At 46.1% G+C, this 142938-nt stretch overlaps 7 protein-coding genes across 7 annotated transcripts; 4 read left to right on the top strand and 3 right to left on the bottom strand.

The window, feature by feature from the left end:
- The first annotated feature begins 5960 nt into the window (after positions 1-5960).
- LOC119397481 (SH3 and multiple ankyrin repeat domains protein 3) lies at positions 5961-26666 on the top strand. Its single transcript, XM_037664907.2, has 4 exons — positions 5961-6173; positions 20186-20223; positions 22164-24674; positions 25841-26666. Exons 1-4 carry the CDS (start codon positions 6074-6076, stop codon positions 26426-26428), a joined length of 3237 nt encoding a protein of 1078 aa, XP_037520835.1. The 5' UTR covers positions 5961-6073; the 3' UTR covers positions 26429-26666.
- Positions 26667-32593: 5927 nt separating this feature from the next.
- Positions 32594-64143, bottom strand: LOC119396238 (origin recognition complex subunit 3). Its single transcript, XM_037663362.2, has 19 exons — positions 63971-64143; positions 63601-63726; positions 62720-62843; positions 60937-61085; positions 60074-60160; positions 59872-60005; positions 57439-57598; positions 51391-51504; positions 51134-51267; positions 45237-45279; positions 44436-44549; positions 44254-44333; positions 42858-43006; positions 40753-40844; positions 36464-36552; positions 36131-36269; positions 33760-33879; positions 33620-33681; positions 32594-32761 (listed from the first exon to the last, which is right to left on the bottom strand). Exons 1-19 carry the CDS (start codon positions 63995-63997, stop codon positions 32656-32658), a joined length of 2049 nt encoding a protein of 682 aa, XP_037519290.1. The 5' UTR covers positions 63998-64143; the 3' UTR covers positions 32594-32655.
- A 259-nt stretch (positions 64144-64402) lies between these two features.
- On the top strand, positions 64403-70168 carry LOC119396237 (60S ribosomal protein L13a). The gene is made up of 6 exons (XM_037663361.2): positions 64403-64515; positions 65052-65124; positions 65318-65383; positions 67685-67932; positions 69490-69612; positions 70054-70168. Exons 1-6 carry the CDS (start codon positions 64495-64497, stop codon positions 70138-70140), a joined length of 618 nt encoding a protein of 205 aa, XP_037519289.1. The 5' UTR covers positions 64403-64494; the 3' UTR covers positions 70141-70168.
- Positions 70169-78126: 7958 nt separating this feature from the next.
- Positions 78127-83992, top strand: LOC119396233 (EEF1A lysine methyltransferase 1). Its single transcript, XM_037663357.2, has 5 exons — positions 78127-78277; positions 78672-78792; positions 79311-79393; positions 81635-81909; positions 83661-83992. Exons 1-5 carry the CDS (start codon positions 78273-78275, stop codon positions 83792-83794), a joined length of 618 nt encoding a protein of 205 aa, XP_037519285.1. The 5' UTR covers positions 78127-78272; the 3' UTR covers positions 83795-83992.
- Positions 83993-84096: 104 nt separating this feature from the next.
- Positions 84097-87567, bottom strand: LOC119396235 (mitochondrial pyruvate carrier 2). Its single transcript, XM_037663359.2, has 5 exons — positions 87401-87567; positions 87056-87096; positions 86880-86964; positions 86678-86789; positions 84097-84318 (listed from the first exon to the last, which is right to left on the bottom strand). Exons 1-5 carry the CDS (start codon positions 87483-87485, stop codon positions 84282-84284), a joined length of 360 nt encoding a protein of 119 aa, XP_037519287.1. The 5' UTR covers positions 87486-87567; the 3' UTR covers positions 84097-84281.
- Positions 87568-87605: 38 nt separating this feature from the next.
- Positions 87606-105845, top strand: LOC119396225 (probable pyruvate dehydrogenase E1 component subunit alpha, mitochondrial). The gene is made up of 9 exons (XM_037663345.2): positions 87606-87831; positions 88218-88277; positions 89812-89985; positions 91743-91869; positions 93016-93107; positions 93825-94073; positions 97343-97482; positions 104418-104526; positions 105344-105845. The coding sequence occupies exons 1-9, from the start codon at positions 87781-87783 to the stop codon at positions 105530-105532; spliced, it is 1191 nt and encodes a 396-aa protein (XP_037519273.1). The 5' UTR covers positions 87606-87780; the 3' UTR covers positions 105533-105845.
- Positions 105846-107608: 1763 nt separating this feature from the next.
- Positions 107609-129705, bottom strand: LOC119396232 (uncharacterized). Its single transcript, XM_037663356.2, has 4 exons — positions 129470-129705; positions 127553-127893; positions 112174-112311; positions 107609-109376 (listed from the first exon to the last, which is right to left on the bottom strand). The coding sequence occupies exons 1-4, from the start codon at positions 129470-129472 to the stop codon at positions 109115-109117; spliced, it is 744 nt and encodes a 247-aa protein (XP_037519284.1). The 5' UTR covers positions 129473-129705; the 3' UTR covers positions 107609-109114.
- Between the last annotated feature and the right edge of the window lie 13233 nt (positions 129706-142938).

Here is a 142938-nt window from a genome sequence, read left to right as displayed (position 1 = left end):
AAATAGTGAGATGCTAAATGACCCGTTATATCGGGCTGAGATGATATCTAAGCAAGACGTCGAGAAAGGACTGGTGTCCTCTGCTTGCCTGAGAAGCGCGGCTCTCATACGAGTCGGCCATTCATACGACCGTTAGACTACGCTCATTGTTTAGGCAAAAGAAAGTGAAGTACAATACTTCTCCAAGGCTCATATAATAACTAAAAAAAAACATGTTGCGAACCTAGCAGAAACTGACCCGCTGGTTTCTTATTAGACACTCACCGATTTCCCGAAAGTTTTAACGCGCTCTCCGAATAGTAACTCCGGAAGGAACTGCGAGACATCGCCACCTGAGATAGCTAATGCAAAAGTTGACCAACGGAATTTGCTCGACATAAAAGCGTCAAAGCAGTTTTGGGGGTTTGTTGAGGACCTCGAAAGCCACAAGTAAAATAAGTTGTGTAGCATCGTGTGCACAGCAGTGCTCTCTCCCTCTCTCTCTATCCATCATTAATATCCCTCTGTCCGCACAAGCTTCCACTTGAGTCTTCCTAGGTCAACTACGTACCAGATCTGTCTTAACACTTCCGCATAACGCCCAGATTCACTTTGACAAAGAGTTACGAATCGCTTCCATTAAAATGTGAGTCTTTTCAAGCAACCAGCGCCAAGTAATGTATAAAGCTAAATTTTTAAAATAAGTTACGAGGTTGTACATGTCATCCAAAGCTGCGATCCGATTATGAGGCACACGGCTGTGTTTTGTGTGTGTGGGTGGGTGGGTGGGTGGGGAGAATGAATTGTGAACACCTACATTGCTTTAAAGTGCGCAACAATGACAACACGAGTGTTCCAAGTGTCCATAATTGCTGGCATCGAACCCTCCCCCTCGCGCTGAGCCGCACAACGCCATATCCACAAGGATGCCGCGGTCCGTAGAGGGCGGCCGAATGTTAAAGGAGCACTGACATCAAATTTACGCATGTCAAGATTTCTGCATCCAGGAGTAGTTATCGACCCCCTCGTTAATTTGATTGATTTAGATCACCGGTATTTAGCACGATTCAAAACGGACGGCAAGCCCGCTATTTCATAGCCCTGGCAGCGCTCCCTCGCGGTCAATCGCAGACCGCGCCCCAGTTTACCACTTGTCCACAGAAAGGAGTGACGTGAGGATCAGCTGCTCAGCTAAAATTTCGTCTGCTAGACGCGCACGTTCAGTCATGCCTTGTCATCAGCATCGCCGTCGTCGCCGTCAAAAGTATCGACTATGTAGTGTTGAATAGGCATTCTGGAACTTAGAATCTCCGCGATACGCGACGTCGCGAATCATTTTCGCTTCGACCCTTTGCAAAACAGCGATTCAAAAATGGACGCCGTTCCAAGCAGCAACGAGGAGGTACCCGGGGACGCACGCTTGGGCCATGCTCGCTGTTGTGTCTCAATTAGCTATATCAGATAATTTTAGCGTGCGCAGCATTCCGGTATACGCAAAGGGGTCTATGGAATATCGGCATAGCGAATGTACACCAGCGGAAAAATGAAATACGATAGGTTTCTACAAAAACAATTCTGTGCTTGCCAGGTTCTTCATTCCGCCGCCAGATGGCCCCACCTATCCGGCCTCTCACGGTTACGGCTGCAGTAACCCGGTATTACGCTAGCGCAAGGAAGTCCACGGACGAACTAACATTCACTAATAACGCTACATACGTGTTACTTGTTAGCGATGATATTTATCTATAGGCAGCTCCACTTTGATAGCTTGTGGTCGTGTTGGCGTTTGCCGCACGTGCAATGAAACGTCACGCACTTTCCGCTTTTTCCACGCCTCGACGAGCAGGTCCGTACTACGCAGCGGTTCCCCGACATGCTGGCACGTAGTCGCTCCGATTTATCGCACTCGCGCTGAGGATCACACGACAAATCACTCGATACGACAAGATGAATCGCAGGCACGGATCGGGACAGCAAGGTGATCCACTGGCTGGGAGTGAGAGCCGGTGAGAGCGTCGCTTGGCGTCGGCGGCACAATAAATACACTCAGATCGTCGACGTCATTGTTACTAGCGTATCGTCACTCAGGATGGTATTTGCGGAATGTATCACACTTGTTACGTAGCACTAGTGTCGATGTCGCAGCGTGATCAACCTTCCGTTGAGCTTTCGTACGCTGTTTGCCCTCGAAATAAAATTACTTCCACGCGACGGACGCCATTCAAATTTGGCCAAGGATACCTATGCCTACCGAGCAATCGAATGAAGGGCACATCTCGACTTTGAAATTTGATGTCAGTGCTCCTTTAAGATGGCCATAGAGTTCCTAGCAAAACTTAACTATTCCATTCAATGACCGATACGTAAGAACGCCGCAGGCGACCCATGCAGGAGCCATCATTAACGAAAGAAAAAAAACAAACAGCGCGAAACGAAGCGTTCTATTTATAGCATTCAGTCCATCTTTTCGGGGGGCCTCATCTTACGCACGCCCGTTATTCACTGAAGTCGTTGCGAAACGCCATTTGCTTCGCAATAGGCGTCTTACGCAGCGCGCGGTATTTAGACTATATATAAATCAGCCGGGATGAAAGTGTACACGTTCCAGATAAGCGCGCGGGAAAACGATCGCCGCGTATTCCTCGGCTTCTTATTTCGATCGCTTCTTTCTCCCTCTCGCTCCGTCGCTCTGCAGAGACGCGTCTTGGCGCGTTGATGATCGAGCTCGTCGTTTCACGACGTTCGTTATATCGAGGCACCGCGCTCAATCTCCTTCGTTCTGCCAGTATGTACACACCGAGCCTGATGTCGAGGAGCAATTAATACAGGGCGTAACCCTCGGCGGCCAACTTCTGACGACGATAAATTGTGTGCACTCGCACAGCGCGAGATAAGGAAGCTATAGACACTTCGTAGGAGGAAGACGAAGCTCTGTCTCTCCCTCTCTCTCTCTTTTTTTTCCTGGCCGAGGCGTGGCGGATGACGTGAATGCGATTCTTTACACGTGGTGTAGCGAGTAAGACTGATTCGGATATATGGTGCAAGCGAAGACCTCTTTGGTCTCTTGTAATGCCGTATCTAATAATCATGACGTTCGAGAGCGTCCGAGCGATCACAAGTTGCTCTCGGCGATACATCTCAACAAGACAATATATGCCCGCTTTGCTACTCTACACAGTATATATAATTGTTGGGGTCTAACGTCCCAAATCCACGATATGATTATGAGAGACGTCGTAGTCTATTATGAGATTTCGACCACCTGGGGTTTTTTAACGAGCACCTAAATCTAAGTCCGGGATTAGATATCGCGACCTGCGGGCCAGCAGTCGAACACCTTAACCACTAGACCGCCGTGGCGGGTAATCTACACAATGGGATAGAGGTTGAGGTGAAAAGAAAGAAAGTAAGAAAGAAAGAAAGAAAGAAAGAAAGAAAGAAAGAAAGAAAGAAAGAAAGAAAGAAAGAAAGAAAGAAAGAAAGAAAGAAAGAAAGAAAGAAAGAAAGAAAGAAAGAAAGAAAGAAAGAAAGAAAGAAAGAAAGAAAGAAAGAAAGAAAGAAAGAAAGAAAGAAAGAAAGAAAGAAAGAAAGAAAGAAAGACGCGAGAAAAATGAAGGACGAAGAGAGATCAGAGCCGCCTGCCCAACCCGCGATTGTTGTCTCTGTCTAGTTCATTACAATGGCGCAGTCTACAGGCCCGTATAAACTATAGAGTACACCAGCGAAATGTAATTTCTACAGCTGTGGACTCGCGTTGCGAAAATGGAACCCAATGACACTCCTTTAACGAGTTACGTCCATCTTAGCACTAATTAACACACGCTCACAGTTGCAGTCAGGCTGATGATTATGCGCATTATAGATACTGATAGCAACACTCAGTGCGCATTTGGGCTGCATTATGTTACTGTCGGAATCGTCACTCGTACTTTCGCCAGTCACTGTCGGAATCAGAGCCACATGCTTCGTTTATTATAACTAGCTTACAGGCGCATCGTAACATCAAGTGACGCTATTAATCGACCGACGGAGAACTGCTTCGAAGGTGGTGCCATATTATCACATCTTTGTTTTTTTTTACCTTTTTTTTTACAGTGTAGCTGTATGTGGCTATGCGAAACCAAAATTCGTCCGTCCTATGTGTGCAAAAACTCCTCGCGCCTATGTGCCAAAGAAGTTCCGCAAGCCCCACTACTCACCACTGGCCCATTAAAAATTGATTTGTGGACAGGCGTAACCATTAATTGAGAAAGAATTTAATGAATCGTCGGGATTAGCCACGTGATAAATACCGGGACCGCACATTCCAGCTTCGCTTGTGGTTGTATACGGAGTGCTCGGAGGGGTGATTTCTTTTTCTTTTTTTTTCCTGCGTCTTGAGCTCCATTCATATTAAATCGACAAAGATTACGCATGAGTCTAGATTAGTTTCTAAATTTGGTACGAAAACATTCAGGAGTGTGCAGAAGGTAATGACGCCACGCAAGGCGAAGAAAACAAGAGTACAGGAAAGAACGTCACAGAAATAAAGTTTCCTGTCCATTTGTTTCTTCGCCTTGCGTTGCGCCATTACTTTTTGCACAGTATGAACGAACTAGCCCAACAACATGTTTTATTAAGCTACATTCAGCAATGATTTGTATACAAAGACTGTAGGAGTATATTTCCAAACAAGTTGTCAGAACCAAACCCCACCAAGTGCTTCCATAATATGTGGTGTCTTACGTCCCAAAAACCACGATATGATTATGAGAGACGCCGCAGTGGAGGGCTTCGGAAATTTCGACCACCCGGAGTTCCTTAACGTGCACCTAAATCTAAGCACACGGGCCTCTAGCATTTCGCCTGCATTGAAAATGCGACCGGAGCAGCCGGGATCGAACCCCCAACCCGCGGGCGAAGTTCTTCGAAACAACTTGCACACAGCTCCCTTAAAGTCCTATTCCCCAAAATAATATAAACGAGGCACTATACCCGTAGCCATAGGCGTGCGTACGAAGGGGGCAATCACCCAAGGGAGAGAGGAGGGCACAAAGTCTGCCCAATACGTTTAATCAGTTATGGCCACGCAGGCTTTTGACGGCAATTGCGGAAGAAGGCCCCTGATATTGTGTTCCAAGAACTCTTTGCTTGCCGTCTTTATCTTAGGAAAGCCAGGGACCAAAGGCAGGCAATTATGAGAAGCACTTCTACGCTTCCTTTTCGTTTTGTTTACATCCATTGTGAAGCATGTTCTTTGGTCTCGACCAACAAGGGGGGGGGGAGGCTAATGGGGAACCCTACGCACGCCTATGCCCGTAGCCGAAAAGGGAAATCGCGTTGGGAGTAGAGGACCCTGGCACGTGGAACTTTTGTATCCTAAAGCGCATTACGACCAATGTACGAAAGAGAGAACTAAACGTTACACCGGAGGGTTAGCGGCGACGCGGCGCGTCGCCGCTGACGGCGCGCGACTTTTTCCTCGCGAAACGGCGGTGCGTGCTTTAAAGCCGCCGCGCGCGCAAGGCCGCCCCTCCCAGCAGCCGAGGTCCGCGTTCCACAGCAGTTCTCGGCCGGCGGCGAGCCAAGAAGGTGGAGGGAAGAAGTGCTTCATAGTCACAGACCGATGGCAAGCAAAGATGCGCGGAGAAAGAAGCGCCCAGCGAAAGAACATAGCTTCTCTCCTTTTCTTGCTTTTTGTTTTCTCTAAGCGGCGGTGCCCCGTCTTATATGCGCGCGCTCGCATTTGCAATGGAATGGTGTTCGCACGCGGTGGCGGCGATCGGCCCGGTGAAACAGAGAGAGAAATGGGTGAGGGGGAGCGACGAGAGAAGGGAGCATAGTAGTAGTGCTCGTAGCAGTAGTGCCGGTGATACGCACGATGGGCGCAGGGTGCACGAGTAGAGAAGAGGAGGACTTAAGGATGGTGGGAGGTTGCGGAGCGGCGGTGGTGCGCGGCAAAAAGGAAAAGAAGAAAAAAAAAAAGATGGCGCTCTCGCTTCTCTTTCCAGAAAAAGCGTGTCAGCGGGACAGACGACCGCCTCATCATCCCGGGCGCCCTCGCGAGGCGCGCACGGCCATTCGACCGCCGCCAGTGTCGGTCCAGCCGTCAGCCATGCGCCACAGCCATCACCAGCAGCAGCCTCCGAGGCGGCTGCGGACCCTGTTGATGCTCAGGCACGGAACCCGGGCTGTGACCCTGCTACTCCTCATCGGTGAGTGTGAAGTGCTTCTTACTCTCTCGCGCGAACCTTGCGATTCGAGAGGCGAACCGCGCGTCCGGACCACGGGTTGTGAGCGGACACCTTCTGTCGGAACGGGACTGTGACCTCCCTCGTCCCGTTATATGCAGACCCCCACTAGCTGCTGCAGTGAGTCGGTGGACGCGTACATACCTACTGTGGCGTCCCGCTTGCACGTGGTCCCGGCTTCGGCTATTTGAAGCATTGCGACGGACTCCGTAACAGAAAAGCAGGGAGAAAAGAAGAAAGAAAGCGCTGTTGTGCCGAAAGTTTGGTATGCTTTAACAAAACCCCTGCTATATATAGTAAAGGCAGGCTGCGGGAATTGCAGTTTGTCAGTGCATTTATGTAGCTTGAGGAGGAATTGGCAGGTAGTCCGGTTTCTTTCAATACTTCATTATTTAAAAGAAAAATAAAACAAAGAAAGCATCCGTGTGTTGAGAATTTGGTACGCTTTCAAAAAACTCCTGCTAGTCAAAATATGTTGAGAGATTTCCGTTTGTCAGGTCTTACCTCTGTGTATAAGTTGGAAAAAAACACTGGAAAGTGGACCGATGCCGGTGTAGCGCAATTTTACCACGCCACGTTCAGAACTATTTCGCCGTAACCTGACGCTTTTCGCGCAGACACAGTTCTCTACGAGTATATTCTGTTTTTGCGACCTTATTTCTCACATTCTCTCACCCGATACCCTCTGGAGTTGCCAGTGCGGCGAGGCCTTTGGAACGTGAAATCACAGGGCTGTGTTTTGCTGCGTCTCTGGATTAAAATATGTGCGTTGGACTATTGCGTTTGGATTCGGTCTGCTGCAGTCACTACACGAACGCATAGTTTGCATCCCACCGGTCACGCAGACAACTTTGGACTACCAACGCGTTTGCCCTTCAGCGTTTGGAAACTGTGGACCAACACGCTCTCTTCAGCTCTGTTCTTCAAGAAGGTGTAAGTCACGGATGCCACCGGCCCCTATTGGCCGAAACTGGATGCAAGCATCTGTGAACTAGACCAATTATTCGTCCGCTCGGGATGGCTCCCACTAATTGGCACGCCGGATACGTTACCGTTGAAGTCGGCGGATAGGGTTTTAGATTAGGTGAAAACACTAGATGGAGGCGCTGGGGATGCCCTTCGTTAACCACCCTCATCTTCGAAACTGCTACTCGGCACAATGGCACCACCGCTTGAACATATCCGTGAACAGCCAGCACAAAACACTTCCGCGATGTTCCAAGTGCTACTGCGCTTAACTGCACACTCAGAATTAAAAAAAAAAAAAGGTACGCCAGCGATTACCGTGAAAACGCTACGGACAAATGTCTAAAGCATGACATTCTTCCTTTTACAAAAGAAACTGCTTGTCGACTTTCCAGTGAACACAGACACGAGGAATAACTCGGCTCTGACGTCATATGTGCCACCGACCATCGTAGACTGAACTGTGTGCCTCTTTTAACTTCTACTGCTTTGTCATCCGCCAGTAATGCGTCAAGGTTACTTCTTGAGAAAGAGGGAGTGTGGAGGAAAAATGGTCAAGCAGGCACAGCAAACGCTTCCGAAGGTTACGGTGAATATCCTATACGACCTACTACGTAAGGTACTACACACGCTGGCATTTGGCGCGCACCGTAAGCGTTACGTTACTTACGTTGTATCGCTGTTAGCTTTTCGACACTCGCCAGCTACGAACACTTGTTGCAAGTAATACGAATAACGCCGCACGTTTAACCGCACGTTCCGCCGTGAATGTCTCCCAGAAAGAAAAAAAGATTCCTGGGTCTCCACTAAGATTTTTTTCTATGAACACGCGAAATTCAATATGCCATAGTTGAGAGGGTCTAACGAATGATTTCTTCTGTCTTAACTAGACAAAACAGGAACGTGGAGTGTTGGCCCTTGCGAAAAACCGTTCTTTCAGAGTCCGGAAAGCGCGCTTCGCCACGTTGCTTATAGGCAGCGTGGTAAGCTTGCTCTACAGGTTCTGTAGAAGCGCCACTAAAGTACGTACTTACGTTGTTAAAGGCAACATTATTTACGCAATACCTCTCAACTTGGGCTTACAAAGCGCAAGCTCCTCAAAAGAGTGGGTCACGAAAAGAATCCACCATGTTAAGTGGAACGGACTCTCGCTGTTCACGCGTCAACCTACGTGTCTTTTCTCTCATCGAGAGCAATATACAAACGTCTTGACTCCCCCAAAGTCTTTAGCACCAATTTGGCAACTTTTAAAAATAACACCACGAAACACGGACCGAGAACGAAATTGGATATTTCGCTATTGCGTAGCGCTGTCCTATATCACGATGCAACTGGAGAGATCAGCCCAGTCCGTGAACCTTTTTGTGGAAAAGTATCGCGTGAAATGCGCCGACCGTACTGTGCATGTCTGACTGTATTTACGACTACGATGTGAGGCCAACAGAGCGAACACGAGAAGAGAATGCCTATCTCGTGACGTCATTGATATATTTGGATTCAAGAATTCGTTGCATAGGTGAGAGTGTTGGCTGTCGTGCCATTTTAAGATTGCGAAAAAGAGTCCGAACAAGACAATCGAAGTAAATGTATAAGAAACATTTCGGCGACAGATTTCATGCATTCGTTTTATTACTTACTAAAGGAGCGGCTATGGAAACGTCACGATATCTTGGGCGAGCACGTGACAAGCTCATACCGCGTTGTGACGTCAGGGTGCAGTAGGAACCGAAACTAGCTTTTAAAAATATAGTGTAATTGCTTTTTCAGGGCACACTCAAGTTTAGCACTGTCTGACTTGCCAATATGCTGTGTAACGCCCCGCAAGACCTTCAACACGTTCCGTATTACTGCAGGCGGTACGCATCAGAGAGACAGTCAGTGTAGGCGGCTTTACACCTTCAACGGGACTCGAGCTTAGAACTGCGGCATATTCTCAGTCCACTGCATGCAAATCACCACCTGTGCGTTACGCGCCACGAAAGCGCTGTTGACGTTCTTGTGGGCCACGGCCCTTAATGAAACTTTGTAAACAGTGTAATTTATGTGTTCGTGTGGCTGTATGTGCTGTTATGTGTTTATCAGTGTATATACCATAATCATCACCCAGCACCTGGAGTAGCATGTCAGGCGAATAGCCAGGCTAGCACCTCCAGCATTTCATTAAAGCGTTTCTCTCTCTCTCTCTCTTTTAGCCACTAGCTTAAACACTAGCGAGTAATCTTTTCTCTTCTCCCACAGTAAAGAGAAAGTTAAAAATTAAGAAAAGAACAGTGCAAAAGTAACTCCCTGTCCTAAAGACAACTTCCTTTTGAAGGCTTCCGTGTGTTTTCCCAGGAACAAATGAATTGACGTGCAATAACTTCGATTTACCGAAAGAGAAGTAAACACACTCCATCTAGGAGTACATATACCTCCAAAGATACCTCCAAAGATGCGATATATGTGACAAGCGCTTACTCTTACATGGTGAAATGACTAGCATTCCCTTTAGTCTTGGAATGCAGTTTGTACTGCTGCCTTCACCGGCCTGCAGGAGCTCTTGCGGTGTTGTCGCATTTCTTGTGCGGTGCTTACTTGATAGTACATAAGTGCTTACGGACTTTCGTGTTTTCAAATAGTGTTGGTTCATGGATGCTCCTGTACATCAACCACGGCCGCAAGAATGTCTCAAACCTTTTTCCGGGCGCGGTCGCAGTAGGTACACATTAGATTTGTACACGTTACCGAAAATAAGTAATCGATTACAATTACAATTACTTCCTCCAACATACAATTGATTACAGTGGTCAATTACAGCCCCAGAAATATAACTGAGCATTTACAGAAATACAATCGATTACTTTTGCGCAACTTTCCTTCAAAATTGTATTGCCGTGACATAATAACACAAGTTTACTCAAATTACAACGAACTACTGTGGCTTGCACGGTAGAGAGAAGGCTGGAGGCTAGCGTGAAGGCTGGGCGGCTTACTGTGGCTTCCGTGTTATAGTGTTACACACTGTTAGCTTTCAACAGTTGCTTCTCAAAGTTTTCGCTGATTCTTTCACGTTTCCTCGTTAAGAGGTCAGCTGCTACACTGAACACTCTCTCAATGCATGCACTGCAGGGAAGGGCGGTATTATAACGTAGGAACACCTTGCGCTCCAGCTCGTAGTTGCGCAGTGCTTCGATGCTAGTGTCCATGTCCTCAATTAAGCGTCGCGCTTCGCTGTTGCTGGCGCTCTGGTAGGGCGTTGCAAGTAAGGCCAAAGAAAAAGGTGAAAAAATAGGCTCTGTAGGGACCCCCCGTCTGGCAACTCTGTTTTTGGAACGCCGAGTTATGCTATAACCCTTCGGCAGGCCCGTAGCCAGGGGGGTGCCCCCCCCCCCTCGAAATTTGTAGGATACATGGTGTTTTACCGAAAATACATAATGAAAATAGGCGTTTTTCTCAAATAGTCAAGGCTTTCAGCAAGTGCCCCCAAAAATTCCTGGCTACGGGCCTGCCCTTCGGTACAGAATATTGTTCTTTGTTTTCTCACATCGCATGCACAATTTATTTGTTACGCATTGTAAGAGAATACCCTGTCTGTTTGTTTTGTCTGTCAAGCGTGAGCTGATTTTTTTTTTTCAACTTGCAAAAGCTACGTGACAGCTTTTATTCAGACGTAACTTAGAGGGACAGTAGCCGTACATACAACGCGATGTTATGAGTGCTACCTTCATACAGGCACAGATTGTATTAGGAGTCCATAGGCCGATTCTGCGCATTCTAAACTGTTGTTAGAGCGCAGTGAACCTTTCGGGATGCCGCCGGTACTCTGGAAGTAGGAATATTGTGAAAAGTGTTCCATTTTTGTTCGTGTTGCTTTTTGTTTCTCTCTCTCTCTTTCAACAAAGTGTACTAGAACGCCGCGGCGGATACATGTTGCTTATCGCACGATCCGGAAGCGCTCGCGGTCGCACGCGCAATATTTAGTTTTGGTCTGTAATCTGTAAATCTGTTTAACCTCTTCTGTGCGTTCTTCTAACGTGTTATATTGTGCAACTGCGTTCTTGCACCTTCAATGTTTTGTGCTGACTCACCCCTGCTATGTCTCGTATAGAGACAGCAGTGTTTGTATACAAATAAATAGCCTGTTACGGTGTACTATGAAGCGAACCGCTTGAGGCTGTCTATCTCGCACCCAAATGAAATGCTAACGCAGGAAAATAAAACTACGAGGTGTATTTCTATTCTCCTGACATTTGCGTGCGCTTACGAAACTGCTGCGCCTCATGCACTGGCAAGCGTTCACTCTCGAAACTAGAGAGGATTTACCGATCGGTTACGCCGCACAATTACACATTGCAATTTCAAATGATTAGATATGCAACAGGTGTACACCCTTCCCTCCCCATTGTACCAGCACACCGTATCGTATACCTTCCTGTTTTGTGCTGTCTTGATGTTTGCTTCTAAAGCGTCTATAAACTAGCTCCCACAATTCCTGTTGTTTCCGCCTGCTTACATATGTCATTCTGTGTGTGACATCATGTCACACAAATATCAAAGAATAGCGCTATGTTGGAAGTATAAACAAGCGTACAGTGCTGTACGACGTATATTTTTAAAGCTCTGCGTTCGACATTACCTCAATAAAGTTGTTTCAATCAATCAATCAATCAATCAATCAATCAATCAATCAATCAATCAATCAATCAATCAATCAATCAATCAATCAATCAATCAATCTGCTTTTGCCTCGTTTCTCGGAGTTACTTCCGATTTCAGCCGGTTAATCTCTTTAAAAGACTGCAAGTCGACTTATTTCGATGCCACGGGAGCAGCAATCGAGATGTTTATACAAAACAACAATAAGCGCTCACGTATCGTTTGTTATGGATGTCGGCGCGTGCATGTCATTTGACGCATACGTTGTGGACGACTAACGTCAAACGGTTTCGGAAGGACTAATGCACTGGCCTTGAAGCAATTCCTTGTGGTACATATTTGCCACACTTGTGAACATCCCTGGACGAGATTATTAAATTCACATATAAACTGTATACAACGCATGCATCAGCCCATTTCACAACGTGTTTACTGCCTGTGTTTTTGTTTTCAACGATACATGCCTGCATGCATTGTCCCTGTGCTTTTCTTATGCGCTTACCGAGAAAAGCATAATAACCCGATAAAATTGGATCATTACCCCAAGGATGATACAATGACCATTTATGATCGAGTGCGTATGCTGTTAACTCTCCATCCTTCCTTCCTTCCCTTTCTCTCTCTCTCTCTCTCTCTCATTTTCTCTATATTTACTACTTCTCTTTCTATCTGCCCCTGTGTGACTTCAACGCAATCAGTCAATCTATTCATTGGCTAACCTACAGCGGCTGCAGGCGACGTTACGCGCACGGACGGACTTCAGTAGGTCAGCTTAATTTGCAAGAGTCGCAAATAATGTGAGACTTACGGCCCCTGCTGTAAAACGCTAACCATGTAACTCAACTGAACTATTTAATAAACTTGACTTAACTTAACTTAACTTCGTTAAAATCGCTACTCACACCCAGAAGCATGGAACAAGAGGCGATACACTAAAGAATAGAATATTTTAATCGCGGCCACTGTATCCATTCATTTTAAGTCATCGCAGCGCAAACTCTGCGAGCGATTGAAACCTCCCTCTTTAAACATCGAGAAAAAAAGAAATCATATAAATATACGAACTAGCTGAATTAAGACACGAATACTAGTATACTTTTATGCCGTGAGTGGCGGCCAACGGTTGTACTGTAACTCTATACGGTAGACAACATGCCCGCGCCGCTGTCCTCTTTCTCACGACGCGTGAAGTTCGTTGCATATCGTGGAAAACAAGAACACCCGCGAAATGCTCTCCTTTTGAAGAATTCGGGGCGAGCTAACTTTCCATATACACGCACACGCGGTGGGAGCCACCTCGGCGCGATACTCGCCGCGTAAACAAGAGAACACGAGGAGACGCGTAGACGAATGGAAAACACACACACGTGAAAGAAAAGAAGAGAAAAGAAAAGAAAGAAAGAAAGAAAGAAAGAAAGAAAGAAAGAAAGAAAGAAAGAAAGAAAGAAAGAAAGAAAGAAAGAAAGAAAGAAAGAAAGAAAGAAAGAAAGAAAGAAAGAAAGAAAGAAAGAAAGAAAGCTGCGAGCGTAAGTGAGCGTAACGTTATTCATATTCGTCACTCACTGCACGTGCAGTTCAGTTAAGCACTTTTGTGCCGTTTATGTCACCGCTCGGGTCACAGCGACAGCGACCACGCTAGAAGCCCCGTTCACTTGGGAAAAAAAAAAAAAAAAGAAAGCGAGTTTACTGTCTACCGCTGCAGGCAAGCCGACGACGACAGACTACGAGAAACCGGACCGGCGAAACCACTCTGTCGCCCCATCTCCTTTCTCCATTTTCATTTATTTTCTCATTCTGCAAAAGGAGCAACCGCGTTGCGTCTGCAGTGCCGGCCGACCGACATCGCTGCCCGTCAACCGCATAAACAGATGATAATTGGCCACTCCTCGGACCCTATTTGCAAGTGCCTCTTTTTTCCGCAAACGACGACTACGGTGAAAATGGCACGTAATGCAAACGGCTATCTGAATATGGGACATGCTTTTTAAAAGTTGCATTTCAAGGCGAAAGCCTCAAATGCCTCGTGAAAAGGGTCACGTGGAAGAGGGCCATTATGCACACGCTGTTTTGCATAGTTTCGAAACTCAGGCCTTTCGCGTGTATCAAAGAATTGCTCGCGCTTCTGGCACCTGACTGCGAGGAAAATGGATTTCTCTCTTGATCGCAGCCCTACGAGTTGAGAGGATTTCCCAGAAAGTTGACCTCTACCGGGAATTTTTCGTGCTTTTGTCCAATCAGCATTTCTTGGAGGAGGAGAGGACATGCCAATATTTAGATCTTCTAACGCAGAGCGACATTTTTCTTCTGTTATCGCGGCTAGGTATGACGTTTGAAACGTGCTTATGTAGCGAGCAGAAGCAATGGCTGTCCATTTACGTATCGCTTACTGGAACAATGTGAAAGGCTTGAAAACCTAATAACAAGCGTCTTTTGTGGGCGGCTTATTAAAAGGAGCTTTTTTTGTTTTTTAGGTAGTGCAAGTGGTAAAGAAAGGGGGGAAATACCCATAACAATCTGCATAGTAAGACAAGTTTAATACTATAAAGAAACTAGAACAACCTAAGTATACTGGTGTCGTTTCGTGACATCTCTTACACGGCTGACAACGGTCGCTAGGGTACCAAATATTGAATCAAATTTATTTTCCTCGGAATTTCATGTGGAGATATATACCAAAGGCACAAGAGTCTTTTGAGCAAGCGCGCACGAAAGATTGATCAGACATAACTGTCACATAATTATTACAATCCGTCAGCATCGTGCAGACTCGTGTGCGTTCCATATTTTGTCCCAGTCCTTCTTAGCGCACAACCTTTAAATGTATAAACGAACCGCCGAACAGGCTGGAATGAAGCGCCAAAACAAAAGAAAAGACACAAAAATATGGCGGGCCGTTGAGTGGCGCGTAATTCGCACCCGCCCACGTAAAACACCCCGCGCTCGCGTCACGGCACACTTCACGCTCGGCGTTGAACGCTGGGCGTCGTCGTCGACGTCGGCGTATTGAAATGGGAAGTCAAAGGCCAGCAGCAGATTAGCACCCTTGCACGCGCTTCACTCACTCCCTCCTTCCTTGCGGCCTCCAAGCGCGTCGACACACAAACACACATGAACAGCGGGCCGTTCCCGGCAAACGGTCCAGTGTCAAGGTCTGATTGGCGCCTACCAGAACTTCCTTCCTCCGGCCATGTTTTTTCTTTCCTTCCTTGACTGCGCATCCGACTCGGCGGCGTTGATCGACGTTGCGTTTCGTGTTGGACCGCCCGGTCTCCCATTCCAGGAGGATCGAGGAGGCAGCGAGGGCTGCACTCATTAGCCCCGGCTGCGCATACTCTCGTGAATCGCCGGCGGGGAAGGGGGTTACCCGATGCACGGCCGGCGCGCGCAATAATGTTGTGTAAGCTTTTCGTACACTGGGCACGTATACTACGCCACTGCCGAATTTCGTTCCGCTGACAGATTATTGCGTGGCGATTACCGGGGCTCACGATGACGACCTCTTGCGGGGAGGGCGCATATTTAATACAATCGTGACGCGCGCGTTTGCGCGAAACAGGCTCGGCGGCTGTTCAGTGCGCCGTAAGTTTCCCGGGTGTTGCGGATGTGGTTAACATCCAGGACGATATTGGCGATGCACTCAATTATACCACCGCAACGAAAAGTCGGCAGCTTGTGAACTTTAGCGACGACTATAAAACACCTTTGGCCGTGACTTGCGATCGACGGCCAATTAAAAGTGTAAAAGTTACATAACGTTATTTCAATTAAGTATTTGCAGTGGCCACTGAAGTTGAGACATTGTAGGAGTAATTATGCTTTGTTGTACATTTTCGAGACAGTACTCATAATAAACGACAATTTAATATGAACGTAATGCACAATAATTGATGTCGATTTGTTTTAAAAGAAGAGCTGAGTGTCCGGCTCAGTGCACGGAACTAGTTAGCCATTGGCAGCAAGTGTTTCGAGAAATGAAGAAAAGAAAAAAAAGATTAGTTTGGCATCGCTAACGTAAAGCATTACGTCGAACATACGGTCAAACAAGGTAGCACCTTGGTTGAGGTTGTCGTGATAAGAAATACATCGCGCACATAAATGAAGCGAAACCGTACTAAGCATATGGGCTCAACTCAACTGCCGGCATAAAATTTATCTTTTTTACCCCGCTGGACACAGTTAGCGTAAACACGTCATATTGAAGCGAAATAACTAAGAAGTGAAAGATGCTTTTCATATAACGTTGCTTTACATATCGCCTCGACAAAGCAACGCGGTGTGTAAGTTTTACTAGACGAACAGTTAACCGGTAAACATGAGGCACTTCTGAAATGTCCGCACAGCGAGTGGAACGTAACGTTATGCACGTGTGGCAATCGATCGCCGTTTTAGAGCGAAAGCTCTTCTACGCCATGTCTCCCAAGGTCATTCATCGCGTCACAATGACCTTGAGTCGCCGGAGCGCAAGCGTGGCAGGAGTGAAGTCACGTCACGTGATCCGCTGCGGAGAGGCGCCGCAGCTGCGCTCGCTCGGAGCCTCGCTGCTGCGGTACCACGAGACTAGGCGAAGGTAAAGCGCCAACACACGCTCGCGTGCTCCTCTTCCGTGTATTTCCGCTATCGCCGGCGGCCGTCTTGACGTCACCTGTCCGATGTCACGAGCAACAGACGCTGTCGAGTGGACGAACAAGAACTTGTTTGTCTGCTACAGATTAGCACGTTATAGAGAAGCCAGTGTTGCCACCATTGCTAAATACTTCATGGAGCATAAAACCGTCTTTGTCAGCATTTAAGAAGCTCAAAGATACACACCATCACATGCGCAATAAAGCCTAACTTTAATGAAACATTGTACGCATAGTATCCGCAAAACCAAGCCAAACATACCTTTCTCACGTGATAACTATAGGTTTATCAGAGTTAAATCACAGCCATTTTTACCCATAATTTACGCCGGAATTCCTTGTCCCACTTCCACATCAATCAGACACCACTGATCTTTCAGCAGAAGTGACACCTGGGCTAAGCTTAATCTTGGATAACAGCGCACGGAAAAACAAGGACATTCGAAGAACGTAAGAAATGGCGAGTGAAGCATTGACTCGCCACTCTGGCTCGAGTTGCATGTGAGCGATTGTGCCGTCGTTTCTTGCGAGAATTCTCCAAATTTTTGTTCTTAGTGAGCTATTTATTAATCAGGACGAAGCATTAACCATTAATCATCTAACGCGGCTCGCTCTGCAGCACTCTATTTTCTCCGGCGGTCATTCCACTACTGGATAATGAATGGTATATTAAAGTAATTAATTATCAATTAATTAATGCACAAATGAGAACTACGAGGAAACCTCGAGCAACCGTGGATGGATGGATGGATGAACAACTTTATTTTAGTCCTTCGGTACGCGCGATTAGCGCGCAGCGGGCCGCTCCCACGTGGAGCAACCGTGGAGATGACTTAGAATCGACAAATGATTGAGAAGTTGAACCGCACGCCATTGTAATAACGTGATTAAGAATCAAATACGTGCAAAATGAAAACATGGTAACGTGCGACAGCCCTCTAAACGAACAAGAATTCGTGATTAGTACTATATTCAACTTCTCGTAATCGTGTTGGAGCGCATTTAATCTAAACCATGTTGTCGATGGAGGTCCCGGAACGCGAGAAGGCTGAAACTTGGAGGGTAGCGAAGCAGCTTTTGAAGAAGTCAAACCAGGCGTGGAGAATGATGGAGCGAAAACATACGCGCGCGCACGCATACACAGGCTATCAAGAGCCCGGTGTGCCGTATAAAAACTCATCCGAGCAAACGGGTACATTCTAGTAGATGCCGACGTGAAGTTGATAATATCTGGGGTTTTACGCGCCGAAACCTCGATATGACTGTGAGGCACGCCGTAGTGGAGGGCTCTGGAAAGTTCGACCACCTCGTGTTCTTTAACGTGCACTGACACCGCACGGAACACGGGCCTCTAGCATTTCGCCGCCTGCATCGAAATGCGACCGCCGCGGCCGGAATCGAACCCGCGACCTTAGGGTCAGCAGTCGAGCACTATAACCTCTGCGACGCCGCGGTGGACGACGTGAAGTTGGGTAGGTCCAGTTAAGAGTATACAATGATCAACAAATTACAATTAAGGTGTGCGACTTGGTTACTGCCATTATGAAACTTTTTTTTTCTTTTATGCAATAGAACAGGACGCAGCAAGAGACACAGAGGATGAGCGCCGAACTTCATCAGAACTTTACTACAGAGTTATCTGAACTTTAAGTGAACTTTGCTAGGTACAACTGTGACATTTGCCTGTCTATAACTGTGCAATAAAAGTCAGGTTGAAGTTCGGCGTTTCTCCTTGCTGTGTCACATCTCCGTTGATGTGCCTTTGCTGTGTCACATTTCTCCTTGCTGTGTCACAGCGCCGAAGAAAACAGTTCCGTAAAGCTCAACTATCGCTTGTTAGAGCGAAGGAGACTGATAGCGAGGGTACTTTGGGAAACGTAATCGAACGCTGTAGAGGAATAGGCCTTGTGATGAAATTTAAATCCGCCATGGCATTGCTTAGCGGCTAACCTGCTACTCTCCCAAGATTGAGGACTCGGGTTCGATTCCAGGCCGCCACGGTGGCCGCATTTCTCTATGGGGGCTGAAATGCAAGAATGCACGTTTATATACTTAGATTTAGCTACACCTTAAAGGAACTTCAGGCTGTCAAAATCAATCTGGAGTCGCCCACTATACGGCGTGCCTTATAATCATAGCGTGATTTTGGCACGTAAAAACTCCGTATATACTAATGAAATTTAAAATTAAACAAAAATTTCAGGCATGCAGCATGGAACTGCACTCTAAGCTGTAAGTGTCTAAAATGGGGTGTGCTGTTGGTCCACGGCACGCTCACGAGATACCACTTCGTGCAAATACCAGCTAAGTCTCTAAGTTTTAAGCAAAGCTCAATGCTGTTGTGGACTCGAGTGATTGTTAGGGTTCTACATTGGCTGCTATAGAAATTGAATAATTTTTTAGTAACTACAGGACAAAGTACAAATATAGTTATTTTCGCTTAACAACTGAACATTGGAACGCACTGCCCGGAACTGTTCGCACTTAGCCAATTGCCAATTTTCTGTGATGATGCCGCCACTCCGGCCATGGCACATAATAGGCTGCAGTATGTAGAAGTAAATAAATAAATAAATAAATAAATCGCAGCACTTCTATACTTCCTTGAATTGTTTTAAAGTGGTCCTTGCAGAATACTCCAAAGCGACCAACTGTTGTACCGTGCGTCTCTTTCTAAGCGTATGAGCTTAAGTTCGTGCTGCTGTCACCTCACGGAGAAAGCCCGTGCCGAGTCAGAAGCGAACCGCTTAACCAGGGTCGTTCAAGTTTACGTAATGGACAGCGACACGTCGAACGGCCCCTACAACTTGGGTTAGACTTCGCAATTTTCTTTTTTTTTTTTTTGAGAAAACACGCCGTCGCTCTTTCCTTTGAAGCACAGCGCAACACACATCTCCGCAAAGCAAGGAGGCGCGCGCATATACACAGCGGTCATTTCAAGCGCACCGAACATCTTTTCGTGCGCCCCGCAAACAAGCCCACCGGCAGCGTTGCGCAATACACAGATGCGTCTTTCAGCCTCGAGAAGGAAGCTGAGGAAGAACGAACCGGGCACGGAGCTGCATGCGAATGGGCATAAGCGTTCGCTCACGACGGACCCGCAAATGCTCACCGGAATCACACGCACACTATATACGCGCTGTTGAGGGTATCACCGCTTCTATAACAGAATGGTGCACGACGCCGCTTCTTATAAAGCGAAACACGACTGTGACGAGCCTTTGGTTGGCTTTATTTTTTTCCGGCTGCTACCTCTTCTCTCTCTCTCTCGCGAACATGCTCACGCACTGACAAGAGACCGCTAAATGTGTAGTACAACTGTACACGTTTGAGCGTACAAGAACGCAGAACTCGCGAACAGTGCAACGGAGAGACGGGCGCAGTTAAAAAGAAAAAGTGGGACAAGTTTATGATCCCAAGAAAAAAAAAATGGAACGCACAGAGACGAAAGCCGTAAGCGATTCCAAGCGGCGGCGAGACGGTCACTGCAAACGGGCGCCGGCGTGTCATTGGGCTTACCTTGCTGCAATCGGTCAGTCTGTCGGTCTCTCGGTTCACGCTTTTGATATCGGGAAGCTACGTGTAATCCGAGTCATCGATGTATGGTACAGCCACATGCACAGGCACCGCGACGCAATGAAAGCGCTATCAATGGTGGCGGTGTGGTACTTGTAGTGTATACATTACCTTATATAGCGTTCGACCTTCTTGAGTGAGTTGTGACGCATGGTTCCGTTTGCACTGTCCACGCAGGTCCCCTCCTGTGGTTACCGAATGGCGCAGAAGCACAGGTAAGCTGAACGGAGCCGTCTCCGGTCTTGGGACTACACACATTATTGCGGCGAAGCAGGTCAAAACCACGCGGAAAGCAAGGACTTTCGACGGGGCAGGGTTACACGGGCACACTGTGGTAAAGGACGGAATTTGCGGCGCTTCGAGAGTGACATATTTCTTGCCGGGTACTTCGGGAACTGGCGGAAAGGGCCAATGAACAACGGAGACAGTGCTCAGCTTATTCCTTTCTTTTTATTTTTTTTTATAGCGCGCCTAGGGCCAGTGTTCGCAAGCCACTGCTTTGTGTCTGATGCCATCTCCATCAAATGGCACCGACGCCGTTTTGTCCAATCATCGTAGCGTCTGGGCGCATCGCTGCAATTTGTCGAAGATAGCACGAGTTGCTCCGTCATCCGACCCGTAGATCCTGCGCGCGCTGTCTGATGTCGATGGGGCGTCGCTTCAAACAGGGGTGCGAAAGTATAGATTCTGTTGATATAATGTAGCGATTGCAAGTCGATTACTTCTCGATTCCGTGAAACTATTACCGCCCACCGTTCACAGCCGCTTGATCACGCGTTGATAACAAGCGGACGGAGCGCCGCCGCTCTGAGCTGACGAAGCGCGGAGGGATGACATTGGAATAGAACCGTTGCGTCTTTATGGTTACTCGACTGCTGAACCGAAGGTCGCGGGATCGAATACCGGCCGCGGCGGCAGCATTCTGATAGAGACGAAATGCTATAGAGGCCCGTGTACTTATTAGATTTAGGTGCACGTTAAAGAACCCCAAGTGATCGAAATTTCCGGAGCCCTCCCCAACGGCGTCCCTCATAATCATATTGTGATTTTGGGACGTCAAATCCCAACAATTATTATATTAGGTATGCCAAGACTATTAGTTCTTTGCTCCTGAGAGAGAGTCACGATAGTTTGGCCCATCCCAAGCAGTGGTCAGAATACACCGTTTTCTACTGCGGCTTCTGTAGCTCGCTGATGTACACGAAAAAATTGTTTCTTGAAAAGCTATGCGGACGTACTTGCGAAACGCGTTCGCGCAGCCACCGCCGTTGTCATGCCGTCAGCTGTCACAGCGCAAGCGCGGCTCGAGTAGCGGCATGGGCGTCCGGAGGGGGGTGCAAGGGGGGGCAGCTGCCCCTCCCTGGAATTTCGGATAATATTTTTCTGTGCGGTAGCAATGTGTTACACAGCTTGATTTGCACACTCAGGTCCCGGCCTTCTCTAGTTCCAACCAATTTCGCACGTTGCACACTACTGATTAATCTTGCAGGTCATGTGCCCCGCCACGGTGGTCTAGTGGTTATGGCGCTCGGCTGCTGACCCGAAGGTCGCGGGATCGAATCCCGGCCGCGGCGGCTGCATTTTCGGTGGAGGCGAAAATGTTTGAGGCCCGTGTACTTAGATTTAGGTGCACGTTAAAGAACCCCAGGTGGTCGAAATTTCCGGAGCCCTCCACTACGGCGTCTCTCATAATCATATGGTGGTTTTGGGACGTTAAACCCCAGATATTATTATTATTATTGCAGGTCATGTCACGGCAGTGAAAGCTGTCAATGCTGGATCTCTCTCTCCACCCCCCCCCCTTGCACCCCCCTGCAGTAAGTTCTGCGGACGCCCTTGAGTAGCGGTAGTTTATATAGAACGCCTGAGACGCTCGTTGCGTTTCCTTGCAGATTGAGAGTAAGGGAGCGGAGTATCCGGTGCGCTTAATGGTGCGAAATTTTCTCCTATGCAAGCTCTTAATGACCGAAAAACAGTAAAAGGTTTTCTCAACTTCTTAACTATATATAGGCTGAAAAGCGCTAGAAACAAGGGGCAGAGGCGAGAACACAAGGGCGCAAACTAACATGTTTTGTTATGAACTCGCCCAGTATTCAGTACTTCATAGTAAAAAAAAAAAAACATTTCTCATTTGTGCGCTTGTATCACTGCGCAGCTCATCAAGCTTCCGAGGCTCTCCGGTCGGCTGCGGCTACCCTTCTTCCGCAAGGACCCGACGAAGCCGCTTCAGAATGGCCAGAACATGGAGACGGACCTGACCAACTTTCTCCAGAACGGCGCGCAACCGGGCATGCCAACGTTGCACAAGCTCCTCTTGAAGCAGTACGCCACGCCGCCGATGGCCGGCGGCGGCAGCGCGCCCCAGGCGAGCCACATGTACCCGTCCTCCATGGCACCTTTCGGCATGCCCAGGCTGCCGGCACCCACTTCGGTGAGGCCCATGGGTCACCCGCCGCCCCCACAACTGCCCATGTATCCGATGCCCCATCACATGACCGGCTTCCATCCAATGAGACCGCCGTACTACCCACGGCCGGGTGGCATGATGCCCGGCATGCCGCTGCCGTCGTCACCGTACGCCGTACTCCCACCTCCTCCGGGCCCGCGGCCACCTCCGCCGCCACCGCCTCCCAAAGTCAACAAGAGGCCCGGGCCAGGGCCCAATGTTCTGTTCGCGGACAAGGATCCGCAGGGTAGCGACGGAAATTACGAGTCCGGCGAGATCGAAGACGAGACGCCCATCATCATACGCGGCCGCAAGCACCACGGTAAGCGGCGGCGTCCCATCGTTATCGAGGAGGACGTGTCCAGCGAGGAAGACGACTCGTCGAGGCCCATAATGGTGCGCGGCCGCAAGCCGTACCGCTTCCGCGGCCGGCGGCCGCCGCTTGGCGACGACAACGACGAGACGGACGAACCGGCGTACCCGAGTCGTAAGAGACCCGTAACTTACATCGAGGATATGTCCGACTCGAGGCCTTACGGCATGCGGGGCGGCGGTGGTGGGGGCGGCGGCGGCGGCGGTTTCGAAGACGAGGTGCCCAAGCCTTCCGGTAGCTTCATGCACGACATCAACACGGGATCCAGAAACATCCTGCGGTACAGCACCAACGCGGGACGCTTCTTTCACCCGGCGGACAGCAGCCGCTTCGACACCTTAATGACTTCGGAACAGAGGAACAATCCGAGGGCCACGAGTTCGCCGGGGTTTTACACGGGTTCGCCCGGCGGCGTGATACACGACTTCAGTAGCATGATGTCGCACCAAAGGCACCACGACTTCTCTGGGCTCTTCGACGAGCCCAAGATGGTCCTCTCGCCGCATATCGACGCCGTCACGCCGCTCAGGGACCGACACGAGGCCTCCAGCTTCTTCCCGAATAAGCTCGAGTCTCCGCCGCAGCACTCTCCAAGCAAGGAGTTCCAGCCCATAGTCTTCCACCTGCCCAACAAGGCGCCTCATAATCGCGAAAAGTACGTGCAAGCGCTCATCGTTCCCATCCAAGCGAACATCGATCAAGTAGCTGAAGAGACGCTCGACAAGGCAACCAGCAATCGCGTCCTTATAAGTCCCAGGGGACAGTCGTACGTGTTACTGCCACCGAGAACTGAAGGCCTACAGGACAAGCAGCAAAAGGAGACGGGTCCTCTTACCGATTCTTTCGAACAGGAAGGGCCCGGCAGACATGGCGGACCTGTCGCTGCTCAGTCCTTCACGCCAATTACGTACATGAGGCCGCCCAGTGGCTTGGACTCCCCAGACAACAGGATTCAGCCCACCTACCACCCCGTCGACACGTCGCAAAGCTACGCGCAGCCAACGGCTATTCGCATTCTCGTCAGGAATCCCATGGACGGCACGAGCAAGGAAGTCTTCTCGAGCACTATAAATACCGGAGGTCCGTACCAGCAAGTCGGAGGCGAGCCACAGTACAACCCCGGCACGTTCAACTACGGTCCCGGCAATGACCAAAACAAGAGCAAGCTGGTCATCATCGCTCTTCCCAGGAGCCAGCAGAGCAGAGGCTCTCCGAATTCGCGTTCCAGCCCGGCAACGAACACTTACTACCAACCGACGGCGCTTAACAAGCGGCTGCCAGCTACTTCGGCCGAGACGTCGACACCAGTACCCATTGTGTACAACGATCAGCGACCGACCTCCCAGTACCTCGCGCCGAAAGTGCCCTACGAAGTTGTCGCTTCGCAAAGTTCCGCGTCGTTCGGCTCGCCGAATAGCAAGCCGAATGTCGGAAACTTGGGCAAGGCGGGTTACAGCTCGACGTCACCTTTCTACGAATCGGACAGATCACGGCAGCAGTCGCGCTACAAACCGAAACAGTCCGCGTCGTCTTCGAACCACGCCAGGAGAACGCCGTCCACCTACACTTACTACCGGCAACAGATAACACCGGCGCCGTCCTCGTCTTCGCTCCCCGGCGCTGCGGCACAGAGACGCGCGACTCACGTCTCCCAGTACGCCAGGCGGAAGTATTCTTCCACATCGGACGGGTTGCTGGGCGAGCTGCCGTACGACTCCAGCTACCCTACATCCTTGGTAGGCAACTCGGCGCAGGAGTACCCGGCTCTGACGAAGATCCCCGAGACGTCTTTCAGTTGTCACAACAAGGTGCCTGGCTACTACGCCAGCACAGAGCACAGGTGTCAGGTACGAATCTAATGACATCCTCCATTCAAAGGGTTGCTTTGCAAAGAAACATAATAACATTACCACAACATCATAGTTTGCAGAGAGCAAGAGGGCGAATCCCGGTAGCCTTGGAAGTTCTCATCCAGATAGGTTACTCATGTTGTATTTATACCATATTACAGAAAAAAATAAAAGGCAGGAAAGTTACGTATTGAGCCTGTTGGCTACCCTGCGCTGGGTAAACGAGAAAGGAAATCGTAACCGGATGTCAAGTGTCGATGTTGACTGTAGAGGGTCTGAAGCTCAATCTGGTTGCTTTGGAGAATTCCAGCAGGACTTTGTGGCCTGAATATATTTTCCTTACTATGCAAGTAGGGAGTTTGTCCGCAACGACCTTGTTATTTTATACTTCGCAAACCTCCGCTTGAAAGCATCAACGTGAATGTCACCAAATGATTTTATTCTTTAGTTTAGCTGTGGAAAGGCTACACTTTTGCGTTATGTGCCTCATGTCTGAACGACAAAACATTTATCAGGTCAGACTGCCTTGTTAGCAAGAATCCGTGTGTATGCGCAGTAAAACTCGCATTCATAATTCAGCGCACTTCCTCCATGGCCTCATACCCGCCACGATGGTCTAGTGGTTATGGCGCTCGACTGCTGGCCCGCAGGTCGCAGGATCGAATCCCGGCCGCGGCGGCCGCATTTTCGATGTAGGCGAAAATGTTTGAGGCCCGTGTGCTTAGATATAGCTAGGTCTTCGTTAAAGAACCCCAGGTGGCCGAAACTTCCGGAGTCCTCCACTATACGGCGTCTCTCGTAATCATATCATGGTTTCGGGACGTTAAACCCCAACAATTATTATTACTCAACAGCCTCATTTCCAAATTCCAAGCGCAATGCCGGTGTCACTGACTAGTTGCAGACTTTGCTTCATCGGTGTCGTAAACATTCCGACCTTCTAGATGAGAATACACGAGTAATCAATAATTCATATTAAACTGGGAATATGAATGGAAGCTACGAAAAAAAATGTCGCTTTCCTATGGTGTAGCACCGTTTCCCGGATACAGACAAAACGGATGAATAGCGCAACGACGTCATAAGGTTATCAAGTAATGTTCACACCCATGCTATAAAACGAGCGCAAGTGCACATTACAATTCTTATTCTGAAACTCGCAGGTGTACCACCACTGCACGGCCGCCGGTTCCCTGCAGACATTCCTGTGTCCCAACGGCACCGCCTTCAGTCAGCAGTCGCTCGTGTGCGAATGGTGGCACGACGTGTCCTGCCCGCCGCCACGCGCCAAGACACCGCAGCCTGTCAAGGACTCCTCCTTGCAGAGCCTGACCGACGACGTCGGCTACCCCGTCTACCGGTGGCCCACACGAACGCAGCAGCCGCAGCAGCGGCCGATATCGCCTCCCGCGAGCGCGGCGCACCAGCCGCCCACCACGACCCGAGCTCCTCAACCGCCCAGCTACAGCAGTTCCGTGAGCTTCAGCATCGCCGCTGGCACCAAGGCCCACACGCGGCCGCCTTTCACTGGCAGCGGCGGAGGAGAGTCTACGGAGTACGCGTTAGGCCTCGGTAGGGGTAAGCTACAGAACACCACCGTGACCTTCCAAGCCGGAGGCCAGAAAGTCGTGCGGGCGCGAAAGCTGGTGACGAAGATTCGAGGGTCCACGGTAGCCGGCGGACAGACGCGACAACGGAGCAAAGAATCGTCCACGACGCAGTCGCCAGACGCCAAATCTAGCGCGGAGTGAGCGCCTATCGAACAGCGACGTCCCCCGAAAGGGAATCAAGGCGGAGGAAAGACGCGACCATTGCAAAAACAGCCCCAGAATACCACACGGCAACGGGACGCAGCAACTAGACCTCCAGCATGCCAACTCATCAAGAGTCCCGCGCATATACTGTGGTTGGCGTAATGGCACGCGCCGTGTATGGACGCCAATGTGCTGGGCAATGCGAACCGATTCTATACAGATGGGTTGAGCAATATGCAATATGGGGTCCAAGTACCGTATGTTCCGGTCTACATTTCGCACCCACCGCGTAGTTCCCACGGGCGATTTACGGTTGAATAGTTGGTTGGCCGTGCTGATAATACGTTAACTGTGGGAAAAGGCGTCGTTAAATTACATGTCGTGGCATTAAGTCATCGGAAAATTCGATACTTATTACATTTGACCTTGGCTTGAGTGAGAAAAATGCTCCTCATGTGAAACGGTAAGTCTTGAAAACTGCCCAAGACATGTTCGGCTCTAGGGAACTTTGGTGTACAAGGCAGCACTTAAGAAACGTCAGCAATGCGAGTGACAATTTTCGAACACACGGTGTCAGGACTGTAGACCGGAAATTACGGTACTTCAAAAGCGGCGCAGGTTGCACACAAAGAATAAAGAAGGGACGGGGCATATGAAAAGTTATATAACTTGAGGACGGGGTTGGGGGTTGTGCGGGTGCAAGACTGAAAGGAATCTATGTGTGCACACGCTCTTAACCCGGTGTTTGTGTGGCTGGCCATGGCCACTTGTGAAATGAGACGACGTCGACGACAAGGTGAAGCAAGTAAGCCCTGCCGCCAAGCCGACTCCTTGAGCATTAACACAGCCTGATTGACACACCTGCGGTCCGTCTACTGCTGGGCAGGACTGGGGACCGCAGACCATATTTCTAAGTTTTTTTTCTTTGTACATAACAGCACTCTCCTGACCTCATACTTTTTACTTGAGCGAAAGATGTCTATTTTTTTAGTGTTTTTGTTTAATAAAGATGTATTTAATTAAAGAGAACAAGAAAGGAAAAAGAAACAGCTATTTCACGCTGCGGTTTCATTGTACATTAAGAGAGCCGAGCAAGTGTTCAACGAGTCCCGTCAACGACAGCCCCCGGAACGGGTCTGTGCAGTCAAGATGACAGACACCACGAAACACAAGGTGAGTGCATGTGTACGTACACAGGGTGAGTTATGGTAACATCGCTCCTGTTCGCTTACTCTTAAAGGGACTCTAGAAAGAATAGTGATTCAATTTGCATGAGCAAATTACCCTTCGACAATACTCAAAAACACTCTTCCAGGGTGAAATACGTTTCGTCATCAACCAAACACAGTAAACTTCACCGAAGACATCTGAAAAATTATTAAGTTTCTAAACAGCTTTTTGTTTTTAGCAAAACGTTTTTGAGGCTGTTGGTTCATGAATTCTGAATAAGATATCGTAGCGCAAAACGACACAAGCACAGATAGTGCCAGTCCCATATACCGAGCTGTCCGTCCCCGTGTCGTTTTGCGCTACGATTTTTTCATCGGCTTTTTTTTTTGTGTGTGTGTGGGGGGGAGGACGATCATTGTTAATATGAGTACGTTTGCTTTTAGTGCACGTTTTGGAGGGGAATTGGGCTACAGTTAACTGAGACTTAACAAAGCTAGAGGACGGACGCACGTAATGAACACTTTGCTGACGTTTAGTGCACATGTTTCGTTAACTGACAACAGCTGAGGAAATTTGGTCAGGCAAGATGAACCTTAATTTCTGGGTGTGATCGATGCACTTGGAATTACAGCGTGCCTCTTTCACCGTGATATTGCAAGTAACATGAAGCGATGAACACGGCCGCGTTTTTCGAACTGCTTCGAGCAGTTCTTAAAGCTGCGCAAGCAATTACGGGGCAAGGGACACTTGCACAATTTGACATGCATAATATTACCATCTGAAGCCGATTAGTCTCTCGAGGTTGTAAGAAGCAAGAATTTACACCTGTTTTTCCAGTTTTTTTTTTTCTAAAGCTACGTCCAAAGCATGGAAGTTTACTAATCACTCGCTTTACGTCCATGCCCTCTTGTGCTTTGCACGTACCGGACTGAGCGGACTTTCGCGGTCTCGAAGCAACTTGGTCAGGCTTGGTTCCAACCCTTTTATCTGATAACGAACGGCCACATGCAGCTGGTATGCTTCACTGCAAGGCGATTAGTCCTCTCTGCTATTAGTATTCACCACATTACATAAGTGCGTTGCGGTGAAGACTGCTAAACGAAACCCATCGTTATGGGGCACAACTAAAATTAGTGCTGCGTGAGCAATCAAACCATATTTTAAGACACGCAGATAGCGCGCACATTTTCTCCATTGCTTGGGATTCCCTTCAGTACCGATGCCCCGTTTGACAGCACCTGCCAAAACATGGCCGCTTCGTCGACATGCACATTTAAATGTTAAAAAGAGTTGACCGCATCCTGTTAGAAGGGCATTTACGGGAAAGCAGCGCGGCAAAGCGTTCAATACATCGAATGTGGATGTGAACGGGACTTCGATACATGCGTACCACAGTGCATGCTCCCCTTTTACACTAATTCCGAAGGGATGTTACGGCTGTTCGCTTTAGAAAATAATTCCGTATACCCGGGTTTCAATGTACCTAAAAAGCCTTGTGCAGCTACGGTGGCGTGGAGCAAACTAAATTTAAGCAGTCTGGTTTCTTGATACAGCCTACTGAAGAGAATATTAAGTTACATTACCTTGGGACATTGACTCTTCTGCAGATGGCAGCTTGAAGTAAGCTGGAACAAAACACCACAGGTTGCGATGCTGTCGTGGTCCTCGAGCTAGCTCTATCACCGTTATAGAGTGAGGTGTAGGTACAGTAGTGTATGTGCATTGTTAGGGCGAAAACCTTAGATGCCTCAAGATACACTTGTAAGCTATAAGATGGTTGATCATTACAGCATATGCAGCGCACCCTGGGTGAAACGACGACAAAAAGTCATCATGTGATGACGTCACCGTATTATGACTCGGCGACCACGACGTCGCAGGTCGCCAAGATTTGCGACGTCACCATGACGTCATCTTATGATATCGTCGCTTGGCCAAAGTTCGACCGATCCCGGAGGCACTGCAAAACTACGCGAGATGCGAAAAGCTTCCAATGACTCGGATCCTGGAGGCAGTGCGATACGACGTTGGGTGCAGAAAGGTTCCGGGGGTTGGTGGTGGGAGGGCGGTTAGGAGTGGGGTGATCAATATAATCAACTGACAAGTAAAAGAACATTGCTTTCGCCTTCGAGTCGTCTTAAACAAATGCATAGGGGGCCCCGTGAGTTTTTTTTTTTTTTTTTAAGATGACAAAAAACGCACACGTTTTTATATTTCTTGCTTCTCGGGGCCGCCGTAACGTCATACATAGCTCTGAATTGTTGCGGTAAAGATTTTACACGGCGGCATTCATACCGGTGCTCGTAACTACAGCGCGCATGCGTAATTACCAAGGAGGACAAAATTTTTTTTAATCCTCCTTGGTAATTAGACGGACACGTGGAACAAGATCTGATTCGCAAAATGTAGTAACCTTTTTCGACACCTAGCACGCTTCACCGCATAACATTGTATGACGGCGAAACTAACTTTGCGTACGCTTCAGTGCGATGATATCGAGAGTTCTTCGTAAGGCCAAACACAAACACGCCCCCCCCCCCCCTCCCCGTCCCCTTATATCATTGGGTAGGGTGGAGGCTCCCGCGGCAAGCTGTTCTGGGTCCTCAAGGCGAGAAAACCATTACAACCGTTGTCATTTTGGGTGGCTGTTTATCGGGAGATTTAAGGCCGTGGGCTCCTAATTTTCTTTCAATGTGAAAACTGCCCTTGAGACGCGCACGACAAATTGGCCCTCTTCTGTACCCACTCATGATGAGGAAGAAAAAAACAAAGAACACTGGGCACACCCTTTAGGCACACCTTGCATCAGACGACCCCGTGTGGCAGGAAACGCAGGAGTCACTCCACGCGGCGCAGTTTAAAAGAAAAAGAAATATCTAAGAGCATCTGATTCTCCATTAGAGAGTGAGAACTGGCGACCCAAGACACTGGGTCACCAAGCTGCGTTGGGTAGGCTGCTCTTGCGTTCGGAGGATCAGCAGAGCTTGAAAACTGGGTCCAAACGCAAGCTGCGTTGGCGCAAACGCACGGGGCGCCACACGTAGTGAAATTAAAATCATAGGAGATAGGAGACGCGGGGCGGCGGGCCATACAGCGCCGTGGCCCGCACGGCGTCTGCATAGTCTCGCGGTAGCCCAAGACGTCTTGGGGACCCACGCTAGTTTTCGATTTGGGTCTTGGGCCACAAGAGCACAAGAGTGGCTTGGGTTCTGCGCATGCGCCCTGACGGCTCACAAGCTCCTTGGTCCCCAAGCTTATTGGGGCCCCCATTCTCAAACTCTATATTGTGGACACTTGCAGCGCGTTGCTCAAGCACAAAGACGTAACAACTGCGACAGTTGTTAGTTCACGCTTGCCCTGTGCATGCCTGTGCGTTCTTTTCGGGCGTCCTTTGTGCTTCAGCGGCGCGCTGCAAGTATCAAGCTGCTTCTCGTTCTTCGTGTGACATTCCAATTTCTTGCTATCGCATTCATTGCTTCGCCCTTGCGGCGAAACTGACTTTTTTTTTTCTATTTAGTCTCCGTAAATAGAACACCTTTCAACATGGTCGATGGTCAGTGATAATGCCATGGCTGGACTTGCAATGGGGCACGTGCGCTTGTGCGACTGTACTGCAAGGCACGCTTGATGCAAAACGACTGTAAATTTTGAGACCCACTTGCTGTGCGTCTATAGATCGGCTACACCCACATGTGGAATTACGTAATGAAGCAAGAAACACGGCCTGAACATTCCCTTAATTTAATAGCCCTAGCATTTTGAGAGATGCTAATAAAGCAAAACTCCAGGGCATTCTTTCTAATCTTTAAGTGATCCTTAGCGGTTGCTTCTGCCATATAAGTTTTATTAAAAACCAAAAGCTGCAGTAATATCATTTTATTATATATGCGATAGCAATTATATGGACAGTCTTGACGTGTTTTTGCTGTCGCTGTCATGTCTCGTATGAAGTCCAAATTCATAAGATCCATCCGCGCATCGTATGTTCTACCGCGGGTAAAAGCGCGCGAGCGGGGGCGACGAACGCAGCCGTAGCAGTGATCAAACGAGCCGGCCCATTTCCGTCACTCGGAGGGAGTATGCAATAACATCACCCCGCTCGGGAGGCCTGCCGTCGAAGCAGACAGGAAACGCCCCGCCAGTCTTCAACGAGCACGAAAAGACGCGAGGGAGGGGGGGGGGTGTCACGCGAGCAGCAACATTGAACTTTGAATCTAAGGGCGCGGTCGCGATCGCTGGCACGCACGCTCTCTCGACAGCCATCACAGCGGGCGGCTCGTATACCCTTCTATACGTGCTGCGCTCTCAACGCGAAGTGACTATGCGGACAGAGCATCTCTCCCTGGAACGGCCGTATCCTCTTACACCAGCGTTTTGTAGTTATGCGAGATCGGATACAAAACAGTTAGCAGCCAGCCTTACTTCGTATAACACTATGATTTGTTGCTATCGCTATCATTGCTTCGCCCTTGCGGTGAAACTGTGACTTTTTTTCTTTGTCCCAAAGTTTTTTTACTGCCATTTCCTCAACCCCGCTATAATCTCAAGTTTGAGAGTAATACATGCTGTCGTGCTGATGCAGGACATGATCCTGCATGAGCCGAGCTCAAACTTGGCATTGAGTTTATATGTCAGTTTTCAAGAGAGAACACAAGGACATCTTGTAGGAGTGCTGAGCATCGTCCACCGTGGGGCAGCATGTCCTCTAAGGACCGCCTCTCCACAGTGCAGACAAGGCCCATTGAAGTGTGATGCACACCAGACACTAAGGATTAGGCAATCCTCTTTGGTTTATACAGAACAACAAGCTTTATGTATTAACCTGCGGCCATGCGTAAAGTCCTTTGCTCACTCAATATATTTTATTCACTCATTTATTACTTAATACAATAATCTTTACTCATTCAGAATCAGTATGGGGGTTTTCATTTCTCACCGACACAATGCGATATGTCAAAAGTTTTGCAACAAAGTGAGAAGTGGGCAAATGTAATTAAAACAAGGAGAATGGTGTAATATACAGTGACAAACAATAACCATCTCAGCTTGTGACGTCAGCAGAATCCCCATGTCATGCGCTGCACATGGTCTGCCTTCCTTTGAGTTGGCTTCACGAGACCCAAAAACTGAAGTTCCGCAATTGACCGAAAAAACTGTGCTCTGTAGCAAACTGTCAAGGTTTCAACCATTTCAAAGAAACGGACAAAAAAAGCAAGGTAAAGCACTTCGTTGCCAGCAAGAGAAAATGGCTATTTATTGCCTAAGGGAAAAACTGTGCTGCAAAAAAAATCATACCAAGCCAGAAATGAAACCTGTTTCTCCATTGTGCTTCAAATGACTAATTGCAAGGCTACTATATAACAACAAGGTCACCACAGCTATAGTTTAAACAGTATACCATAAGATGAAATAATTTAAAAGAGACAACCTGGGAAATAAAGAGAGCTATCAACAGCGACATCACTATTGTTCACAGGTTTTGTCTCCTGCTTATATGGTGCTAATGCATTTGTATATTTCATGATAGGTGACAAGAAAGAAGCAGTCCTAATATTTTATGCCCTTATATTACCTATAATGTGAACTTAGCGAAGTGTGGAAAGGCCGCCTTTCATGACATCGCCACAAATGGCAATTTCTCAGGTAGCATGGACTGAACATTTCAGTAAGATCTGTAGATCTCACTGAAAATACAAAGGGAGACACATACCAAATCAGTGCCATGGCTTAGTAAAACCTTAATACAATCTGATATTTTAAATTCATGCTTTTTCAAACTATTTTGGCAAATATGCGCCATCCCCATGAACGTCTGAATGTACAGCTTAAAACTGCCTTTCAAAATCAAAGTACCAAGGTAGTTTCAGCAAGATAATTCATACGAAACATTTTGCTTGCCTTAGGCTATCTATCTTTTTACAAACTTACTTTGCCACACACTTGAGTTTGCTTACATTGTCAGCTGGAATTCACCTCATCACCTCCCAGTGCAATGAGCACGCTAACACCAAAGGATACTCTACAATTTTCTCCTCTTCTGTCGACAACGTTGTTTCACCAGATTTAACAGATTTGAAGGACTGTAAAGAAAAAAAACAGTATGCAAGAGAACAGCTCGTTATATGTCAGCTGAAAGCTATGGCTCGCTGACAACACACCTGCATCATGTCATACAAGTTTATAAGTTTCCCACTCTCCAGGTGCAACTTGTAGTTGATGCTCAGGTCAGGAAGTGATGCAGAGACGTCGCAACTGCCCATATTTCTGCAGCATTCGCACTAATGATATGCGAAAGAAAAAAAAAAGAGGGAAATGAAACAGATGCAATATAGCAACACATTAACAATTAACTGTACACAAACAGATAATAATAATAACTGTTGAGCTTTTACATCCCAAAACTGCAATATGATTGAGAGGGAGGCCGCAGTGGAGGGCTCCAGAAATTTCCACAATCTGGTGTTCTTTAACATGCACCTGAATCTAAGTACATGGGCTTCTGGCGTTTCGCCTCCATCAAAATGAGGCCACCGTGGCTGGGAATGAAACCTGCGACCCGAAATGACTGCTGATCCGGAGTTCAGCAGTCAAGCACCATAACCACTAAACCACCGTGGCAGGTGTGTACTCAAACAGAACAGTTACCGTATTTTCTCACATATAACCCACACCAGAAAACGGGAAAATGTGCTTAAAAAGTGAGGGTGTGGGTTACATGCAGGGGTTATATGCATATTTTTTCTTCTTTTCACAGCGTTAAAGTTAGGGGTGCAGGTTATATGCGAGAAAATACGGTAATCTCCATTAAGGGCATGATATTTGTTCTTTTTTTTCTTTATTGTTATAGATAGCTGGGAAAGTGATCAAACTATATTGGGCATCGATTCATATCAGTGTGCAACAATAAGTAGGGTAGAATCCAACTTATATGCTTTCCCACATAATAACATTTTTGGGGTCCCTTCCCAGTGAAGAAGCTACAGACAACTTCGTTTTAGAACACACTTTTCACATGTCGTTTCTGCAACAATCCTGCCTGACACATTGTGAACTGCCGCTGTGCAGGATGTGCTGAAGAAGTATGGCAGTGTGCTTGGCGATGCGGATTGCCACAAGGCTATCCAAGTGCTCAAACAGGGTATTGTTCTCACAGAGGCGCGAAAGAAATGCTAAATTTCCATTAAGGACATTTTAAGGCCTAGTAATGATCAATAAATTCTTCCAAGGTTGAGCTGTGTGCAATGCGTCTGATTAATTATTTAGCAGCACTTTTTCCCTAAGTTAACTGCATGTTCGTGTTATATGTTTTCCTGCCACTGTATTTATTTATTTTTCTTGATACCGTGAAAAACACAGTATTTGAAGGGGTTCTACTGCATACCATCCTATCAATTAGTCATTCTAAAGCATGCATCGAGTGGAGTATGGCTTTCTATCGCCTGCACACAACGAAAATCAAGGGCAGCAATCACATACTACACTATGACCTCATTATAACAGTCACATCTGATACGAAAATAACTTCGTTATATCCGAATATTCGTTATAAACATGCATTCATAACACTGTATCTACGACAGGATAATTTTTTATTTACTTTGTTATAACGGATAATTCGTTATATCCATGTTCCATATATCAAGGTTTGAGTATTATCATGAACCACTGACACATGCACTAGTCACGCTGTGTTGTATGCCCAAACATAATCGCGACTGTACTCCTGAAAGCTTGAATGAGGATTTGACACTGTACAGTCCAATGTCGATATAAAAATTGCAATAAGGCTGTGCTGGCAAGGGTAGTTTCTTCACAAAGTGTAATGGGTTAAAAGGACACTAAAGTGAAACAACAAATTAGTTTAGACTAAAATTATACTCTGAAAACTCTAGCATCACTGATTTCACCACCATAGGTTTATTAATAGATTAGTAAACCAATGTAAAAGGTTTCCCTTTTAAATTTTACACCGAAATCACCGGTGGTGACATCACTAATTTTAGTGTGTTTTTTTTTTTCATATTTTGGCCACATAGGCTTAACTAAATTTTTTGGCCCTTAGTATGTTAAGTCTCTGGCTCCCTCAGAAGACAGTGTAACGTACTTACTCGAACGTAACGCGAGTTTTTTTTTTTTCCAGAGTTTTGCTACCTAAGTCGACCCTCGCATTACAATCGAATCTCGAAATAACTATTTTTTCTTCCTGGACGCAATGAAAAGTCACCCCTCATGTTACAATCGTGGTCGTGTTACGAGCAAGTAAATATGGCACTTCATCTTCACCGATGAGGAACTGCATAAGCCCTAGTAGACGCCATCAAAATCTATGATGTCACGGTGACTGGAGCAGGAACTTCAAGGTGGCGTCGCCACCCGCACTTTCTTTTTGCACGTTTTCTCGCTTACAAAGAGTCTTCTCGCAGCAAGCGTGGTGTTTTCGGTATTGTGAAAGAGTAATTTACTAATACGGGAAAAAAGTTTTTCTTTTTGGTGTCCCTTTAAAGATCACTCCTAAAATTGAGATCTTACCCTCAGTACTGTTTGAGGCCTAGTCAACGTGGCATGCAGCACTGTCCTTGGAGATGGGGTGAAGTACTGTTTCAGTGCCGTTGCATCGTTATAGTAGAGTACTTCGTGAAGAGGCATGCTTGATGGCGGCTTCAGATCACTGAATGGAAAGAAACCTAATACTGAGATATATCCAAATAAGTACTGAAATCAAAGTTGTATTTCTGTTTAACAACATTATAGTAGTCTCTAAAGACAGGTATTAAGCTAGATTCAATTGGTTCGTGCATTATGTTTTGCAATACAAAACAAACATTAAAAAAAAAAGTATTTTTTTTTTCTTAACAATATTACCTAAATGCTTCAGCAAAGAAGCTTGCAAACTCGTCTCTCAAGGCTTCGAAAGGAGACACTCTCTTTGTCTTCGTAAGATTCTTCAGTTTCTGTTGAAAAGAAAAAGAAAGCCTGTGTTTACGAAAACTTCGTAAAGATCTTTTTCTGCTTCTCACATGCCACATTCATTACCCTTCAACTGCGTCAGACATACACTAGCCACAATGCTTCCAGTGTATGCCATTTCATCGGCAAGAAAGTTTCTATTTCCAGTGACGTGCCCTGTGTTTATTAATACTTCCAGCAGCAACGCAACAAAAAAAAAAGAAAACGCCAGGCCTGCGCAGAACACGTAGCCCAGTCATATCATAAGCTGGAAGAGCGGCCTTCATAGTGCCCTTTGTAAACTACTATCTTAGGGCGTGTACAGCAAGTACAGTTGCAAGGTACCCATCCCGCAATAAATGATCACATTTTGAGAAGTAGCGAAGCACCCACTACACATCCCTAAGGCAATATGTGCACCAACATAGCTGCACAACTTGTTGTTGTGGCAGATGATGCTGAGTATGAAGGATTATGGCTGAACCCTTTGTAATGGGTGCAAAGCATTACAGAACCAGGGATGGGCGAATATTCGGGCGTTTCGAGTATTCGAACGAATATTGCAGTATTCTCATTCGCTTTGATACGAATTCAAATTATTCGAAATTTTGAAGTATTCGAAATGAACGGATATATGTATACATTTGACCGCACATAACCTCCTGCAAAGGTGGTTTCACTGCAGCGTCTGGTTGCTGTGCCGTGAAACAACCCACCCAGGAGACATCTGCACTGCCGCAAAGCCACACTTCAAGGTTAAATGTACATATTTTTTTAAGTTTAAAAGCGTGTTATATGAGCTTATATGCAGTAAGTATAGTAATTTTTAAATTGTAACGTATTGCACCGCTTATAACCCTACTGCTATTCAAATCTTGATGCTATTCAAGGCTGCTTCCACTTCAATTGAAACCAAAAGTGACATTCACTCATACCTAGTTCCAATCCTTAAAAATATTGTGCCAGGGTCATGACAAAAATGCTCATTTTTCTTAATAATATGCGGTAAATACTATTCGAACTATTCGATTCGGATTCGCTTCGAACCTCAAATTCACTATTCGCCCATCCCGTCTTTCATCAAAAAAGTTTCAAGCCTTGGCATCGCTCCATGATAAAACATTTTCTTTCCATGCAGAATGCCTGGATTCAAATCTGCCTCGAACCTTCATATTTTTTCTCATTGTGCGTGATTACTGTGACAGACACCATCGGCTGCGTCGGAGGAAAACTACGTCACCAAAATCGACTGTTCTTGTGAGCTCCTAAAAATGCATTATGGTGCCCCTTCAAGTTGGGCACTTCCTTTCACCCAAAACAGATGATTTTATTACGATCAAGCATTCCACTGACTACAGCAATTCGTAAGTTGCACTTGTACAATATTGTCGTGCGCAAAACACACAGAAAAAAAAGTCAGAGAAATTTATACGAAAGGAGAGTGGGTCGCATAAAAGCTTCAACTTGTAGCGCAACCAGGCAGAAATTTTTTTCGGGGGAGGGGGGGGCACCTCCTTGATTTGAAGTGAGGGCCGGGCAGGCAGATGTGGTCAAGTGTCATTTTGGGCTCTCTATGCCATAGCAAAAGAAATTTCGGGGGGGGGGGGGGGGGGGGCACGAGCCTGGTGTGACCCCCCCCCCCTGGCTACGCCACTTAGCGCAACTACAAAGCAGTACCTGAACGCTGCTTAGCACACCGAGTTACATAAGCAGAAGTGGCTTTCACTTTCTTCAAAGCTTGCGATTGAAAGTGTAGGTTCATAAAGGGATTGCTGCCAACTGCCAAAAACATGCGAAGCGATGTTGGTGGAAATGTAATGTAAAGTAAATCATGCCATCGTGCAAGAAGCCTTGGTACAGTGTGACAAAAGAGTTCATAATAGTGCACGTAGTTGGCTGCTATTTAGTGCCACCATGCTCAATGCTTAAAGGGACTGTCTACCGTCCATGATTGCTTTTCTGTTTTGTATCGCAACAGAAAGCGCACCGTCTAAAGTGTCCAACCTTGCAGCGGTTTCTTTGAAAAGTGAGCAGGAATTTTTAAAACAGAATTTTTCTATCTGCATTCGGTCTTCTTCCATTGGTGTGAAACATGCCCAAAACACTGGCTGGTGGACGCGATGACGATTGTAGTGCCGGTAAAAATGAAAACCGAAAGCACATGTAATATCCGTAGGATTACTTTATTCTCACTGAACACTAATGTAGTGAATGTAACAGTTGTTTTCAGTCTGCTAGCGGTTAAATAAAGCCTTATTATACGATTACAGAACACTTGTTTTGCTGTAATCGCAGTCTATGCACTTATTTTAGCACTGCTACCGCAATCCAAGCCAAGTTGATTCATCAAAAAGAGACGATAAATGCATGCCTTCACAGTGCAGCACATGTGAGACATCCTAACAACAATACAGCAGCACAGTGCAACTAGCACGGAGGGCTGCATGGCATAGTGCACAAGTTGAAGTAGACGAAATCGAAGATGGCGCTGCGAGCAACGCCACCGGGCGCCTTTTTGGATGTGTGAGAAAAAAAAAGCAATAAATTACTCTCTGACGCAACCGAAAGCTGCCTCAAGTGCCTAAAATACAATTTCAAGTTATACATGTTTGTTTTTAAGCACAATGAGCCTACATACAAGGATTTCTTGTCCTACCAGTAGATTGACCACATCACTGTTGGGTGACCCTAGCAGTCATTCCTTTCACAATTTTCAACATCAAGTTAAAAATATCATTCCTTTTTATGGGGCAAAAGCATGCTCGTTGCCACCGATGTGATGAACGATCTTATTTCCACCACAATCAGAAAAATTTTTCCGTGCAGTAAACAGTCCCTTTAATATTGCAGTCACTATATAGGCATCTGTGCTTTATTCGATGCGTGATATACGCAGTAAAAAAAAGTTCACATTGACAAGTGGCACTTAGTGAAAAAGCATAGAACGACAGAGCCGTCACATGACATAATTGCACGGAGGATGAGTTTAGTGCTTTTGCACACAAGCAAGTCTGCAAGTGAGCACATGGAGTTCTGTGGTCTCCTTGTGAGACCACACAATTCTAGAGGGGTGCCTGTGACTGGCCCAGGATCCCTTACGTCATCAGAAATACTCATGCTGCCAAAACGGCACTGTTTAAGACGATGCTGTCAAAGGGGGCACTGAATCTGAAGAGCAGTACTAACCATAAAGAAATTGCTAGCACAAGTGCGAGTCTGAAAATATGAATTGCACGCGCAGCAGCAGTTTCATTTATGTTCGATAATGATATTTGCGTTGATAACCTTCACCGCAGTCCATCCATGTAATGCAGTGAAGATGAGTAACAGCAGAAAGAACTAAATGCTGTGCAGTGAAGCCTACTATCTGCAGCCATTCAATATCGGAAAGAGGACCGCCACAAAAGGCCTACATCTCGATACACGCTTCCACAAGATATTAATGAAAATGAATAATGAGTCAACTTTGACGCCTGAAGAAACAAAGTGATAAGTTCTTGCTTTTCACGTTCTCAAGATGGCATGGTTGGTTGGTTTGTGGGGTTTAAAGTCCCAAAGTGACAAAGACGCCGCAGTGAAGGGCTCCGGATAAGTTCAACTACCTGGAATTCTTTAACGTACACTGACATTGCACAGAGATGGGCCTCTAGCACTTCGCCTCCATCGAAACGAGGCCATCGTGGTCAGGATTGAACCCACATCTTTAGGGTCAGCAACCGAGCACCCTAACCACTGCGCCACCACGGCAGCTCACAATCTCAGGACACTGACCTAGACGTGTTGAGTTTTCAGACAAACTTCAGCTTGATATATATGTTGTAGTAAGAATTAACAATAAATCTAACTATCTTCAATCCCCATCTAATTCTATATATCCTGGTACAGCTGTAAATGCCCAAAATCACACTGCATAACAGATTGATACTTCTCAAGTCTGCTGGAAGACACAACTGCAGTGGTAAACACTTAGAAGTTCAGGTGTTGTACGGGATCAAACAACTATGCTTCTGATGACAAATGAACATAAAACTTGTCATATGTAGCAACAACTGCATTAGAATAGAATACATCAGCACTGCACTTCCGAAATGTGCACTATCCACACAATAATGCAAGAACCGTAATGCAATTAAATAATGAACTAACAACCTGCAGAAACTACTCTATAAACAAAGCAACAATCAGTACCATAGGAAAGCCCTCACCTCTTGGAACTGTGACCTGCTCCTCAGCTTCCCCCAATCTAAGACAAGTGGTTCAGGCATTTCACTTGAATCCTGTGCTTCAGGAATGTCATCTTGAAGAAGTAAATTGAAACAGTAAAACATGTGCAGCAGAGATGCAAACATGTGAAACACTTATGGCTGAGAGATCCAATACGCAAATCAATAGCTCCACCAGAAATGCACGTTTGCATGACAGAAGGTTATTGAAGGCTTCAAATTAAAGTGATACCCCCTGTTTATTTCATTGTTATTGCGCTATGTATACCTTTCCAATGAGCACACGATGAATAATGGCAATGAACTCAAACACAAGCTGACATAACGAAGTGCCAACTACCAACTGTTTTACTGCCTGATCAACAAAACTTAGCTTGAGCATGAAGGTGTAATGCGAATGCATTAACAAAATGAAAAATGAAATTCACCGAGCCTGTCAGATCACGTCCTTTTTCTTTTTCCCCTATACTTGTAGCAATTTCATACGTATAAATGCCTCTTTTGCATATTTGATTTCGGCATGAGTGCGCATTACAAAAGTATGTAGCTAAATAACAATGAAAGCTTACCAACTAACCTCATTCATAGCTCATTTAGATAATGATCGTCTTCATATACACGATAAATAACCATGTTTTTATTTTATGACCACATGAGAAATTTTCACGAGAAAATTACTTAAATATCGATATATGATGCATTGATTTCAATATCAGCGTACTTTCATTTTATGACGCACTTAGCCAGACAGTGCAGAACATTTAATAAAGTTACTGCATTAAGCTGGGCTAGTTGGTATTGATTGTATGCTTCCATATTGCTAGCGAACACGCACAAAGGACGACATAGAAAGAGACAGGACAACCGCTAAAAAATCAGTTGAAGTCTAGCGGTTGTCCTGTCTCTTTCTATGTCGTCCTTTGTGCGTGTTCGCTAGCAATATGGAAGCATTTAATAAAGTATATGGGAAGACGCAGCACTGCACACATAACCTAGCAATAAGATCAGAAAATGCACAGCGCCCAAGAAAAATTGCACAGAAATAATCAAAATTGCTTGATTAGGTAGACACAAGGGCTAGTTTCTGAAAACACAGAAAAAGCTTCATATTATTCAAAAGTTTAGGCCATCTCTCCCTATTAAACTCACAGTTTTATTGGTTAGAGCAGTAGCCTCAAGTGCTGTGGCATTGTCACACTTCACTTAATGGGGCCCTGCAATACTTTTCCAAGTAGCCGTCTAATGGTCTTATTAAAAAAACTTATTGCCTTCTGAATCGACTGCCTCAAAAATTTTTAGAATCCATCAAGTACAAGCGGAGTTACAGGGATTTTCCACACGCTTCAAGTGCTTTCTCTCTCTTTTCGTACCAGCGAGCGTGCTGAAAGCTACGCAGGGAGGGGGTTGACAAGGAGGCAAGAAAATGAGTACCTTCGTCAGCACGCATCATGACCTTGAGCACTTTCTTCTCATTTTTTCTTCAAATGCGCAGCTTCCCTTCAGTGTGACCACGAGCGCGCACGCGGGCACGTGGCAGCATCCCACGGCGACCACGGTAACTATGCAGCTCGCCAAGCTGAAATCAGCCAACAGCCGTGCACATGGGTACTAAATGGGGCAGTGATTTGGGTACATGGCATCATTTGTAGAGAGAAGAGGGAACGATTTCTAACTGACTTTGAGAATTAATTGTAAATTCCAGGCCGCGTGCTGCGCTGTAATGTTTGGCTCGCGTGTTCTCAGGAGCCTCGACTACCGATTGGCAGCGTTTTATGACCATGCTTAAAAAGTGTTGCAGGGTCCCTTTAATGATAGAGCACTTGAAACATTTCCTTCCTGCCACGATTATGCAAGGCCGTGCATTCGCTGCACCGGGGACGATGTCGCTGCAAATGCAACCAATCCGTCGACAGCGTGCCCCGTTCATACCACTCCTTTACTAAATACGCCTCCCTTTCTACCCTACACCTCCTCTCCTCTGTTCCCCTGCTACTCCTTCTCGTCACAGTACATTTGTCAAGGTTATAAAAACAAGTTCAGCCTTGAAAAAAACATTCAGTTATTTCAGCCGCATAGAAGACACGTACCAGTCAAAGCTTTGAACTTTTCGCAGTATTCCAATAGGTAGGCTGTCAGATCGGCAACGCTTGTGGGAGTCTCCGACTGGTCTTTCTGGGACTCGAGGGCTAACAAAGCATCACCGATCCTCTTCTGTAACTCGTCAATGGACATTACACTGTAAACATAAAGCATACATATTGCTATTAGAAATCTGTGTAAGGTAAACCTATGTCTCAGAATGCTAAAGGAATGCAATCACACTAAACATAATTGGTAAGTAGCGATAGGCTATATTAATTACACTAATCAGATTACTTGTACAGTTAAAACAGGATCAATTCAATTTCAAACTGAAGTTCATTACATAGGACAGATGTTATGCCTCCCTCCTTTTCTACATATACAGAAGGAGGGAGGTCCTGAGGATTATTCACAGTCAACATATGTGTACAAAATTAAAGTATTCACAGAGAACAGGCAATAGCAATGAAAATTTTCTTCACCATTTGCAGTCCCACGTTATTACAGACTTCAGCACTGACTATTGATTGTAACTTGTTGATTTCTGGTCGAAGAACTGCCCTTTATCTGATGAAAGAGAGCTCAAATTTTCAGTTGACCACTTTTTCTAGGTCTAGGAGGAGTGAAATATGCATAACAAAATTAAGATATCTGTCGTAGTGCCATGGCACGGGTGCAAAATTCAGAGAAATTTTCATTGATTGGTTGAACTTAAACATTTTATTAGCAAACACTATTAATTTATCATGTTTGCTCATATTGGGTTTTTCTGCGTGACACTCGTGCAATGGCAGAAGTGGGTGTCATGGTTTTGCTGCTATAAGAAATTGTGGATAAATTTTATTTTACAAATGGTTCTTCGTCCAATCTGCTGCTGCTGGCAATGTGTCACGTGTTAGAGATGTCGTGAACTCTTGATCAATGTTTATTGCTTATTACAGATATATAATAAGAATCAATTTCGATACAAATAGGACTCCAATAGACTTTCTAGAGTTGTAGCAAGGGTCAATTCTTCAACGTACGAGACTATTCAAGAAATGCTAGACAAATAAAACATAGATATACTATGACAATAATATTTTGCTCAGCACAGGATAGATTAACAGATCTGTGCAAAAAAGAAGTAATAATTAGCTAACGTAGGAGTCTTTATTTTGCAAGTTAAATAGCTGAAAGTGTACAAGCTGCTTGTAGAAACGAATAGCTGTCACGGATGGGATGTAACTTGTTCCAAGAGCTAATCAACCCCACAAATCTAAGCCAATGCAACAGCTATAAGAGACTCTACAGAGAATGTTATTGTGGTACCATGCACAAAATAATACAGAGCCCACCCTCACAAAATTATCTATACATACTTTTTCAAAATGAATCTGGGAGAAAAAAAAGAAGGATTACCGAATTAGCTTGAGCAATTTGCTAAAATCCTCGCTCTCACACATGGGCGCCTGCAGAAATGTCATGTACACTTCCCGAAACTGAAACAATAGACAAGAAAAAAAGAAAACAAGTGCATCGTAACGTAAGATTATCAGAGCAAACAGCTCTTGCTTGGAATTTACAGAAACTCGATGGCTTACATGGTTCCCAAGGGAGCAACCCGGGAGCTTTTTGGCAAATTCGTACAACGTGTGAAGCAAGAGCAGACTATTCTTGTGGTGGCTGTGCAAGTCATTCACCAGCCTGCAAATTCGCTGTCAAAACCAAAAGGACTCAATAAACCTCGTCAGGTGCACGGCGAGACAAACGATTTTCTCAAGAAGTTGCTCACATCAAAGGCAAACTCCGGCGAAATTGGTAATAACAGAAGGGCATGTACTACTCGAGCAATCATGGCAAAGCTAGAGCTGGAAATTGTGTACTAGTTCCCTTACTAGCGACTTTTTAATGGCACCTAAGCAAAAAATTTGCACACTTTGTGGCTGGAAGCTATCACAAAAGTTTCAAAACGTTGCTTCAATGATCTCCTAACACTCTATAAGCATTGCCTAATTTCAGAGGTCATGCCAAGGAGTCATGTGTCGCTCCCAGCAACAAGTAGTGGTGGCTTTGTTTTTTTCCAGCTTCAGTATCAAAGACAGCTATTTAGCAAGCCTCTCGTGAGGATTTTCTTCAAATGTAAAATTTTGCAAGGAGGTTGTTCTGTATCTACACAATATAAATCTAGGCTTTCTGCACATCCTGAAATTGTTCCACTGCAGTTTCGGCTGTTTGAAGGGCAGGTCTGCATGGCAAAATTAGCAAGCCCTTTCTTTGCATATCTTCACGACACCAGTTCCCCTCCTAACAACACTTTTGCCATATGGTACGGAGTATGTTTGCCACAAAGGTCCATCTGTTTTACGGAAAGTGAACTACAGAGTCCGCAAGACATCACTAACCTTAGCCGCTTTTTCAGACGATGGTTTCTGTTCCATCAAATACCTGCAATAAAAAAGATTCAGTCTATTAACCAATGCCAAATATGCAAAAGGTGTAGGAGCCATTAAAGATTTGGAGCAATTTTCTTAGAAGGATATAAGTTCTTTAGGAGTAGTCTTGGAGCTGAGTTGGTAACTAACTGTATTTGGTTCAGCTTCTTATTACTGTAGCATCATGAAATGCTTCTCTACAGTAATCAAAGAGAAGGTAATAGATCAAGGCACCTATTTTTGTTACACACAACCCGTACTTGTATAGGTACCTGTTTAGTTTGTACCTATATGACTATTCTTCCAAGTATCTTTTTCTTCTTGTCAAGTTGTGTGGTTCACAGTATTACATTGACTGTTCACCGTAATCTGCCTAACTGATGCTCCCCTCACTAATGCCTCTATCATGAGAGTAAAATAAACATGTAAAAATATATATGATGGCAAGGAAACTATACCAGACATTATTTGTATTCTCTAATTTAAGTTTAGTATGTATTTGTGAGAAAAGGAAGATGAAAATGGACAAAAATAAGAAAAGCTCCCAAATCACAGTAACTTGCGTTTTGTCCACTTTCACTTTCATAATCCTTACACTATACTTCAAGTAAAAGCTACAAAAACCATTTTGCATACTTCTATTGGCTTCATATGGTTACGTCTACAATAACGAAAGACATAAGCACAACTGTTGGGAAACAGCCATCATTACTCTTGCCCTCGCATGAAAGAATGGCAACGATAAGTTGCAAAAGCAAACTTTTGTACAACTTCGATGAACTGAATAACGACCCCAAGAAGTAATGCAAGGAGCAGACGATGGAGTAGATGACAATGCAAATACAGTAAAAGCTCGCTCATTCGGATTTCACGGGAACAGAAAAAATCCGAATCCGAAAAAATCCGAATTCCAAATTATCGAAAGTATCAAGAAAACGATAAACAAATGCCTATTACATCAACACACTTTCATTTTCTTGACGAATACGTAAATGTTGTACTTATTTTCTACAGGAGCATTGTAAAAGCCACAATTTTCGTCATCCTGCGACATCTTTCACAAGGCTACTGTGGCGCAAGACCGCTTTGTCTTACTTAGCCCGAAATGCGTTCTGACCTTATTACGTACCGCCACCACCACTGCCACCATGCGCACGTGAAGATACATTCTTTTTTACGACGGTCAACGAAATACATTTACCGCAGCTGCTGAAGCCTTGGTCGCCAAGAGCGCAATTGTGGATGGCGACCACGCCTTTTTAAACACCTGCAGCCAACAAAGTGCCACACGTGTTGGTAAACGCAAATAGGCATGAACCGCTCTGGCTTTCCTGTTGTTACTGTACAGTTCACAATGATGACGATGGCACTGCGGACTTCGCCGACTCATTTCAGTTGGCCACAAACGTTGTTTTCGCTCTTTTGTGCCGCACATATCCGTCACCGCGTGCTCGGTGCGCACCCAGGATTTTCCGAATAAACCAGGTTGCGGCCAAATATGCCCGAATTAACGAGAGTTTGATGCCATTAAACAATGTATATGATGGCTGCGCCCAGAGAACACGCCCGAACTATCCGATTTTCCAAATTAACGAGGGTAGTATTAACGAGCTTTTACTGTGAAAGATGCCAATGCTGAGACAAAGCAACAAAAAATAATTTCAGCGGATTTAATATGTCCTGTTGGAGACTATGTACAGTGAAGCTTCATTTCACAGCACACAAAAATCAGCTTGCTCGGCTCGGCACTTCTTTTGCTCCACTTTCTGTAGCTCCTGCAAATTTCGTTTAGGTACCACAATGGCAAAGACTGTAATGAGGTATTTGAACGCAACCAGCTTTATAGGGATTCATAAAAGCAAACTGGCTTGCTGCACCGTTTGTTTCGGGTGCCCATCCTATCCTTGGAGGTATTCTAAAAGAATTGATTGCTGGGCTAGTTGGTCTGCATAACTGGTCGAGTTAAACTAGCGCAAATAATAAATCAACAAGCAATACAAAGAAAGAGGCAAACACAAGCGCTTTTCGTCTCCTTCCTTGTGTTTCTTGTCGATTTAATATTTGCACTAATTTACTTCAACCAGCTAGGTTTGGAGGTGCACATGAAAGAAGCCATGCAGCTGCCAATGCCTAGGCAGGCAGCACAATGTATATGTAACGCAAAGCCACCTTATTGGGTGCTGTCCCTCCCATTTCAGTGTACTCTCCACCGTCACAGCCTCGTGCTCTTTATACCAACATTCCCAGCTGCACATGTGCAGGCCAGCTTCCCTCCTCTACCTTCCACTGCTCTGTTCGCAAACACAGGTGTCAGAGGTATGATTCCTCTATCAGTCGGGGATCTATACAGCAAGGAAGCCGCAGAAGCCGCGGTCAAGAAAACCCAGGAGGGTTCACAAAGAAAACTTTGTTTTAAATCTATGAACAAGAAGCTGGTGGAATGCCTGTGCAGGAGGAAGGCAGTCACCGGTGAGGGCAAAGAATGACGCTGACCCTGATGGACACCAAAAGGCCCACAGGGTGACTTTAACCCTCAATCCTGTGCACTGTTCGAAGGTCCCTGGTTCCATTGTCTGATGCCGTGTCTACGGTACAGCTAGTGCAATGGCCAACGTCACAAGCAGTCACAGAACCATCAGTACTCCACATCGACAGTAAGTCCCCTGTGCAGACCGTATGTCACCGTATGTCACCGTATGCAGCCTTTGTGTTCACTATTCCCACTGAACTGTACTATGTCCGCAAACTCCTCGTCTTGGTGACCAGTCACCACCGGTCTAAGACCTGTGCCTTGAGAGGGATGCTATGTACATTAGCCTATGTTTGTGTTTGTGTATGCAGCATTTTTAGAGTAGCCATTCCTTGACAGTTTTGTCCTGTTAAACATAGATGGTGGTCTTTTGCACAACGCTGTGAGATTAGTCTTCTGTCTCAGCACGGCACGCCAACAATTGTGGCGTCCACCCTTATTTTCTTACTACACGACAGCATAAATTTTGTTGGCCAAAAGACTTAAGTTATGCTGCTGGGTGCAATGCAGACACCAGCATAACTGATTGCTGGGCTAGTTGGTCTGCATAACCGGTCGAGTTAAATTGGCAAAAATAATAAATCAACAAGCAATACAAAGAAAGAGGCAAAGACAAGCGCTTTTCGTCTCCTTCCTTGTCTATTTAATATTTACGCTAATTTACTTCAACCAGTTGGGTATGGACGTGCACCAAGTCAATACAACAACATTACAACTAAACTGCACTATTAAGCAATAAAACAGAGAGCAACAGCAAAGGTTAGCTACCGACAGATATGTGCTTTTGCATGCTTCACCATAATAGAAAATATGTGTATTGTTGCAAAGAACTTAATTAGTGGCAAGGGCAAACATGGAACATAATGTTTCTGTGCGCAAGGGTTGCCAAAACTTCATTTCAACCATAAAAATCAACCCAACAAGAAAACCTTCAACCTGATCAGAAAAGCTTTATCACTGCACATAAGAACCTTTGTTTTGCGATCACCTATGTGCACGGTACACAGTGTCAATGAACATATGTAGCACAGCTAATGGACCAATGTATTCAACATTTATGCAATCAACTGTACAGCACGTACGTGACATGTGGCAGCACAGAGGGCGGGACACGCAAATAAACATGCTAGACCGTGTATACACCAATTTCACAAGGAGGCTGCCATTTTTAAAGCACTCCACCGCCGCAGCGCCGTCTATCGTCTGCGACGTTTCGCCGCCCTTCCGGTGTGTGGGGTTCCGCGGCGGTGTATGCCGCGTATGCGCTCGGTTCACAAGGTATTGCTGTTCTTCGCGGTGCACGGGCAAAACAGGGCAACGCTTTTCGAGTGTAAAGGCGCTGATAAATAATCGCTAAGCTTTCAGCTTCAAAACGGCTGAAACAGCAAGCAGCGGCGGCCCACGAGACGTTCCCGCAGCAGCGCCGACGATGAGAATAATGCCAATGCAGTTCTTAAGCAGCATGTGTAAATTGGTAATTGCTTTGTATGTTTTGTTATAGCTGGCCGGGTGAGGTTCTTGGAATAATCACTATAAAGGAGCGTGAACATTTAGGACAACTGTCGAAGTATAATCGGAGAAACGTAAATGGAGACGAGCGAACACGTAGGCCATTATCCGGCTGCGCGCTAGGTGCGCGCATTAGTGTTTAAGATGGCTCCCGGGTTTCCGTGCCGTGATTACTCACGTTCAACGTAACTCTAATCCCTAACAGACCATTTTGGTTCCGCTTGGCACGTTGCAATACAATGTTCACAGAACGACAGGAGCACAAACACCGATGCCTGTGTTTATTCGTGTCGCCGTCGTAGCTTGTGGCCTCTGATCCTTGCACAGGATAAGGAACAGAAGTACGACGTGTGAGCTCAAAATTCGGCGTTGAAACAACACCGATGATAAAATAAAAATAAGCCTGTTGCACATCTGGAAGCGTGGCATATCGCGTAAGTTCGCTTCGGCGCGAGCCGCCGCCACTAGCGATACGCCGAAAGGGCGCTCGTTTTTGGTAACATTATTGTCAATTTGTTTTCTGGCGAGTATTTCAGAGGCATTACGACGAGCGCACGTGTCCAGGTAACGACCTGGCTTTAACGAACGTGGGCCGATTATTCACGACACCCAGGCTGCCGCGCGAAAAAAAAAAGTGCGGTTGTCATAACGCTAACCCAGTTATCGTCACAAAATTGACAAGTCGAGAAAGAACGTGCTGTCGACGAAACGTTAGAAACGCGTACCTACGCCAAAGAACACATCTCATGCGGGCCTTTCTGTCATGTAGATTGAAAAGTGCTCATTCAATAATCTCGAAATTGCACGCACTAAGATGGAACATTTTCTAGCCGCAGGCATTGTAAATCATGTGCTGTAGCATAGAAATCAGAGAGGTTCATGAGAACAACTCTTGGCCAAACATTTTGTGTATTAATCGTCAGCCTTGACATTGGTTCTCTTTGGTGCAGATTATAAAGTGTACCAGCACCCAAGCACAATCACAAGCTGGTGTGGTGACTTGGAGAAATGACCATAAGTACAGACGCCACATATAATAATATACTATTTGTCGGAGAAGAAGGCGTGTGACCTGAGAGAAGCGAAGTCATTTAAAAACATTGTGCACTTCGCATGCCTTGGCTGCCAGTCTTTCAGGCTTCCGTAGCTGTTGCCGCAGCCAAACACAGCGCAGTGGTAGCTTGTCGACCTGTTCTCGTCCGACATTTCGATTTTCGGCAGCACAATTGTTTCAGCGCGTCGAAAAATGGAAACACGCTGACCTGTCACGCACCACGCAGTGCAAAACTCGGGAATCCGCACACACCAGCGGCAGCGGTCGGCCGAGGTGGAGAGAGAGAAAGCGGTGAAAATACACCGGTTCGAGGCTACGCTTCTCCTCTCCATGAAAACGGTCTATAGTGACCCCCAAATGCTTCTGGTATGCCTCACCGTAATACTACCTAATACCTTGTGCTGCTGTAAAGTATAGTCAGGCTTAAATGAAGTGGTGGATTCAACAACGGATGCAGCAGTTGCCTTACAATACAATGCTAGCAGGCTGACAAATGAAGTGCGAACTAGATTGGATTGGCTTTGTCTGTATTTAAGGCTAGACTCCCCCATGCTAGTACACTCTGCCAAAAGTTTATGAGCATTGTCTAATCAGGTGAAAATAGTGCACTTTGGCACAAGTTGCTCTTGGGTGGGATTAGTAACACACAGGCAACTATAGTCATAGCAAGAGCGGTACAAATGGGAAATGGCACAGTTGGACCACCACTGCACGAAGTTGCATATCTTGAGTGCTGGTAGCACAGCCATTTAGACAGTAAATATCATGCAGTACCTCTGGTATGATGGTTGGCCAAGGACATCATTCATTTCCATCTGCGACATGCACTGAAGCACATCCTTCAGCTCTTCTTGGCGGCAGCAGAGCAGGGAAGCAGGATTATGGTAAAAATGTTCAAACATGCACATCTGAAAAACCGCAAGAAAAAGTAATGTACAAATCCAAGCCATGATGACAATGCTGCAGTACAACTGCAGCAATATTGTTAGCTGATCAGTTATGAAAGAAGTCTCTGAAAACAAAAAACTTGCCTTCATCATCTGAAGCAGGTTTGTGAGCGAAAAGTCGTGAAACAGCACAACATCCACAATATACTGGAAGACTGCATGGCCAAGCTTGAAGGAAATGGATGGCTCTAGAAGAACCTAGAAAAGCATCGTACCAGAGTACGCTATATTTGCCCAGCACAGGTGATTAGCCTAATTCATCAAAGTTAATTGCATTGAGAGATATCAACAACATAAGCACTACTGAAGTGACAATGCAAGTAATCCTTTTACTCAAAAAGAATGGTTAAAGGGGCCATGACACCCAATTTTCTATCATAATCTGTGTTAAGTGGGTTAATTCTTGTGCGTTCACAAATAAGCTGGCAAAATTTTAGCGCATTTGGTCGCACACTTAAATTATGAACATTTTTATAAACACGGGAATGGCCACAGAGTCGGGTAACACTGGCACACTTGCGAGCCGCGAAGTAACAAGCAGCTTGCTTTGCGAGCATCTGCATTCCGGTGAACGATATTGTTGCGTAGTCGGCTACACGTGAAATCAAGATATTTAGCTTTCTTTAGCTTGGCACCGAAATTGAATGACTTACAGTGGCTGAAACTTTGGTAGAAGACGACGGCTCCGCTCCACGCAGCGCATGACGTCACACACGCCATTGCAAAATGACGGTTGCCAGGGTTTATAGCCGACGACTTCTAGGGCTTGTATTGCACTGAAATATTCTTTTACAGTCTACTTTTCATATATGTATAGGCATGATAGACCCTCTACTTCTATTAAAATAAAATTTGTTGCGGGGCTAGTTGGTGCATAGTCAAGTATAAGACGGTGGCGCAAAAAGGGACAAGGACGAAACAGGAAGAAGAGACGTATACAAGCGCACTAAGACGGTGGCGCAAAAAGGGACAAGGACGAAACAGGAAGAAGAGACGTATACAAGCGCACTTAAGACGGTGGCGCAAAAAGGGACAAGGACGAAACAGGAAGAAGAGACGTATACAAGCGCACTAAGACGGTGGCGCAAAAAGGGACAAGGACGAAACAGGAAGAAGAGACGTATACAAGCGCACTAAGACGGTGGCGCAAAAAGGGACAAGGACGAAACAGGAAGAAGAGACGTATACAAGCGCACTAAGACGGTGGCGCAAAAAGGGACAAGGACGAAACAGGAAGAAGAGACGTATACAAGCGCACTAAAGACGGTGGCGCAAAAAGGGACAAGGACGAAACAGGAAGAAGAGACGTATACAAGCGCACTAAGACGGTGGCGCAAAAAGGGACAAGGACGAAACAGGAAGAAGAGACGTATACAAGCGCACTTAAGACGGTGGCGCAAAAAGGGACAAGGACGAAACAGGAAGAAGAGACGTATACAAGCGCACTTAAGACGGTGGCGCAAAAAGGGACAAGGACGAAACAGGAAGAAGAGACGTATACAAGCGCACTTAAGACGGTGGCGCAAAAAAGGGACAAGGACGAAACAGGAAGAAGAGACGTATACAAGCGCACTTAAGACGGTGGCGCAAAAAGGGACAAGGACGAAACAGGAAGAAGAGACGTATACAAGCGCACTTAAGACGGTGGCGCAAAAAGGGACAAGGACGAAACAGGAAGAAGAGACGTATACAAGCGCACTAAGACGGTGGCGCAAAAAGGGACAAGGACGAAACAGGAAGAAGAGACGTATACAAGCGCACTAAGACGGTGGCGCAAAAAGGGACAAGGACGAAACAGGAAGAAGAGACGTATACAAGCGCACTAAGACGGTGGCGCATAAAGGGACAAGGACGAAACAGGAAGAAGAGACGTATACAAGCGCACTAAGACGGTGGCGCAAAAAGGGACAAGGACGAAACAGGAAGAAGAGACGTATACAAGCGCACTAAGACGGTGGCGCAAAAAGGGACAAGGACGAAACAGGAAGAAGAGACGTATACAAGCGCACTTAAGACGGTGGCGCAAAAAGGGACAAGGGCGAAACAGGAAGAAGAGACGTATACAAGCGCACTAAGACGGTGGCGCAAAAAGGGACAAGGACGAAACAGGAAGAAGAGACGTATACAAGCGCACTAAGACGGTGGCGCAAAAAGGGACAAGGACGAAACAGGAAGAAGAGACGTATACAAGCGCACTAAGACGGTGGCGCAAAAAGGGACAAGGACGAAACAGGAAGAAGAGACGTTATACAAGCGCACTAAGACGGTGGCGCAAAAAGGGACAAGGACGAAACAGGAAGAAGAGACGTATACAAGCGCACTAAGACGGTGGCGCCAAAAAGGGACAAGGACGAAACAGGAAGAAGAGACGTATACAAGCGCACTAAGACGGTGGCGCAAAAAAGGGACAAGGACAAACAGAGAAGAGAGACGTATACAAGCGCACTAAGACGGTGGCGCAAAAAGGGACAAGGACGAAACAGGAAGAAGAGACGTATACAAGCGCACTAAGACGGTGGCGCAAAAAGGGACAAGGACGAAAAAGGAAGAAGAGACTGTATACAAGCGCACTAAGACGGTAGGCGCAAAATAGGGACAAGGACGAAACAGGAAAAAGACGTATACAAGCGCACTTAAGACGGTGGCGCAAAAAGGGACAAGGACGAAACAGGAAGAAGAGACGTATACAAGCGCACTTAAGACTGTGGCGCAAAAAGGACAAGGACGAAACAGGAAGAAGAGACGTATACAAGCGCACTTAAGACGGTGGCGCAAAAAGGGACAATGACGAAACAGGAAGAAGAGACGTATACAAGCGCACTAAGACGGTGGCGCAAAAAAGGGACAAGGACGAAACAGGAAGAAGAGACGTATACAAGCGCACTAAGACGGTGGCGCAAAAAGGGACAAGGACGAACAGGAAGAAGAGACGTATACAAGCGCACTTGAGACGGTGGCGCAAAAAGGGACAAGGACGAAACAGGAAGAAGAGACGTATACAAGCGCACTAAGACGGTGGCGCAAAAAGGGACAAGGACGAAACAGGAAGAAGAGACGTATACAAGCGCACTTAAGACGGTGGCGCAAAAAGGGACAAGGACGAAACAGGAAGAAGAGACGTATACAAGCGCACTTAAGACGGTGGCGCAAAAAGGGACAAGGACGAAACAGGAAGAAGAGACGTATACAAGCGCACTAAGACGGTGGCGCAAAAAGGGACAAGGACGAAACAGGAAGAAGAGACGTATACAAGCGCACTAAGACGGGTGGCGCAAAAAGGGACAAGGACGAAACAGGAAGAAGAGACGTATACAAGCGCACTAAGACGGTGGCGCAAAAAGGGACAAGGACGAAACAGGAAGAAGAGACGTATACAAGCGCACTTAAGACGGTGGCGCAAAAAGGGACAAGGACGAAACAGGAAGAAGAGACGTATACAAGCGCACGTATATTTGTGCGCTTGTATACGTCTCTTCTTCCTGTTTCGTCCTTGTCCCTTTTTGCGCCACCGTCTTATACTTATCTCTACTTCTATCTTTCACTGAAAACTACAAATTGTTGGGTGACTGTGTCATGGCCCCTTTAACTGGGTTTATGGTTTCCTTGGCTTGATTGTCCACTGACCTCACGTGGTTGTAAATAACGAAACACCTATTACTTCTCATTTGCCACCCTTAAAAGAGCCATTAAAACACTTCTCGAAAATGACATTTAAAAAGTTCACCAACGATTTACGATACTGCGCAATGCAAGTGAGCGCAGCTGTTCGGGTGTTTTGGCTTCACGATACAGTGAAACCTCGGTGATACGAATCTCACAGGACCAACAAAAATATTCGTATCATCCGAAATTCGTATCACCAGAAAGCATGGAAAATTAGCATGCAACAAAAGAAAGCCAGCCTACATCTTCATTTATTGTTTTTCAGGGCCGCAGCAACGTCAGAAAGAACCGTGAATGATTGTCAAGTTTTTAGATGTCGGCAATCATATCAGCACTCGTAAATATACGAGCCGTACGGGCGTATTTGATTATTGAACCACGTGCGTTGTGATCCGCGACACCAGTAGCCCCTTCCAAATTTTAGTATGTTTTTTTCGTGACATCGAAGTACTGCAGCGAAAGTAACGAAAGAAGCACTTTGACGCAATGGATCAAGGCCACAAAGTTACAGAACCACGGTCCTGTGTTATGATTTTATTATCGCGTATGTTTTGGGAATGTTTTTTGGGAGATTTACGGCCGTGCCCGCACAGTGCGACCTCAACAGTCGTGCATGTTGACATTGTGACACCTGACTTCTTCGTCAAGACCGTCCTCGCCTTCTTTCGGTCCTCGTCCACCTTTCATAGGATGGTTGATGCACGAGGCAGGCACGTGCAAACACAGTACAACGACAGCAGCCCGCATTGACGCGTTATGAAAAAAAAAATCATGGCGCTAATGTCATCTGTAATCTAAATGCGAAGACACACGGAGGCACATAAGTGCCTCAGAGATTCGCGCACACAATCTCGGAGGCCATGACGCGTCTCTGAAGGTTTATTCAGCCCTTAAGAAAAGTGTTTTTCTTACACCGTGATTCTGACAATTTTGCGGTGCGGCGCGCATGCCCACGCTTGCGTTCCCGCACTCGCACGTGCTTGGCGCGTCTTCCGCGACAGCGCGGACAGCACCTCTTCGTATCTGGGCGGTTGCGCACGTTCGTATCAAACGTCGCTGGGTGAAAATCTGTTCGCAACAACCGTACTCTATTACATTGCAGGCCAATGTGCCTTGGCTGGGAGCAACTAAAAATTCGTATCACCCTGAAATTCGTATGAACTGTGATCGTATCACCAAGGTTTCACTGTATACAAGGCAAAGAATTTGCCTCGTATATCGTGAAATCCAGCTATAGACATACGAGTGCCAATAGACTGCTCACTCGGATGCGCCAACAGCATGAACTGCATGTACGGGCAGTTTAACGCTGCACTCTAAAAACAACTTTTGTAGACTATTCCACTGCAAACATGCAAGCAAATATAGGCTAGCCAGGAGCCTAACACAGCTCTCCTAGACCGCCAAGGTGGTCTAGTGGTTATGGTGCTCGACTGCTGCCCCGAAGGTTGCAAGATCGAATCCCGGCCACGGTGGCCGCATTTTCGACGGAGGCGAAAATGCTTGAAGCCCGCGTACTTAGAGTTAGGTGCACGTTAAAGAACACCAGGTGGTCGAAATTTCTGGAGCCCTCCACTACAACTTCCCTCATAATCATATCGCAGTTTTGGGACGTTAAACCCCAAAAATTATTATTATATTATTAGCTCTCACTGTAATATTAGTAGGTAATGAAAAACCCCTGTTGTCTGCAGATTCATCTGTCAACATTACAAGCTGGGCCAGAAAATGGGATGGTGCTGCCATCTGCAGACACACATACAAAGTAAGCAAAGTAAGCAACACTCGGAGGAGCAGCAAGAACATTGCGACGGGCAATGACAGCAGTTCAATTATGACGCACAGACCTGTTTATTGAGGATAAAACATGCAGACACTCTTTTCTCTTCGCAACTGCGGTGAGTAAATCTGGCAAGCGTTAATACCACATGCTTAACTACTAAAAAGCAGACAGCTAGGCTCACTAGGAGATATCACATAGTATCTGTTGGACAAAATACATTTTGTAAGTTGTCGAGATTGACATGCAAGCACCTATGTCATAGCGCTGCAATTCTAAGATGGTGATTTAACACATTTACATAGATAGGAAGAGAAAGAAAAGGCACAGCACAACTCTTTTCTTTTAACAATGTACTACAACAGGAGACAGAAGTTTGAGACACAAGCTCAATAGCAAATGCAATATAACATAACGGGTACCTGTGTAGGTCACAGAAACTACAGCTACAGGCTGGAGCATTTAATTAGAGGCTGTGTTTTCAGGCCAAGCAAGAACTTTTTCCCAAATAACATACTCGGGAAATCTTGTCGCTGAGAGTATCTGAGTTAGAATCGTCACCTTAGAAATGGAACAACAAAAAGTCTGAAAGTGCCATGACCATGAACGTTGCACTGGTTTGACCAATGAGGGTTAACCAAACGTAAAGACAGAAGAAAGAGTGGTAAGTTCAATGCAGCGTACTTTACCTTCTCGAACACTTGACTCAAGTATTCAGTAACGGGCATGGAAAAGAATGTCTCGATGGCAAGGCATGATGAAGCACTCTGTGGAATCATGTTGTGTATTGCCATAATGGTTGTTGAAACACCAAAGATGAGAACTATAGGCAGCTTCTCTAGGTATTTGCTGAAAAAGAAGTGGGTATGCATTAAAAAAAGGGGGGTTTCAAACTTCACAGATGCTTACAGTGGTCAACAGATATCTTGGCTACAAAGTATAACATTTTCAAAATAGTCGCGCTGTTCCTATTGACACTTTACTTTACGTCTACATTGTGCTCCCCTTTGCATAAGTGGTAAAGTAATTCGTACCATTACTACATTATGGTGTAAAAGAAAACCATTACTGCGCAGAACACAACAGACTGGCATGCAGGCAGTAACAATGAAAAAAATGTTCCACAAACTGTTCCCACAAATGTGCACATTAAAGGGACCGACAACTGGCCAGAACGGATGATTAGATCCTGGTGGAAATGAAAAGGCCGTGAATTATAGTGACAGATTCCAGAATACTTTTCGCGATCTGAGTAGGATTTATATTTTTAAATCGCGTTTAAAAGTAACAAAAACCGGTATGTCGCGCAGCCTAGCGCGAACGCCATGAACCAGACGTATGCAGTCTTAAGCATTTTGTTGTACGTAGTCTAATGCTTTTACACGCACCAGAACGAGGGCTGAAAATTTGAATATGTATGTTATTATCAATTCTCGTTTGTTTCTAAGGTAAAAGAAGTAAAGCATGAGATGCGGCGCTCCTTTCGTGGCTTCCAGTGGAACGGAGGCTGCGGCGTCTGGCGGCGTTTCCCGCGTAGCTCGACTCTCGTCTGCTCTCGTCGTATCGGACTTTCGAAGAGTAGCACGCGAGTTTGCGCTGCTGCTCGCAAAATGCCACCAACTTACTGTTCTGTGGAGGATTGCTACCACTTCATGAACAGCACACTGCTGGTGTATCCTACCACTTGTTTCGTTTTCGAAGGCTTAGCTTGGCTTGGCTTGACTAAAATGTGATAAAGCGGCCTGTGTACGGCCAAATTACTTCTATAAGAAGCCCCCAAAAAAACGCTATAACTATTGTAAAATAATTTAATAGGCTAGAAAGCAGTAGTCGCGGCACCGCAGGCTTTGCAAACGTAACATTGCCTTTTCATACTTAGGGCATAACTTGTCACCACTGCCGGCGTATAATCGCTATCGCGCTCACCTCTCACTGTTTGCAGCATGTGATATTAAGACTGCATAATCGCTGCAGATCGAAAAACTCTGATTACAAATGTTTTACGGCGTTCTCCGCGTTACCACTCCGTGATTAGAAGCTCTGACCGGTAAGCTTCCCATGGCACTCAAGAAAACGGGTACCACAAAAATTGGTTGTCGGTCCCTTTAAGATATCGCTTCAGAATCGCAACATAACTGAAAGCCATGTTTTAAGGTGCAGTTACTGTTGGTGAGACCCCTGGTATGTGCAATGTAACAGAAAAAAACATTCCAACAGGAATGTCCCAGTGCCATCTGGTTCAATGTGCAGTCAGATTAGTCCTTTGTTTTTCACAGCAATGATGTGCAACACGAATCCCTAGAATGGCTTAGTGTTTTCGTGCATCGCGACTCATTTTAAATTTTTTTTCAGAGCTTTCAAACAGTGCCCACAGGTGGACACAAACGAGAAAATTGACTGCAAAGTCGGAAAAATTGACATTTTTAAACCTCTCAGCCCTTCCGTTTTCCAATTTTACTGCTACTGCTCAATGCAAAACATCTTCTAAAGCTAAATTTTGAACAGACGGCACGAAATGGCCCCACAGTAGGGATACTGGGAGATCAGTTTATGAAAGCAGGAATCAGTGCTTCAGCATGCTGCACACATCGTAAAGGCAACAAATTAATTGAGGCTAAAGTGTTCAAAAATATCTATAGCACCATTTTTACCGAGTGCATGGGCTTACAAGTGAAACAATTATGTGGATGCCAACCATAACTAACACTGCTGTGAGAACTATGTACCAGCTCCCACTATGTGACGTCATAATTATTGGTTAATTGTAGTCAACCACTGATAATACAAATGCTGATTATGTGGCTTTTCACCGTGAAAGAATATGCACTTTTGAGAAAATTGATTTATTTTCCTACAGAAGTTCCCAATGCCAATTCTTCACTCCACCGTGTCATTTTTGTATGCAAGAGGTTAGTTGGTGCTTTTTTTGGTATGGCCTTTCAATCAAAGCCCAGCTAAGCATGGGCTTTAAAAAAACTTCCATGTTTTTTCCCACATTCAGCAGCACGCAATGTTACTGCTTGTTAAGGGCTGTTTTCCCATGACACTCCATGTAAAATCATGGCTATGCTTGTACATGGTCATGTGACACTCCCTCCCAATCAAAAAGCAGGAAACATTACCTGCAAATCAGTATGAAATCTTGCAAGGCTGAAACCTTGAATCCTTCAAAGTCTTCGAGTATGACAACAATTGGATCCTCTTTATGAATTCCACGAGCGCTTTTCTTCTGCCGCTTGGATGGTGACCCTGGAGTCTGACATTGGGAACAAAGTTTTTCAAAAAAACTGTCCACGCAACACGACTCGCTCAGTAGCAACCTACCTTAATCACTACTGAATCATGCCATTCTGCTAGCATGGACATTGTACACAGGCTCCTCTTGACTTCGACATCTTCAGATCCAGACAACTGAGTACAACAAAGCATTACGTCATACTTGGTAACACTACCACATGCAAGTGCCATTATGTTGACACACACAAAAAAGAATGACTGAAGAACTTTGTTTTGCTCTGCCGATACAAATTTGACTGAAACCTATTACAAATGCATCCTACATATATATACACGCAGCACCGTTATGAAAGGGAACACCTAATGTGTAAACAGGTAATAATTATTTTAGATGTGTGAACTCCCATTTCACTTACAAAGTAGCTGTCCTAAAGGAGATCATCACCTCATACCAGTTTGATTTCAATGCAGAAATTAGTTAAAAATCATGCAACTTGCACACTGGTCCTCAGTGTGCACAGTGAATAACTTCGTATTATCAATGATTTAGCACTGCAATGCAAAAGAAAGGTCTAGACCTCACAATTACTATCAGCGTGTGCTATCATCGCACGCTTTGTATTGTGCATTTTTGAAGTGGCATTTCATTGCATTTCAACATTAAATTAAACACATTACCAGTACATTGAATCAGAAGCATCAGTCAGTGGAGAAAGTAATGGTGCACCCCCCCCCCCACCCAGGGGTGCTTAGCTCAAAAACTCCAACAGCCGATAAGGGTATATGGAGTTGCATTTTCGATGTAGATGTAGAATACACTGCTAGAATGAACCTTGACAAAATACACTTCCAAATTTTCACTTCACTCAATGCATAGTTCTGCTTCCACCCCCACCCACTCTCGGTGCAAATGGAAAACCTACGACTTGGCTTTGAGTCAGTCAAAGTACCTGCATGATGTCCGTGACGACTTTTTGTATCATAGTGGCAATGGAATTGCAATCCTTTGCATGTAGCCTAGCGACCATCTGAGTCACGGATGAGTGCAACTTCGTCGCCAGAAGGTTGAAGACGGCAGTGTGGTCAGACATGTTGACACCTGGGCATGCGAGAGAGTTGGAATGCCAGCCTGATCAATGTCAACCATAGGGATGAACAAGGGCTTCTGAATACCAAAATGGAGAGTGATCGGTCACACATTGAGCAGCACAAGCTGAAAGATGATGTACAACAACACAATGAGGTATATTGTATTATGTCTTCATCTCTGTGTTTTTCCCTGCACCACTCAATATGAAGTTCCCACACTAAAAAAACCTAAATTTCTACCACATTGACATTTGCTATTTCATAAAACCAGACTCACTATTTTTGCTGTGTGGAGTTTGATGATTCGTACTTCTAATTTAAGCATAGGGGGAAAACTTATAAAATTCTTTTTTTAAAAGCAGTGGTAGCATTTCTGTCAGCTGGAGGGAATTTTCACTTATGGATAGCTTGGGAAATCAACTACTAATATGCAAAAATGAGTTGTCAATTAATGTTAGATACCACGTAAATGCAAAGGAGTTATTTAAGGTATTACACGTACACTTCCTTCCCTTGCCGGGGCCAAGAAAAATCTTTCAAGTAGGTTTATGCAAGAATCTTTTCCCGTCATTTCCTCTCGAGTTCTCATGCTGCTCCTTGACAATCAGTGCCGATCAATGATTGTGAACGCCACATGCATGCATGAGCATTCTTTCTTCAAGTTTTATACAACAGTTATATGTGTGTAATCTATAGTGCTAAGCAGGCAAGTCTATGGTTTCTATGCGCTGAAGTTGCATATTTGAGGAGTGTAGGATCAATAACAACAGCTTGGTTTACACTGTAGTTATCACTTCAATATTTTGTGGTCCTGCAATTAATTATATTTATAAGTAGCTTGTTCTATACATGACTTTTCAGGTGAGAACTAAAACTGAAAAAATGGCTGCGACTTAGCCCGGTTAGGCACGGTTATGCAAGCGAAAGCATGTTTGCTTGGTTATGCTTGTTTACCTTCATCGCCGAAGCACAGTTTGCTAACCGAACGATATGGCTAGTCGAACGCTCCGTACTGCATGCACTCACTACCATGGTTTAATCCATCTCCAAAGTCGTCGCCACAAGAAGCGCCGAGTCCCAAAACCACCAACAGACGCTCGTGTGCTCCTCTGCTAGCGGATGCGCGCACTCGCTGCGTTTTCAGCTCGGACGCTGAGAAAGGGTATTCAGAGGGGTAGACAGACGAGCCGACTAAAGCGTTCACTGTAGGCTCGTGCACAACTGCTACCCCACAACTAAATTTCGCACGGCTTGTCACGGGGTATCCGTTCTTCACTTCAAGGCCACGTGGAGATACACATCGAGACTCACGCGACTAGGCTAGTAAAGCTTTCGCTTTAAATGTAGGGCAGCAGGAAGCACTTAGAGAGCTGTTCATGTCGAGCCCACAAGCTGCAGAAGTGTAAGCAGAAACGCCAGCTGCAGTCTTTACAGGTATGGGTGAGCCAGCAATACATGCATAGTAAGTATTGAAAGACGCATGACAACCAGGCCAGACAAAGCTAGTAGACCCATTTATTCTGCAGACAATGCCCAGGCTCAAAAGCGAACATGAAGAACAGGGAGGATGATTGCCATATAGAAATAGGAATGATGAAGTACATTAAAAGTGGTTACAGTATAATAGACATTGACAGCACATACCCATCATGAGGGCTGCTACAGGTATATCCAGTCTCTGCGATGCCTCAGTCAGAGCCGGATTACGTGATTGAACAAATGACATCACATTGTTGAGAACATCAGTGTGTGCCTCTGCCTGGCACCTCTGTGAAAAAGAGTGAACAATAAGAACCGTATGCTCAGCTCAATGTAGGAAAGAGCAAAAGAATCACCGCCGAAGAACTCTGCGCAGATGGTTAACCAGTGAAGCTGAGATGTGTGGCCGCGGTGTTTATCCCGAGCTGGGATCTATCCTAGCATCTTCGGTTGTTGTATCTTTTGACTTCTCTATCACCATATTTAGGAGATTGGGTGCCGCAAACTTTGCATTTGGTGATGTTAGCTTAAAGGATATTAAGGATACCTCAAGAATTTTACATCGGGTATCATGGCTAGCTATATGTGCTGACAAAACCTGAAGAGAAACTGGTGCAAGTACGGAGACCCTACGAGGTAGCATATGCTAGCACTGCTTCTTTATTATAGTTTATGCACACTCACGAACCGCCACATTTTCCTAGCCCTTTAGCCATATACTAGCTATGTACAGCTTCATTGTAAAACAAAGTTAACTTCAAACCAAGCGTGACATGGAATCAGAGAATGAACAGTGAACTTCTGAAGAGTTCTGATGATAACCGGCTTGTTTCTTCCCAGAATATTTCATATAAATTATCATCAAAGTTTTGTGGGAAAGTGCAGCTCTTCCAGCTGCTTTTTTTTTTTTTCAAGCCATAATGATGCGTTAACCATAATGTTGCACGTTTAATGCAGAATCAGTAAACTATAAGGCTTGCACGAAAAAAAAAAAAGAGAGAGAGAAGTACGAGCCAAGACAAGGCTGAACCGACTCTTGCTCTTACCAGCACTTCATTCTCCAGGTACGCCCAGGTGTCCCGAAATATTGTGTACCTACGACCAATTTCCTGTTCCGTGGATCGCACAGACTTGTTCGGTTTCGTTTTCCGTGGTAACGAAACGAAGCACGCCTGTAGAGCCAAACATAAGAAGGCAATCAAACATCGGCAAGGTTGAGCAGTGAAAATGAAATATTATAATAATGCCAGACGTTACCGCACGTCTTGAGGCTGTCTCGACATGAAACGGACACCAGAAACACACTACGATGTGAAACGGAGGACAGAGAAAAGAGAGAGACAGGCAGAGAAGAGAAAGCGGAGGTCCTAAACATCAAAGAAAATCACAGATGATCTAATCTCATCACGAACTTACTTGCGATATGCTCTTCAGCTCCTCCATTGCAACGCTCCGTAAAATGTGATGTGTTTCACGCAAGATCTAAATGTAAATCACAGAAAATATCAAAGGCTAAGGCAAAAAACAGTGCCGGAAAGCGCCAAAAACAAAACGCGCCACTTCCGAAACATGCGGGCTTTGTTGATGAACTTGGCTCGGCTCGGCCAGTCATTGTAGTCATGTGGCTACCACTGATCTCCACTGGGTGGAGATCATTGAAGACAAAATATTTTAAAGCATGCTAGAATTTACCTAATGCACTTGTGTAATATTTTCAGTTTTTAAACCAACGTGCTTAATGAACGCTCAAAATTACGCCTCAAGCAACATTTTTTTTTAATTAAAGATCTCAAAGGCTTTGTTTTTACTTGCAGTGCAGAGAAATGTCGTCATAGCCGCCATGTTTACAATTTTGCCAATCTCTATTTGGTCTGGCAACCTCGCGTACGCCGTGTTGGTTTTTGAGGAGACCCCGTCGCTGTCTCTTTTCTCCGGTCAACATGACTGGGTTTTCGCGGAAGGTTCGTGGCGCTCCGTGCTTTTCGCTTCGCGGCGACTTAAATATTTGTTAGTGGCAGAATTATCTTGCTTTAACTAATTCCTTACTGTGTGATGTTTCCGAACTGTGCGTTATTTTACCTGCATTCATTTTAAACTCTTATATTTCTTGCTGGATTCTTTTCACGTGGCGAGAACTGACGTGTGCCCTCGTTTCAAGTGTGCCAAGTATACCTTAATTTGTCTCCGGAACGAAGCAGAAAGAGCTCACTAACCCTTTAGTCAGTTCAGCTTTAACGTTAATCTCATTGGCCTTATTTTTTGCGGTTGTTAATGTCAAGTTGTAGCCACATGTCGTGTTAGGCCTATTCACGCCGGTATGTCGGCGTGAGCGTTCGAACCACCTCGCGGCATTCGTGCACGCATTGATTTTGGTGTTCGGTGAGCTTAATCGTTGGCTACGTTGCATGAACACGAGACAGGAATCTGTATTCTAACGTGGCGAGCTTTTCGGTGTGTCATATCGCTGACTCTGGCGTCTTTTTCTCTTGCCTTGCAGCCCATCATCATAGACGGCCAAGGCCACTTACTTGGCCGTCTCTCAGCGTTAGTAGCGAAGACACTGCTTCATGGTGAGCAACCTTTCACTTACGGTTGACATGCCCGCAGTACGTTAACATGATGATAATTTCACATCCACGTGTATGAAAAATCGATGTGATTATACCCTTACCATGCATCACCATCTGAATTCTTTCACGGCTGTCGATTGCTCAGGCGTCGGTCGTTGCTTTGCGATAACTTTCTTGTTTGCCCTCTGTACAGGCCAGCGGGTGGTGGTCGTGCGATGCGAGGGGATCTGCATATCCGGGAGCTTCTTCAGGAATAAGCGTAAGTCTGGTCATACGTGGGCACATCTCGAGATAAGCGCTGCGCACGTGCTTGTGAACTAGGGGTAGCTCACTGCTGTTACGCTAAGATATGCTCTTGCATGTGAAAAGGCGCTTGGAGGTGTTTTAGAGGGTAGTTCATTGGTTCCAGACCTCTTGGCTATAACAGTGCCAGGAGTTGTTAGGTGCAGACAATATTAGTTGAAACAACGGGAACTGTAACCGTAGCAGGCCTGTGCCCTCAAGCAGCCTTTTTGCGAATGAACAGTAGCTTTCCTGGATTTCACATGACGGAAAGTTTCTCAGCGTGCGACTATGAAAACATGACGCATTAACGGCAATTCGCAATACTACATACTACCTGCTTTGAATGAAGGAAAGATGATTCTTAAGGGCTCGTTTTCTTTGTTAGACACAATATTAATGAGAACTAACAGACAATAACGCCAAGGAAAGTATAGGGGGTGTTATGTGTAGTATTTAGAATATAAATGTGAAGAAAGCAAAGTGGACGAAAAGATAACTTGCCGCCGGCAGGGACCGCCGGCAGTTCTCATTAATACTACCTGCTTGGCAGTAGCAGACTTTTCGGCCGATAATCACTATCCAGCACTCTTTGGGCTTAACGCATGCCTGTCATGCTGTCTAGTTTCACGCTTTGAAAACTTCTGGACGTGCTAGGGGTTGCCACGACTTTTATTCACTTCTTGCTTCCCCTCCAGTATGTAGTGTGTTCAAACGTTAGGGCGCAACTTAGTGTTCCAGTGGTGGGCACTTGTCTGCTGCTGCTGCATTGTCACTTGTGGCATGGTGGCTTCATCTGCCTTGTGCAGTACTCGCAGATCGCAACGCGAAAATTTAGGGCTAAGTAACGCACATACTTTTTTTTTTTCGCGGTCTTCAATTTGTGTCATATTGTCATAATTTTGGCATTCTCATCGGAGCCAACATTGCCGTTAACAGCCAAATTTGAGCGAGAAAAAGCGGCTATCACAAGCAACTGCTCGTAGCAGTCCTTATGCTAAAAAACTGACACTTCTGCGAGTATTGTTCTCAAACTGGTAACATAATGTGCGCTTCCACATTGAAGACAGAGCTTCCATTTGCCTTCACTCTAGTCGCTGGTTATTCTACCACTTCATGAAAAGTCGTCGGCCAGTATTTTAGGGGACACAGACTGTTTCATTGATGTCCGTAGTTCGAAGCACTTGTTACGTGCCAAGCAAATGTTTCAAGAACTCATTTCAATAGTGCACATATTCTGCATAGCCTGCCAGCTGTCCAAGAGGCAGTTTGATGTCACATACTTTATCCTCACTCTGCTGACAGACAGTGCCACAGTTTCTTGCCTAAAACTCGGCTGCACAGCGAGAAAATGAACCAGCGGCGTCATGACGTGACATTTTGTCATGCACTGGGGTAGGCATGCGGGCGGTGGAACTTCTGACTAACTACATTGCTTCCTGCTATTGAGTTTGGATACAATGTCCAAAGGCATGGCTTTTGAGATAGGTGGCTGTTAGTACTAGGGGGTACTCTAGCTATATTTCTCATTCGGTGCCAGCACAGAATCAAATAGACATGTTAAGCTTGCATTTTATTTCATGGTAAAATGCACTGCCAAGCTATTGTGTGTGTGTGTGGTTGAGTTTTGTGACAAAACTACTGAAGTGCTTTGTCATAGGGTTATTACTGGAATGTTCCACTGGATGGGCATTAGGTGTTCGTTTATGTTAGTTACTAAGATGCTGGCGATATTTAAGTTTTAGACATAAGTATTAATCTCTTCGTGTGACCCAAATTGTTTGTCTTTAGTGTCCCATTAATGTCAGTTTGAACAATATGGCATTCTAAGTGGTGTATAAGTATCGAATAAATGAGTGCATTACAGTGACTCTTTTGCTCCTTGAGCACATGTAACTCCCCTCATGCAGTGGCCACAAACTGCAAGAACTGGTTCAGCTATGGTGTAAGGGTGACCTGTACCTCTGGAGAGTTGGAGCCTAGGTGCAGAGAAACTTGGTTGTTGAAAGTTCAGCTGCAGCTTTCTGCCATGCCATGAAGCCACATGGTAGTTCTGTGAAACACTGTTGAAGAGATGGGCACATTTAAGTGGCCTGCACAGGCATCTGCTTTTGCACGCGTTGCAGACTTAGGTCCTGGTGCACAGAACTATTCAGACAAAATAAGAGTAAAGGTTGGAGGATTCTCTAGCTTGCACTTACGTGCTGTGTTGTTGCACTTGTACCACCATTAGTGAGTTCACACGTGTGCTATTCTTTTGCTGCCACGCCATGCACAGTGAAGTACCTGGACTTTCTGCGCAAGCGGTGCAATGTGAACCCAAAGCGAGGGCCCTACCACTTTAGGGCACCCAGCAAGATCCTGTGGCGGACTGTGCGTGGCATGCTGCCACACAAGACGAAGCGTGGCTCCCTTGCCCTGGACCGCCTGAAGGTCTTTGAGGGCGTGCCACCGCCGTACCACCGCATGAAGCGCATGGTAGTGCCGTCGGCGCTGCGTGTGCTCCGGCTCAACCCAAGGCGCAGGGTACGATACTTTGTTGCTTTATTCGATAAGTGCACTTGCTGGCCCGAAGTTCTAGATTCATGCTTAGCTGGTTCTGTGAATTCTCAGCCGCAATAGAAATTCTGCTTTTTCATGCAGACTGATTTTGGATATGTTAATGTGTTTTAGTAGCTGCTGCAGTTATCCAGTGTGTCATACACAGTGGCCAAAGATAATGCTTTTTGTGTGCAATCTTTTTTTATAAGTTTCTGCAAAAAACACCTTGCCAAACACTCGCTGTTCATGGGTATTGGGATCACCAAAGAAAAGTGCTCTCAATCTGATTTTTTGTCACTCGAAACGTAATCTTGCATTTTCACAAGTACTACCGTGGGATATTGCAACTGGCACTCCGCATTATTTGAGGAACGTGCAAGCCAAATATTTTTTATAGTAAAATTCTGTATATATAAGGGTGTGCACACACGGCATGTTGTAAAAATGTAAAAAATTGGTTTAGATGTTTCAGAACTTTGGCCACAATGTAGAGTACATTGTGCAGAACGCATGGTGAAGTTGCTAAAACCCTTCAGCCCAGTAAAATTTGGCCTATCATTTCTCGAGTGGCTGGATTCAGAGTTTTTCCTTGTGGCAAGTGGAGTGTGGCACCAGTGCTGGAGTCTCGCTCAGCATCATGGTAGCAGCAGAGTCGTCATCTGGTGTTACCTCACTTTTTTAAAATTCACTCTTTTTCTGGGACAAATTGACAAGGACTAGCAGACATCGGGCAAAACATAGCATTTCCATCCAGTGGTACTTTGCACTGTGTACTAATGTACAAGGCACACGGATTTTCTTTTATTTGCAACGACGTGGAACCGTCACTTGCAGGGTGCACATTACTAAATTGCGTAGGCTTTGTCATGTTTCAAGTTTGAGGTTGCATTTGTAATTAGTGTCCTATCTTGTGTTTAATCTAAGTGCTTGCCTGTGGCGTGCTTTTGTCTCACCATGCTACAATATATAGATGGCTTGCACTGACGTCACTGAAAGCGCCGTGCTGGAACACCAGCATGTGGGGACGCGATGTTTCCGGTGTTACATTAATGTTATAAAAACACATGCATGTTCTTTCATTATTCACGCACGGATGCGTTCCTGCCACGTCGTTTTCACATAGACACACCTTGTTTGTCATCAAAGCCGCCATTGTGGAGTCCCAGTTCCTTTCAGAAGCTGCATCCATGACGTCACATGCAAGCCATCTATTAGCTGACAAGAGTATAGAAGAACATGTAGCATTCTGTGTACTCATGGAAGCAACAGAAAATTAGTCGAGCCGTCTTTTTTTTTTTTTTTTTTTTTTTTCCCATATTCCGGAAACAAGGAAAGGCTGGTTATGTTTGATGTCTGTTGGGGCTTCGCTTTTCATGAGAATTGTGTTCTGTCGTGATGAGCTTCTATTCCTTACCTACATTGAGCCCCCCTCTGGTGGAGGGCAGTGCAATCAACCTTGGAAGCTGATGTCACATAAGTCTATTGCGGCATTGACAATGTCAGTGGCTTGGTGTAAACTGGCTTTGGGGCTTTCACTTGCAGTACTGCACGCTCGGACGTCTTGGCCACGAAGTTGGCTGGAAGTACCAGAGTGTCATCGAGTCCCTCGAGCTCAAGAGGAAAGCCAAGGCTGCCCTCTACCACAAGGCCAAGAAGTCAGACAGGGTGAGTGTGGAATCTGCTTTGATTTGCGTGTGCGGATTAAGCATCCTCTCCAAGACTGCACAAATATTGAATTTTATGTCCATAACATCTTTGCTTGCCGCTTAGAAGGTTCACCAAATTTATTTGGACCCTGTAATGTTTTACGTGTGTATTCCAAAGCAATGCAGACTGAGTTGAAAAGGGTAGGATGTTGCTTTTTGCATATTGTATGCAAACATAACAAGTGTCCTTACCCTGTAAGGAAACTTGAAGAGTCCCAAATGTTGGCATGTGGTCTCTGTAGAGGATGCTTTAAAACTTTGTTGGATTCCATGATGCTTACATACCTACATTGTTTGATGACCTGATATCAAAACTTTACTGAGAATCCTTAGCCAAAGAAAGCTTTGGCTTGACTTGTGTTAAGCACAGCAGCTGATGTTTTGTTTGTTTTCCTTGCAGAAACTGCTTGCACAGGCCAAGGAGCTCTCTGCTAAGCAGGTGGAACCGATGGCAAAGGTCATCAAGAGCTATGGCTATGCTGTGTAGTACATGTGCAAGAATAAAAAGATTGGGCTATGTGACGTGTTTGAGTATTCATGGTAATGCTGCACCAATTTTCATTTAAAGCAGACTGCAGCCAGTTGATAAATGGCTGTCATTGGGCATGCGTTGAACTTCCTTGGGACACATCTAGTGACCTGGTTTTGGATAGTGTTTGGCTGTGTAATGCACTTTGCCACTGGCAAGTTGCTATTGACTCACATGGTGGATTATGGACACAAGTGAATTTAGGGCTAAGGAATGCATGTGCAGCCGTGGCCACGTCTGTGTGGAGAGCGTGAGCATCCGGCTTTTGCTCTGCGGGGAGATGCCTTGAGGCAGTTTTGGGCTTGACGTGGTCAGCCCACTTACTAGGCCGCGCATGCTCCTGACACCACGTCAGAAACCGAAACTGCCTCGAGGTGTCGTCCTGCAGAGCAAAAACTGGCTGCTCACGCGCTCTATAGACGTGGCTGCGGCTGTACTGCTGTTTCTTCCGTGCTTATCTGTGTAATATCACCTTCAGGTGCAAACTGACGAGTGTGTGCGAATGTCATATTTGCACATGTGAGGTGCTGTATGTTAATTCTGAGAAGCAAAATGAAGTATAATTTCCAAAAATTAATGAGCCTGCAATTAAATATGCTCCAGACTGCTTGTGCATTTTTACATAAAAATAATCATATCTTAGGCACGAAATGCATGTGTAATTTGTTTTTTGTTGTATTCAATTTGAGGAAACGAAAACTTTCAGCGTTTTTGCTGGTGCGCAGCACACGTACGTTGATGCATCCTATGTGCAATGTATCCTGCTCCCTAGGCACTAGTCCAAGGAAGTGGCAAAGGTTTCGCCTCAGGGGTAATATTTGCTTGCATCAGAGCAACTATCGCCTTTAGTGGCTAGGTCAGAATGGCTAGATTCGTAGTGGCATGACGTGGTTGTCACGAGAAATTGCACGCACCCGATGTATGTGGTCGGGGGCGTACGTGCCGTGATTTTTAACCATACTTTATGTATGTTTGTGTGTGCATGTATATATACGCAAGCAAAATTAAAAATTTTCCGGGGGGGGGGGGGGGGGGGGGGCCTTGAACCCCATCCTGGTAATGGTTAGTTTTGGCGTCTCATTAGGCGAAAATTGCGTAAAAAGCCGTGTATTCCTTCTACAGTGGGGTCGCGCAACAAGGCTGTGTGCTCAATAAAGGCATTTGCTCAATCTCCCTGTATTCGTGGGGGTGGGGGGGGGGGGTGTATGTATGATGTTCTGAGTAGGGCAGGGCAAGTGTGGCCCCTTATACTGACTTCATGCCCTGTTCGTGATACACGAGAAATTTGATGTGTTCGACGGTACCTCTATAGAGGAATTTCCTAAGAGTGCGTGAGCATTTTCGCGGCCACGTGGGCGAAGACGCAGTGCCGAGTGGTATCTAACATAGACTCTATGGGTAGCTAAAGTCCTTAGCGGTAGCGCCCGTGGTGTGACGTATATAGTGTGCAACTGCGGTGTATTAAATCGCCGATTTTTTGGATGCGGTCCGTCAATAGAATTGCATTCGAACCTTATCGTTCGTTATTCGACTTGTTACAACCGTTATTGGACCTTGTCAACCTCGCCGAACTTGACACGACCGCACACGTGCCCACGTCTCTAGCACCTTATCATCATGTTATCATTGGCTGTTGAAATCGGACGCGTACCATGTCGTCAATACCAGAAAATTGCAAACATGTCGAGCAGGTGCTTCGGAAGTCGAAGGTTCGACCACTTAGTCCACACTTGGGAGGGTGGAGGATTCGATTTACCGCATGCTCAAAAGGTCGAGTAGACACTTGTTAAGTTGTGTATTCGATTAACCTCTTTACCGTGTATTTTCTTCGGATCCATATGTATTCCTAAGGACGGACAGATTTTCCTGGGGTACTCGCCAAAGCTTACTAGTGCGTCAAATTCATTCCGGCAGACCTCATGGATCTTGGACGTAACGTGCCGAACACGAGGCACGCGGTGCTTTAAAAAAATTTCTGCCTCTGCGCACTGTAGTCTCGTGGCGAAATCAAAGATGTGAAGTTTGCGTCTCCCTTATAAAAGCAAAAAGGCCGGCTTGAAATTCCGTAGTATTTTCAGGAGAATCGCCAACGGGAAGCAGCGCGCGCCAAGAAAATTTGGTGGAGCAGCCACGCGCGACCGACATTTTGCGGTGACGGTTTGTGAAGGCGGCCGAGAGATATTCGCTCAACACGAATGCTGTACAGCGCGTGACACCGTATCACGGTTTGGCTTGCACGCGCTTACGCACTCGCGGCACTCGCGCTCGGAGAACATCCACGGGAGGAGGAGGAATAAACTTTTATTGAGACCAGCAATTTGTTTGGCTGGGCCTAGGCCTCCCACGTGGGGACGTCGAGGTCTTGCCTCTCCGCCGCCTCGCGGGCCTGCTGGGTCGCCCAAAGCTGGTCGTCGAAGTGGGAGCTGCGCAGGGCGGCATGCCATCTCGACGAGAGGGTCTCGGTCTTAACGGATGGGTACTGGTGTTTACACTCCCACAGCATATGCGGGAGCGAAGCGACCTGGGTCTTGCATACCTTACAGGTGTGGTTAGGATAAATGTCTGGGTATATCTTGTGGTATCGATGTAGTGACGGGTACGTGTTTGTCTGTAACAGGCGGAGGGTGGTTGCCTGCGCTCTGTTTAGCTTGTGATGAGGGGTGGGGAAGGTTCTTCTTTCAAGGTAAAATGCTTTGGTGATGTCGTTGTAGCTGGTGAGGCGATCGCGTTCCGCGGGTACACCTGCGCTGTCTCCGGCACGGTTGACCAGGCCTCGTGCTACGGAGTGTGCGACCTCGTTAAGGTTGGTGAGGTGCGGATGAACGTCGCCGGCATGTGCTGGAATCCAGACGAGCGTGATTTGGTTATCTGCTGAGTGAGGGGCGTGGTGTAGGATGCGTAATGCTTGCTGTGAGATGCGGCCTTTTATATAGTTGTTGATTGCCGTGCGGGAGTCGCTCACGATGGTGTCGCAGTCTGGGTCGAGGGCGGCCAGGGCGATGGCCACCTCTTCGGCAGTCTCAGCGTTCTGGGTTACGATGCTGGCAGCGTGTCTGAGCGAGCCGCCTTGGGTGGTAGCCGCTGCGAAGCGGTGCCCGTCTTGATATTCAGCTGCATCGACAAAGGTGACGCCTGTGGTGTCGCCGTAAGCTTTGATGAGGGAGGCGGCCCGTGCCTTCCGCCGTTCCTTGTTGTATTCAGGGTGCATGTTTTTGGGGATGGGGTCGGCATGTAGCCAAGCCCGGATACATCCTGGGATTGGGTGTTTGTCTCCGTGCTGGCGGTGGTAGGTGATGCCGAGTTTAGTCAGAATGTGCCGACCCGTTTCTGTGAGGGTGAGGCGCTCCAGATGAGCCTGACGCTGCGCTTCGATTAATTCGTCGAGGGTGTTATGGAGTCCTAATTGGAGAAGAAGTTCTGTGCTGGTGTTGTTTGGTAGTCCGAGGGCAAGCTTGTAGGCTCCGCGAATGATGATGTCCAGCTTAGTTTTTTCTGCTTTGTACCAGGTATGGAAGGCGGCGACGTACGTGATGTGGCAGATAACGAACGAGTGAACGAGGCGGATGAGGCTTTCTTCCTTCATGCCCTGCCTTCGGTTTGTCACCCGCTTTAACAGCCGCGACGTGTTGGCCGTCTGTCGGAGGATCTTGGAGATAGCCGTTGAGTTCGCACCGTTGGCTTCGATGGTCATGCCAAGGACCCGGATGGTGGAAACCACGGGTATGGTGTCACCGTTCCCTGTGTGAAGCTGGATTTCTTCGTAGTAGCGTTTGTGCGTAAAGCGTAGCGGTGGGCGTCCGCGGAGCGTTGGGCGATATAAGAGAAGCTCCGATTTGCTGGGCGAGCATCGGAGTCCCGTGCCTCGGAGATAAGTTTCGACGGTATCGATCGCGTTTTGCAGAGCGGTTTCGATTTCGCCGTCGCTGCCCTTCGCGGCCCAAATCGTAATGTCGTCGGCATAAATGGTGTGTTCAATACCGTCGATCTTCTGGAGTTCCTGTGCTAAACCGATCATGACTAGATTAAACAACATTGGGGAGATGACGGAACCTTGCGGGGTGCCCGCGGCACCAAGAGCGAGTTCTTCCGACTGAATGTCCCCTGCCGAGAGGAACGCCCTTCTGTTGGATAGAAAGTCTCGAACGTAGTTATAGGTGCGCTCGCCAAGGCTGAGTAGTGATATGCGTTCGAGGATGGTGGAGTGCGCGACGTTATCGAAGGCGCGCTCGAGGTCGAGTCCCAAGATCGCCTTCGTGTGTCGGGATTTGCCATCGAGGATTTGGTGTTTGAGTAGAAGCATGGCATCTTGGGTTGAGAGGTGCGCCCTGAAGCCGATGATCGAGTGGGGGTAGGCGGTAGTGTCTTCAAGATAGGAGTTTATACGGTTAAGGAGGGCGTGCTCCATAACTTTGCCTACTCCCGATGTTAACGAAATGGGACGGAGATTGGCCAGGCTGGACGGCTTGCCGGGCTTTGGAATGAGGATTACCTTGGCCGTTTTCCATGATTGGGGAATAGATCCTTGGTGCCAGCAGTCATTGATGTACGCAGTCAGCTGTTCCACCGAAGGGTCGTCTAGGTTTCTTAGGGTTTTGTTGGTGACGCCGTCCAAACCGGGGCTGAACGGCTGTTCAGCTTGTGCAGAGCAGCGTGTATCTCGGCCACGCTGAAGTCCTCGTCGAGGGTCGCGTTCGTGGACCCCGCATATGGACCGTGAGTCCTTGCGGGACCAGAAGGGATGTACTTTTGGCATAAGGTTCTTGTTACGTGGTCCTGGCCGTGTGCCTTGGTTTCTGTGAATAGGAGTTTGGTGAGCTTGTCCTGTTGTTGTGAACGGGTATTGGTGTTGTCCAGGAGATGCTTGAGGATTTTCCACGAGCGGGAGTGGTGGAGTTTCCCGTCGAGGGAGTTACAAAGCTCCGCCCACTGTTGTTGGTTGAGGACGCGACAGTGTTCCTCGATTTGTTTATTGAGTTCTGCCACCGTTTTCCGGAGTCTTTTGTTAAGTCGTTGGCCCTTCCAGCGAGTCAAGATGGACGACTTGGCTTCAATGAGGTGAGCGAGCCGGCTGTCCATGCGTTCGGTTGGAGCATCGGTTTGGATAGTGCGTGTGGCTAGTTTGGTGTCTGATTGGAGGTCGCGAGTCCATAATTCAATATCGGAAATTGGGGTGTCTGTCGCTTCTGCTGTGCGACGTTTGCGGAAGGCGTCCCAGTCCACTATTGTGAACGCCCTTGTTCTTGTAATTAGTGCTGTGAGGTGTGGAAGAATGATTTCGAGGATCGAATGATCACTGCCGAGGTCGTATTGAGTATTGCGCCATTGAACGTCACCTACATTTTTGATGAACGTGAGGTCGGGCGTTGTGTCTCGCGCAGTGGACGTGCCGAGGCGCGTGGGGAAAGTCGGGTCTGTAATAAGCATGAGGCCAAGATCGTGTGTGTCCTGCCACAGGTTACGGCCCGCAGCGGAGCAATGTTTATAGCCCCAGGCCGTGTGCGGGAAGTTGAAATCTCCGCCGATAATGAGGGGGCTGCTGCCTGCGGTGTTTAGGGCCTTTTTGAAGAGTGCGAGAAAGCGGCTGTGGCGAAGGGTCGGGGCGTTGTAGATATTGAGGATGAAGATGCTATTTGTGCGCTTCTTGTGCGGAAGAAGTTCAATGAAAAGGTGTTCCGAACGGCGGTCCTGGAGGTCATGTTCGATAGTGGTGATTCTGTTACGAACGAGTGTAGAGACTCCGTGTGGGGCATTGGTGGCAATGAAAGGCTGATATCCGGGCAGGGTGACTGCAGTGTGGTGTGTCTCTTGGAGTATGATCACGTCCGGTGGGCGCGAGTGCGTACGCAAATGTTGGCGAAGAACTGGCTGTTTGTGGAGGTAACCGCGACAGTTCCATTGCCAAATCACTGTATCGGTGTTAGTGTGGGCCATGATGGGGGATCGAGGAGGCCGCTGGTGGCAGATCAGGGACGCCGCGTGCGACGTCGGTAGTGTCCATGGTTATGGCCGCGGGGGCGGAAGGGGGAAAAAGGGTATGGAGGTTATTTTCCATGGCGGTGACTCGTTGCGCGACCTCGAGTAGTGCATTGTGAAGAGTTTCAACAGTGCTCTGTAGTGACACTAGAAGGTCCTTAACTTCGGAGCGCACCTGCCCTGTAGCTCCTCCCTGGAGGGCCCTCTTCTTTGGGGCTGGGGATGGGGCTGCTTCTGGAGACGTGACGCTTAGGGATTCGGAAACTTGGGGTATGGGTTGTGTTTTGAGTTGTTTGAGGTTTTCGACCTCCTGTGTGAGTTTCTGTATTAGCTCGCGCATATCCGCGTTTTCTTTCTTAAGTTGGTCAATGGCGGCATCGTCTGTGTTTGTTTTCGGTGTAGGATGGAGTGTAGTTGGACCCTCTCGCGGGACGCCTTGCACTGCCTCTGCGAAGCTCACCTTTTCTGAGGGTGCTTGTCCTCCTGGGGTTGACCGGGATCTCGACCGGGATTTGGATCCGGAACGGCCTGCTCCGGTGCGGGATCGCGGTCGGTATCCGTGCTTGAGGTTCGTGGGAGGGAGATCACTGGCTTGAGGAGTGGACTGTTGTGTCATTCTCTGTTCCCAGAGGCGTTTGCGAATGACGTACGGTGTCTTGTACTTGGCCGCGCACTCTTTGTCCGCCGTGGGATGGGCTCCATCGCACAGCGTGCACTTTGGGGTGCACTGATGGTCTTGGTCGGGATTGCGGGAACCGCAGCCCCTGCAAATCTTGTTGTTAGGAAATGGGCAAACGTCCATGCGGTGCCCTAGACGGCCACAGTGGTAACATATGTCGATTTTCTTGCGGTATAGCGAACATGGGATTAGCGTTGCGCCGTAACGGACCAGGCGCGGCGCGCTGGGTCCGTCGAAGGCGATGACGACGGTGGTGGTTGTGCCGATGCGCTTAGCGGCCAGGGCTAACGGGTTGCGGGTGTTCACGATGTTTACGTCAATTTCCTGAGCAGTGTCTGTGAGAGGTATGCCCCGTATAACCCCTTTCGTGGTGTTGTCAGGGGCTGCCTCGTAGGCGTTGACTTCGTGAGTGGTCCCGTTGACGTGAATAGATTTCAGGCGCACGTATCTGTCAGCGTTGTGCGGGTGGGGGGTGCTGATTACGATTATATTTTGCTGGACATTCGGACAGATGGTGTCTTCCTGGCTCTCCTCAAGGGGCATCTTCGTTGCGTGAAAAATGGCTGCAGTCACCGTGGGGCTGCCGACTTTGGAGATATGAAGTCCGCCTTTGGGTCGAAGTATGATCTTTATCTCGTTTTTAGGTAGTGGAGGCATTCGTCCGGCCTTGAGAACTTGAGCTTTGACGTTCTTCTTGGGTATAGTACGGGAGCAGGATTCTTGTGTTTGGGGTGAGGCGCTCGGAGATGAGTTCTTGCCACCCCGCCCGTCGCGGCGGCGGGAACGGGCGGTATGCCAGCCCCTCTCAGCAGTCAACTCTTCCTGGCTAATTTCTTCGCCCTCTACTTCAACTTCCATCCTCCGTAGGGTGAACGGGCAACTGGTCCGTCGATGAGGAACACGCGTGCAGGCGCGCTGCACACCGGCACGCCGTAGCCGGCGCACCTGACACCTGGTAGGCCCTGCTCTTGGTGTCCGCGCTTAGGCTTAGCGTGGTGACGGCATGGTCGAGGCACAAAATCACTTATATTTCGGCGAGAAGAAGTGTCCCACCTGAAAATTAGGTGTCCTCGGGATCCTGATGCCTTCACGGTGCGGGTGATATAAGATTCAGGTGGTTAGTCGCGAGAATTCGCTGCGAAATCATTTGTGGAAGTCGCAGCCGATGTGAACACGTCCGCACACTCGGCGATCGCGAAAAAATAATAAAAAGAATGGAACACCCTTGAACATCTTGTGCGATTCAGAACCGAAAGTTTGTCGCCACTGTTTGCAGCAACAACATCGACATCACCAAGATGGCCGCGCCCAATTCGTTTAGATTGTGGTCGAAAGTTTCATACAAAAGTGACCACTAAAGTGTACACTAAAGCGCCCGCAAACACGCTGTAGTAGCCGAGTCGGAGTGTTATTCTGTGAAGTAGGTAATCGGCAGAACATGAGGTAAATTTTATCTACGAACGACGTCTCCAGAAAAACCGGTTTCTACGCGTATAAAGGGTGCGGCAGGCTGCGCCGAAAAAACCGGTTTTCCGAGTTGAGAACTTATCGGTCGTCCCAATAAATTAGATCAGACTTCGAAACCAGTTTTACTGTCCCCTGCAGATTTCTCCTGCCTGAACCGGTATTTCGTAGCGGTGCGTTCCGCTAGATTCTGTGGCACTCTTATCATCCATCGCCGATTCCGTTGATAACGAGGGTTCGCCGCCGCTCTGACCACTGGCCAAGCACGGAAATGCACTAGAATAGGAATAACGTATCGCTAGTGTTTCTCTCTCGCTTCACGTCACCCTCGCTTTGCGCCAAGCATCCGAAAGTGCGCGCGTTTCTCACGCAGGTCCGGCGAATCGGATGACGAAAGTCCGCCGGAGCTGTCGGACTACGCGAAAGCTGCGCTGGAAGAATTCTTACGAGAAAGAGAGGAGCAAGAGAAGGGAACCGCACCAGAGGAGGACTGGGTAGGTTCTTCTCCTCGAACGCTTGATACAAGGATAACCATTCGATAAGCAGATGATCTAGCTAAGCCAATGAAAATTCAGTTCCCAGGAATTTGTAATATGCCGACTCTTAAACTCCGCGAATATCTATATGACTTGCAGGAAAAAAAGAGTAGTGAGAGAAATTAGGTTGATGGCCACAATGAAAGAAAGTGACTTTGCATCGGCTGGAACACGTATTATGAGAAACGAATCTTAATTTTCATGTCTTTATTCTGCATACACATCATTCAGCAATGATTTCTGTTGAATTGGACGTATCTGAAGGTATGCTCATGCATTAAAAAAATAAAAGCTAATGTCAAAAATGCAATGTGAGTAATAATGTGGACGTATCGCAGATGTTCAATTCTTATACAAATAAAACAATTACAGAGTCTGATCCTTACACGAGTGCTTCTTTTTGACCCGTGTAATTTTTTTGTGCTGCCACCCCAGTGACTAGTGTCGATTTCTTTGCATGCTTCTGTTCACCCAAGCAATTAAGCCAATTCTGGTATAGCAACGAGACGGCAACGGCTTTGGCCAAGGAAGCATTGCGTGCAGCAGGGCCAGAAGGAGCGTGAGTTAACGTTACGTCTCACGTTTATTGCCTTCTTTCCATTTGACACGTGCTTTGCAAGGTTGTATGTTATTGCATTCACAGCTTGACATAATCTGAATAAAAGTTCACAAGCGGTCCCAGCTGATGTAGACCAGTTGTGTGCTGTCCTCTTGCATTTTATATTGACATGAATATAAGCTGTCTCAAACAAGTGAAAGTTCAAATGTGTCACGCATTTTGACCGAGGAGCAGCTTGCTGTGGTATACCTGTCAAATGCGCAATAAAGAAGGGTACTCTAAGATAGTGTAACATGATTTGACTTCCTGTAGGCAGCAACATTCAAAGGAGGTACTTGCATACAAAAGTATTTAAGCCCCTTCTATGAACAGGAGACACTTTATTTTCTCATCTGTAGGCACAGATGATGCGGCAGCACCTAATGCAGCATGTTTTACAACCCGCTTCCTTATGTTCTACCATATTCTTCTACGACCCTAGGTAGATTGCATTCAGTCCTTTTAAATTATTATCCGGAATATGTAAGATGCCCATGGAAGTGGTGTAGTGAATTTCTTGCCTCCAGTTTTTTATAGAAAAACTGACTTATTGGACAAAGACCATTGCGTCTTGTCAGAGGTGCAAAAAAGACACTGTAGTGTTTTTCTTGAATACTGCAAAAGTGTTGTGAAAACTCAATTTCCAGGGTGAGCATGGCAACCAAATTTTGTTGGTTTTGTTAGGATATAAATTTTGATATTTTGATTTTGCATGTATACACATTATTCGTCTTCCCTTTTCGTTTGCCAAAACTGCAAGACGATTATGAGCCACACCTCTCTGTTTATACAACAAATACAGTCCCTACCACATCAGATATGGGATGTGGTAACTTTTTTCACATATTTAGAGGGACTGCTTCTGGCACCTAACTGGGATTATTCCAAACACAAAATTGGTCTTTCTTACTGTTAAAATACCACTGAGTAGCAAAAGCTCAGGAGAAAGTCTGGCACATAGAAAACACTGAATATTCTGCAGTACAATTAGTAGCTTTGATGAGCTTGGTAAGTAAGGGTTACATGGTAAAGCTAGCTTCATTAGAGCATTTGGAGCATTAGTTTTGTTAAGTGGAATTTTCCGCAGTACAATTAGTAGCTTTGATGAGCTTGGCAGACATGGTAGCTGTAAGGGTTACATGGTAAAGCTAGCTTCATTAGAGCATTTGGAGCATTAATTTTGTTAAGTGGAATTGCGTGTGCCTCTCCATAAAATGAAAAAGCACACATTTTATGAATTTGAGAGCTTGGTGCCCTCAAGGCACTTTAATCTTCCAAGGATTGTTATCCAGTCTAATGGTCCGACTCACAACTTTTGATGACCACCTTGAACTTTGCTCAATTAATTTGTGTAATCCTGCCTCAGCACGCATTAGAATCTTATTTATGGTACTTCGCAACTTTTTGAGTCTTACCTTATTTCTGTCCTGTGTCTGACTTCAGTCGTCATTGTTTTCATGTTGATGCAGCACCGATCCTCATCTGTGCGGAGTTTCACAGAAATTCCTTTCCCCCTTCCATCTCTCTCATTCGTCATAGCATTTTCTTGTCTCCCTCAGCCTTGTATCTCAGTTCCTTTCATGTATATGTCCTGTGTAGAGTGAAATAAACCTTCAGTCGAAAGTCGGTGCCTGTTTTGTCTCTCTCTTGCTTTTGTCACATTTTTATTCTTATAATCATGTGCCAAGTATCCCGACGGCAAACATTACAATCTTAAATCTCAAACAAGATTAGAGTCATTTATATCCAACGTGCGCTGAGTCTGTGTAGTCTTTTTTTAACAACAACCGATGCGTTTTTATTCATCTTTAACTGCACCAAGACAGGCACATATGCTTTTGTAAAATACTAGCTAGCTGGCCAAGTTGGTACATCTTTAGAAAAAAATCAGTTAACACTGCGAATGCATGACAAAGTAAATAGACAGTTCTCTTGTCTTATTTCAGTGCTCCTGTCAGATTCAAGATATTAAGCTATTTTTCTAAAAATGTGTTTGTTTGCTTGTCCCTATCTTAAGTGACGCTGTTGATGATGCACACAAGACAGAAGACATTCTTTGTTTAATTCATTTTTCATTGCTGACGATGATGAATTGTTACCAACTTGCCCAATTTTCAATACTAATGAGTCCTTACTGCTTTCCAAAACCGTCAAAGCCAGAAGAAGCTTTAAGATATGCTTTTAATAATGCCATCGTTGCAGGATCGCCTGTATCTCATGCCCAACTCTGTATGCAAAGCTTCGAGAGCTTGGCTGCAAGAACACACTCAAGCTCCTCGAATTCGACCGAAGGTTCGAGTGTCATGGGGAAGACTTTGTGCACTACGACTACAATGCCCCACTTGAGATACCTCGGGACTGGCAGGGAAAGTTCACGGTGGTTGTTCTCGACCCTCCTTTCCTCTCCGAGGAGTGCTTGTCGAAAACTGCGGAAACTGTGAAATTCCTTCGTCCCACATTCATAATCCTGTGCACAGGTGAGGTGCAGTGATTGCTGTCAACTCCATATTCTCCTCTAGTCGGATAAAACGTTAGAAGGCGGCTGCCTTTTCACCTCAAAGGTGGGTACACACGTCTGCACCGAGTGCGCGCTCTAGACTGATGCCATAAGCCGCACGGTCGGGGACCCCACCATCGGAGAACACGAGTGAAACTACTACCTTAGTCGTGGAGGCAATCAGCTGCAGTGCTTCGGTCATCTGGGTGGGACCTCTTCCCACCTTATGTTGTGTCCTACTATAGTTGCATCAGTGTTTTGCCGCTGTAGGTGAAAGGTGAAATCTAACAATGATCCTGTAATGTTAAAGTTTAGTTCTCCCATGTTGGAAAAACGGGCTACGAGCCATATGTGATAGCATGGTTTCTTTGTCCTTCAAAATTTTTATGTTTCCTGAAGCAGAGCCATGAAATGAGCGAAAGTCGTGCATGGTAGCATGTAGGAAAAATTGCATTGCATGACAGTTTTGAGGCCATGTATTGGCATATAGTTTTAGCCAGCATGATGTCTAATGGCCCGCTTTTACACACTCACCTTTATGGAACACTTAAACTGTAGCTTGTCGATACAACAGTTTAGGTAATGGTATGAACTAAAACTAGTGCCATATCAGACTGGTCAGCTACATGTGATTCCCAACTGCAGACAAAGCGGGGTGTAACGATGGTTCTGAATACAGAAAAAATACCATTTTTTGCTGTTTCGACATGATGTACTTTTTTCCTTTAAGGTTAACTAAGCAGTGAAGAGATAAGGCAATAATTAAAGAAGCCGATCGATAGTCAAGGCTCCTGAGAACATGCAAGCCAAACATTATAGCGCAGCATGCGACCTGGAATTTACAATTAATTCTCAAAGTCAGCTTAAAATTGTTCGCTGTTCTCTCGACAAATAATGCCATAAACCCAAAGTCCACAGCCATTGGCTGATTTTAGCATCATAAGCTGCATAGTTACTATGGCATCCGCGAGCCTGCACACTTGCTCGTGAGCACTCTGAAAGTAAGCTTCACGTATGAAAAAAAAAAAGTGCTCAAGGTCATGACGTGCAATTATGAAGGAATGCATCTTGTCACCCCCCCCCCCCGCGTAGCTTTCAGCACGCTCAATAGTACGAAAGGAGAGAGAAAGCACTTGAAGCGTGCGACAGATCCCTGTAATTCTGCTCGTACTTCACGGATTCTAAAAATTTTTCCGGCAGCCGATTCATGAGGCTATAGGCTCTTTTAATGAAGCCAATCGACGATTACTTGGAAAAGTGTTGCAGGGCCCCTTTAAGGTAATGCACAGTGGGATATGTCCATATTTCAGGACCACAGATTTACCGCTAGACCTGCTGCATTCTTTCGTACACATTATCGAAGTTCAAACTGTGTGCTAAGCACTTAGTTACCCGAAGATAAATTTGAAAGTAGCCAACTCGAAATTGCTTAAACACGAAGAATACAGATGGAGACTGGAAAATCAGTTCTGCAGAAGCCCACGAAAAGGAGTTGTTAATGAACAAAAAAATTGTTATTGTTGACCGAAAATTCGTACTGGACAGGGACACTAAATAAAGCAAATCAGTTCTCTGGAAGCCCACAAGAGGCAGGCTAAGGCGTATGAATTCAAACACGATAGTGAGCTCAGACTGTGTTTGCAAATCCACCAACAGTCTTCAAGTGCTTCTTATTGACTGCTAAATTATACCATTGTCACTTGATTGAATTTTCATCTCCTTTGCTTTCAGGTGCAGTGATGGAGCCCTATGCAGAACAGCTCCTTAGCCTTCGGCCATGTGATTTCGAGCCCACACACACACGGAAGCTTGGCAATGAATTTAAGTGCTTTGCCAACTACAACTTGGATGAATTTTGCTGCTGAGCTGCTGCGACCGAAAGCTGCTTTTGTGACTAACCAAAGTATTTTCCTAGTCCTAACAATTGCCCGTAGTTCTTATGACTGATGGAATTGTTTTCCTAGTCTCAACGATCGCTAGTAGTTTTTGACTAATCAAAGTATTTTCCTAGTCTTTATGTTACCAGTATTTTTGTTTTGTTTACCAGAACCAGAGGAAGCTTAAGATACATACCCAAAATAAAGTGAACACAGAAAAAACTGTCGTCAATGTGTTCATACTACCTCCAACACAGTAACTGTAAGAATAAGCAGTGCCATAAAACAAATACCTTGAATCAGCTAGTTTTATTTTTCACCTAAGTAAAATATCTATAGCTTAATTCACATTGCAATTACTTAATTTCGCGTACGTATTGCATCTCCAAAAAAATGGCAGGTATTGACACATTATACACGAGCTAATCTCTGCACAGATGTTGCGCCTTTGTAATATACTAGGACCGTGCTTGCCCTAGCTTTTCTTTTCCACCTTTAGGGTCTGGTTGTATCTGAAAAAAAAAAGGAGGGCATTCTTTCAGTCGAAAGCACACAATCTGTTAATTCATCATTACTGCAATATATGTGCAAGAATTGGCAATGTACTGGCAGCCTTATCTTAGACTTCTGTGTTATTTAGCAAGCTAGCACAATGATGTAGTTGTTACTGCGTCGCGATGTGGTAGAAGCACGAGCTTGAGCTAGCTGGTACTGCATTGTGATATGATAGTAACGCGAGCTTAAACTGTGTTATATTGTGTTATACTGATTCTCAGACACCCGTGCCTTCTGTAGCATATAGGCTCCGTGCAGACGTAACTCTGCCGCCGATGAAGGCGCCTCTAGCGGCAACAAGCGCAGCCTTGACAGGAGACTCTCACCCGCTCGCCATGCTCGCTCCACGGTTCCGCGATGACGGCGTGCGGCATTCTTGCGGGCTGTTCGTTTCGGGTTGGTTGTCATGCCAAAATCTCTAAGAATAATTGTTGCGTTGTTGGGTGCGGTACACGATTTAACCGGATTCCAATCAGAGACCATACGCAGTTTGCGTGTTCGCCTAGCATGTAATTACCCTGTGTGCCTCGAAGATTAAAAAAAATGTACCAGCCTAAATAAGTGCACTAAATGTACATCGCAGAGCAAAGACTCATTGCCAAGATGTAGTGCCAAAGGTAATACTTCGCACCTTTGCCGCAGTCATTACGCAGAAACGCTCATTTGCAGAAGCATATCTGTTTAATAACGTGCAGCTGACAGTTCGGCCACTGCCTGATGTGGCACTTCCACATACTGCTTATATATACTTTGCTGCTTGCCTGATAGCCTACATAAAATTGAGCACATAATCTGTTTCAAATCAAACAAGCTCATTGTTGCTTGAGTAGAGGCAGGAAGGAGCGTGAGGTGGGGTTGCGCTGCAGCATTGCTGACCTCTGCCCTATCTGTGGAGGCACAAGTTCCTCCAGATTATTTGTAATGAAGGTTTTGAGAACGCAAACTAGCAGGCAAGTTGTAATAAGTTCACGGAGTGATCAGTATTAAAGCGAGCTGAAGAAAAAAAAGAAGAAAAGAAACAATCACTTTTTCTCATTTTTTGTGATTGGCACAATTGAGTGTTTTGAGTAGACGTTTAGGAAAGCCCCACGATAGCGGTTTGCTTGTCTTCGATGCACAGTTCATTTCATTCAGGCACAATGGAACTGCCGCAGCGGTTTTACACTTTCCTGCGACTCTGGCACGGCAGTCCCAGTTGGCCGCACTGATGTCCCTGCTTTTATCGATAAGAAAACGTTACATGACCTGTAGCTAAGAAAAAGCAAACTTAAGCAACATACTTCGATTTTCACGGATCTTCCCGGCGTGTTAATTCGCGTCTGTGGTGTGCACTTCCCCGTGACTGGTGTTCCGCCGAGCAACATCTCTTCCACGATGCCGTGAACGTGCCTTGCTTCGAGAAGCTCTCTGCCCTTATTTAGATTAGCTCCTCAGAAGAAACCATCTAGCACGTAGCTCTCTGAACCCAAATGTAACAATAATTGACACGCTTTGCAGCGCCATGGCTAGCTAAACAGCCGCTGTGACGACCACTCAGCTGCACTAGTTGAAATCGGTGCAGCGAACGCAATGCAATCGCCAAGTCTGCTGCCATGTTAGCGTGAGGGTAACAAGCTGTGATCGTTTAGTGAACGAAGCGGCGTGTAGTTTCGCTCAACAGGCCCATTGCTTCCGGCGTCATCTTCCCCTGCTCATGCATTTTACGCTGCCGCGTTCGCCCGAGGGTGCACGAGGTCTTGTGAAAAGAAGGATATGCTCTAACATTAAGGGTCTGTGGCAGCTGCGATACCAAGTTAATGTCTTTTAAAAGCCAACGGAAACGAAAACGTGTCGAGTGAACCAGCAAAACACGGCGTAGTGGCTCGCTGCCACTTGTGTCGTCTGCTCCCATATCCCGTCAAGTTTGCTGCTGTGGCCACTGTGGCGCTGGAAGCCGCGCGCGACTGTGGCGGCTCCTAACGTATGCACGGTGCCTACAGTCAAGAATTTTTTTATGCCGCGTATTCATGTTCCATGTTACACTGAAATGTGTGGCATCTACAAACAAATGTGTTCACTCCTTTCTGGATACACCCCTGCAGGTAACGTATGCAAGCTTTGAGCCAACGGTTTATCGAGGATGCTAGATTTGAGATAGTGTTACTGCCTTGAATCACAAGGTGAGCTGCTCAACTCAGTCTCTCTGATAAAAATGGATGTGTGTGTGTGGGGAGGGGGGGGGGGGGGTTGAAGGATCTGTATAAACCATGGCTTGAAGCTCCCTCTACAATTTCACTTATGGTGTGCACAAAGCACAACACCTGAAGTGCACTGTACCTGTAGATCCTGAGCAACTGATAGAGCCCAGTCAGGGCTACGAAGATGTTGACACTGAACAAGTTGTAGTTTTTAGGGATGATAACCATGGAGTACCGTGACCAGATGATTCCTGCAAAGTAAAAAGGTGATTTCGCCTTGTGCGCCGACTGATATCAGAGTCGCGCCTGCATACGCTCTGTTCACACACAAATACACATACCAGTAGCAGCCAGCGCTGTTGACTGCGAGGCGCTCAATTTTTCGGCAGGCCTCGCCAAGTCTCCAATTCCGGCAATCACTAACGCCTGTACGACGTTCACAAGAACAGCGAGGGGTGAAGATAGAAATCAGTACGTCCCTCAAACCAGAACAGCGCGGCATCTTTCCCTTACTCACCCACTTGAACGAAGGTGCCCAGAAGAAAATAGTCTTGGGCCCTGCGAGCAAATTAGAAGAATGAATACATCAGAGGTGCAGGCATTTGGTTTCGGCTCGCGATCGGCGCGCAATCGTGCTTTCGCGCGCGATTTTTTAAGGCGCGCCTTCAAGTCAAAACAAGGCATTAAACGTGCCCAGTGAGAAGGTACATTAGCAAAGCAAATCGCACTACCTGCTACACTTCAGACTTCAACGAGGAACCGCCGTAGTTTGAATGGGACTGGGCGGGAGAAGCAGGGGCGCATCACGCGAACTGACCGCCATGCAAGAAAGGTTTCGGACGAAACTTCATTTTGTTCTCACCTGCCGGATGCTCCCACAGCGGGCGGAGTTTACCAGGTACAACTCTGTCCCCTGCAGCTACAAGGGCACGATAAAGAGCAGCCATCGTCGCACAAAACTACGAGCAGCGGCTCGGGCAGCTCGGGCTTTCGATGGGACAAGGAAAACCAAAACTACGATGGGAAATACTGGGAAATACCACCAGGCGGCGAAGGGTCGTATGATCGACCTTGCGACTTCTACGGGTTTTGTCGCAGCAGCCGAAAGCGCCGAAGTCCGATCCGAAGTGACCGTACCTCGCTCGGCTCTTTATCGGTACGCTGCTGAAGCTTCGGCGATTAGTGACTTGTGTGGCGAGGTGATGCGTGTGTGTTGAAACTGCGATCAATACTTCAGCAGCCATGCACTCTTCGGTGGGAAGAATCGTCTCCGATGTCTTCAATGGACATAAGGTAAATGTGATATGCACGCACGAAAGCCGACTCGGAGGAAAACTATATTCGTGCCTGTTATTATGTGTATTTGTACGGCACTCACTTTATCGAGGAAAGCTGGGATACTTTCTGATTTCCCCGAGCATCAGGCTCGATTTCGGGACGCCACTGAGGTCTAACCGTACACACCCCTGCGTTAAGTTATGAGATCGCCGGTGATGCTCTGCGATCTCGTATTGTGGGTGTACTGCAAACGCTACGGTCATGAACACTGATTTCACTTGTCACTTCAGTTATGACATTTCTTCTAGTTGCTGCTGCCCAAGGGCATATTGCGCGCAAAGTTCGCGTTCGGGTCATTGTGGTTGATCTGACTTTTTTTCTGTTTTCGTCTTCTCTTGCAGAGATGCATCTTCGCAGTTATTAGCAAGCGAAATGCCTCAGAGGCTACCTTCCAAACCAAGGTAACGGCACAAAAAATAACTTGTTTTCCCTTTCTTCACATTAGCGTGTTCCGCCGCATCCGACTTTCTTCTGGTGCTGCTCCGGCCATACAGTTTCACGTATAGAAGTGGGTGATCGAGTGAGAATTTATGTAGGAACGTACAACTCAATATAATGCTGGTAAGTTATGCGTGCGACGTCCGAAAGCTCGACTGCACTAATTATATCGGTAATTATCGTAGTGGTTTCATTGTCACATCAGCAACAATAACTGCATCAAGTGGACATAGTAATGGGGAGTGCTCCAAAAGAAGTAATTCAACCTGTTTGGGGGGTACGGGACCTGTTCATTCAGGCTTCAAGTGCCTTTGCACTTCGATAGCCTGCTTTGTGACCTTAGTGTTTTCCCATAGGATAGAACCTCTTTCACTGCACACAAAAGTCGTTGAATAAGGTACATCGCTGGAGCCAGCATTTCGGCAAGGGGACATGTTCTGGAGAGTTTCCTTGTCAAAATGTTGACTCCAGAGACTACCCTTATTCAACGAATATACAATACGTCCAGGCCTCCACCTCCTACCAGTTTTGTTTGCATCGTTATCAGTATGTATGGTGCTGAAATCACAGCCACCTTTAAAAAAAAACAATTCCATCTGTATGAAGCCAAAAGAATAGAGTGGAAGCATGATTTAACAAAGTGATGACCATGCTCAAAATATTTCGTAAAGTTGAGGAAGGGATTTTTTGGTCCTTTGTAGTGACACCCAAAAGCTGCCATGGCATTGTTTTTGCTGCCAACCCATGCCTGTGCATGTGAAAAGCCTGCAAGGGTGACACGGACATGGAACCCTCATGTCCGGTCGATGCAGGTCAGGTAGACTGTCAAACGAAGCTATGACCGGCTAGTGCAAAGCAAGGACGCTGTGAGCAAATGTGGTTGTGCAAGCACGCTAAGCGAGAAAGCTTTGAGGAGATGATCGGTGCTACATATTGCACAAACCACGAAATAACAAAAGCAACCATTGCCACCCCTGTGGTTATTTGGTACATAAGAGTGCTACTGAGTGCTGGGTCCATTGTACCGTGCATGGGCGTGGTGTACAGCCTTGTCAAAATGAAGCTATGGTTATGGCCAGGGTGAACATATGTTGTAGCACAACAGAGTTAGAGCGGATGCCCAGAGAAGAACCTGTCTGTGCCAAAACTGGAAAGAAATCACTGTCTTTTTACTAGGTTATTTCGGGAAAAACTTCATTAAATTGGGTTTGGTGGCTAAGTTAGTAGTTCACTTGCATTGACGACAACAGGTAGCTGCTGGGAAATGAAAATTTCTTTGTTAGGGAGAACTTTGTAAAATTGGGTTTCGTTGGATCGAGTTTTAACTGTATAATCTTTAGCCACAGGGGGAGTGCCAGCATCTCTTGAGCCATTAAAAATACTGGTACTATTTTAATTTGAGCTTTGCGAAGCTAAGTACTCAGCAATCCTCAATGTGTTAATTTCCTTTTTTTTTCTTTCTTCTCTGTTTACACATTGTCCGTTATTTACCAAAAGCCGTACAAGCTGCACAAATTGGACAAAGGACCATCGACCGATGTTACCTGCACAAGGGAGGACGGACTGAAGTTTTACAAGCAGATGTTTGCAATTCGTCGCTTGGAAGCGGCGGCAAACAGCTTGTACAAATCTAAAATCATCAGGGGGTTCTGTCACCTATATTCTGGCCAGGTAATAAAATGTTTCTAAATTATGTCCTTATTATGACAGCTATTCCAAATGAGCCTTGCACGTGCAGTCGGGGTAAGCAAAACAAAGAGTCAAACCTTCAGCAAGGACACCGAAAGTAAAAAAAAAAAAAAAAACTACCATAACAAAGATGTCAATCAAAGGTGTCATTGGCCTAAACTAAAGTCGGTGCTTTGCATTGCAAAGTTTAATTCAATCACAGATAAGGTGCATATCTCTAGCGCAGTATTCTAGCTTCTTTTTTCATTCTGATTAAATTTTTCTCATTCATTTTTAATTTGCTTCTGTTAGTGTTTTGTAACTGCGGCAGCTGTTGGAGTTGAGCAAGAAGTAAATCATCCGAGCCCTGAACTTGCGAAATTCGAATGTCATATGGCAGTACAGTATAATTTATGTGTTTGCCCTCTTTGTTTGTAAAGGCACTTCGTACTTGAAGAGTTGTGGATGGTCTTTCTTACTTGTAGGCTTCATGTCATTGTGATTTTATTATGTCATTTTAAACTCTGTCGAGTTGCAAAAATGCAACTTTTTCCTCTTTTCCCCGCTACTAGGATGTATTTTATAGCATACTAATGTTGTTTAAGTTAAGATCAAAATTAGAATGTTGCCTCTTTGTAGTCTTAACGACTTCTTTTAGTGACATAAAAAGCCAATTAATTGCCCTCGTATAATACGTCGAGAGTCTTCAGGTGTCTTAATGGTTGGTCCCACCTTATTCCAAGGCAGGTATGTGCCTTCGTTTGTTGCTTTTGTAGACAAACAAAAAGTTCATTATGCACTTTTCAGTCAATGAATACATTGAAGTGGCTGTTCTAGGCAAAGCAACATCTCAAAGTCTTATATTGCTTGAGAGAATTAGTTTTTTTTTTCTTTTCACATTCCTGTCAACCACTGACTTACCGCAGTGGGTAATTAAAGATCTAGCTTATTTATTTTTATTTAATTACATCCTCAAGGCTCGAGGGTCTGATGGAGGGAAGTGGTGACATAGAGTAGAGGCCAATTGCACTTCCTAGTTATAGGGTGTCATCTAATTGGTCTCAACAACTGATGATGTTTTGCATTGTAGTTTTACGTTAAAGTTTCTGAATGTACAATGTGAGCCAATGATTCCTGAGAACGAACAATGTCGTGTATGGAAGCGATTGATCCAGGAAGCTGGTTCCAGTCCTTCAATGTCCAAGAAATAAATAAACAATAATTAAATTTTAGATGTGAAGACGGTGCAAACAATGAAAGTATAAAACAAAATTAAAGGCAGGTCGTCGTCGTAATCATTACCTGGTGACTGTTCCCTAGAAATGGAGGGTTTCGGACCATGACGTGGCGACTTTCTTTTTGCACGGAGTCACACATGGTTGTATTAGGTCGATAGTTAACTTGAGGAGCCAGTGGAATTTCCAACTCGAAAGTGGATTCACACAAGCCTCTACCGTTGAGCGAACTGTCTGGACTGACGTTATAAGCTGAAACAGTTGGTGAACCCGCCATTGGAGAGCATTGTCGAGTATATGAGCTGGTCTATTTCTTTAGTTGTGGAGGAAATCAGCTGCTGTGCTTTAGTCATTTTGGCAAGGCCTCTCCTTTTAAGTGCTATCCGATGGTAGTACTCATAAACGTTGTAGTTATTCTGTAAGCCCTGAAACATGCACAGGTGTGCATTTTTTGTTGCGCTTTATGCGTGGCGACAAAAATGTGATGCGACGTGCTTTCATAACTTCAGTTTCATCGCTGTGTAGGAAGCCTGTGCTGTGGGTATGGAGGCAGTCCTCGAAAAGGGGGACAGCGTCATAACAGCGTACCGTGCACATGGCTGGGCTTATCTGCGAGGTGTGAGCATACCCGGCGTTCTCTGTGAACTAACTGGTAAGCCCTAACATATTCATCTGTTTTGTGAGCATGTTTATCAAATGAGCTTTTTATTTATCAATTGCTACACACGTCCTGTAACAGGCATGAAGAATTGAATATACGCCTCAACAGCTGTCGTGTTGTTTTGACTTTGTTGACGCTGGCTATCTGTGTTAAAAGCAAAAGAAAAAAAATTTGACAGTGTGTTTTTTGGCAGTCTTACAAGGAAAGAACAAACAACACACGTTTTTCGCATGTGATACAGCATTGCCAACTTATAGAAGTCCCAAAAGCATGACATTTTGCCAATGTGTATACGCTGAGATTTCTTCTTACACAGTAGGCATTCTTGAGTATTCTCTGGTATCTTGCTCAGGTGTGTGCTTGCAGTATTGTACTTTCTGTGATAGAATGTAGCTGATGGTTACATTTAACTGATGTGTTCTAGTGGGAAATTTTTTCACAATTAACATATTCACTTGCTAGAACTTTGCCAGCAATGTTTGGTACTATGTTCTTAAACTTTCTTGTTAGCGTAGTTTTCATTTCCTGGGTTAATCAGAATCTTTTGGGTGGACTTTTAGCTTTCTTTATTTTAATCTTATGCATATTAACTCACTGTTTTTGTCTGTCATTCCTTTTGCACTGTATTGATTCTTGCATTGCTTAGTTCATTTGTACACTTACCAGTGAATGTGCCATAGTGGTGTGCAGAGGTATAGCGTCCTCATTCCCCTCGGTCAGGGGAAAGCCGATCTAGTAAATGTGCATTGTGGGAGGTGCACAAAATAAATTGGTCAGTACGGTTATAAAAATTTTGAATCTTATTTACACTTCATTCCTTGTGCATTGCCATTATTTAAACATTCCGGCAGTGTGTACTGAATGTCTAGTGCAAAACGTCGCCGGTAATTGGACGGGCGTAAAATTTTCAGCCTCCGTAACGTACCCTTATGGCTGTAGCTGACTTGTAACTTCGTAACTGAGCTGTAACTCACTGTAAGTGACCCTCCCCCAAGTAACTGACCCTTATAATAGTTTGTTCGTGTTCAACTTTGTCATGTGACGCCACGGTGTAATGCAGAAAATTAATTTGTCGTTGCCTGCTTGAAAGTAGGGCCTGCTGTGTAGAAATACACCTTTTCTTCCATTTCTTTGCAGGACGAGAGCCTGGCTGCTCTAGAGGCAAGGGCGGTTCGATGCACCTTTACTGTCCCGACTTTTTTGGAGGAAATGGCATTGTTGGTGCGCAGGTACGAAATAATGGTTTGTTGATTGCAGTACAAGTGGCTTCAACTTCGACATGAGGCTTGCAAAGCTGTTCGGAAATTCTTGTTTAACGGGGTACACTATGTTTGTCTGCAGCGCCAGTACCATGCCAGTGGCGTGGGGCACATTCCTCCCCTTTTCATGCAGGTGGCGAGGGCATGCCTATTATGTGACAACTGCTAGAACGGTTTCCTTTCTTTCTTCGTGGTGTTTATAATAGTAATAGTAATTCTTTATGCATCAGCACAACGTGTTATGGGTCTTCATGCTTGTAATGTAATTTCGTTCTGACTTTATGTCACATGACAATGCTGGCAAAAAAAAAAAAAAAAAAAAGAATTCTGGAATTGTAGAGCACACGGTGAAGCTATAAAATAAAAAAAAATATTTTGGTTAATTATTGATACTTTATTTATATCTGAATTAGCTTTTGTCGTTAACTATCTTAATTTACAGGTGGGTGATGTACTTAAGTTACTGCACGGGGTCTGATGTCTGCCGGTGATGTGGTTCTTGGCAGTCTGTAGTTGTTGTTTGGTTCCATATTTCCAATGTTTAATCATTTGAGGCATGGGTCACTGAACAACAGTGCATTTGTGCACAAGGAATGAAAGGGTGCTTGGGTTCGTATGAACACGTTAATGCGTCTAGGTGTGTCATTCGTGCAACTCAACAGGGGCATTGTGTTCTTGTCGTTAAAGGTCCCACTGGGAGCCGGCGTTGCTCTGGCCCATCAGTACCTCGGCACGGACCGAGTCTGCCTGACGCTGTACGGGGATGGTGCAGCCAACCAGGGTCAGGTGTTTGAGGCCTACAACATGGCTAAGCTATGGAACCTGCCCTGCATTTTTATCTGCGAGAACAATGGTTTTGCCATGGGAACGAGTGCAAATAGAGGTGCTGCCTCTACAGACTACTACACTCGGGGCGACTACGTCCCGGGTCTCTGGGTGAGTGCACACTCGTAACCTCAGCTTCTTGGCTCGCCACTGTGTTTTCAAATGGGATTTAGGTCAAAGCTATTTCTATCCTCTGTGGTACGGGCTTGAGTTGCTAAGCACAAGCGCGTGGCTTCGATTCCCGGCCACAGCGGCCACGTTTCAGTGGAGGCAAAATGGCAAAATGCTCATGCATTCAGGTTTGTAGGTTCACGTTAAAGAACCAGCCTCAGATGGTCAGAATTAATTTGGAGTCCCCGACTACAGCAGGCCTCAATACCGTATCTTACAATAGGCACATCAAATCACGAGAAGTTTATCTTTTTATAAAGTGTTCGTAACTTGCAGTGTGCTGGGTTGTACAGTGGTCATCTTCGCGCATTATCAAATTATATTAGGTTATTTGTTACTGTGATGTGTGTCTTCACAGCCTCAACTGCACCTGCACTGTTGACCATGCAGGTATTGCAGGTAGGTCCTGTGGTTAAGTTGCCTATTAAGCAGTGCTTGATGGTTTTGACTGGAGCACAGCGTGGGAACACTGATGAGAGTATGTCCAGGTGTTTTGATTGTGAGGTATTGTGGATTGGGCATCCATAATGGATCGCATCACTGGACTCAATTGCAACACAGGCCTGTCTGCTACGATGAAACTGCTTTGTGCCATTGACCCCATTCACTTTTGTCACGAAAAAGCTGGCTTTTCTACAAAGGTTTGTAGCCTGATGGCTGAGCGTGCATTCTGTTGAAGAGTAGAGTTCTGAGCAGAAAGGAACCTCGAATTATATTCAAAGTGTTGTTCAGAGCACAGCGCATTGATTCTTCGAGGTAATACTTGGTAAAAAAGAAAAAAAAAGGAGTCAATTAAGTACGTCACAGTTTTTGACGTGAAAAGCAATACATTGATGGCAAACAGTGTACTAGACACCTGCACAAAGTGAAGTTGGTAGCTTTATCGGGTGTATATGTTTCAGTAAACATTCGCTTACTGATTAAGTTAACAACTATACACCTTTTCACAGGAGCACCCTCGCACCCATGCTCGCACCAGTGCGCTGCAGGGGTCGAGGGTATGTTTTCAGTGTTGCCATCGCGCTTTGGGCTGCGCATGTTGTATCTGTACGCTTGGTACGTTTGGATGTTGTGTGTGAATTAGGCCCTTCTTTGCGATAAAAAGCGATTGTCATGGCTGGAAATGGTGCGTATTCAAAGAACCGATCGTCTGGCCATCACTGGGTCGTGCACGGGTGCACGAACAATCAGCGGAAAAGGAACATTTTAGGCGTGATTGTGTGCCCGCAGCACAGCACGCCGCGCGAGGATTGCAAGTGTGACATGTTCTCGCTGTATCACTTTCCGTCGTCGCCGGAATTGCAGAAGAAATGGGTGGCGTCCGTAAATCGGAAAAACTTCCGTGCTTTGGGCTGCGCCAGTGCTGTGTTTGTGTTGCTTCGGTACGCGTTTGTGTGACTGTGTTATGCGCCTGTTTCCGATACGAAGTGACTACCATGGCAGAAAATTTACTGCATTCGCATAGCAAGTCATCTGGTCATCACTGTGTCGTGTACGGGTGAACGAACAAGCAGCGGAAGATAAATATTTAAGGTGCAATCGTGTGTCCGCAGCGCATGTACGCCACGCGATGAGTGCAAGCGTGGCATGTTCGCGCTGCATCGTTTTCCTTCGTCGCCTTAATTGCGGCAGCAGTGGGTGGCTTCACTAAATAGTAAGAATTAACTTGCGCGTGTCGCCCTGGTCACGCCTCTGTTCCCGGTGTTTCGTTGGCGGCAAGAAAAAAGACGAGAACAACGTTCCCAAGCAGCATCCTAAATAGGAAAGAAAGGTACGCAAGCCACTGATGACTCACCTACTAACTCGTGAGAATGTTGCGGATTCACACTTCATATCGTCCATAACACAGCGGCCGACACGGCTGCAAACTCCGCCTTGCCTGGTTACGCATGTGCAGCCTGCGCGCGCCGTACTTCAGCGGACGGCCTCGCGGAAACCCACGCGCGATGGGGCCTACTGTTCATGGCTTGCGACGGTGTCACATTCCCCTTCACCAGCACGACTTTTTCCTTCACACTGCGCGCCAGCAACTGACCCACACAGTCAAACTGCACGTAGCTGCGCGACTCCAGTGCCTCGTAGTTGCACACCTGGCGAAGACCCCACGCATTCGCCTCAACGAGATATAAACAATGTTCGCTCGCGGTATTTCTGGCCACTCACAAGTCTCCTCGGCCTAGTCTTCGACGTCGTCGGGGTGAATGTAGGTCAACTGTATCTGTGAAGAAGGATTGTGCGGTGTTTACAGTTTACAGCTGACAAACTTACGCGCCGCGAACGAGTATGCGCGGAGGTTGAAACTGATGGATAATCCGTAGACATTTAGTACGCCAATAAAGGAAAGCGGTAGACAGCTGCAAGAACGCTCTAGTTACCGATTATTAACACTTCACGCCGTGATCGACCTGGTACTACGCTGGCTGCTACTGGTACCGACGACGAAGCATTGCCGTTCGCTGACGCGGAGCTAATTCTTGCGTCGCACGGGCGAATGCGCGACGCTGAACGGTTCAGACAGCGACAAATAAGTCAATGGCAGCGACGATACCAAACAAAACAGCTTAAAGAAACGAAAAATCAGCAAACACAGGCTTTAGCAGGGACCTCACACCAACAGATAGCGCGCCGGTTCGAGTACGCGCAGCCCAAGATGGCGATTTCGCCAATCTTGCACGTTAGACGGCGCGCATTTCAATATGGCGCCTCCCTGGCGTGAGAATTTGAAAAGGTGTATAGTGTTCATGAATAGGTTTTACTTCTTGACCCCAACTGCTAGCTTTCACAGTGCTGTGGGATGAACAGCACAGAAAGAAGGGAGCAAATGCTGTGTCCATCTCTACAATTGCTATCACAATAACACAAATGTGGTGGTGATTGCAGGGTTCTTTTGACAGCCTACACTTTTTGCTGGTGTGGCGGTCTTCTTTTCATTCTTTCCTTTAGCCTTCACCTGTTCTTCATTTGTAGCCAGCAAATGAACAAAAGTTGTTCACCACAGCTTTGCACTTATACACAACTAGTTTCTCTTACATAACTGCCTGGAATTTTGGCTACCTTATCAATCATGACTAGGACTGCCTTGATACCGAAACAATCACTGTGGTTATGGCTGAATGTGGACAGTACTTAAATAAGGACAGGTGTTTTGTGAATCTGAGCCTTGATTCTTGTATGTGCTGACAGGCTGATGTTTTCTGCTATCCACCTAGGTGGATGGCATGGACGTGCTGGCCGTGAGAGAGGCCACCCGGTTTGCCGTAGACATGTGCCGCAAGGGCAAGGGACCCTTGGTCATGGAGGTGGAAACTTACCGGTACTATGGTCACAGCATGAGTGATCCTGGAACAAGGTAAGAGAAACGTCTCTTGTGGGAGTTGTTGTGTAGAGCCTGGGGCTTTAGATAGCGATGGCACATTGAAAGCTCGGTACACTATAATTTTCTTGTGATGAAGTTTGAGGGAAAGCCAAAATTACGTTATCTCCGTTACCAAGCTACACCCATTCTTGCCCTTTGCTGCATTGTATGCCTAATAAGTTGCAAAGCTTTAAATGTGAAAAAAAAAGAAGACGGCACTGCTGCCTGCAGTAATGCTATGCAGCCACGCATGCGTTGAGATTTCATTAAAGTAGTATAAAAGAATCTTCAGCACTGGCATCGTGCACCTTCTTAGCACCAGGCACGACAGCCTTTATGAGAGCTGCCTTCGGTTCCAATGCGATGGTCTTTTGCTTCACTTTACGCTCGGCTTATTCACATTGCCATGAAATCGACGAAACGTTGTCATTGTCTAAGAAACACAAAAGTGACAATGTATTCGTCGCGAACTAGCAACACGCAGCAAATGGCTCGGCACGCCTAATTCGCTGTATGAGCAACACACACGAAATGGAGGCCAGTGAAGCTCATTGCATCGGTTTGGCTTGGCCGACTTGGAGGCCACACCTAGCCACTTCAGCGTTTGGTAGTGCCCGTGGGCCTCTGTGATTTTTCATTGTCACACAGAAGCAACAGCTCATCTTCGCACTTATATCTCTACAGCTTAACGTCCCTCTGCACAGTTAGGCACGGCCTCCGAGATTGCTGTGATGCCATCAAAGAGGACTCACCATGACCATGCCTAACCGTTCCGACCACATCCTTACAAAAAAAAAATAACGTCCTTGCTGCGCAGGCCATCAGTATATTGATATATGTACCTTGCTTGTTTGTCTTCTGTAGTTTACGCTGCCTTTGGGATTCAGTGAATTGTTTACCATCTGGCAAAACATTACCATCTTGCTGGCATGAGCATTTCTGATGACTCACGTGGTCATGGGTCGGTTACTTTCAAAAAACAGCAACATGCTTTGGGGCGTATATTTGTCACATAACGATAATCGCCATCTGTCATGTGTACCTTAAATTTCCTCGGTTTAATGCAGCATGCTCGGTACTTCGAGGTCACAAGCATCATGCATGCTATCAGCATGACCTAGCATTCTTGAAAGGAAAATTGCAAGTGTATAGTTTTCAAGAAAGAAAACACAAGCAAGCCAGAGAGCAATTACTCTTGTGTGACAGAGACACGCCCCAAAGTCTGCGACTGTTTTCGAGCTTAGAAGAAGCACATTTGCAGGAGCACAACACGGCGCAGTGTTCACTACATCAAATCTAGAGAAGAATGGGTGTTTAAAATGCACATAGTACAGTGCGATACTTTTGCATAGGATTCCCAAGGAGTTGCTACAGTTATTGGATATAGTGAAAAATTCAATATACAGTTGAACCTGGATGTAATGAAATTGACGAATATTGGCAATATTTCGCTATATACAGGTTTTCGTTACATGCAGTTTCACGTGAAAATCTGCAAGTATCATGCAAAATAAAACCAAAATGAGACGGACAACACTACACCTGACCTCTCACATTTATTCAGAAGGAAAAAACTGCGTGATTTTCGCTTGTGTTTTCTTCATACTATATGATGACATCAAGCGGTGCTCCAAGGAAGTTCATTCATGCAATGCAGCATCATCATCCGTGCCGGCGGCACGACGCAAGACATCCAGCGCGTCGATCACTTTCTTCGCGGTAGGCGCGGCAAAGAGTGGATCTCTCTGATGCACCTTCGTCGTGACTGCGAGCTTGCACCATTTCAACAAGTGCCGCATCTGACATTTCTTCACTACATACGACGCCATTGTCAGCAAACAAAAATACGCCAAGTTCGACATTGTCGGGCACTCCCATGTTTGCATGTAGCGCATCCCATGATTCGGTTACATTCGCTGGATTCTCAGGCCCCTCTTCGTCGTCGCAGATTCCAACTTCAACGACCTTTATTTGGGCCTTGGCGAAGCAATTTGAAAACATCTGAGCTGCAACTTCTTGCCACGACGCGGCAATCATCTCGACGGCCTGATAGATGTTGATCTTCGTTTGCCGTTCAAAACAGATGTCCAGAAGAATCTTTTCTATCACATGGCGGCAGTAGCAGGAAGCTGCTGATTATTCTCTTGTCCAGTGGCTGTATCAGGGATGTGCAATTGAGAGGAAAATATATTAACTCTATGTTTGAGAGCTGAAGACTGTCAACGTGGTGCGCAGAGCAATTGTCCAGGAGCAAACAGATTTGCCGGCCATGTTGCTTATATGTCTTCGTTGAAGTCTGTCAACCAATACGAAAAGATTACCCGCGACATCCACGCCTTTGAATTGGCCACATACTTTACTGGAATTCACTTCGTTCCCTTGAAGCATCTGGGCCGGGCGCTTTTCCTGATAACCAACGGGAGCCGTTTGTCACTGCCATCGCTGTTGGCGCAAAGCAAAACCGTCACACGGAGTTTGCTTTGCTTGCCTCCGTGGCAGTCTTCTTCTTTAAGCGCCAGCGTGCGATTAGGCAGCATCTGATGAAACAGCCGTTTCATCAGCGTTATAAACGTCAGCTGCCTCGTAGCGACTCAAAACGCCAGGCAGCTCCTCGGCAACCCACGATGCACAAGCATCACTGTTGGCAGATGCCAACTCACCGCTAATGATCTTCCCGATGACCTCACCAGGTTTGACAATTTTGAGCTGACGAGTGCAATGCATGCACTGGGCGTTCACGATTACGTCTGCCGAAATTTGCAACGCTACGCGCTGCATAAATGGGTCAAATTTCAAGCTAAACACTGCTTGCCCTTCTTCTCCGCGGGCGCGCGCCAAGAGAATGAGGGGATGATGTACATGGTGGAATGGCCCTACGTAGATGGTAGTGCTGTGACGTCGCTCCTCTGCGTAGACCACTGTGCTTTGACGTCGCCAGCAGTAGCACGTGACACTGCGATAATTTTTTGACACAACGTGTAGTTTGTTTAATTTGTTGCTTGAATCGATGAATAAAACTTGAGAGCAATAATAAAACACAATAGGAATGTGTGCGTTTTCTTTTTTAATTTTTACTGCGAATCGCAGCGAGATTCGAGACTAATCTACCTCCGTTTCGCACGCGTTCGTGTTCTCGCGCATCGTGCAGACACCACCCTTTACAACGAAACTAATTTTCTACCGCGTTCCAGCGCTCATTAGGCTCATTTATCCTCCCTCGTCTAACTAGATGTTCATGCGGCACACCGCTAGTCTCGCGTCCGTACAAATGTCGCAGCTTTCATGCTCAGTAATAGGTTGAAAGCCAAGTGGTTGGCGAGGGCACAGTCGGCATAACTTGCAGAGATGAAGCGCAAAGAACGCTGCCACAACACCGCTCGCGTCTCGGGGGCTCCGGCTGGTTCGTGCACGTCATGCGCTCGTGACATGGTGTGCGCATGACGTATTCATGCGTATGCGTTATGTGATCCTCCTGCTCGCGTGCCGAGGAGGGCAGGAAAGGGATTTGGCTTGTGAAGGCTACCCGGGGCGAGCGGCAAGGGTTTGCAGCTCGCCTCCTCGCATCATGGTTTCGCGCCGCTACAAATTATTGCTTTTTCTCAGCTTCTAACGGACCGACTAGAAAAGTTCTTGTGGCATAATGCTCTTTACTGGGCTCGCAACAACTTATACCCCTGACACACGGGCACTCTAAGGTTCTTTAGACAAGAAGACATCTTTCGGAAAGGCGTTCGGGCGCAGTGACACACGACAAAGGAATAACTCCCTTCCGGCAAAGGTTCTTTCCCGAAAAGCAGATCCCGCATCTACTTTTCGGGCAGTAAGGGAGTACTCTCGCACATAGTGTGCAGAATTGATGAATGGAAGAAAGCTTGTCACAATGCTAGGTGGCCTGTGATTTTTTTCCCCTAGAAAAAATGTTTTCATTTTCAGTAGTGAAGTGATTTGTTGAACAGTAAATGTTTACAGTAGCTATACTCTCACACGCCTGCATCATATCACTGGCGCCGCCATGTTGGCGTTGACAGTGACATGGTGCGCGCTGTCGCCGGTTGTCACACCCGCACGTGGTGTGTTGTCGCGTGCGTCATGCTTGTGTTGCTTGTGTCTTTAGTGTGTGTTGTTATCGCCGTGCCTGCAAAACCCGATCTGAAAGGTCACCTCGCCTCTCGCTACCTCCACGCTACCTGTGAGTGCGCTGCAAGGGATGCTCATCGGTGTGCTTGCCGTACGCGGTCTGCGTCCCACAAGAACGCTTAGCGAGAAGCGCTTGCTGGACAGGCATTTTAAGGAGCGCATCGCGTGTGCGCTGGCTACGGTGGCCCTCGCCTCTGTTGTGTGCATTTGTTCGCTCTTGTAATTTGAAGGCGCGTCTCTACGATCTTTTGTAAAGACTCTGGCTAGTCGTTGCTTGATGTTCTCCACTTTCGCCTGCGCTGCAGTAATCTAACCATCAAGAAATCCGAGAGAAACAAGCGTCAGGGTTACCGCAGCTCTTCCTTTATCGCTATCGCTAATTACTCCGCTAATCCCTCACGTGATCACAGTTGTGTGAATAAGGCTATGAATAAAACTCGGCATGCCGGCACTGACACAAACGTGAGAAAGGGCGGCAAAAACATGGGTACCAAAACACCGACTGTTTACAGTTGCCAAAGCAATTGAGGTCGCTGCTAAAAATGAAAAAAAAACAAACAAAAAAAACAGAAAAAAAAACAAAGAAAGTATACGAACGTGAGCAATATATGCTGTCAAACATTAAAAATAAACGTTTCCAAGTCCTGGAATCGCTAAAAGTGACCTACATGCGCAGGTTTTTTAAAAATACATCGCTCGCACAAGAAGCGCCATTTATTTTCAGCGTTCTTCTGAGGAACCACCTAAAGCACTAGTCCGGTGCCGTGTGTCGTCGGCGCAACTCCTTTCTGCAAATGGTCCCTTTGGGCGACAAAAGTGGTTTACTTCAAAGCACTTTAGTTTTGCCCGTGTGTCAGGGGCATTACAATGTCTAACTAAAATTCGTTATGTCACCTGGTGAGGGGCCCTTTAAGGTCATTGTGGCCCAGGATGCAAGCAAAATCCTTCACTTTTTGTTGTATAATGGCGTCGCTTATGGGCATGTTTCGATCATGTGTGTCCAAAAAGTACGTAAGCACGGTTTTGTCCACATCATCGTACGTTGATAACTTCATCCTTTTTTCTTCGAGCTTGTGCCCGACTCTACTGCACTGCGGATGCTGTCTTTAGCACTCAAGATAGTCGACAGGGTGCTGACAGGAATGCTGAATCCTGCAGCGACATCCCTCTTCTCACCAGCGGCGACCGCATTGACGATCGACAGCTTGTCCTCAAAAGACAAAACTTTACGCTTTCTCTGCGAACTCATTTTCAAAGCGAACAGGCACTGTAAGAAACGCGTAGTAGACACTGCTGACGTTGACACTCACGTTAAAGGGCCCCTAAACCACCTCCGATATTTTATTTTAACATTTCAAGTAAACACACGCATCGTGTGCAGAATGTCGTCACGATCAAAGATGCCACATGTGGCAGCGCTACAAGCCGCAAGCGCGCCACAAATTCCAAGAAACAATTTCTTCTCCTCTCCGGGCCCTTCCGGTCTGCCTAGTGACGTGTGTGACGTATGTTCAATCTGTGATGTGCTATGCAGGCAATGCTGTGATTGGTCGAACAAGAACCCATGACTTCCGGTTAGTCTGCAAGCAGCTCCCCGCGCTTTGCTGTTCCTTCGTCGTGTTGCCCACGTGTGCGTGCTTGCGAATCGGCAACTACGGCCCGTAATGCAACTGCCAGATTGCTAGCGTACCAGCACAGTCACACCTAGCGGTCTGATAAGCTGCGCGGGCTGAATCCAACATTGTTTTGCGATGGCTTTCACCACAACTAAATTTCGACCTCTGGGTGGTTTAGGGGCCCTTTAAGGCTCGCGTTGCCTCTACTTACACACGATGCAACGACAACAAAACACACATAAGCCTAAAAAAGCAAACAAAATCAGGTACACACAACAGCGACACCTGGTGTCACGATGCGTAAGCGAAAAAAAAGAAAAGAAACTCAGATCTGCCACAGAGCGGCATTAAGGGACCTAGCGCATATCATTGCAGCACATCAGATAGACTGCTCTGGCTCACTGCGCTCGCATGTGTTCCTCTCGCGATCGCCGCTTGCCTTCTTTTTTTAGCAATTGCAAAAGTTACGCATTATTTATCTGAATTTTCGGCAGATCTACTGCTAAAAATAATGAATGATGAGCATGGAAAATTCGTTACACCCAGGTCATTTGCCACAATGCCTTTGTTACATGGAGCTCAAAATTACATGGGCATCTATGGAGATAGAGTTGGGGAATGAAAGAAATTCGTTAAATCCAGGAATTTGTTAAATAGAGGTTCATTACATCCAGGTTTGACTGTGTCCAAGCTTGACTATCGTGTGTACAAGAAAGCCTGAGTTACTGAAAACATGTTTCATGTTACGTTCATTTTGGAAGTTCAGGCAGATGATGCAAAGCGCTTAAGATGAGAGAATTCCTGCTGTTTTGTTGTTTGTTCCACAATCTTGAGATTAGCAAACAGGTGTATCAGTACGTTGCTCCAAAGTGATCCCTGCCAAGACTTCATGTACCATATCCATCTGGCTTCGAAGCCAGGTACTGCGTACATCTCATGTAACGACGCAACAAAGTAGAAAGGAGGAGGACGGAGACAGAGTGTAACGAGCGCTGTTTGCACTCTTGTCTCTGTCGTTGTCCTGTGTCCACTTTTTTGCACTGTTACTTGAGTTACAATAAACCAACTAGCCCAGCAAGCAGAATTCGTGAGCCATTCTTGACTGGGTACATCCTTGTCTTGTATCTATCCGAGCAACTGCTAAGCTTTTTTTCTTGTAATGTCTGATGTTTGCAGCTATCGTACGCGAGAAGAAGTACAGGAAGTGAGGCAAACGAGGGACCCAATCACACACTTCAAGGACAAGCTCATCAGCGCGCAGTTGGTTACGAGTGATGAGATAAAGGTATGTTGTGCAGTAACCACTATGCAAGAGAGAGAGCTTGTGGAAACTGAGACAGTTTTCACAGTTTTCATGAAATTGCTGGAGAAATACAATAGACTCTTAGTAAACAGAAATGTCTTAAACGGAATTGCTGCTTAAACGGAACAACTGCCCCTAATATGATTGGTCTCGTACTTGAATTCTGCACCCCTGTTCACCTCTCTGTAGACGAAACTCATGTTAATCGGGACATGCTTTCCTGGTCCCGTTAGGTTCTATATAACAAAAGTCTACTGTACCAGGCTTGCTGTAGTGTTCCTGTGTAATCATAAATTCCGTATTTCTTTGCGTATAACCTTCAAAGAAGCTGCAGAAAATTTTGAGTTGAAGTCGGTGTGCGAACTATACGCGAATTTTGATCTGCCACCTCGTTTCCGCTGTTTGCAGACATGGTTTTCGCTCCTTTGCGGCGCACTTTGAGGATCATCTGAATTAACAGGGTTGTGGTCAAATGTGGCTAGGTTAACGAGAGTTTAAGGCCATTAAACAATGCAGATGGTTGCCGGAACCAAAGAACACATCTGAAGTGTCAGATTTTCCGGATTAATGAGGGCCTAATTAACTAGTTATTACTGTATGAACATTTATCTTACTACCCTCCTCCCCTCTCTTTATCAATGCCTCTAGGGTAGCATACATGGCTAAATAAATAAACATAAGTGGCGATATATTTGAAGTGTCCGTCGTTTTCACAAATTTTGTCATCGTAATTTGCTTTAAACACGGTTTACTCTGATGATACCGCTTTCTTTGTTTCTTTCTTCAATTTCATTCGCAGAAAGTGGAGTCCGAGGTGAAGGCCGAAGTGGATGCAGCCACGGAAATGGCAAAGACGAGCAGGGAAGTTCCCCTTGAAGAACTGTACGGCGACATCTACGTCAATCCGCTGGTCACGAAAATTCGTGGAACCACCCCATTCACAGAACACAAGCACATGCGGGTGAACCAGCCGTTCAACCTCAAGTGACGGCGCTGCAAGTAGTGACGATTCTCTAGGGTCTTATTTATTGCCCCGGACATTTTCTTTAACCCCCTGCCACATTTGCTCTCCACTTTCTAAAACTAAAAGTTTACTTTTATCTTTTCTTTACACATTCACACATTAATTTCATGCTTTTCCACTTCTGCCTTCTTTTGTGGCTCATTTAAAGGGAGCGCTTCCCGAGCAGTCCCTAAGACGATGCATCTGCTGAGAAGGCGTTTCATCTGGCTATCTTGGCAGAAGAAAACAAGATAATTGCAGGCATCAGTGTGAAAATAAATAGGCTGTCCCCTTACAATGTTGCCATGGTTGCATTGTACATTGTCTGCATTGTACATTGGTTGCAATGTACATTGTGCATTGTCTGCAACTGGCAGTTGCAGCCTTGAAGAAGACAAGTCTGCTCGTTGAAACGTTGGCTCCAGCGAATCACGGTGTTTCAAAGATTTTTCATCGCTTCAAGATTTCATCTTCCCCTAATCTTCTACCTTATGTGGACATATCGGAAGAGTCATTCATGGGGCTAGTTGATGTGCGTTCATATTTTCTTGCTACTACGTGCCGGATCACTCTAATGGGACGCTTTGTGTCACTTTGTGCTCCTGGCTTAAGCAGGGGAGCTGCTTTTTGGGGCCTAGGTATGTGAAAAAAGAAAAATCGATTTTTTCAGAAATTTTGTTTTTAGATTCTGCCACTATTTATGCATAATTTCACCAGTTTTCATGCATTTTAGTTAGCCGTAACGACATTTTTGATAATTTCAGTGACTGACAGAGCTTTGTTTTTTATTTATTTTTTTGTTGTAACCTTACAATCTCCCCACAAGCTTTTCTCAGCCTTGGAACCCTCAATTTAGATCATTTTTGTTGCGATAAAAAGCTGAATGTTTAAGTGAAAGGGTCTCAGCTGTTACTCTTGGAAGGCATAAACGTTTAGAAAGGGTGAAATAAGAAAAGTACATTTTCTGTGTCATTCAAGTAGGGGCTTTGAAGCTTCATAACTTTTTTTCTGGCAAAGCTATAACCATAAATCGGCACTTGTTGCACTCCTCAACAAGTGAAGAATTCAGTGGCGTCTAATACAGCAAGATGCATGCTGCCAGTTCAGTGAAATGTCATCGAACAATGTTTTTATTAATAACTAATTTTAAAATGAGTGACTCAGTGTACATAAAATCTGAGTTCATATTTCATATAAGCATAACACAAGACAGTATGGCTACGGTTAAACCCACTTATAACAGTTTTCTAGTTCCAAAAAAATTACATTGTTATAACTGGATTGCACAGAAAAAAACTAGAGTTGGGATGGAGGTGCAGGGGACAGCGAAGCTTCTGCTGCTCTATACTTACATGGCAGGGAAGCCATTGCGCCTGTTCATCTCCTTCCGGCTGTGGATTGTGTTGGCCTCCTTTTAACTCGACAAGACTCTTGTTTCACGCAAGATGCAGATACACAGGTTTCACTACTATAATTTGTCGACAATAGCACAGTCGTTTATACACCCTTCTCCGGGATCCTTCCAGCCAAACCCTGACACATCCTAAGTTTTTCCAGCATACCGTTAAGAGATGCAGAGCTCTTTATGTACAGCACTCATGGATTCAAATGCGGCATCGAGTTTCTTTTTTGTATAATGGCTGGGATGCACAATTGCTCAAGATAATCACGTCATGTCACGATGAATCTGGTCTCTAAAGATAATGTTGGCTCTGATCTACGCGTTCAAGTAGAAATCACACCGATATGACACCAACTGAAGACGGTGGAAATGAAATTATGCATGTTACTCAGCCCTAAATTGTCCCGTTTCAATCTGTGAATGCTGTACACACCCTGCAATTTGTTTTACTGGAATCCAGGTTAAAGAGCAATGCCCAAGGCATTACGTTTACACTCCATCATTGCTGCAAACGATGTATGTTTCTTGTGTGTGTGTGTCTTCCAAATATTATCGTGCTTGAAGGTAGTATCAAACAAAGTGCATTGCAACATTAGTACAAAGCTAAAAGAGTCGCACACTGTGTACTATATGCACACTATATCACAGTATTTGCAACATTTGTTTATTTTTTCCCCACAATGGTACATAGCTTTTATTCACTGCAAAAATAAGTCTGTAACGTAGAGGTGATTGGTATGACAAGTGCACAATTCTTTGGCTGGAAAGACTCTTCTGGTGCAGTTCTGACAAAAGCGCCAAACTGGCATGGAAGAAAGAAAGAACTCTCATTGGAAGCTGGTACAAAAAAAAGGGGGGGACGTTTCGGTCATTTGTATTGACAAGAAACTTGTTCAATGTTACCACAACGATGCTTCGATGGAGTCACGATAGGTACTCTAGCATTTGGTGTCGTACTTTATGGCCTGTCATACAAATATAAAGAAAACTAAGCAAGAACGAAAAAAAACATGCGATGTCCTAAATACACAATGTTCTAACATCAATTTTGCCATGGCTGTGATGAATCTAATTAAGCATCAAAGTACTACAGGAGATATTTTTTAAGTTGTAGATACTCTACCGCATGCTTCTTAAACATGGAAGAAGTGAAGATGACATGCACTTTTAAGCTTGCGTGGCAAATATCCTGAAGATTTGGCATCATAGTAGTATCAATAGTTAGCAGTTCATGTTTCCTCCGGTTTGTATTACCTGTAGCTTTTCGCTAATTTGCACAGGCAGCTTACTTCGCCTCCAAAATAATGGAAGCTAGACGATGTTGCAGTACTTGGCATATTTGGGTGGCTTTCACTTAAGCATCATGGCCGTAGTTTGGAAATCGCTAGCTCGGTGAATCTAGCCTACACGTCTTGGAATCTCTCGACTGGCACCTGTGATGTTACGGTTACGGGAAAGCTACTTTCACGATGTTTTGGGCTGGCAATATGAAAATATTATTACAGGCAGTTAACTAGGGTGCGACCGCTTTACTGCCTGTGCATTAGCTGTGCCACCACTTGCTGCAAAAATTTACTTTCATCTGCGTCCATTACTTTGACACGAAGCTCTTCCCTGAATGCTTTGTAGAAGAAAGTGCCACATTTTGGGTTGTGTTACTATGAAGTGACTGCCACTTAGAGATTATAGAGCTGTTCTCGTAGTTTGACATCTGGAACGTCTTCTACGGAGAGCATTGGACCAGAGGCGGTGTTCCTCAAGGATCTCGTCACGGGAATTTCCCAGTAATAATATATTAAGCGCAGTGATTTCTCAAGTTCACACTTCAGAGTCTGAGACGCATTTGTTAAATGGGGTTAGAATGTGCGTGTTCGGGCTAGTTGGTAATCCATGATTTCTTCTTTAGCATACAAAACTCCTGAAATGGGAGACGAAAAGAGTGCGACACACTTTCGCGTTCTTTTTGTGCCTTGTTTAAAAAAAAATTTTGCGCTAAAGAAGAAATCGCAGCTTAGGACGTTCCCACGTCATTTGTGCAAAGGTAGCATCCCTAAGAGTTCCTGGCTTACGTTTGCCAAATTCACAGTGGCGACACCCAACCAGCTTCCTGCCTAAAGGAGGAAGAAGAGGAGGCATCGACATGCCGAGTCTTATTTTTCCTTTTGTCACTGCAGAGTGTAGCGTTCATTTGCCAGGTCCCTAGGCACTGGTGGTGGTGGGATGCGCTTGTTCTGTGGCGGCGGCGTCTGTTCAAGTCCCGTTGACACGGCGGGCAGTGGGGCGGTACGGGTGCCCTTGGTTCCACTGGATTCGGGAGACGGTGTCGTCTGCAGCTCTCGCGGAAGCAGGTCGGGTGGGAAGAAGTGTTGCGTGGTGATGAGTGGCGGCAGCAGAGACCCACCGAAGAAGTCGATTGTTGATGTGCTTCTGCATAACACATTGGAGAATTATGGTGAGCTTGATCGCTAGCACAGGTTCGCATGTTTTTTCAGCGCTCATCTTTCAATTCTGTAGTTATGAAAGATAGCGCCTATGCGGACCCCAATTTCGGAGGCCAAACTGACCAGCATAGAAATGGCTAAAAGGTAACTTATTTCAGTTTTAAGGCTGAAGATTGAAATTTGCCTTCCTTCTCCAGACTTCTTGCATTAGCCAACATCTTGAAAACACCAAGGAAATGTTAAGGAAGTGTTTTTCTCTTGTTCTGAAACTCATTTTGAGTGTTTCAAAACAAAATTAAGTTTTTGTGGATAATGAAATCTGCAGACGCTGTCAAAATCTATGACGTCATGACAGCATCGCCGCCCGTATTTTTTCCTTTCGCCTTTTCTGGCTTACCATGCAATCACGGACTTGAACATGATGCTTCGCAAATGTAAAGTTTGGTTTCCGAGTATGTCTGCCTTGCTTTACCAGCCCTTACCAAAAGTGCCACATTTGACCTTAGCAGTAATAGCTGTTTCATATCTATGTATATATATTATAGAGGGTTCTACTACTGAAATTCACCATGTTAAAGGAAATGACTGGGCAACACAGCCCACTAGTTGAGATGGTTATTCATTTCTGTACCTTAGCTAGCTCTTAGAAAAGAACATGTTTACCTACAAGAAAACATACAACTTTAGTTACTTTTTGAGAGTCGCCACGTTGTCATGCAGTTGTGTCCATGCGGGAGGAAGGAGTTGTCCGGGGTCTCAGTAGAAAGGGCGTGCACGTGCAGACGAGCTGCATGCGTGAGTGGGTCAAGAAAAGAAAACAGGACAGAGTGGAAAGAAGGACAAACAGCTGCAAGTAAGGCAAAGGTTAGGCAACAAAGACACAGGTGTGAAAACACTTGGGTAGCGGAGTGTAAAGACTTCAACCACACTAACCTATGTAGGAGAAGCTTGTTGCAGGGTTACTGGATGACATAGACCGCATATTGAGATGCAGTGGCCTTACTGCACATGCCATGCATGCATGGTGCACTTAACAGCAAAAGTTTACTGGACGTTGGCTCGACAGCAAGTACAAATTTCTTCTCTATTAGTGCGTAAGGCTTCGAATCTAGCCGGTGACTCGATAGATGGCAATAGCAACTGCAGGCTTGGACATTTATTTGGAGATTATGTTCCCTGACAAAGTGTGAATACAGCTTTCTCGAACATTTCGTGTCCCGCAAACTTTTGCTGTTGGGTGTACACAAGCAGAGTGCAGAGAATGCGGAGTGAAGATAGGGCTGGCAGGGAAGGGGCTTTTAATAAGAGTGCTAAACAGTGTAGGCCATACATTGACTTGCAATGGTTTTATCTCGCATGTCATTCATGCATGGTGCATATGATACTAGGATGGTAGAGAGAATGCTAGGGGAAGATAGGTTCGAAAGGGAAGGGGCTTTTGGCAAGGGTGCTGAATGGTGTAGGCTATATATTGGTATGCATTGGCCTTATCTCACATGCCATGCATGGAGTGTATATATGATTCAATTACCAGTGTAGTTATGTTTGAAAAGGGGGCAGCGCAATTGCTGAAAAAAAAATTGATATGCATGATGGATGGGACATGACTCCTTCATTGTAGTTCATTTTGTGCCGTTTGGTTTGCATTCCTTCCTTAAAATACACAAAACGTAAACACTGAATAAGTTTCAGATTTTTGAAAACTCTGTTTTCGTTAATTTCATTTTAGGAAAGGAAGGCTAAACAGGCATTTTTAAAATTTTTGTACTGAGGCTGCAGCGGTGGTACATATCAGTGTGGAATAATGAATTGCAAAGGGCAGTTGTGTCATGTTTGGATCATTGTAGAATAGTAGAAATTATCCAGAATTGCTTAGTTCATTGTCGTGACTCTTATGATATGCAATAGAAAGCTCATCACTAGCGGGAAAAAATTAAGCTAGTCAGATCAGACACCATCAAAATCTATGAGCTAATGGCAAGCTAAGTCGAGAGCTCGAGGTGACATTGCCACTATTCTTCTGTTCGAATTTGTTTTCCAGCTTACCAAGCATGACACTGAGCCTCCTTTCATGGCAAGAGTAGTTGTTTATAAGGTATTGCATGAAGGTAATTTACTAATACAATTCAGCGAGCCAAGTTTTGTCTTTAGTGTCCCATTAATTTTACGTCTTGGATAAATTTACGTACGTAGGTTCATTGCTTTGCTAAAGTGCAAGAGTAATTTAAAATTAGGTGAAGCGGAAGGACTGCAGTGGCACGACGTGAGATTTCGATATCTAGTGCATGCTGCTTTTGTAGTTACAGGTATTGGGCAAGGTGCACTCCATCGCACAGGGCCGTATGCACTGGAGCTTGATTCTGTAATAGCGACGGTTTAACTTGCTATCGCTAATTTTGCACCTGCCTCTAGCTTGACGGTTTTGAATATAATTGTTGATGGTAGTTGTGCTTATTACCAGCCTTTGCGGTAACCGAAAGGCTATACACGATCGTGCAATGATGGCCCATGTGGGCGGGAACGCAGAGAGCTATCTGTTACGCCAGTAGTCGCTCTGAAGCTGTGTGTCACTGTTGTCCCATCAAAATGCTTGACATTTTGATGACAGCATAAACACTTGAAGACATAATTTCTTTGTTCTTGTTGTTGCAATAAGGTGTGTTTTTCCACCTTCTACGCCCCCTCCTCAATCTGCTAAAAAAATGGCCTTGATGTCGCGCTAGGTTAGAAACTTGTAGTGGGTGATTTATAAGCTTGAACATGGGAAAGCTTGACTCTCTCACGGGAAGTTGTTTGTGCTGCCCTTGCGACCTTCCACTCCGCCTCCGGATCCACTGGCTACGGAGGGTGGCAGGAGATCACGTGGCAGCAGGTCCTGGGGAAAGCCGGGGAAGAAGGCGCTCTTGGGGAAACCCAGAGCCCTGCACAAATTGAAGCGAGCGCAGTTTAGTTACCCTGAACTGAAACACAAAGTCAACTTAGATTGGTGCTCTAATTGAGAATAAGAATACCATTGGCGTTAATTTCCCAATCATGGTGTCAGTAGTAGAAGGCAAAACAAAAGTCAGTTTTGTTCTTAAGTACACTATAATCTCATTAAAACAAAGTCACATCTGACACAAAAATAACTTCGTTGTATCCGAAAATTCGTTATAAACGTACATTCATAACACTGTATCTATGACAAGACTGTTTTAATTTACTTCGTTATAACAGATAATTCTTTATATCCGTGTTCGTTATATCGCGGTTTGGGAGTATACCGACAAAACACCAGCACATGAATGACGGCATGACATCACGGACTATTCAGTCCCTCTCGTGTCTCTTCCTCTCTTTCTTTTTTCGTATTTTGCCGACATTTTCTAAAACTTGCCACGTTGAGCTCTTGGCTCGCTTAGAACATAAAATTCAGTTTTTACGGACAATGATATGTGTAGACGCTGTCAAAATCTATGACGTCATGGCGAACTGGCGCGGGATCTTCAAGGCAGCATCGCCGCCCGTATTTTTTTTTTTTTCCTTTTGTGGCTTACTATGCAAGCGCGGACTTGAACATGATGCTTCGCAAGTGTAAAGGTTGGTTACCGAGCATTTGCAAGACGCCAAAATACTTTAAAAATAATATAGAGTATTTAAAAGTCTGGCGAAACGTCTTTTCGCAGGAATCTAGTGCTGTATGAGGTCCCAGAGTTGGCAACTAACACAAAGGATAAAAAGGAAATTATGCAGTGGTTTCAATTTTCAAATATAATCATATATCCCAGTACATCTGAAAGAACGGGTGGACATATTTCATTATGCACACTTCTTATTTTCCATGCAAGCGCACTGGTGCCACGCCTCCGTTAAGACTGTGTTTGTGCCTCTGAATACTACATGTATACCAAAGAACATACATTTGCGTCGCAGTGTGTGCCCGTTTTTTTTTTTTTTCGTTTTTACAGCGTAACCATTATACATTATAGCCAGCGGACAGGGTCGTTTTTACAGCGTAGTTATACGCTAAAGCCAGCAGACAGGTGCGTGCGCAGACCGAGTGCGTGGACCGAAAAAGCTTTCGTTATTTCTTGTTCTGTTTCGTTCTTTCTTTCGTTCGTTCTGTACTTGTACTAATAGAAGTACACTGGCAAGGTGCCCACTACGCCATAAATCACAATTTTTGTGAAGTTTTGTGAAATTTTTCGGCGGTCGATTCGTGAAGCCATTCAATGATTACTTGGAAAAGTGTGTCAGGACTCCTTTAACGAACACAATAATGGCCACGCAGGTTTTTGAGGATAATGGCGGCCTAAGGCCCCTCATGTTGAATTTCAAGAATCTTCCGGAAAGCCACGGACCAAAGGCAGGCCACTGTGAGAAGCACGTCATCGCTTAATTCATTTTCATTTTTTCATCGATTGTGAAGCATGTGTTTTGGACTCCACCATGGGGGGTGGAGGGGTGCTACGATTAAACTTTGTCCCCACCCCTAATGGGGAACCCTGCGCACGCCTGTGCTCCCGATCGTCGGTTTTCGGCGATCAGTCGTTTCTGATATGGCAATCCGATGTTTTGCTGAGGTCACTTGTCAGTTCACGTAGTTCACGTTGCCACATTTCATTGTTGCCAGGATATAAACGCATGACCGCCATTGTTGCCTGTAGCAACATGAGTGTTGCGTTGCTAAACACGTTAGAGAGAAAGAAAGAAACAAAAAAGTACGTCAAGCACGCACACGCCAAGCTTCGCTTTTCCCCTTTTTCCCGATAAGGCAAGGTCTCCCAATTTGTTTTTTTTTTTCTTTTACGCTCGCAAACAGTTGTTCGTGGAACGTACTACGCGTACGCGGGGCGCTAAAGTAAAGCTATGGGGCGGTTTGGACTGCTAAAATGTACTCCGTGAACTCTAATGTCGCTAGTTTGACTGTCACAGGATTATTAATAGAGGAGAAAATCAAGGCCAAAGTCTCACTTTTAAATTTCGTTCCGAAATCTCCGCGCGTAACGTCACGAATATTAATGCGCGTTTTTTTTTTTTTTGGTACTTTGGCGCATTGGCTGAACGAAATTTCCTGAAACTTGGTACGTTAAGTATATGGCCCTCTCAGAGGACAACGAACTTCATTTTCACTGTTTAGAAACTACGTGGGACCTATTAGATGCCGTCAAAACCTATGACGTCGTGACGTTTGGTGCGGTGGTTTGGTGCGGAGATTTCACGGTGGCGTCGCCACCCGCATTTTCCGTTTGCGTGTTTTCTCGCTTACAAGCGTCTTCTCGAGGCAAGCAGGTAATCTTGGAACTGTGAAAGAGTAATTTAGTATGAAAAAAATCGTTTTCCTTTTTAGTGACCCTTTAAACACCTTCTTTGAACGGCGAGTTTGCTCTGCCATACGAATAACCGGTATGCAGAGACGGCTTTGAGCAAGTGTGAAGCTCAGGAAATGCTGATAAGACTTTTTATTTTGATATTAAAAGTCAATTTTTCCATGGCGCACCCACTGACATCGACACTAGCTTGAGGTCACTTCACGCAGCAGTCTGGCTCAAGGAGGTTTAAATAAAACTTATTTTATTTAAATAAATTTTATTTAAATATAAATTTTATTTTAACCTCCTTGGTCTGGCTAGTTGAGTTGCGATGACCATAGGTAGGGTGGCCCTACCATAGGTGTGCGCAGAACTCTGTCTTCAGGGGTGGGGGGGGGGGGGGGTTCGTCGTGGCGCCCCCCCTCCCTATTAAGTCAATGTATGGGGCAGGCTTTGTGCTCCCTCTTCTTAGGTGACCAGGGGGGGCCGCCGCCCCCCTGCCCGCCCCCCGCCCCCGTGCGCACGCCTATGGTGATGACGTTAGGTACCAAAACTTCCAAGATGGCCGCTTGTTCGTCACCAAAGGAGCCACAGTGCAGAGCGACCGTGGAAACGTCACTATATATTGTGCGAGCACGTGACGAGAAGTTCATTCCAAGTTTGAACAGCGCGACTGAACGCGGACAGAGTAGAACACGCACACACACAGCGCTGCAATTGAGTTCATACCGTGTGGTGACGTCAGGGTACAGTAGGAACAGAAACTGTACAGCTTTTAAAAACATACTGTAATTACTTTTTCAGGGTGCACTCACACTTAGCACTAACTTTTCTGGGCTCTTGAGGGCTTCACCTTTCATTTCACGAAAAAAAAAACATGGTTGATCCCTCCGTCATAGGAATCGGAATAACACGAAAGTAAAGCGTGCCCTTACAGAAGTAACTGCATGAACGTTTACTGTGAGCGGGGAACGCGCTGTTACGGTAAGGCAGGCGCGCGTCGCAGAGCTATTTTTGGTTTGGATTAGCGTGATGCTATGAGCGAGGCCGACGCTTTTACGACGCTTGGGCTAATGTCCCCACCACGCGGTGTGTTAAGACATTGACAAAATTGAACTTCTATTCAAAACGCGCCGAATGGGACGGACGTGTAACGCGTTGCAGGTGCTGACCGCGGAGGCCATAGTAATGACGAATTACTTTACCTTACCACTCCCAGAGGGCAACACCACCCCGCCCACCTGGAGAGTGGTAGATATAAAAGGCGCGGTTGGATTGCGTGCCCGGCATCTGTTGTTGCAGACTGAGCGGTCGTGGGTTCGACGCCCGGTGACAAAACCTTTTTTTCTTCGCCATCTGATCGTGTAAATTTTTTCGACGTCATTTCCGTGACGGAAATACGTCACTGAAGTCTTGGTAGACCCCGGCATAAAACACTTTCGTGTTAAAAAAAAAACGACCTAAAGCCCGGTCGGCGAAAGCTCTGCCGGACCACCAATAAAGTTGTTATCAACCAACTGAAAATTTTCGTGTCAGTACCCCTTTAACGTGAAATAAAAGAACTTTGGCCGGCGGCGAAGTCTCACGTTCTGCGGCCTCACGGCGTCAACGGTCACATTTGACGTTATGCGCAGATGCCTCCGCAAACGTTCTCAAAACGCATCTGGAGAAACTGCTTATTTAGAAATGCGAAGGTGGTCTCTTCCGGTCGCAGCAGGTACCCGCAAGGTTCTGCCTGGTGTTGCATAAATATCGCTACTTCGTTAGTGTCATTAGTTGGCCCGCGTCACTGAGCGGTGCCGCTTCGCGATTCCCACTATCCTGTCAGCATCACTACTGCCAGAGGCTCCGAGCAGGGGACAACTGCAGCGATGGGTCGCTGACACCAACATAATTATTTTCTACAAACAACCGACCACCATGTATGGTAACAGAACCAGGCTGAATCCTTCTTGTGCAGAACCTTGCTGCAGGTGCACCATCATGTTCTACTTCAAGTCTGTCCTACAGGAGCGAATGAAATAATAATGGCGCAGATTTCTTGTCGCATTTTTTTTTTCATGGGCTCCTTCGATTTACCATTTCGGTAGCACTTGGGATATTCTCCGCCGATGAACGTAGGTGCCTGCAGCAACTCGGACAGGACTGTACAATATTGCAATCCGGAACGACAAAATGAAGAGAGACGGGCCATAATTAACGCATCAAGCTGAACATTTCGCACCGACCCGTGCTGCAGCCCATGTGCAGCGTTGTGTTCCGTGTGCCCGTTGCTTGTGCGAACGTTGTGTAGCGCACGTTGTAACTATGTGCCCAAAAAGTCGGATTAAAATGTTCGAAGCAAAGTATTGCGAATTTAGCTTAAACGCCATACGCCGAAGCTTAAGCGTTGTGTCAATGCATGGGTCTCTGAATCTTCCAAAGTGCCCTGAATAATTTTCGCAAAAACTACCGAATGAACTTGAGCGATGACGGTGGTTTAGCGAAATTACGGGCAGTGAACTGATTGTGAACTGGGCGTCGTCATGGAACCCTAGCAGTATAGGGACTTTTGTTCTCCCGTAGTGGAGTACGAATAAAGCCTGTTTTCTGTACTGGGTTTTCGCCGTTAGTGTGTTTGAAAGTAGGCCGGTATTCACAAACCAGTATTGTGGTTATCTTCTACCATGTTGCCGTTTTTGTGCCCTTGTAACGCACGAAGCGTGTACAGAAGCATAAGGAGATCATGAGATGAAGATAAGGTTGGTTTGTGAATACGGGCCTAAATTTTTCACCTTTTTTCCTAAACGTAGCTTGTGTAGTGTCCGAAGTTAAAATCTCAAGCTTCGCATTTGTGCTGATGGCGTCACCCTCTGGGTATTAAAAGGGAACGAGGCGTACATAGAAAAAGAAAAAAAAAAGCATGCATATGAGAGCTTGTACAATGTCTGTTCGTGTTTGGCAGCTATCGCACCGTTTGGCGTGGATGCAACCATGTTGACGCCTAGTTCGTAGAGGTTCGTAGCTTCGAGCCGCAAACGCGTGCGTCCCGCTGGCCTCTGTCTCGCTCGACCAAGGCACGACATTCGCCCATGGAAATCGTGTCCTTTCTGCAACGCGTATTGCAGCAGTTTTGTTAGTCGGTGCTCTCGCAATCGAAGTAGTCGGCGGCGGAGAAATCCCGTTGGTGTTTGTGGAACATTTAAGGCGGAAAGTTGGGCTAGTTGGTAACGTGAATAATAGGACATGTTTACTAGCGAAAAAAGACGTGGACGAGAAGAAGGAATACAGGACAACGCTAGAGTTCAACTTCAACCAGTCGAAGTCTAGCGTTGTCCTGTATTCCTTCTTCTCGTCCACGTTTTTTTTTCGCTAGTAAACATGTCCTATTGTTTGTGGAAGCTGCACTACTCCGATAAGCCGGCGCACGCTAACACGAAGCGAAAGGCAAAGAATGTTACTGCGTCTAGCGTGCCTCGGCGACGCCAGCGCGGCCAGTGTCCCTCGCTGGAAACGAGACACTTTAACCATGACCTCCGATATCGCGCGCAATCTCGGAGTAAGCGCTACTAAGTGTCGATCGTGCATTACTTGCACCGCACCACCCGGTTACCTACACCGCCAACAGAGAGCACCGTGCGAGAGAGAATGTGTGAAAGATATAAGGCGCGTTCGTGCAGTGTCCCAACATCTGCCGACTTAGCTTAGCTGGTTTAGTGTCGGGCGCTTAGCGTCGCGGCAGCAACATCGTGTGTTCAATTCTCAGCGGCGGATCTTTTTCTTGTTTTTTTTTTCTTTCTCACCCGTTGGCGTCCATTTTATCAACGTCATATCCGTAACGGATGTACTTGGCGGACCCCGGCATAAAACACTTTCGTGTTAAAAAAAAAGTATCCAGCCAGCTCCACGTGGTGAAAGCCGTCGAAACAGTGAAGCTGATACCACTTTTCGTCAGGCTATTGCATGTTCTATCATTGCTCTTTATTTGACACTCCATGTTAAGCTCAAGGAGGTTAATTTTTTTTAACCTCCTTGTTTAAGGAGAGCGCCTTTCCTCTCTTGCAGACAGTTGCGTTCTGACCAGTTTTCACTAAGGACTTCTTTGTTGTTTCGTTGTTCTTCAGGTTAAGCCATGTGGATCCCGCGCCACGATACGCTCATTCACGGCCGCGCTGGAACGCTATGGCACACCTGTTTTTTTTTATGTAGCGGCCGTGGCTATGGTAGCGTTCCAGTGCGGCCGTACGTGGCCCATTCCACCCGCCCATTCGCCCAAAACGCATGTTACTATCACGGCTGCGCCGGAGCGCAAGTAGAAGCGCAGCTGCTACGCATGACATGGCCGCCTCCAGCGCTGAGCGTCACGACGGTGCCGGCGAAAGGCCGACTAAGAACAGCTTCACTGTTAAATACACACAGCAGGCGGTGCGAATAGTTGACACCTACGTCAGGCCTCGAGGACTCGAATGCTTGCCACAGAAATCAAAATTGCCTCTCATTCGAGAGCAGCGCGGGAGTCTGGGCGCTGCTCTTCTGATACTAGGAGTCCCCACAACCAGGTTCCTTGGACTTTATTCAAAACACAGGACGACAATGCTCAAATGCTGAATAGGCAGAAGTCGACACTACAAACACTGAGACTCGTCTGACAAAAATTTGGAGGCACAAAGGAACAAGGACAAGAAATGACAGGACTGGTGCCAATCCTGTTTTAGACTGAGACTCGTGAAGGAGCCGAACGCTCCGGCTCGTTCTGACATTTGTGCTGAGCAGTATTTTATACTGCCTGCACATCTACGCTTAACGAAAGCAAAAAAAACACACCATCTCCCGCTAAAGGGGACCATGAGGCGATGCGAAGCAGCGTTTCGGCATGTAGAGCCCGCGTTTCAGAGGGGAAGTGGAGAGGGGAGGGGAGAGAGGGAAAGGGCAGAGGGGATGTGGAGAAGGGGAGAGGGGGAAAGGGGAGAGGGGAAAAGGGGGGAGAGGGAGAGGAGGTGTGTGGAGAGGGCTTGCGCATGCGCAGTAAGGGTGGTCACGCCGCACACCACCACCACCACCACCGGATTGAACTCCGCTATAAGATGCTTCACATCTAAAATCCCAGCGCGAAAACACTCCAACCGATACACGGCTCCGCGGAGAAGCTGCTTGCACCAGAACTCAAAAATACGTTAGGGGAGATGGTGCGTAGGCTTCCCCATTAGGGGAAGGGGGGGACGCTTTAGGCGAATGTTCATCAGAAGACCCCGCCCACACCTCCACCCCTCTATTGGTCGAGTCCAAAAGACAACGTGATTCACAATGAATGAAAAAATGAAAGGGAAGCGATTACTTGTTTCTCACAATGGCCTGACTTTGGTCCCTGGCTTAACGGGAGTAAAGATGGAAAATAAACAGTTCTTCGAACGCAGCATCAGGGGTCTGCGGCCGCAATTATCGTCAAAAACATGCGTGGCCAAACCCTTCTCCTTAAACAATGACAGGACAGGTCCTGCTGAGTAAAAGTATATAACGGGCAGACTTCGCGCCCACATCTAAAATGTCTTAAATGAGTAGAGGATGCGGCCGCTCCCCCTGCCGAAATTTACAAATGAAACATTGACCTTAATTTAACGGCATTTGACCTTAAAATAACGGCATTAGAGTTCTCAGAGTACAATTTATTAATCTGGACCGATTCATTGTTTCACTTTACTGTCCCTTCAACACTTTACATGTTAAGGCATAAGAAGAAGGGGCCCGAGTTCATTCATAATGCCAAACATATCGTCGCCTGACAAGTTGGCACCATTGGAGTGAAGCAATGAGAGATGCCTGATCCACATGAAATATCGTTCCACGTGTGCGGTGCCTCAGCCAATTAACACAAACTTTATCAAACTATAAATGTCCGCCGCATTTATTGACCGAATTTTGGCGTTGCATGTTGCAACCTTTCTTCAAAATACAATATTCAAGCTTAATGGTTGGCGCTGTGTACATGACACGGCCAGCTACGCACACACCCCTGCAATATTGCAATTTTGTTGTATTGTACTGTGTGTAATTGTGTTGCAATTGTATGGCAATATTGCAAAAAGTCGGAGACCACTTTAGACACGCACGCACGCACGCACGCGCACGCGCACGCACACACACACACACACACACACACACACACACACACACACACACACACACACACACACACACACACACACACACACACACACACACACACACACACACACACACACACACGAGAGAGAGAGAGAGAGAGATCATCGCATCAGCCATCTTCGATTTCCCGCTAAGCTTGCAATAACACCTCGTGCTCGGGATTTTCCCGAGGACAGCGTGATATACGTTCTCTGAACGCCGTTATCGAAAGGGTTCATCGCGAAATGTGAGGTTTCACAGTATCGTGTCAGCACGGCGGTAGTTTGCACTACGGAGCGCATGCATCATCCGCGCTATCACGCATATTTTCCTCGTTCGAGCGTTCAGTAATAAGGTAGGGAGAGGTCGACCTTGCGATGTGTGTTATTCGAAAATATCACCGTAGGAGACTGCGCAGACGTGCCTTCTTTTATATATATATATATATATATATATATATATATATATATATATATATATATATATATATATATATATATATATATATATATATATGGATGTTTCTTTTAGACAATACAGATTTGTCATAAAAATGCTATGACAGCGAGGCCCAGGCGGGAAAACTTTGCCGCAGCTAAAGTTACATTAAAATGAGTAATTAATAAACACCCCTTAATTAACCTGTAATTATTAACTTTAAGGCCTTTGTTTATATGGAAGAGTTGTAAGGCGTGATATTTTATGACATGCCCATTTTTTAAAAATAGCAAAACAAAAAAACGCACGTAATTTGAGATAGTAATTAATCACCGAAATTCAAAGCCCCAGTCGAGGCGATACCGAAAATGAGCACACGGAGCGCGCAGGAAATCCGTCAGCCCTGTTGTATCAGGCCGGAAGCTCACGTGACGAACTTAAAAAAAAAATGCTTGTCGCAGCAGAACGCGGTCAGGAAAGGCGGCAAGCCGTCTCAAGTACTCCATTGGACTGCTTATTCTTTGCGTTTGCTGTGTAGTGCTTATCCGTTGCTTTGCTAAACTCGAAAGAAGGGCAAAGAACTCGGTCGCTTGTCTGCGAGAAGCAGCGTCGCAGTGGCTACCTCCTAGTTTTAAGCGGTACAGTGAAAGAAAACGTGGAAATTACGGTTTTCTTGGTTGCAGCGCGTGTTCATGTAATACGCTATGGTTTCTGAAGCACGATGAACTACCAACACGCCGAAACGTCCTCCCCCCTGCACTTATATGTAGTGACACGTTAAGGAACCCGAGGTTGACAAAATCCCCAATATGGCGGTCAGTAAACACCAATATGGCGGTTTCAGTGCCACCATATTGGGTCAAAGCCCAATATGGCGGCACCAAAACCAAAACCCTTCCGCAGAATAGTCTATATAACCAACTGTTTATCCGTGACCTGTAAGTGTTCGCCGTAAACAAGCGTCGTCTATTCGCACTGCCTTGAGCAAGCTTATCAGGAAATGGATCGCGTACGACTGGAGGCGCGCTCGACCACGACGGAAATTGATTCGCTGTCACGCTGATGTGCTCGCGATAAAAATGGGTTCATTCGTTTGTTTTTCTTTGCCTTATGAGAACCACGCTCGGGACGTCGGCCTTACGGCGCCGCTTCGAACGACTGCGTGTACGCGTAAAGGAAAATTACGCGGGCCTTGCAAATAAAGAAATAAGGAGAGTGATTCAAATTGATTACTTGCTTTTCTGGGAATCCTACACAGCTGAGGCGAACTTTCTTGGTCGTTTTTGTTTACACGCCAGTTTCACAGAATTTTGAGGTCTGTCTGTGTACTGGTACTACGTTTATTTTGTGTATTTCACTGTGTGTCAGTGTTGCAGCAGAAGCTATAGATGTTTTATTTTTAATGTGAACTTGATGTGATTTGCGCAGAGTGCAAAAAAAAAAAGAAGAAGAGAGAAATTGAAGTTTGATCGGTTTTCTTTCTAACTTTTATTGGTGTTCTGCGGTTGAAGGGTCGTGCTATGTCTTGATTTTTCGTCAGCTTGGTCTTGTGAAAGTTATGTCGCCGGTGACACCTATGCATGAAAAGCCTTTCATAATGCCTTCTTGTTTGTTTTTTTCTATCCAGTTACCATCAGTTCACATAGACGAACGAAACAAAGAGTACATAATCGTAATCCCTTTCAAGAACACGACAAACTGATGACGCACCCTATCGCTAAAGAGGTCACTTGCCCAATAATGACAGTGGTCGACTGACCTTTCTATGCGTTGCGATAGGATGTACAGTCAAGGACAAATGAAACGCGAACACCTAATCGCACTATATAGTTTCGCGATCGACAACGCGAGAGTCCTATTTCGGACCGCTGTCTATATGCGGTTGGACAGTTTAGTCCGCAAATTAAGTGTGAAAGCGGAAACCGTGCTTGCATTGCGCGCACTGGAGGAAACGAGAATCCAAGAACGCGTCTTAGTTCTGACTTGTTCGTACTTTAGTCGTATCTGTCTGTGCATCAAGGAATGCATATCGACATGCAATTACAGTTGGGTATAATATGTCGTCGGCAGAGGCGTGCGCAGTGTTCTTCATTAGGGAGGGGGGGGGGGAGAAGTTCCGCCACAGTGCCCCCTGCTGAGGCCGTTGCGATCAGAAAACAGTGAAAAGACGTGGTGTTTAGGGGGGAGGGGGAGGCACCCCTTCCTTGACCCCCCCCCCCCCCCTTCCCCCTGTGCACACGCCTATAGGGCCTAATGCAAAGATGGCGAGGGCTGCGAGGCAGCACGACTCTGGAATTTTGGCGTGTGATATATAATACTGCTACACGAGATCCCGTTTTCTCGCCAGTAAACGCAATATGCACGCGTCTACTCCATTTACACAAACACGCCGGTCCAACTCGTAACGCTTGGCTCACAGCCAAAAAAAAAAAAAAAAAAACGCAGCATAGTAGCAGCATGCGAAGCAGCCAGCGAGTAGCTGGCTGCTTCGCATGAAGCCGATTCTTGCAATGCGTGGGATCTGCTGCAATTATTTTTTGACTGAATTACTACCACAGAGCCAAGCCACCCACTGAGTTACTGAGGGTAGTTTCTAGAGTGTATGTATACTTAGGCACTTAGGTTATATCAAGTTAGCAACATAAGTAAATCTGCTGTTTGCACCTTATATTGCTGCTATGCATACCTGTATGCGTTTTACTTCTCCATCTTTTTCCACGATCACTACGGCTCTTCGATCACGATTCGCACTAGCACGGACAGATGGGAATTTCGATGTCGTAAGCGCTTCATAGTACGCTTTCGTCATTACGTCAACGACAGGTACGCCACTACATCTGCCTGAAAGCCGTTGCCGCGCACCAGCGCGGTGTGCAAATACACGCACCCGCTTGCCTGATCCGCCCCGTCAAACTTCAGCCCCCGTCACCCGCCCATCAGAGCCTGTCCCCGAGAGACAGAAAAAGAAACACAGAAAAAAGGAAAGAGACTCTGGCAAAATTTGGCACGCAGCCCGATCGCTTCGGCTGAGGTAAACAACCAAGGGAGGAGGCGACGGCAGTTTATTACGTTTTGCGAAACTCTCAAGTTTGTCCGTGAACGTTAGGCACGCGTCTAGTGTCTCGCCTTCGCTTTCACTTCGGCGGCAGTCTCCCCAGTCGCGTGCCGAAACGTCTGCTGAATCGTCACCACTTGATGGAAGGGTTCGCTTCTCGAACACCCGTCGATGTTAGGTTCCACGTCGCCACGGCGCGAGCCAATCGGTTCTGAGTGACGTCACGTCTCGCATGCAGCACCGTCGTCGTGAACGTGTGCGGTTTTTTTTTTTTGTCGTTCCTCAATACGCATGCATAGCTTCCTTTTTGTTTTCACGGTGGTCGAGCTTCAAATGTTGACGAACTGCTGCCGGGTCTTGTTCCAATTAGCCACGTCGCCTGCGACGTGGACACATACGTATAGATATGTGTAGTGACAAGCTACAGTTTTATGCAATGTGATGACGTACAGGTACCGCGCGGCCGAGAGAGGCGCCTGGTACGGCATAAATAATCTGATATAGATGTAGAATTAGATGCAGCATGGCTTAGTACACCTCCGAGGCGTTGGTACACGAATGCGGCTTTTGCGTAGGTTTCGAAACGCTTGCGCCTGCTAATCAACGTCAAGACAGACATTTCCGAGAAGAAAGTGGCTTGAAGCGGGTAACAATGGCTGTACAATGAATGTTGCGGTATCCATAGGCGTGCACACGGGAAGGGGGCAGGGGGGGGGGGGGGCGGCCGCCCCCTATTCACCTAAGGGGGGGGGGGGGTGCAAAGTCAACCCCACACATTGACATAATAGAGAGGGGAGGTGCAATGTCGGCGCCATACATTGACATAATTAGGAGGGGGGGGGCGCTGCGAAGAACGTTTGCCCCCCCCCCCCCCCCCCCCCCTGAAGGGGAGCCCTGCGCACGCCTATGGCGCTATTCACAGCGTTTCGGCAAATGGGCCTGTATTTGTCAGCACCTTATGATTACAGCTTCCCTCGTTGATATATTGTAGTTAGGACGACGTCTCGTTCAACCACTATTAGTGGCTCCTGAACAAGTTACTTTCCAAAAGGACTTCCGATTGGGGGAAAGTTTGATAGCATCTTAACTAGTGAAAAAAGGAAAGCAAAACAGGATAAAGAGTACAATGGTAAGAAACTGAAAAGAAAAATGTGTTTAGACAAGACGTTACGAGCCATTCAATATGTATAGTGAGTAGGTGTGCACACGTTAACGGGGATGAATGCTGAGCTGTATGCTTTTATTATTAACATTTTTTTGGGGTAGTGGGGGAGGATAATGCGCTGGTGCTATCGTTACGACAGCCTCCGTGGCCTTATTGCACAAGCTCCCGCGAGCTCGCCGCGATTCATTTCACGGACAAAACACTCATGGCAATAAGACAATGAGTGAGAGAGCAAAGCAAATTTGCCGTTACGAGAAGCGCAAAACATTAATACGAGAGAGGAACCAAGGGAAAGTGAAGAAGGGTTTCGTTTTAGTCAAGTAACTGCCACGTAAAAGTCGACAGACAATGAAGCCAAGGACATCATATATACTATATGGAGGGAATTTCCCCTACGCTCGTCCTTGGCTTCATTGTCTCTTGGCAGTTATTAAACGAAGTGTGCTTGGCGAAAGGGGTGTGTCCGCTTGCAGGCTCACTAACATGGCGCCCAGCGCGCCGCGGCAAACAAACGTACAGTCGGCCCAAAAAGTTTACGGGACACGGTTCTAGGACAAATGGGACTTTCTGCTCTGTGCTTCTAATTTAATGGATATCACTCGCTGTGTGAGTCACGAAAGACTACTGCATGTTGAAACTTTTGAAATCGAAGCTCATATTTCACGTTAACTCAGGTTTATTCGCAGATCCCGCGTCCCGTGAGATCTTTGGCCGACTGTGCGCAGTGGTGTCATAACCATGTTGCCAACGTAAATGTGCATGCAACAGCATAGCCTTAATTGTGCTGGCCTTCGCGGTGTTTGCCTGTTAAGTGCATTTCTCTTATGCTCGTTGTGCTTGGAGTTAGCTTAACCAAGGCAGCAGAACGCGCAATTTCGTGGCAAGGGGATCATATAGCCAGAAGCGAGAGAATCGATGTTCAGAAGAATCGCTTAGACTGAGATTAAAAGAATAAGAACACTGAGAGTGTGCAGTCTGCATAAAAGAAGCACCAGCGCATGGCGCTTAGAGCCGGACCTAAACTAAAATAATTGCTCCCACGTGGAAACGTCTCCGCGGTGGCTAGGATATGACACTGGGATAGCGTCTTCTGCCGCTCCGTGTTGTTTCCCAATTGTATTGTTCTCACGTGGTGCCGGAAGTCGCTGAGGTCGCATACATGATCTGCGCGGTTGTCACAGGAGGAACGCTTTATACATACAGAGAACGAAACTGCGCCGTAAGTCTATGGTTCGTGACCCTACACTTCTCACCTCGTGTAATTGAGCGCCCGGTAAAGAGTGTTTTGAGATCGTTTGCATTCCTATGCATTATAAAGGAGCTGCGCTTTAATACGACAAAACACTAAGACGAGAATGAAATAACATGTAAAAAAAAAAAATGAGCCGTGCGGGAAGATGACACACGTTTACGCGAACAGGCGCGCAGCCAACCGTCTGCCGTTTCTTTTCGTGTTTCTCAACATTGCGTTAGTATTTCTTGTTCTGTAATAGAAGGACATGAAATGCGAAGAGTTGAATGGCTTACACTGGTACGGTTTTTAAGACACCATGTGCATTCGTTTCGCGCGAGAAACAAAGCTTGATTATCACTCGAACATGAAGGTACATGAATTGAGTGGAATTTTGTGGCTAAACCTGAACGGTACGATACGTCCATGTGACGTCACAGTTTGCAAATTATGTTATGGTACTTGTGACGCAGAGTAAGTCCTCAGAACTTGCTACAGGTTGAGCGTATGGCTCTTTTATAAGTAGATATAGAATCCTTCTTTCTCGGCATCTCTGAAAACGAACTATTGATCCGAGAACAAGCTGCCGTGATACCACGATGAGCTTGTGCAGAATCTCTGAAACTACCACGCTGGCTTGGTATTTGTTAATAAAGTGTCTTCTGACTCACTAACTCATTGCTCGCGTTTAGAGCTGTCGTTTTGCAATTGCAGAAGCGTAGCTCACTAACGCAGTCTAACTTGTACCAATCTTCAGTGTCCTGCGGCTCTAACTGCGCACCCCTAGAATGTGCTATACCCGACATCACACAGAAGCGCAGTTGATGCGACGACGACTCCGGCTCTTCACTCTATTACTCACTTGAAGAAGTCGAGATGCGGGTCCCCGAATCCGGGGAATCCTCCCGGGAAGCCGAAGCCGACCTTTGAAGGGTCGGGCAGCAGGCTCCTGGACTCGATGTCGCCCTCGGGGTCGTCCCGGATGAACTTTCGCCTGCCGTCCTTGCCCACCTGGTAGTGCGTGAAGCGGCTCTTGCCCGTCGAGTCCTTGTAGCCCGAGCGGCCCATCACAATGCCGTCGGGGCCGAAGCTCTCGTGGTGGAAGCTGCTGACCGAGTACGAATTGCCCTGGCCCGACGACGTCCGCACGCAGAGAAGCAGGCCCACCACCGCGAATAAAACGGCCATCCGTGTATTCGTCGACTGGGGCAGATTCAGCGAAAGGATGTCTTAGGTGTGGTGTCAATTGTAACAACAAATTAAGCTCAAATTTCAACCCCTCTCAGATGTGTCTATGGTTGTGTGTCTATGGCTGTGTGTCAGATGTGTCTATGGATGTGTCTATGTCTATGGTCTATGGTGTCTACTGCATACCGTCGAGAGAAAAAGCTTGCAGGCGCAAAACTCGGTGAGCACTTAAGAATTACATCTGAAAAAATCCTTTTTCCACAAACCGATGTTTTTTTTTTTTTTTTAACTTACGGATGTGACTGTATGGCACGTTCTCTCACCACATGTATGGGCCCCCGTCAAACTGGTACTACCGGAAGAATGTACATGCATGCCACTTACTGAATTCCGGAACCTACAGAACTGTAGACAAGGCCGTGAAAGCAGTTTAGATGGCGAGCAACAGTCATATTCAGGATTAATTTCGCATTCTTCCGGCCGGAGGCCGTGTTCACGCGATGCTTGGCTCAATACGGTAAAACACAGGGATAAGACGATCTAGCCATGGCCGCCGTGGATGCCGTGTCTCAGAGGCGAACGCGCCTCTGAGACTGTTAAGAAAACGAAAGCCAGAATATAGCTTGGACAAGCGCAAACACAGAGAGACAGATGAGCTGAAAATTCGCATCCACTGATACCTGTCCTGTCCTCAGAGTGACGCCGTTTTTACCATTAACCCTTTGGCACGCTATGCACACAATTGCGTGCACCACTTGTTTTTTCCATTTGTTAGGACTAGGGGCTAAGAGAGAGCAAGATACATTGAGCTTTGGAAGAATTGAACCTTCTGGATAATAAGTTTGTCTTCATTTAACTTCATTTTGCAGTCTACTGTTGCATATGATTAGTTTGCTGAAGGCACTATACTGTTCGACGAGTCGTTCGACATGCCCCTTCCCGCGAGCCACGTCAAAAGTATTATTTTTCTTACCTCCAAATGGACATACCGAAAACGAATTCGCAGTATATTTCTGGCGTAATATTTCATTCTGCTAATGCGAAACCGGAGCCTGAATGACTTCACAATAAATATATATTTAATTACAATTAAATTAGAAATAATTACTATAACACACATAAATTAACGCATGATGGCATTATTTTTGTCGCATAGAATATCGAGTGCCTTGAAATAACATTGTATCGTTTTGACACATTTACAGACGGTTCTTCATAGGAGGCGTCTGAAAGGAATATGCTAAAAAATTAAAATTCCCAGAGACGCATAGCGGCATTCCCTATAGCTATTCCGCTGCTCGGCTCGAAGGAGCGAAACGAGAGAACCAATTCAGGAGTGACGCATGACCACTAAAGAAATGAGATCGACTTGCGAGCGCATTGTTGGGCTCCACGACGAGCAATTTGTTGCCGCATAACGAGCCGGACCCCCATATCAGCGTTCCCGCGCTCCTTCGTTGCGCTTTCCTGCAAACTCCGACCGCGCACCGTTTGATTGCAGTCCACCAATGCCTCTCGCCACTGTCATGTATATACTATCCGTTGCTTGGCTGCACAGGCAAAAAGAAGGCTCGCAATGTCTTGCACTGACCATTGTTGAAGACGAGTCTTCTTCCGCGTCGATCGTCCGAGCGACTCCCGAAGAAGAGTATAATCCTGCGCAACCGATTAACCTCACCGCGCCGGTGAATATATATAGGAGACCTGGATCGGGGCCTCCCGTGCGTCGCGCCTTTCTAGGAAGCACCCGGGCGCTGCAGGAAGCTTGTGGAAGATTCGCGGACTGGGCGTCCTTGAATGATGCGTGCTTGCCAGCCGCCCGCAGTTAGCGCCGCCGTCGCCGCCGTGGTGTATTCCGCTAGCGATGGTCTCCAAGCGGTAGACGACGCGTCTTTCTCATTTTATCTTATTTTTTCTTTCTACCAAGCCCTCGAGAAGGAGTGCGGGACACTCGACCGCATGCAGAGCCAGCTCCTCTGCGTAGCCTGTGTCCAGCGCGTGTCATATGTTTACGAAAGCTTTTGTTTATACTCTGAAGGTTGCTGATTTGCCCCCTTGCCCTTAAACCTATAAAATGTTCTTTTTTTTTACTGTACACGACAGGCAACTCGAATTACAGCTCTGTAATAAATGACGTAGTGGTTGAAAACTGTAATATCTGTAGCCACTTTGTGCGGCACCAAGCTATTTGACAGGATAATTTGGCAGTGATGGTAATCAAAGCTTCAGTTTCAACCCCTCTTGGTGTCGACTGTGACAGCTATTATTATCCAGATAAACCTCCTCCCCCCAACCCTTCGAAAAAAAAAGAAGAAAAATTCCTCTTATTGTCCAACAATGATTACATCAGGACAACTAAGCGTATACGGGTGTCACTCATGGGACAGAGCAACACCCTTAGGTCGCATTTTTTTCTTCTTTGTTTTGTGGCACCCCGCGTTGAGTGCCAAATGTGGGCTCAGAACCAGCGGTCGACCGCAGCCCCCAGAGAGAACACGGAGGCGGCAACAGCAAAACATCTTTGATAGCTGACTATTCAGGCCCGACTGGCGGGCTGCCCTGGCAAAGGGAAGCGCGAGCGCCGATCGTGCACATGAGCGCACCCCAGGCCGCTCTTCATCTTTTCCATTACCGGCTGGGCGGCAGCCAGCGCCCCCACAGTATATACGTATGTCCGATACACACCAGGTCACCGCTATCAGAAAACTTCCGTCGTTGTTCGTCGCGCCGCATCTGCTCCCGTTTTTCTTTTTCATATTTTTTTCCTGCCTCTTCTTAATTCACGATACTCGTCATGTTTCCTGAGTACCTTTTCTTTTGTTAGCTGTGCGCGGACGAAGACGCTTCGAGACTGCTAATCTCTCGTCGTCTGATGAGTCGGCGCAAGAGAATCAGTCGCAGCTGCAGGCTTTCTGCAGCAGCAGCAGAAGTTGTGTGTTACAGCACTCCGTCCAAGTTATATCGCTCCACGGACAGCTAGCTTAGAAAGAACTCGCTCATGCACACACGATGGGGCGATCTGCATTTTGACCGCCCGAAGCGGGAGCTATGATTGCGAAACAAGGCTGGAAGCTGATCTTTTGTCTTTATTTTTTTTAACTACATGCTATGGGCAGGCTTCGAAAACGAATAGGCGCATAAAATTCTGGCTAACAGTTCACTTCTGTGTGCGGTATATATATGTTCCTATCTCTCCTTTCTCTAACCTTTCTTAGACCGCATCGTGGAATGAAAGCCAAAGCGCATTGCGGAATTGCCCGGCCCGAGAGAACGGTGCACCGCTAAGGGAACGACGGTGAGCTGATGTCTACCCCGACTAATCAGTACTGGTTCAGATGGATTCGCGAAGCTCTTGGTATCATTACACGGATGCGTGATTGGCGCTTTTCCTTTCTTTTTTGGTCTCAGATCGCTATAGCCGACGTTGTGAGAAACCTGGTCGATCAAGCATACTATTGAGATACCGATGCGATAGCCGCACCTGAAAGTGTTGATATCTATGCTCTATAGCCTTCGTAATGCTGCATCGATTCCGTTGGACCAATTATGTAACGCCCGAATGCCTGCATACAAATATAGCGTTACCTGCCGTATGTGAGCTTATACGTTTGTTCTTGGTCCAGCGCCCGAAAAAAAAAGAAGAATCGAGCGAGAGAGAGAGAGAAACAGAAAGAAATAAAGAAGGAAGGAAAGGAATAATTCAGTTCACGCGGGGACATTTCGAGAGGTGTTGCATCGCGAGTCGTGTTAGCTTTGTTTTATTGCCTTTAATGACCCCGCCGGTTCAGTATGGGGCCGCGATAATTTCTGCGCTTTGGACGCCCGAAGCGTGTATCTGTGCAGCATATAAATATATGCAGCAGCACATGTCCGTCCATTCCGAAGTCATGAGCAAGCGCACGGACGCGTTCTCCGTGTGGTACGAAGGTCGACCGCGGCGTGTGCCATATCGGCGACTGCGCGCGCGCCACTTGGACCGCGTAAGCATAGAAATCGAAAGGGAGCGATCAATTACGACAAGGATGTGGGAGCTGCTGCGTCTGCGACCGTGCCGGCGCATGCTGCCAGAACGCCGGCGCCGTTGTACAATAGCGGCGATTTTCCCGTTACGAGTTGTAACGGACTCGCGCATTGCCCGAAACACCAGCTCTTCGTATCGTTCGGGACGTTAGCGGTGTAGTTTGCAAGATTAATTGTCGCGCGACGTGGATTTCCGCTTCGCGCATTCGTGAGGAGTATACGTGATCGAACTGCATATTTTATAGTTGAGGCCTTATGGCCCGGAAGGTCGCGGGGTCGGTGACGGATATAATTTATCGAGAGCGTCGACACAAAGCTTTATGGATGAAGGCGTAAAGAGGCTTTTAGAGGCCAGTTATCGAGGCTTGTATGGACGCGTCCTCTTGCGTTCCATATAGTAAAATCCGGATTGATATTATGTATTCTAGAGAGTTACAGCTCTATTTTCATCGATTTTCTGCTACGCGTAAAACTTCGGTTAAATACTGTAAGGTTAGATCGGTTCACAGATCCGCCTAAAGTCAACTAGCAAAGTTTGACATTCGAACTCTTACTCGAGGAGCAAGACTAAACGGGAAGTTTACGCGCAGAATTGTGGACGACTGGAATTGTCCTCAACAAAGCGTTCGCTTAAAATTTAAGCGACACGAATCAGCTATTGTAGCTAGAAAAATTGCTTGAGTGTTAATGCTTCATTTAATTTCATTTTAGATCGGTACGTATAGGTACAGAGATATTGCAATTAGCATTTGGGCGCTTATCAATGTTCTTGGGCGCCTATCTTGGGCGCTTATCAAGTGTAGTTCTTGTAAACAGTAGTGCATTTCAGAAATGAACAAAATTAATTTGCCACTATAAGTTCACTGCCTCATGCCACACAGTATACCGGCCGTTGGTTTGGGCACACTGAATCACACCATGCGTTTCCTAAACACGCAGCCACATATGTGGCAATTGCAACAGTCGTCAGGGAATAGACAGATGGAGTCTCCGGCTAGTTGATCGTTCATATTGAATCTGGAAACAGCGGGGTGTATAGACTATTTTACGCATCTGTTTCAGTGCCGCCACATTGGGCTGTTAACCGTGCCGTTCTGTATCTTTAACAATTAAATGAACAGCGCTACGGTGGCCGTATGCACACGATGACGGTTGGGCTTGTGCATTCGTCGTGTCCTGACCTTATTATTTCACGTCACGAGATACAAAAATAAGAAAACGTTCGTTTAACAGCCCAAGGTGGCGGCGGTTATGTGTCTTAGGTAAAATCGTCTATACGAGGACACAGAAAATCGAGGAAAGCAAAAAAATGATAATAACGCGAGAAATAGTGCTCTGTGTGTTGTTTCGCCTCTTCTGCGTCCGCGTATTTTATTTGGGTTGTTTTCACTTTGAAATACACACAGGACCACTGACAACTGCAATAATAACAGGTATTTAAGCCTCCAAACTAATGTCATTTAACGAAAACAAAAACGAAAAAAAAAACCTGCTGCAGTGACTGGCACTCTGTTGCTAAACATAAGGTCGAGGATCCGATTCCAACCAGTATTCCGCAAGGGGCGCTCACGTACTGCGCTTTTGGCACACGTCGAAGAACAGCGCGTAGTGAAAAGAATTCGAAGCTCTCCCCGCTAGCGTCACATAGTCTCTGCGTTGCTTTGTGACTTTCACTCACTCACTCACTCACTCACTCACTCACTCACTCACTCACTCACTCACTCACTCACTCACTCACTCACTCACTCACTCACTCACTCACTCACTCACTCACTCACTCACTCACTCACTCACTCACTCACTCACTCACTCACTCACCCAATCAATCAATCAATCAATCAATCAATCAATCAATCAATCAATCAATCAATCAATCAATCAATCAATCAATCAATCAATCAATCAATCAATCAATCGTTCAACACTTCAGAGCAGTACGAATGTATCACCCCCTCTCTCTCTCTTTCATACGCACACAAACGCATGCGCGTTTATAAACACTAGCGGTGCCACAAGTAAACAAGTCGCCTCGAAATTAAACCAATCGACATGTCCCAAAGCACAGAGATTGTGAGCGTGATCAGAGCAATAATAACGGGAGTTTCAAGTTTACCGCTCTCAATATTAAGGGACGCAAACCGCCGGGCAGCATAACAAAAGAACGCAGAAAAGATGTGCTAAAGAAAAACGCAAGCATGGCGTGTAGCTGGCTGTGTGTGAGCAAATACTCTGAGTGCGCTCTTTCTAAAGCTCCCTGTTGTTGCCGTTGTAGTTGTAATTGCAGTTGTTGTTGATTTGATGTAACGGATGCACTCGAAATCGCGCACGTGACATGCCGTAGGACGAAAACGTGTGCGTGAGGCTTAGACAACGTGCGCGAGTTGCGCGTCTCATCACGAAAAACCCATTCTGCAGTGCAGGTTTTTGCTTATGGGAAAATACAGTGTAACCGTAAAACGCGCGCGTTTGATAGCAAAGAACAGTAAAGCGCAGACGCACTGCACACATTAAGGAAGCAAAACAAGGATCGAACATGGCTTACGGACAAACCGACTACACGATAGAAATATTAAAAGCGTCGAAACCAGCTAGACAGCAGCTGTTTGTGCTTTTTTTTGGGCAGAGTTCCAGGCACGCAGTGTGCGCTGAATTGTATTACAAAGACATACTGAAAGTGGAGAGGTGCACCGTTAATATCTAGATTTCAGAGCACGCACACTGTCTGTTCTACTGCATGGTAAAACCTTGAAGACTGGAAGTATAGTTTCTTCTATTAAAAACCAATTATTTCTGGCATGTCTCAGTAATTTGTCTCTGACGTATATATATATATCGCCATTACTGTCAACGCTTCATTGTTACCATTCGTCTTCGAAGACTTGCGCAACTTATAAAAAGTTACGCTCAGCATAATTGTTTAAGATACGTCACAAAGCCTGTATAGTTGGCTTTCAAAGGAGGCATTATATACGGTAATAAATGCATTCTCACTGCAATGTGTTTTTCAACTTTTACAAGATAACATATCCGGCATGTTGCATTATGCAAAGGTTTATACGCAAAAAATAAGTTATCTTACGGATCTTGTCGTGGATGTCAAATACTGATGGCGGGCTGCTTTTTTTGTGTGCTACATTTGGGAGCGATTATCACTGTTCATATTCCTTGAATTCAGAATATCGCCGCCTTAAAGGTCTCTAATTGGATAATTTACCTTTACATCCGAGCTTAAGATTCTGTCGATTACTCTGTACTTGTTCCTAACGCGTTTGCTTATGTTGTATGAGCTTATATTTATGTATATGCTTATATTTATGTATATGCTTATGCTGATGACAATATGTTTATGCATATTGAAGGCAAGGTCTGGAGACCTCACACGGGTTTGGCATATACATGTCATTTGGGTATCATGGTAATAAAGACGTCCCTTTGTAGTATGATGGCTAGTCGCAATAGGTATCGAAATGTAGGTTTCAACGAGACAAGAAGCGTGAATTAGTCGCACCGTGGGTAAAATTACAGTATAGACTAATTAGCGCCAATCTAGTCAAAACTGAGCCATATTTCACCATTTACTGCATGCACTATATCTCCGGTGTCAGTCCGCCTGGCCTCTTGGTAAAAAATTAAAAGAAAAAGAAAGAAAGAAAGAAAGAAAGAAAGAAAGAAAGAAAGAAAGAAAGAAAGAAAGAAAGAAAGAAAGAAAGAAAGAAAGAAAGAAGAGTGGCCTTTCGTCTTCCCCTAGCGTCGAGGCAAGTTGAATATAGAAGGGAGTGTCGATCGAAGTAGACGTGGTCTCTCGACACCTTCTTTTATATTTTCTGCCACCAGACACTGCTTGATAATTTTTGTGCCTATACATACTTGCGTATTTCCTAGGATGGCGCCAGACAGCTTTTCACTTTGGGCGACTCGGCGTAGTTTCCAATTATTCGCATTGAATATATGATGATAATACAGCACGCGTGAGTGTCGTGCTATACTGCGCGCCTAGCATAGTACTGATAGTCCGTGTTGTCCGTATGAGAGGCCTACAGATGCACCATTATCGATATAATACTGAAACACAATTAGTAGCGCTACTTGGAGGCAGCCCGTGAAGAGAAAAAAAGAAAAAAAAAAGAGCAAGGTAGGCTTCTCCTTGTAAGCTCTCTTAACTAGGAGAAGCCAGCTTTGGCGAAGTATTACTTAACCAAGCCACGAACGCACGCAAGGACAGCTTTTGCAAGGCTTCCCATCCCTATTATTTAGCCAACTGACCCGAGGGGACGGCGTACCGTACGTACGGTAGATGAGCTCTCACGTGGGTTTGGTAGTCATTAGAATAGACAAGCAGTTCATGCCTCCGTACAAAATTCCGCGTCTGGTTGCTTCGCTTGTACGCGTTGCATCTACTCACCTTAGTTGTACCGAGAAATTCTGTTGTCATTGTCAAGATATGCGGACAAAAGTGGCGAATGAAGTGCGGTCACAGTATGCAGAAGAAATGTCTAAATATGGTGGCGAGGAATCCCCTGTTTTACTTTGTTTTAACTTTGAGAGCACTCGTTATTAGAGTATAGGCTTTTCGCTTTAGCCGTGGCGTTATAATCTGGGGACGAGCCCTTTTGAGAGGTGACACAGAGAGATCCCCGTTCTGGTTTCCGAGTTTCGTCAGTGACGTGTACACTGTATATCTGGTGGTCGGAAACGTAGTTCTCGAGTTGGGTCCTTATGGCACGTACGGCGACTTAGCAGATTTGGTTTATTGATTCCTTTCGTTACACGTGTTGGGGACGCTGCGACCTTATTTTGACAGGAGTAATAGGGAGATGCAAACACATCTCACGTCTGTAATTGCGGTTAACTTTTCGCCGAATGCTTGAACTCTCACAAGGAGATCAGCGTCTACTTTTACGCTTGCAACGACCCCGAATGTGATCCGTTCTTGTGATAGCGTAAGTGTGGGGATCCTCTGTCATGTTGGCTAACGCTGAAAAGATGTCGTACATGGTTGGGCTGACGCCACCAGTGTCATATCTTCACCCCTTTGTTGCAAAAGTAGGTTACGTGGCCATTTTCACTGCGCTTACAGCATCATCTTATACCCCTTTCCATACATGAGGTGCAGCGCTGTGGAAGCTGTGCATGGAGTTCGGTCTGAAATGCAAGTCCGCGCGCCCCGTGCTTGGCCTCTGCGATTAGCTCCGCCTGCGCGCTGCCGGATCTGATCGCGGAGGCCACGATACTAAAAGAGAGAGACGCTAAGTGATCCAGAACAAATGCCCAGAACATCCTTTTGACAACCGTATAAATAACGGGGTTTGTTTATTTAGGCACAAAGCGTGTTCATTTATTGCTCACCCTAAAAACGAAAAAAAAATTATCACATTGCGGGTGGTAAATTCATTGAGCTATTTCTTGGTTCGAACGCATCTATTGCAATTCCCACTAGCTTCCATAGTGTTGCGCCTGATGTGTGAAACGGAGTACAGATCCATATAAGAGCCCTCAAAGCGTGTAGTGAGCAGATATCGCTATAGAGGCGTGTGAGACAGCGTCTGTGTATGCGAGCGATAGCGTTTTATACCTTGAACACGGCCATTGCTGACATGGGGGTGACATAGGAGCCGACTTTTCCGGATAAGGTCACGACCTTGCGCGCGAAGCGGTCGCGCCACACGCAGCGGTATAATACCGGTCAATGTCGCGTGCGTAGAAAGCGAAGATGCGTGGCGGCGGCGCAGCCTGGCGACCTCTGTGACCTTCGGAAGAAGTAGAGGACGACCCTGTCACTCACGGGCGCCGGTCGAACCGGACACGCAAGACGCGCTGCGATGGCCGACTTCCTTGTTTCATGCACTCTTAACGGCACGCAAACTGACCGATGGGCACAGCGCGAATGTGCACTATCATGCAGTTTTAGAATAGCGTACGCAAAGCTTTGCGTTAGCGCTTGCCGCCAATGCGCATGCGTGGTACGCTATCCTCTTTCGGTCCCCCGTTAAGCGACGGAAATAGCGGAAGACCGCAACGAACGCTATCTTTGCGTACACTAATCTAAAACTCCCTATTATCTTCCACTGACGGAAGCAGATGCCTACCACTTATAGTTCATGGACCCGTAAGGGTTTACAAAGAAGATCACTTTCGTCTCTTACTGCCAGCCGGCTTGTGTTATAATAAAAATAAAAAAGAAGAAAAGAAAAGTAAAACAGGTAACAAACCAAGCTTTGTTCAGTGTGATGTAACAGTTGTGTACAGTGTGGCATTAACATGCGGGAAAAAAATATATGAAGCAAACTTCAAGATGTGTTAACACAAGGCTTAGAGAACACGAGTTTAACTGCCAACGGATAACCCAACGATGTAATTTAGCTACCCACTGTAACCAATGCACATGCGCACCTGAGTTAAAAAAAAAAAGCACGATTATGAAGCGGATAAAAGACGACAAGGAGAGAATAGATTACGAAGCCGCACTCGTGGCATCTCTGAACGCCGAAAGATGCGCCAGTGAGCTATCAATAAAATTATCTCCTGCTGAAATTAATTTCGTGATGGACGTCACATAGATGGGGTTAGGTTTATTATGTATTTACACGTGCTCCTTGGAATGTTATTTACGTCGACTACGCAGGAACAATAAACCAGTTGAAGTTAGCGCTGCTCCTGTTAAACTGTATCCTTTACGTGCTCTTTTTTTTTTTAGTGCGTGTTACCCTACTATAAGCTCATCGCTAAGCCATTTGTTACAGTGTCAAAATCAGCGCGCGCTGTGTGTGACTGCTTTATCCCGTTGTCCAGTCTTTGCGCGCTGTTTTCACGCTAAGATCATTCATGATCCTAATTTATTGCGTTACAGCAAATACCTCAGCAAACCGCTTCAGTTGATACGCATGCAACATAGGCTCTATAGTGTACAGTCGTGAGCAATATGAAGGGAAACATCGAGTTCGATTTCAAGTAAAGATTACTCGTAATGTAACGATATGAATATTACATATTGATTTGTGAGAGATATGTTACGTACCGCTTGAGCGTTCAGTGTTGCAAACACTTTTGCGCTTGCCAACTACGTTTAGCCGCTATGTCTTTTTGAAGGCAATTTCAGTGTTCCCTCTGGTATTGCTTACGATATTAATACGCACCAATAATTACCCTTTAAGTCATGTTTTCATCACGAAAAACGTGCTAACCGGATACCGAGGAGAAGCCTTAAACCTATACAAACCAGTAAATCAATTTTTCCGAATATTATTTGTATCCATTTGGTAATGGAGTGATGGTTGGTACAGGAGAGAAAGAAGACACCGAACGACATCTTTTGAATGAAATTGTCACGCCAAAACCGCCGAACCGTATGCGTCAGGGCGGCGCAACACATTTTCAACCAATTAACCCTATTCAAACGTTTCCACGCAGCGAAACCTCTCGAAACTTAATAGGTTAATTTGTTGCATTCTAACTGTGCTCGGCAGCTTTTACTATACTCTCAAGCCCTAAATCCATTTCAGGCTCGTAAATCGATTTTCCAGAATTTCATTCGTATTTGCTTGGCGAAGAAAAGACGGTTATATTTGCAAGTGGAGAAAGCGAACACAAACTTCTCTTTACTGAACTAGCGCGATTGAATCACGGTGTTGACGGTGTAGAAAAGTTAGCGTGCTCACGACGTACCGAATTTTCGAATTTTTCATCGGATTCGAATGTTCCTGCGCGAAACAAGTTCTCGGAATATTCCTGATTAATTGAACTTATTTGGTTCATTCAACGTTCAATCAAATAAATATCTTTCTTTCCCCAGACGAAACAGTTCCGTATTTTATCGAAGGAAGCGGCTTTGACAATTTCGTGACGTCATATCCAACTGGTGCTTCAAGGTGGCGTCACCATTTGTCTTTTTTTGTTTATCTGACGTCGTTTCTGGTTTACAAAGCCTTCGGTCGAGGTATAATAGACCTTTTCTATATTCGGCTATAGTGCAACTTGCTAATAAAACTTAACCGAATATTTCTTAGTGCCCATCAAACGTCAACTGTGGTTACGTGACAGTTCTGTTCTCTTCAGTTCTTCTTATGTCCCAATTTTGCGAGTATTTCGAGATCAACGTGCTCATTTGATAAAGATATTAGGGAGGCTGCAATATTGATAAGCTTATTGCTTCACTTCTTGAACGCATTATTACGGAAACATGAAAACATGTTTCGTGCTGGCACGAAAGGATGACCGCCGGTAAAGATCACTTGCCCGAGCTCTGAACGTATGGAGGTAGTGAGTTCGCACACCTCCGTTAACCTTTAATATTTTTTTTTCGATCAATATTCAAATTATATCTGCAATGATGCTTCTCTAGTTTCTCGATAGAGACTCTATCACCATTCGTGGAAAAATCTTTTAGCAAATTCGTCAGGTATAGGTTTCATTTTAAGAACGCGGTCATCGCAAAATATCAGTGCTCTATTGAAGAAAAATAAATTAAAGACATTATAACACCATTAACATTATATATGGGTTCCGTTCATACCAGGGGCACGTTGTTTTTTCGTCCAAATCCATTTTCTTATATCAAATAGTGAGTAAATTTCAACAAAAGAAATACCGCAGGTAACGCCGCATATGATTTTCATGACATTATTATCGATTTAGTTCATGTGGTTGTGCGTACGAAAAACGGGCCCCTCGCCTTTCTTCGTTCATCAAACACTATGAACGCAACAACACTCGTGACAAGGTGACCGTGCGCACAATTACCGGAAACACTGCCTGTCGTCCAACATCATCAACCACATCACGACAAATAAAGAATCTCAGGCGACCATAAACAAATAAACGGGTCATTCATGATAGCACGTATACTTCGTAGACAAGCTCATGCACTGTATCGGCCGGCACTCAGAAAGAAAACACGGTACTCGGAGGCAGTCGGTGAGATTGTTGTCAAGCTAGCCCACATCCGCCTACGCAATTATCGCCAAACTCGTCTCAGCAGCCTCGGAGCACAGCCCAAGTTCATCCCATTATGACGAACCGGACATAATTAAAAACCTTCGCCTAATTGCTCCAAACGTTAACGCTCGTTTTTGGAAACGCTTGGGAGCGCGTACCAATCGTGGGTAGCGCAACCTTGATCTGTGACTACGGCTGTAATTGCATGGCTGGCCTCTCCCGGGGGCTCGAAGAGGTTAAGGCGCCCGCAGCGGACCAGCAGTAAACAATAAACACGCCGCAGCCACGTGCGCAGAGTCGTGTGGCCGGATTCACTTGTGAAAGCTGACGGGAGAAAGCTAACTGCGCAGATGCACGCGGAACGTTGTAAGTAGGCTCTAGACGACTGAAACCAGCAAGCGATCATGCAAACAACCCGGACGCGATCAAGTGGCGTTCATCCATGTGCAATTACTGCAGCTGTGTAGAGACTGTTGATCATCTCTTGTGCCACTGTCCCCAATTTGAACAAGATCGCCGGACTCTCCAGTGTGCCTTCAGGAGACTCGAACAATTTAATTCAACAGCAACAACAACTCGATGATCGGCCCTTTATTGAAGGAAAGATCTTGGGAGCCCATGGTCTCGCAACACATCAGCCCAGAAGAAAGCCACACGAGCCCTCCTGCAGTACTATAGACAACAGCACTGAGCGATCGCCTGTGAAACGCTTGACTGTATGCGTGTGTTGTGAAATGTGACTTTCCATCTCTCTCTATTTTACTCCCTTATATGGAGTATTGGAGGGAGTATTGGAGTTTCCTGCGATGAGCCCGTCACCGCTTTTAGATTTCCAAAAAGTGGACGCGCGTCCGGTTGACCTTCCCGCCTTTCTTTCCTCACCAGCCATGGACGGTGGTCTAGTGGTTATGGTGCTCGACTGCTCAACCGAAGGTCGCGGGATCGAATCCCGGCCGCGGCGGCCGCATTTTCGATGGAGGCGGAAACGCTCGAGGTCCGTGTACTCAGATTAAGAACCCCCAGGGGTTGAAATTTCCGGAGCCCTCCACTACGGCGTCCCTCATAATTATATCGTGGTTTTGGGACGTTAAACCCCAACAACTATTATTATATCAATTATTCCTTTCATCCTCCTCGACCTCCAAAAAGTGGCGGCTGGTAATCTTTGCAAAGCGACGAAATCCGACTAATTTCGCCGGCGAAATCAAAACCGAAACGTCGAATATATACAAGGCAATACAGTGTGACGCTGTGGATTTGTTTCAATGTTAATCGCATTAACGTTGATATTAATCGTGAGACTGCTTGTGGTACATATTTTTTTTTTATTCGCAGATATTATACCGCGCAGCAGAATGTTTAACCTTAAGTTATACCACCACGGCGACTTGTTGAATGCATCGATCGTGAATCGTCGCTCATTGTCTTTAGGTTGGTGAGTCCTTACCACGTCAGCACGACGAATTCGCATATGTATACAATGGTATGCAGCCGCCATCCTGCATGCTAGAATCTCTACCGTCGACGTTTTCCCGCACTAATTCGCCTCCTCCTCACAGACCACGAGAGAAAAGTTGCGCTAAATTTATTCCAGGCTTGTTCGCATGCGGAATCCCTGCACATACTGCGCGTGGTTGTCTAGTTTTTGTTATTTTTTTGCAGCTTTATCAGGGGACCCGCGCAACCGCGCTCGGGCATACAAAGCAGACGCAACCGGCGGGCCCTTGTATAGGAGGAAAATATAGCTGATCGCCGCTCCATGTTTTCACAAAAAGTGATGTGTGTGTTCAGAAGTGAGTCACGCCTTGTATGCAAACGAGAGGACACGAACACACGTATGCATGAAGAGGAACATGCGCGAGCTGTCGCTCCGTGGTTCGGCCTTGAGGCATCACGTTCTCTTAGAGCTGCCTTGAAAATACATTTAAAAGATGCTTGACGCGCCGCTTCCACGTGTCGCCCAAGGAAGCCGAAATGTTAATCGGCTAGGCATGCGTACCTGCTGGCACCGTTGTGACGTATGTGCTGGTTCTATGAGAGTATGCATCTGGCGAGGGCTTATGCAAAGCGCTGTCGGTCATGGAGATCTCGGAAAAAGATGCACGGAAC

The sequence above is a fragment of the Rhipicephalus sanguineus genome, chromosome 6 (genome assembly GCF_013339695.2).
Source record: "Rhipicephalus sanguineus isolate Rsan-2018 chromosome 6, BIME_Rsan_1.4, whole genome shotgun sequence".
In the NCBI taxonomy this organism is placed as follows: domain Eukaryota; kingdom Metazoa; phylum Arthropoda; class Arachnida; order Ixodida; family Ixodidae; genus Rhipicephalus; species Rhipicephalus sanguineus.
The sequence above is the reverse complement of the archived record's forward strand: the minus strand, read 5'-3'. Positions and strand labels throughout refer to the sequence as shown.

What these genes read in the sequence shown, in the direction of transcription:
- LOC119396238 (XM_037663362.2), bottom strand. Translation starts at nt 63,997, where the DNA reads ATGGAGGAGCTGAAGAGCATATCGCAA. An exon ending in GTTGCTCCCTTGGGAACCAT is followed by an intron (nt 44,334 to 44,435) that starts GTAAGCCATCGA and finishes CTATTGTTTCAG; the next exon opens with TTTCGGGAAGTGTACATGAC. An exon ending in ACTTGTATGACATGATGCAG is followed by an intron (nt 33,682 to 33,759) that starts GTGTGTTGTCAG and finishes TTTTCTTTACAG; the next exon opens with TCCTTCAAATCTGTTAAATC.
- LOC119396237 (XM_037663361.2), top strand. Translation starts at nt 64,495, where the DNA reads ATGACTGGGTTTTCGCGGAAG. An exon ending in AGCGAAGACACTGCTTCATG is followed by an intron (nt 65,125 to 65,317) that starts GTGAGCAACCTT and finishes CCCTCTGTACAG; the next exon opens with GCCAGCGGGTGGTGGTCGTG. An exon ending in GAGCTTCTTCAGGAATAAGC is followed by an intron (nt 65,384 to 67,684) that starts GTAAGTCTGGTC and finishes CGCCATGCACAG; the next exon opens with TGAAGTACCTGGACTTTCTG.
- LOC119396232 (XM_037663356.2), bottom strand. An exon ending in CCGCATCTCGACTTCTTCAA is followed by an intron (nt 112,312 to 127,552) that starts GTGAGTAATAGA and finishes CAATTTGTGCAG; the next exon opens with GGCTCTGGGTTTCCCCAAGA. An exon ending in GGCAGCACAAACAACTTCCC is followed by an intron (nt 109,377 to 112,173) that starts GTGAGAGAGTCA and finishes TGTGTTATGCAG; the next exon opens with AAGCACATCAACAATCGACT.
- LOC119396233 (XM_037663357.2), top strand. An exon ending in CCGCACCAGAGGAGGACTGG is followed by an intron (nt 78,793 to 79,310) that starts GTAGGTTCTTCT and finishes TGTTCACCCAAG; the next exon opens with CAATTAAGCCAATTCTGGTA. An exon ending in GCAGCAGGGCCAGAAGGAGC is followed by an intron (nt 79,394 to 81,634) that starts GTGAGTTAACGT and finishes CCATCGTTGCAG; the next exon opens with GATCGCCTGTATCTCATGCC.
- LOC119396225 (XM_037663345.2), top strand. Translation starts at nt 87,781, where the DNA reads ATGCACTCTTCGGTGGGAAGAATCGTCTCCGATGTCTTCAATGGACAT. An exon ending in ATGAGTGATCCTGGAACAAG is followed by an intron (nt 97,483 to 104,417) that starts GTAAGAGAAACG and finishes TGATGTTTGCAG; the next exon opens with CTATCGTACGCGAGAAGAAG. An exon ending in TTACGAGTGATGAGATAAAG is followed by an intron (nt 104,527 to 105,343) that starts GTATGTTGTGCA and finishes TTTCATTCGCAG; the next exon opens with AAAGTGGAGTCCGAGGTGAA.
- LOC119396235 (XM_037663359.2), bottom strand. Translation starts at nt 87,485, where the DNA reads ATGGCTGCTCTTTATCGTGCCCTTGTAGCTGCAGGGGACAGAGTTGTA. An exon ending in AACAGCGCTGGCTGCTACTG is followed by an intron (nt 86,790 to 86,879) that starts GTATGTGTATTT and finishes TTTACTTTGCAG; the next exon opens with GAATCATCTGGTCACGGTAC. An exon ending in CAGTTGCTCAGGATCTACAG is followed by an intron (nt 84,319 to 86,677) that starts GTACAGTGCACT and finishes TTTTTTTTTCAG; the next exon opens with ATACAACCAGACCCTAAAGG.
- LOC119397481 (XM_037664907.2), top strand. Translation starts at nt 6,074, where the DNA reads ATGCGCCACAGCCATCACCAGCAGCAGCCTCCGAGGCGGCTGCGGACC. An exon ending in CGAATGGCGCAGAAGCACAG is followed by an intron (nt 20,224 to 22,163) that starts GTAAGCTGAACG and finishes ATCACTGCGCAG; the next exon opens with CTCATCAAGCTTCCGAGGCT. An exon ending in GCACAGAGCACAGGTGTCAG is followed by an intron (nt 24,675 to 25,840) that starts GTACGAATCTAA and finishes TGAAACTCGCAG; the next exon opens with GTGTACCACCACTGCACGGC.